Source organism: Lepisma saccharinum, chromosome 1, assembly GCF_977018435.1.
Source record: "Lepisma saccharinum chromosome 1, izLepSacc3.1, whole genome shotgun sequence".
Lineage (NCBI taxonomy): Eukaryota > Metazoa > Arthropoda > Insecta > Zygentoma > Lepismatidae > Lepisma > Lepisma saccharinum.
In genome coordinates, this window is record NC_139229.1 from 72,549,691 (window position 1) to 72,693,869 (window position 144,179).

Here is a 144,179-nt window from a genome sequence, read left to right on the forward strand (position 1 = left end):
TTTATTGCAATTATATGTTGTTATTTAGTTTTGAGCATAATCTGAAAGGAATGAAGAAAATTCTGTTGTGCTAGTCTATTCAATGTTGATGTTATTTTGTTTGTTATTCGTTACTATAGTGACTGTAGAAATTGGTTAATATACTAATGTGATAAGTATCATTTAAAAAGTTATTTTTTTATTTAAAATATTGCAACAAACTGCTCCACACTGGGGACAGTTGCAACCTTTGCATCTTGCTTCCTTTGTATGCCTAGAATCGTGCGGACTGAGATTGCCTTTCTCTTCAGCTGTGCTGACTTTGACCTTGCGCGTACCATTAACACAGGGTGTTTCACTAAAAATGTAACCAATTTTACTTGAAAAGTTACTACTTCAAGCTTATGGGGAAAACTAGGTTCCGTTTGAAAGGAAATTCAAACAAGTCATCACATTTCTAGGCGTGCCAGTAGATGGTCAGACAGTCTTTTCCTATGCACATCGAAACATGTTATCAGCTTACGCTGATAGCAGAAACACGCTGATGACGATACTCAAGCTGAGTAAACCTTGCCTTTAACAAAACACCACAGGAAGGAGGTGAGGTCAGTTGATCCTGGTGACCAAGGAATCGATCCTTCTTTCCCCCTCCAATCAGCTTTTAAAATCGCCTCCTTTTGGTCTGGAACAAGACTGAATGAGTTTGAGTCTTTTTGTTTTAAGTCCACTTTATGCACAGATAAGACCAATCGGAGGTGGTAGCCCGGAAACACTTAAATATATTTCAATCAAAACGCTTGAGAATTCTTTTCAGTTTCCGGTGCGCAATGTCCAAATACTTCCGTACGAAACAACACCTCGTGTATCGAAACTGTCTGTACCTGGTCGGTGGTCAAAAATTTGAGAGAATAACTTGCGTTCAATCGGCTGTACATGTCCTTACAATATGGAAAGTAACGTGTAAAATTTAAAATATGCATACTTACGATCTAAGAACTAGCAATCGTGTTTCACCAAGTACTCACCTGAAAGAAAAAAAAAGAAAATTTTTAATTGTTTGTAATCTTAATATAAGCATAAAGTTATACAAGTGTTGCCAGTATTTTTTCATTCAACAAGCGACAGAAACAACATTCAAATTTATTTACAGCAAATTATTTACATGAATTTGGAAGATACATAAAATATGAGCCACTGTGGTGTATAATCTGGGAAAAGATAGGGCTAGAGAGATATAGAGGATATTTAAGGACAGGAAGAGGGATAACAAGGGAAGATAGAAAACATGGGGTGAATAGATTGAAAAAGAGGAGAAAATGGAGGGAAAATAAAGAGAATAATGCACAGAGAGACAGAGAAGGGGGAAAGAGAGACAAAAGGGAAGATAAAAGAAACTGACAGAGAGAGAGTGCGTTGCTTGTGACTCTGGTATAAAAGCTGCCTAACAGACAACTGGGTGAGAATAAGAAGGGATGAGAAATGGGAGAGATGGAGAAAACTAAAGCAGTGAGCTCCGAAAGACGAAGATTGTGAGAACGGATTGAGAGATAAATTGAAGAGAAAAGAGAGAAACAAAAGAGAAGAGATAGAAAAGTGAAAGAAGAATACAGATAAAGAGAGCGAAAGGAGAAAATAGAGATACGGCAGAACAGATGCTTTTTTTTAGACGAACAGGAAAGAAGGACAATATCGAAGAAAGGAAGCGAACAACACACAAGCTGAAAAACATACTGAGTTTTAGAAAAGAGAGAAGACTCAACTTCATCTTCATTATGACCTTCAGTTGATCCCGATGTCCAATTCAATTTTTCACACTCGCCCTGGAGACCTTGTTAGCTTCCTGCTATATTGAAAAGGCCCCCTCCCCCTCAACCCGTCCCTCCCTGCCTGCCCTGCCCCCGCCATCACTTCGCCTTCTCCAGCCGATGATGGCCCCGAGTCCCGCTCGCTTACGACCCTAGCGAACAGGCCATACCGCTAGATTGGATTCCTTTTAATTACCACCCAGGGTTCATAAGCTATTGCTGGAAATTACTCATTTCCACGTTTGATAAATGAAAAAAATGGCTGTTACGACCTCAAAGTGGATCCCAATTCAATCAGAAAATAAAAGCCCAGAAAACACATTGAATGAAATACAATACCCAGTATATTTTTTTCTAAAAAACTGGAAATTTTTCATCTGTGACTCGGAGCTACATCTACCGTGCTTTGCCTCAATTATCAAGATCTTGTAAAATATTGTCCATTGTGTACACCCACACAACCATTGTCCACCAAAGGGTCAACTATTAAAAGCACGTGGAGTTGTAGAATGGAAGTACAATGTATGATGAAGTACAAACTTCGAGAAGATAATATAGAAAATTCCTCGCATTTTTACTGGAAAAATTACCTTTAATTTGCGGCGATGCACTGTAATATATGAGTCTTATGACACATAAATAAGCAATTTGAAGCCTAATTTTGTCATTTGAGTGCTAGAATTGAAGATTTTACAACTGCTAATTTTGAATTGTAACAGTTCAACCCGGCTCACTAGCGAACTAAAGTGGAGAGTCGTTTGTTTTCTAATCTCGCTTTCCCTTTGCTTGTGAACGAGTCCTCCCGCGTTGCGATACTTACTGTGTGTGTATCGTCACTCTTGATTCGTTGTCAAAACATTCAACATTAGATCAACGCTAGACATTACGTCTCTGCAAAGAAAAACAAAGCTAGCAGAATCTAAGAGTGGCAGGACAAAAGGATACTCAAGATGGAATTAGTTTTCATGTATTTCTTGCACTTTTCTTCCAGACGGCCAAGGGTAGCCCGCGGGGAAGGGGCACAGAGGGGCATTTGCCCCCCTCGATTTCAAATTTTATGCAACTAAAAATAAATTTCGTAAAATGTTCTTGCTAGCTTCGCTTGCAATGCCTGCCTGCTTGTCTTACACTCACGTCAAGTTCAGAGCCGCTGTAGCTAGAGGGCGGCGGGATTCGGCCCTGGGCGCGGAACGATCTAAATGAAAAAGTTGTGATAGATTGATTTGATTTGGTGTTTTTAAGTCCACTTTATGCACAGTAAGGCTAATCGGGACTGGACCTACAGTTTAAAGTGGGATCCGAACCACTTGTACCTCCACCGGGTATCGAACCCGGGACACCTTGATTACCAGGCGACGACGCTACCACTGCGCCATCGAGTTGTGATAGAGAGAGAATGACATGGCGACCAGTGAAATTATTTGCCCCCTATTCCATGTTTTATTTATTTGCCAAAACATGAATGTAAAAATTAGTTAATGTGAAATTGAAAGTGTTAAAAAGATATTTCAAATTCTCCGCTTGTTTTAGCAACGACTTCTACCCCCTGTTTGCGTGATTTATGAGGATACAGAGTGTCTACCAAAATAACAAATCCAAAATTTTTTCATTTTCTCTTGACCTTTCTTTCCATTTTTTCTTAACATTTATTTAATCGCCAATACCTAGGTATAGTTGCAAAAATAAGAAAATATGTATTTTTATTGACTGAAAAACCCCTACCACAAGGGAAAATTGAGGCTGTACTTTAACAAGAGATTTAGACTTGCTTTAAATGCTTCAGACTTCATCCTGAATGGGGAATTTACTCATTATTTAATATTTTTACAAAATGTCATGGCTACAAGAATGTAATTCTTAAGAAACAAAGTGAACAAATCTTAACCACAACTCTATTCAATTTTAGATTTCCAAATATTCAATTTTAACAAATCCTAGTACAGGTATATAACAATGTAAATTCACTATAATGTAAAAAATAGCAAACATTTGTTGACTTTTTCTTGACTGGTAGACACCCTGGGATAATAACGTATTTCACAATACTATTACTACTAAATAATAATAACAACAACAATGATATTTTTATCATTGGCACGTTTATCCTTGTACTAGCCCCCACCCCAGACAAAAAATCCTGGTTGCGCCTCTGTTAATGCGTCGACCAATGTGTTTCTGGTATATCAAATAGATTTCATGCATTTAATTTTGTGTGTGTTATTTCCCTCTGCGCGGTTTTCCCCTTAATGCCAATACAAACACTTGGCACTGAATAAATGTGTTGGATAACGCCCCATATTTTGGCAAGAGGGTTTTTCTCGTCTTGGTCAAACTGTACATGTTCCAAATTTGTTGAATGCCAAGAGCAGAGGAACGAAGGAGAGAAAGGCAGAACAGGACTGACATCTGGAGAGAATCGTATAATATGCCGTTCAAATTCGAATACAGGGCACGTAGATCACCATGGCCACAGTTATGAGAATTGTTAGCGTGCAAATTATCAAACATTTCTTAACTACTTCCACCTGCCGTTTCCTGTGGTGACCAATATAAGAAAGGAAATTTAACGGAAGAAACGTATCAAATAAGCTCGCAGCTAATTAAGAACAGAGAATCACTAATCCCGAAACAGGATTTTCGGGATTAGGGATTCGGGATTTTATCCTGAGGACGCAAATCGTCCCGTAGCATTGTCGCCAATTCATAAGATAACAACGTAAATGGGATTCTCTCCACACGAACAAAACCGTCGACTGGTAGCGTAATGAAATGCAAATTGTCGTGTTGTTTCTTCCCTGAAATAGCTCTTTGGCCTGCACTCCCAGTCGACAGGAGAAAAAAGAGAAGGGGAAATCCGTTCTCAGCTTCCCTCAGGAGCATTCGTCCAGGACTCCCGCGAACCGAGGAGAATTTACATGTGAGATAATTGGACTTGGCTCAACTCCCAGGATTTCTCGTTCGTTTTGTGATGACGAATTCCCAGTTTCCTGTTATAAAGCATTGACAAAACCAAGTGCCAATGTGTACTAAGAATAAATGCCCAAGTTCCACCCCTAGCAAAGGTGTTTTTTAAAAAACGTGGCGGGAACAGGAAGAGATTAAACCCAGCACGTGTCAACACTCATATGTTAGAATGGTAGAATGGCGGCTATTTCTGTCGCGTGGATTTAAACAAACATGGCGGACGGCGCATTTCCGTTTGCTCTGAGAGTTAGGAAAGGTTACTCATACGGATGGGTGGATTAGAATGGACACAGATTCGGATATTCAGTGTTACTGGAGGCAACGTACACTGGTGTGTTTATGGGGAGGGGGGCCAAGTTTGGATATATATGTATGTATATTCATGGACGTCCACAGGATTCTTTCAAGAAGGACAGACAAGTCATTTCTTTCCGAGGAGGGGAGGCACATCCCCCCATAATAAAGTTGCCCCCCTCAAAATAAACCCTTCAGTTTCAAAGTATCATGTTCCTTCAACGCTCTTACAATAATTGGTATAAATTACTGTGACAAACGAATATATATGACATAATATACTTTTAGGATGACCTTAATTTTCCATGAGGTGTGTGGCCCCCTTGCCTTCCCTTCCGTACGCCAATGTGTACATGGACGGTAAAAACCTAAGTGGTAAGTGCAATCTATTTCTCGCTTTTGAAAAGTCAGGGAACAATTTATTCTTTAGATTAAATGGTAGAATAAAATAAAACATGAGATCTGACCTGATTCTTTCATTTTGCAATAAAAGTTTCGAGCTATTTTCAAACCGTTGTTATTCTGCTAAAATGCTAATCAACTGAACTTATGTTTGCTATCGACCATCATAATAATAAGCTCATTATTTCTAATTTTGATGAACGATGTCATTTTTCACAGTAGATAGATGGGCAGGTTTGACCCATTCCCCTTTGCGATACCAGATATCATTTGACTAAATTATGTGTAAAAAAGAATACAAGCTTTCCTTGTATTTATACGACCCTTAAGTAGATTATCCTACGTAATATTAATAATATCCTACCTAACGTCCCCATTCCCCCTCTAAATGTAGTTAATCAGAATAACAGTTATCATGTTCACGCAATTATAATGCATGTCGCTAGATGACAGGCACATTATTCTACAATATTCCTATCAATAAACTAATGAACTGTAAAAAGTTCTTTACAAGATAAAACAATGAAACGCAGTATTATACTCTCCCTTAAACATGTGGACAACGAGTAAAACATGAATGAAAATTAAAGGCATATTACATATTATATGCAAACATGTAGGATAAGACTGAATTTTATGAATATAACAGAAATATCAAAATTGAGATTTTTGGTTCTCTCTTCAAATATGTTTCTGTCTCTTGTCTGAAATCTCTATATCTATCACTATGAAGTCATATATAAAATCTTACTAGATGCTTTGGTGTGTAATTCAACTCAACAGTGAACAAAATGAGATTTCTACACGCAGTAGTGTACCCAGAATATTGGTTTTGGAGAAAGAAGAGAGGTGCACTGTATGGGACCCCTTTCGCTCGATCATACTCGTTCGAGCCTCCCACGCTCGAGTGTATAGAGTCAAATATAATTTCAATGTAACAATAATCGTCTAATATAAGTAAAAATCCGTCCTGGCAGTTTCAGCCCGTAATCAACAATTTCATCATCATATATCGCTATGTATTGGTAAGGTAGACGAAATACATTTTAACGTGGACTATGTTCGCTTCAGATTCAATTTCACTGCGCATTTCATTTCACGATCCATATTTAAGGGTCCACTACCACAGAGAAATTACGGTCTTATGTGTATTGCTAGGCTTCGAGTGTACACCGCTCTCTTTGCCTGTTCACGCGTCATTCGCTCGAGCGAAGAAGCTCTCAATTCCGTACGCTATCTAGCGTCGTCCGTGCGAACTATTTGGCGCTCGAGCGAAATCCTCTCCCTTCAGCACTCTAGTATAGATGTTGGGTTCATATATCATATGGGAAGACTTGATGGGATTTTAAAGTGCATGTGTGTGGTTGAATTTGTGGGGAGGGCTGTGATTGCAAAAACACAAGGAGATAGAAAACAATAAGTATTTTTATTGCAAGGTGAAAGAAAAAACGTATTTTGTTATTTTCATGCATAGAAGATACCCAGGTCGGGATTTGAACCTGGGACTCCTGGCATCGATGTGCTAACCACTCCGTCACGGAGTTCGGCATGTGTGTGTAGGCCTATGTGTTTGTATGTGACATGCTATAATCTGTCCCGTAAATCTCTGGAGAATGCGAACGAAAGCATGTGTCTGCGTAAGTACTAGAGAGGACTCAACCAATGAACACGTGCGAGGGAACGGGATTGCGTGGAGGGGGTAAAGCGACTGCAGTTACTAGCCTTTTACAGCAGCGTGCACTGCTTCGCTCCACCCACTAGCTCTTCCCCTTTATGCGTGGCCTTGCTCCAGAGATTGCCTGGATAGAGTATAGAGGCCACTAGTTCTCCCAACTGCTTTGCTGAAAGAGGATTGAAAAGCAACAAAAAGAATAGGATTTTGATGGTTCAAGCCGGGACAAGTACACGTCATACTTCACGATGGCAACGAGATACCTGAAAGTTGCTGGAGAGAGTAAATCTTCCTTCTCGAAGCCCCCGGTGACGTTAACGGCACCGTAAACTAAATGAGAGCAGCATTCAATCGGCGAATCAGGTCGTTTCATGCCCAAAGATATGATCATGTTCCAACAGCGTCATACCGTTCAGTCGCTGAACGTCCCACCATAGGCAAAGCCTCTTGCACTGGCGGTGGGGCCCTTTCAAAGGCTTCCTAGTTTAATTAATGTGACAGATCGAGGAAGTCTGCATTGAACGACGTCCAAATTGAAAAGTTCAACGTTCTGTCTGTCGGGTACCGAGTTATTGCCTTCATTGTAATGAGTAGAGAAATTACGGTCTAAAACCGTCAATTTCCGCTGCTGTCCATCTACCGTAGACACATGAATAAGGTCAATTTTATAGTATTCACCCTAGCTTACCCGGGGCGTACAGTGAGATCCATGAGTATTATCGTGCAAATTGTCCATGACCATGCTCGTGCACTTTATGTGACCCAACAAGAGCTTCAAGAATTAAAAGAAAACTCAAAACAAGCTGTTGACAACTTCTGCACCCTCGTACATAAAAATACATCGATGTAAGAGGGAAATTAATGAAAATAGTCATGGACAATTTGCATATTAATACTCATGGATCCCACTGTACAAGATAGTTCTTTTCCTGAGGAGGAGCTTAGAGGCAAACCCATTTCTCTACTACCAAAATACAAGAATCCATTTTGTTTTTTGAATAACTGTTTCCTATGTTGTTCAAGTGCAATAATAATTTGCAATAATTTTAAAAATTATCATCATTAATAAAAATAATGAACATTTATTGAAGTATCACAGGCATATTTTATCATTCACTAAACTTGCTTCAGAATATCGCAATTGTATATTCAATGACAATAAATGCTTATTTTGTTTTTATACGTACAGTTATATACAGGGAGGTTATTTCAGTCGTTTACCGCGAGAGCGTCTGTCGCTTGGCGGCTCAGTCATGCAGCAGGTCCCGGCAAATAGCGTTACAGGAAGTTCGTAACAGAAATTACATGTTTTGTAATGTTTCCACTTTTCACAATTACAATTGAAATAAGCACGTACCTTGTATCAAGGATGCTGGAAAAGTTGTCCTCCCAAATACAAATATATCTGGCACTTTATTTCTAACATCTAATCTTAGATTAGACATCGCTACTTTATCCTCAGTTGACAGAAAGGGAAGACAGCATCCCGGCGCATAAAGCAAACGGAAAGCGTAAAATGATATTTAAAAGTAATAATAATGATGATCACAAACCTCCTGTGTTATAAGAGATGTTGAAAATGACCTCCTTCAACAGCAATACAACACGTTTCTTAGGTTCAAGAGATCCTGTCTCTCGTAATTGCCTGACCACTTTTCTGCAAGAGTTCGTTTTCACGTAATTATCGTACATAAAAACTTTGTTTAAGACTATATTTGTTTAGCGGAATAACTAATGAATGAATAACAATTAACACACAATAAAGCACTGGCAATGAGTAGCACAGTACAATAACACATTATAAACAACACGCGTACTGATAAACGCAAACAGAAGTGAACATGAGCGTACACTCACTACGTCTGGTAGCCGACAGTGTTGCTAACCATTTTTCGGCAATGTCCCTACAGACGTAGTCAAAATGTCCCTACAACTGACCAAATGTCCCTACGCCAAGTAAAGCAACTAAAAAAGACAACACCTCATGAGCATACACATTTACTTACCAAATCTTTCTGCTAGGTGCTTCCACAATCCACAATTAATGAAGGAGCGAATTTACAATACAGGACCCCTCCCCGATTTAGTATATTTCACATTCTCACTAACTGAGGCTTCGTAATCACGAATTTGAAAGTTAAAATTTGCGGGTCACGTATAGAAATTGCAAAATAAGTGAAATTGAGTGGTCCGCGATCGGCATGTTTGCTCATCATTTACCGGAAGATTTTGTGTTTCCAATACTTAAAAAACAAAATATACATTGCTGATATTACTACGACCCCAAATTTTAACTATATTATGGCCTATCCTAACCTTACCGTGAATGGTTCGTGGGGCTATCCGTCAATGGTTTGTGGGGCTACCCGTGCATGATTTTTCGACCCCAAATTTTAACTATGTTTGCGTTGCATAACCTAACTTAACCTAACCTTATCGCGAATGGTCAGTGGGGCTATCCGTGAATGGTTTTGCGCTAATTGTGATTACGAACCGATAAAAAATCTTATTTTCGTAGCACTTGAACGGCAAACGTTTATCATCGAACACGCCATTTTAGTATCATGCAATTTTACGATCAATGCACTGTTGCCAAACTTACCTGTAATCAAATCAGTCCACATTCCACATGTTCTTCTATATAGTGATTGTCACTGTCACACGTAAGCACCTTCTTTGGGCAAAATACCGATATACATAAGTTTTAAATTAGCCCACGGCCATCCTCCTGAACACTCCACCTAACAATTAACAACTTTTTTACTGTTCTCTTCCGCCATTCTTACACGATCCATGCTCTCCAAGTATGAAATCAACAGTGTGGCAACGCTGTAGACATCGTAACTAATTGCGAACGTCAATTGTTCATATCAACAAATTTGAATACCATACTTGTATACGGGGAATCACTGCGAGAATTGAAAAGCTTATTTTACAACTTCTACATGTCAATGAACAATTTTTTCACCTCACCCCAACATGTTAACTTGAGATAAATCATCACGACTAATTATTTCCTGAGTATAAGACGTAGCATAGAAATTACAGAAGGGTCCGGTATTGTAAATTCTTGCTTTAATGAATAACGGTGAGTCGTTATGTTGCTGCTGTGAAGAGATAGATGTTGGTTGGTGATACTGTATTTCCTGCGGTCTTGAACAATTCTGGTCCCATTTTATTTCTCTTTTTTTGCTTTTGTATCACTTAACATTGAAAATATTCTTTCTGTTCTTGAAAGTTCTTGGTAACCGATAACATGTTCCAAAATTCTGATGGACATTTGTTAGTTATTTTTTTTCTCCTCCTCGCTGAAGTATCCAGATAAACTATTCCATTCATTCCAAACCGAGCACGAAGAAAGTGCAACTGACTGGCGAGTAAGCTTTGCACCTTTGCACAATAAAATGTTATTTTCCAAGATAGAAAAAAGTCCCTACGTTTTCCCTCATTTGGAAAAATTTGTCCCTACGCGGGGCGAAATATAGTGAAAAGCCCTTATGCGTAGGGACATGTCCCTACGGTTGGCATCACTGCCGACAGGTGTCGCATTCGTGCAGTATGAAGTGCCCTCTCGCGGCTGACAACTCCCCCGATAAGCTGCCGGCGCTCTCGCGGCAACTGAGGATAAAGTAGCGATGTCTAATCTAAGATTAGATGTCAGAAATAAGGTGCCAGAAATATTTGTATTTGGGAGGACACCTTTTCCAGCATCCTTGCGACAAGGTACGTGCTTATTTAAATTGTAATTGTAACTGTAATTGTGAAAAGTGGAAACATTACAAAACAAGCGGTTTCTGTTACGGACTTCCTGTAACGCAATTTGCCGGGACCTGTTGCATGACGGGGCCTCCAAGCGGCCGACGCTCTCTCAGTAAACGACTGAAATAACCTCCCTGTAGTAATGATAATTACAAAAAATACCAACCAATTGTACACTATTACAGGCATGAGTAGTGTTTGAACACACATCCTATGGGGAAGTCCTGATAGAGCCACCATGTGGGTGTTGCCTCTTATGCACAGAAACATCCCCCACCCCAGGGAACAATGTAGATTACTTTCACATTTTCACAAAGATATTAACAATTGAAAATCGAAAAAGCAGTTTCTAGCAGATTCCCCCTTAGTTAAGCTAGGTTTAAGGTTAACTTGATAAATGCAAATTTATTGATTCAGTTTCGAAAAACATAATTACTGTGCACAGTGTACGTAATTTATAATATCCATACAGTATATCTTTATGCAGGTTAATGTATTCAAATTTATATTTGGAAGTTTCTTCGCATATATCTCAGTGCTGTACTACAGGAATTCGTATCTGTGTTTAATACTTCAAGGGGTTACCAGCGCCATCTTTACTTCTGATTCTAGCCATTTCACAGAGAGACCTTATTTAAAATTGTATGTCCCATCAGTGGCGTACGGAGGATCCGGTTTGGGGAGACTGGAATTGTAAAGAATGGATATTACGTAGCAGCGTTCTAGGGAGTGAGCGTTACACATCGAAATTGTTTATTTCTTCAAATACAAAAATTGTAATTAGGGTTCGTTAGGGGAGGGTTGCATTTACCAAGTCCTGGGCCTCCCCGATCGCGTAGGGGCTACGTCCTCGTCTTCTAATCAAGGTGTCCAGAGTTCAATACCTGGTGGAGGCACATTGCATGGTGGTTCGGATTCCATTTTAAACTGTAGGTCCAATACCGATTAGCCTTTCTGTGCAAAAAGTGGACTTTAAAACAACAATTCAACAACAACAGCAGCATTTACCATATTCTGGGCCTCCCCGATGGCGTATTTGCTACGTCTCTTCTAATCAAGGTGTGCCGGGTTCGATACCAGGTGGAGGCACGTGGTGTTTCGGATCCTACTTCAAACTGTTGGTCCATTCCCGATTGCACTTAAAGCAAAAATTGACCAAAAAGCAGCTTTCGTTTGAAAATGTTGATTTCTCTCAACATTTCGGAGGGGGCTGTAGCCCCATCAGCTCCCCGTGAGCACGCCAGTGTGCGCCATCATGATGAGTGACTCGTTATTCTTCTTCAAGAAGATCCACAACGGTGGATGCTCGATGTTCTAACAATAGGAACGGTTTTCGTGAATTTCTCACAATACTCCTTGTACTCGTATAGGGTTGTTATGGAACGGAAGTTAGTAAAAATTAAAAAATATATATATATATATATATATATTTACAACTGCCTTCTAGATCTGATTTTAATTGCAACTTTACTAAGAACTTTACGACTGACTCGTAATCGTCTGAAGTACTGATGTTTTGAACATCTCTTCCCTACACGGGATGCTTCACGTATACCGTAAACTTATACAGAGAACTTCAATTAAAAGCCACTTTGGTGGTTTTTTAATTATTATTTTTTTTTATACCAGCTGGAAAGGGTGATGCAGTTTTAAATTTAACTCCCATCTTGTTTCAAATCAAGTTGTGGTGGTTACTGTGCATAAAGTGGACTTAAAACACCAACTCAAAACAAAAAAAAACAAAACGTTGTGGTGGATATCGTATGCGTGTACAGCAACGGTTATTTCTGGGTTGTAACGATTCTAATGAAACTCAATTGGGTGTTATTACGACGCAGACGTATCGTTTATTATACACAAGCTGTGCGTTTGTCTTTTCGAAAGGGAATAGAATAAAGTTTATGCACTTAACTGGGAAGAAATTATACGACCATGTTCGGTGTTGTACATACTGTCTCCTATCTCTCTCCCTCTCTGTCTCATTTCTCTCCTCCCCCTCACTGTCTCACTTCTCTCTTATCTCCTTCCTCTCTGTCTCATTTCTACCCCATCTCTCTCTCCGTCTGTCTCATTTCTCTCCAAACTATCACATTGTCTGCTTTATTTCTCTTTACATATCTCTCCCTCTCTTGCTTAATTTCTCTCTTACCTCCTTCTTCACTGTCTCATTTCTCTCCCATCTCCCTCCCTCTCTGCTTCATTTCTTTCCTCTTCCTCTCTGCTTCATTTCTCTCTTATCTCTCTCTCCCTCTCTGCATCATTTCTGTCCTCTCCCTCTTTGTCTCATTTCTCTCCAATCTCTCTCCTTCTCTAATTTCTCTCCCATTTCCCTCCCTCTCTGTTCACTTTTCTCCTCTCCCTTCTCTCTGTCTCATTTCTCTCACATCTTTCCCCCTCTCTGTCTCATTTATCTTCTTCTCTCTACCTGTCTGCTTCATTTCTCTCCAATATCTCTCCCTTTCTGTATACTATATCTATAATCTCTATACCTCTCTGATCCATTTCTCTCTAATCTCTCTCCCCCTCTGCTTCATTTCTCTCCAATCTCCCTCCCTCCCTTGCTTCATTTGTCTTACCGCCTTCTTCACTGTCTCATTTCTGTCCCATCTCCCTCCCTCTCTACTTCATTTCTTTCCTCTTCCTCTCTGCTTCATTTCTCTCACATCACTCTCCCTCTCTGCTTCATTTCTCTACTATCTCTCTCCCTCTCTGCATAATTTCTCTCCTCTCCCCCTCTCTCATTTCTCTCCAATCTATCTCCTTCTCTGTCAAATTTATTTCCTAACTCTATCGCTCTCTGCTTCATTTCTCTCCTATCTCTATCCCTCTCTGCTTCATTTCTCACCTCTCCCTGTCTGTCTCACTTCTCTCCTATCTCCTTTCTCTCTGTCTCACTTCTCTCCAATCTTTCTCCTTCTCTGTCTCATTTCTCACCTAACTCTCCCTCTCTGTCTCACTTCTCACCAATCTCTCTCCCTCTCTGCTTCGCTTTTCTCCAATCTCTCTCCGTCTCTGCTGCATCTCTCTTATCTCCTTTCTCTCTGTCTCATTTCTCTATCTATCTCAGTCTCTCCCTCATTACTCTCCTCTCCCTCTCTGTCTCAGTTCTCTTCTATGTCCTTCCTCTCTTCATATCTATCTCATTTCTCACTTATACCTCTCCCTCTCTGCTTCATTTCTCTCCTCTCCCTCTCTGCCTAAATTATCAACTATCCTCCCTCTCTGTCTCATATCTCAACTATTTCTCTCCCTCTCTGCTTCATATATCTCCTCTCCCTCTCTACTACATTTATCTTCTCTCCTTCTCTGTCTCACTTCTCTCTTATCTCCTTCCTCTCTCTCTCATTTGTCTCCATTCTCTCTCCCTCTCTGCCTCATTTTACTCCCATCACTCTCCTTCAATGTCTCATTTCTCTTCCATCTCTCTTCTTCTGTGTCTCATTTCACTCCTACCTCCCTCCCTCATGGCTCCTTTGTAACCTACTTCTTTCCGTCTGTATCATTTCTCTCCTGTCACTTTCCCTGTCTGTTTCGTTTCTCTCAACATATCTCTCCCTTTCTGTGGTCTCTCCCTCTCTCTCATTTCTCAGAAACCAGGTGGTTTTGCTGTCATTAACTTTGGTCTTACAGCAGATAGTAGTGTTATATCGATGAACGAATGATAATCATGTAATGGAACGAACGCTAATCATGAAAACGCCGAAGCTTCTAAATGCCATACACTAGCCGCTACACCACCGAGGCCATCATCGACAAAGCACAAACTGAGAAGGTCCATTAGTGTATTTCTTGCAACATCCACAGCAGACCTGTCCGCAAACCCGATTGTTATTTGTTGGAAAGCACTGCAGTCCGCTAATAGCATTAATAATATATAAGGGTGTGGTATTACGGGATGGAAACAGTCGTGTTAATTTAATTGGCCCGTTCGTTTGGGAACATAATGAGCTGCTCTCGAAATGATCTGGGTTCAACCCTCAGCCCTCGTCGTTTGTGTACATTCAGTGTGTGAAAGGTAAGCAGAACACTGTAGGCGGTCAGGTGCAAAATTCGCTCAGTAGATGTGGTTGTTTGAATAACGCTTTTGGAAATATAATTGCATTTAGTGGTTTTTAATAACAAGTTGAGTGGATTTCTGCTTTTGGTGGCAGAGAGCAAAGTTTTCACGCTAATTTCCTCTCGAAACGAGATGATTGTGTGGACAGCACCAAGAGGAGGGACAAGTATTTGTTACACGTCTAATTGAGTGCTCAGATATGTAAATTGTGAAGTTTAAAACATAATACTCTTCAGGTGTTATAACGTGAATCGAGGCATACTTGTGTGCTGTTTCTGTGAAATATTGTGTTTGATTCACTGATTGATTTGCTTCATTTTACTTCGCCTTTTGTGCCACTATTGTCTAATCTGCGAAGATGGGGGGGATGAGTGATGATATGATGAATGTACACTCACAAACATCCATGTCCAGGCCAGGATTCGAACCCGGGACCCCTGGCGTCGTAGCGCGATTTGCTAACCACTCCGCTACGGGGGCCGGCGAAATATTGTGTTTGATAGTCTCTCAATTTGTCAAATATTTAAGATGTTACATGAGATGGACGAATAGACTAACCTATATATGACAACTTGGCAACATAATTGAGAGATTTGTCAACAAGCAAAACAATAACATAGTAATGAGATAACTGTAATATGGAAATATCTAGAACAATAGCGATGTATGTATTGAAGTTTCTAAATTGTTGTTAAGTGCATTCATATTTTATTAAGGTAAAACCGGATGTTTTGTTTATCACGACTGGAGTATTTTGTTCACGACGTGAGGAGGGAAGGCAAAATTCCTAAACAGGCTCAAAGATACGTAACAATCTCACAAAGTAGTTATTGACTAACCTGCAGATATTCGATTGCTAAGGAAACGTTTCATTATAATTTGGTACAAACATGAGATTTAGAACGTAGAAATTTCAGTGAAAGAATCAGTCTCGACCAGAAATCGAATTTGGATCTCTGGCATACCGTGCCATTCCTTTATCAGTTTAGCTACCAAGCCAGCACTGATTTCTTGCATGCACTCGTGAAGGCCAGTGAGCACACCAGTGCGTTCCATACCTCTTACAGCGCTACAGTAACGCTGCTTGCTCTGCAATCCACACAGGCATACGAGAGCGCTCTTCTGCAAATGCGGCGGATTGATTAAGCTTCAGGCAGCTCAATTGAAAACAAATCTTCGGAAATGAATGCAACCTTTCGTACCGAGGTAATACATGTTGAAGGTGTCGCTCGGACTGGAACAGTTTCTCAATATAATGCATTGTGTTGCCTCGGTCTGATTGTCGCTTATTCGCAGTAAATTCTACTAGGAGGGGATTGTGTCGCTTCACGCTTTTCACTTCGGAATGAAACCTATGTTTCGCTTTCGTGTGAAAGGTTCTATAAAGATACATCGTTACTTATGTTTATATTTTTAGAATATATTATACATTTTCAGTTACAATTTACTGAAAATAGGTCGCCAATGATAAATTATTTCTCTCTCTTTTTTGCTTTTAGTTTTGTTGGGGGGTATAGTCCCCTCCCCCCACACACACACACAATTCTGCCTGTACAGACATTGTTCCTCGCTGTATGTACATAGTTGATTCCACGCGTTCCGAAGCCAGAGGTCCCGGGTTCGAATACTGTCTCAGCATGGGTGTCCTTTATATGTATCCCTTTATATTTCAATTTTATCATATAATCACTCATCCACATATTTGCAATTAGCCAAAAGTGACAGAAAAGCGACGATAAATAACAAAAATCGAATAACAAATACATAGTTGATTCAGTTTTGTGATTAGGTTTTCAGCTCGTAAGAGCATTCAAAAGCTGTGTTTGAGTAAATGGCAAAGTGCATTACACAGTGTTCGCTTCCCAATTCAAACAGTGGATGCAGTACCGATTAAGCCATCTCAGCAAAAAATTAACCTTGAGCAATCTCTGACAAACTAGTTGTCCATTCCAGGGGCACTGAAAACGCGGCTGTAATAGGTAATCTTCAAAATGAAAGCCCCACAAAGTGAATCACATATGTCGGAACGAAAAATTCGAAAATCACTTTCAGTGCTTACGTACAATCAAAGGCCATGCATGATGCGGCTGCCAATGCGAGCCTAATCTTGTTTGATCGCTTAAAGGCCGATGGTTGTGACGTACATACACTGAACGTGCAGTTGCAGACTGTTAAGAGAAAAACGTGAAATATAAAGCGGGGATGTGATTGATTGGTAAACTTGTTTTTACTATAGGATAAACTGTAAATATTGACTGAGCATTACTCGTAGGCAAGGTGAATTGATTTAAATCAGGTTCATTTAAATCGCGATTTAAATTAATAATTTATAGAATAATGTACATAAGGATGTTGTAGATATCAGAATCACTCTTGGTGAAAGTACATTAATCTGGTAATCATTTAATGGTGTTTATTAGGTTCTAAGAAAGGAAACAAAATATATGCACTGGTGGGGTGAAGCTCATACGAAAGGAAATGCAATATGTAAACTAAACACACTTAGGGTAAAGGTTGGTAATACTCGTATTGTGACTATAGTAATATTGTGATAGTTGCTGTGTAAAATTGTAACAGTATTGCTAAGCGAGCTAGACGAACACCACCAACACCACCACAACACCAAAGAAAAGAGGTAAGTTGATACAAAAGTATTGCACAGGGTGGCTCAATAAGTCACTTAACACCCCCAGTACAAGGCCACTGCGGCATGGAATTTGAAATTGGCGATGACTAATCGTTATCTGGCCAAGGGGGAACCACATTGATGCCACCCACACGGTCGGCGGCCATCTTGATGTCCGCCATCTTGAATTCAACTTCAGAATTTTAAATGGGAAGGGGGTCGTGCGACATATCAAAATGGGCTAGAATTTCACGAGAAATGCAATGGTGAAGGTTTTTTCGACGTATCTTTAACCAGTAAAAAGTTATGACTGTACCAATTTGCTCCTTTTCGAGGTGTTAGAAAAATGCCTTAAAATTTGTTTAGCGCTTCGGTAATGCATCGAGATCAAAGTGACGTCTATGGAGAGACGTTCGCATGCCATTCCACATTATTTTAATCGGATACATCCATGAAGAGCTGTGCATTATGAATGGTTGTCGCGAACAATTTACAGTGTGACGCTTCCATTGAATTAAAAGTCCTTCACAGTGACAAGGCTAATGTTTAAGTTCATAAGGAAGCTCTTCATGGATGTATCCGATTAAAATAATGTGCAATGGCATGCGAACGTCTCTCCATAGACGTCACTTTGATCTCGATGCATTACCGAAGCTCTAAACAAATTTTAAGGCATTTTTCTAACACCTCGAAAAGGAGCAAATTGGTACAAGAATTCAGTCATAACGTTTTACTGGTTAAAGATACGTCGAAAAAACCTTCACCATTGCATTCCTCGTGAAATTCTAGCCCATTTTGATATGTCGCACGACCCCCTTCCCATTTAAAATTCTGAAGTTGAATTCAAGATGGCGGACATCAAGATGGCCGCCGACCGTGTGGGTGGCATTAATGTGGTTCCCCCTTGGCCAGATAACGATTGGTCATCGCCAATTTCAAATTCCATGCCGCAGTGGCCTTGTACTAGGGGTGTTAAGTGACTTATTCAGCCACCCTGTATTTAAGAGAAGAAATAACTGGTTAGATGCTATAAGTAATATCAAAATGAAATTCCGTGTGCTAATACTGCATATTTAGACGTATTTTTTTCTGTGTGAGAATTCCGTTGTCAAGGAGTCATGTCCCTGCTAGAAGCTTCTGAATATGGCGTTCTTTCTTACAGGGCAGTGGAGGACGGAAAGGTTCGCAAACGACGTGATTACGACCCCCGTAAACTTAATGATGCCGTAAAAATGATAGTTCATCATCATTGGACAATATGTAAGGCTTTAAAAGAGTTTTGAATTCCGTGCTACAATCAAATTGCTCTAATTTTTTATAGAGCGGTTTACTAGAAAAACCTTTCTATAAAAAAAATATCTACCTAGGTATATGTATGGTACCAAAAATCTCTCAATCAGTTTTAAGCGTGTTTTTTTTTAAAAAAATAGAAAATTGATATAAATATTAAAAAATCTGATTTAAATACAAAATCATCAAAAGTAATCTTTTAAAATAAAAATGATGATTTTTATCCACCCTGCTCGTACGTAAGTGGGAAGTTCATTAATGATACCACGTGACTTCAGAGAAAGGCTTGCATTGGTTTATGCGTTTTAAACCAGGCTTGTTAAAGGTCCAGGGACCCATAAATCGAATGGCTTCTATTGACTTCCGCTGCACAACCGTATCCTTTTTTTTTCGCACAATTTAAATTCGGTTCATGTTGCGTATTGTTTCATTGAAAAAAGATTTCTGTGCCGTATTTATATTCATCCTGGACCGAATTGAAATACTTCAAACATACAAAAGGTTCTTTACGGCCTAGATCCCATTTACAATTCCTGATTTTCTTTCCCGGAAGGGAATTGAATTTATTTACAATTCCTGGAACTTTTACAACCCTGTCCTAAAATCCTATGCAAGCAGACTCCGTGGCCGTCTTCCAAGTTCTCATATTCGAGTCCCGATCTGACAGCGGTAGTTCAAGATAAACTTTTCACCCGATCGAGGTGAATTTTTGGCGTCAGGGAGGGGCTTGATCCATAATTTCGGGAATGTGAAAAGATATATATTAATTCAATTCAAGGATTTTCCCGGATTGGTGCGTTCATTTGCCTGGTTTACGTGAACAATCGAACCACTAGACACCCAATGGCGCCAACTTATATAGGACTGTGGGGCTCGAGCCCACCCAATAATTTGTTCGTTATTTAATTTTATTTTAGAAACAAAGTCCCCGCGCTTAAGAAAACAAAATTTTTCTTCTTTATACACTTAAAAGAATTCTCACAACTTAATTACTGAAATGTATATAAATATTTCATGACTGTTACATCTGCAATATACTTTTTCAGAGTACTATTTTTTTTTTTTTACACTATTGGTCACATCGTTATTGAATTGGGAACTTTTATCAGGGCACCTGAATTGGGACGCCCTGAGTTTGGACATCACCTTCTGACGGGCGGGGGGACACGTCACTGGCTTTGCGGCTGATGGGCACCCCTGCCCCATCTACTGCATTGTCTCCAACCCGATGGAGGCACATTGCACAGTGGTTCGGAACGGATTCACTTTAAACTGTAGATAGAGTCCCGATTACCCTATCTGTGAATAATGTGGACTTAAAACAACAAGTCAATTGAATGCATTGTCTCCATGGTGACCCTTACAATCATCCCCAACCTATCTCCAAACTCGACCAAGAATTTGCACTTCTTAGCACTGTGTATGGATCATATTGCAACACCAACTTATTTGGATATTTGGTGCCACCCCGATGGCATAGTGGTAGCGTCGTCGCCTTGTAATTAGTGAGTCCTGGGTTCGATAGGGTAGAGGCACATAGTGGTTAGGATCCCACTTTAAACTGTAGGTCCAGTCCCGAGTAACCGAACTGTGCATAAATGGACTTAAAGAACCAACTGAATCAATCAATCAATTAGTTCGATATCTCCTAGCCATGATTATCTTCTGAATATAATCGCTTGCATATCAAATTTGTATCCCCTTTTCCCGTTTCTTTTTCATAATTTCAACGGAATTGCTCGATTCCGGGGAAAGAACGGACCACGTGCTCACCTTTCCGCTTCGCACGAGCATATGTCCCCCGAAATGAATCCTTCAACCCCCTTCGCCCCTTTCACGTCGGCGCCGTTTACGTTAAAATCGGAACCTGACGCTTGGCTGCTGACCTCATTCGAGATTTAGCTGACGTCACGCTGACGTCACCGGGCGTTCCGTTCCCTACGAGCCCTTCCGCGTCTCCCGGAGACCTACGTACGTACGCAAGACTACGTCATCGAGTTCCTTGAAGGGGGCTGCATTGTTAAGCAGCAAGAGGTTCGTTTCGTTTGTACAACCCGTGAGGTCACCAGTTTGCAAGATAAGTGGAGGGACGGGAGCTAATAATTCAAGTAATATTATTAGTAAACTATCGCTATGTACAGTCACCGTCAATAAAAATGGGACACATACATCCTGAAACACTCGCTGCCCTGCAAGGCGTTATGCGTGTTGCCTAACTCTACGACGGTGGTAGAAGTTGCCATTGAAATTCACTTATCTCCGTATAGTTAGGCAACACACATAACGCATTGCAGCGAGTGTTTCAGGACGTACGTGTTCCATTTTTATTGCAGGTGAGTGTACGTATCTAGAAATATATATTTTGGAGTGTTCCTTGCACGACGAAAGTGTTCAAAACACAAAAACAATAACAATAATACTCGAAAGCTAAGAATAAATTAGGTTCGACGCTCTCCATTATCTTCTCACTTGCATTATTTTACTTCGCTTTTCTGCCACTGTTGGCTAATTGCAACGACGAGGCCGATGAAATTGATAAAGGAACACTCACAAAGAACACCCATTCCCAGGCCGGGATTCGAACACGGGCCCTCTAGCGTCGTATCGCAATGAACATTTATTCTGTCGTGATTATGGGCCTCCCCGATGACGTAGTGGTAACGTCGTTGTCTTGTAATCAAGGGGCTCCGGGTTCGATACCCGGTGGAGCCACATATAGTGGTTCGGATTCCACTTTAAACTGTAGAATCAGTCCCGATTAGCCTAACTGTACATAAAGTGGACTTAGAAAAACGCAATTCAAATTCCGTCATGATTACGATCATCGTAATTCACCGAGGTATTTCATTAATAGTTTCTATATTCTTCGTAAAATAAAATTCTCACATAGCATCATTTTCAGTAAAAGGTTGGTCATAACTTGGGTTGCCAATGCATTTAGCATCATTATGCACGCAAAAACAGGAGCGAGCATTTGAGAGAATGATAAGACGCTTCTTCTGGACGCGAGGCTCAAGTGCACACCCATAAAATCAGAACACCAGCCGCCACTGTTTCGATGCTACAATGCACCGTTACTCACGAATCAGATGTCGAGAAGTTCCCACCGTACGAACGCAACCGTCGAAGCCTTCTCTCCGCCTCTATTGCAATGCTACCCCACCGATGTTCGTTCTGCAGTCACAATGCATACGAAAGGAGTCTGTTGCAAATACGGCGGGTTTATTACCAGTTTCCTTGGCCAGCTGGATCCTCGGTTCGAATCCTTCAAGAGGCAGGAGCGTTCCAAGTCACCATCAATCGTCGCCTCGACTGAACAAGAGGGGAGAATAGAGACGTAAAATGAAAGGTCCTGCTGCTCCAGTAAATGGATCTTACTTATCACACACCGTATTGAGCACCTTCGTCTACTGACGTCACGATAAAGTTCTCGTTGTTAGGTTAGGCATGTTAGGATTAAGTCTCTTAGCATAAATAATACATTTTTGGTCAAGCCCCGCAAATTGCAGTGCATTTACGCTAAGAGACATAACCTGACATATCTAATAGAGTGCTGAAAGGAAAGCATTTCAATCGAGCGTCATATAGTTCGTAAGGACGACACTAGATAGCGTACGGAATACAGAGTTTCTTCGCTCGAGCGAATAACGCTCGAACAGGCAAGACTGGCAGTATACTCTCGAAGCCTAGTAGTACATATAAGGGGTTTTAAAATAAGAATGAAATGATTTTCAAATGAACTGGCAACTATGCTTCAAATGTTATAACTGTCACTAGTTGTCATTTATGGTTAGTATACTGTGACAATTCATCATGGCTAAATACAACCTTCAAGAACGTTTGGTTATTTTTAAAAAATATATATGAAAATAAACGTTCTATTGAACTTAAAACGGATCATAATTTTGGGCAAAAAATTATCTTCTCATATGAAGCTCATTTCTGGTTAAGTGGATATGCTAACAAACAAAATTGTCGTTTTTGGTGTGAAAACAATCCACAAGAGATTCACGAGAAGCCCTTGCATCCGCAAAAGATCACTGTATGGCATGGTGGCATCACCGGACCATTTTTTTTCCAAAACGAGATAGGAGATGCAGTTCCAGTGACTGTTGAGCGGTACCGATTGATATTAACAGATTTTGTGTGGCCAAATTTAGATGAAATTTATTTGGAGAACATGTGGTTCCAACAAGACGGTGCCACATGTCACACTGCTAATGCCATAGTTGGCCTCCAAGAAGTTGTGATTTAAATCCTTTAGATGACTTTTTGTGGGGTTATTTGAAATCTATAGTCTATGCAAACAGATTAAGATTGAACATGAAAGCTGCATTTGTGACACTAAGTTCGAATTATTGCACAAAGTCATCGAAAATTGGGTTCATCGAATTCACTCGTGTGCACGAAGTCGAGGTGGATACTTAAATGATGTGTTATTCAAAGCATAATGTAATAAACTAAGCTTCAAAATAATATAAAAAGTTTAGTTGTATCTGAAATAGTTTCTATTTTATTTCATTGTAAAATAATATCGTTCTTATTGGAAAACCCAATATAACCGTAATTTGTCTTAGGTAGATATGGATCGTGAAAGCCGTAGTGAAATGAAATAGTCATCATCTCCATGTTGAAATGTAGCTTCCTTAGTCTATATTACCAATACAGTGATGTATGAAAATGAAAGAGATGATTGTGGGCTGAAACTGCCAGGATGGATATTTTACATTTGTTGTCACATTAGAATGATACTTCATTGTAAACCCTCGAGCGTGGCAGACTCGAACGAGTACGAGCGAGCGAAAGTAGTCCCATGCAGTACGAAAACCAATCCACGCTGACGTCAGTAAACAAAGTGCTCAAATAATTGCGCCATAAGCGAGACCCTTCCCAGTAAATTCTTGAATTCCCGTAACAGTAAACTTGAATTTTATTCAGTTTTATCTTTTCTATTATCTTCCCCTCCCCCCAGACCGTCGACTTTGACCTTATTCCTGCACAGGGCGAATCGAAATGCGTGTGGCACGCAACTTAGACAGGACGGAGAACTTTTTATAAACTCGCCGATATCGAGCGGTCATGCGATAGTCATATTTCTCGCGACGACCACGATACAAGAAGGTTTGCGCCCCGAAGCCAGCGCCCCGCCACTCAAGAGATTAAAGAGCATGGAAATGAGACGGGGATGTGATTTACCGTCCCAGTTGCGTCCCTCGAACTGCATTCGCCGTCCAGACCGAATCTTTCCGCCATATTTTTATGGAATTGGATAGATAAATCCTTGTAAAAGCTAGGACCGAATTAGTGGCGTCACTTCTGTACATATTCCGTGTTCATTTCCTTAATTTATTACGCGTTCCTTGTACTAAACGGCAGGAATTTGGCAAACCGCACTATTCTGGGTTACGTCTTCGTCCCAGTTGTCATTGAGAGGTGCGGGTAAAACCGTACATTATTATAATCGTATGATGCAAACAGGCACGTATCTAAAAATATGTATTTCGGGGGGGGGGTCCGATCCAAACCAAGAGTCTCGTAATAATAATAATAATAATAATAATAATAATGATGATGTTTCATTTAAACTAATTGTATTATATTAATTAAAATATTTAAATTAATAAACATTATATTGTTATTATATGAAAAGGTAACAACGGTAAAGATAGTGATCCAACATCACATATTCATTATTTAGCTTATGTACAGTTAAGGTCGGCAAAAGTAGTAAAAAAGGAAGTTAAAAAACCTGCTGTGGCAAGCAAATTAATGTCAAATAGATAAAGAATTGTATTTTTATTAAACACCAGAAAAGGATGTTAGATGCAGTTGACGAAAAGTAAAGTTGCTGATAATATTTTATGCCTAAGTAGCAATAAATCTTGCATGAATTTTCTTTGCTACTGTCATTCAAAGTCGCATGATCCCAATATAATCCGTGCCTTCCAATAAGTTTGGCGGAAATAAATAACTCTAGATTATACAACAAGTATATTTTCATTATTAAATTTGTGTTATTTTAATATGTCATTATTTTCATTATTTAATTTTTGTACATAGTAAGTCTATCCGGGGGGAAGGGTCCGGACCCCCTGGACAACTCCCCCCTAAATACGTCCTTGGATGCAATGGCTTTCCAATGGCGTAGTGTCTTACCTCGGTGACCGAATAATCATCACTCATCTTCATCGCCGCTACGCTAAATAACAAAAATACATATGGCGCAATGTCTGTTTGTAATCTACTCACGGAAAAGAAAATACACACACACTTTATATAAATCGATACAACCATGCGTGATATTATCTCCTGGTAAGCCCATTGGCGTATCCACTGGGAGAAGGATGGCAATTGCTATCTTTCCAGGAAAACGTGGTGAAAATTCATTTTACATTATCTACGTATATTAAAGTGTTCTCATAAAAAAGAAAATTCCAGTTTTTGTTAATACGTTTCTGGAAATGTGTCTAGCACAGAAAATATACTTCATTCTTTAAATTGTCCAATTGATTCTTTTGACTTGGTTCAAAAATCAATTCTCTATTCTGTGAGAAGTTGTACGTGTTTAAAAATAGTATAACTTCTGATGGCGGCCATATCTCAACAGTTTGATCAAAGGAAATAAAAAGAAATTGTGTAACAGTACAATTTTATGTTTCGGATACTGTATGAACCTACTATGGATATGTTTGTTGAGTGTGTTAATGAAACTATAATAATTCCAGTAACTTTTCTTCCAGTTAAAATAAAACATTCTGGATGTACTATAAAATTGTAACTTAAAATGTTCTTATAGTATTTGTAGCTGAATTTTGGAATTTTTTTAAAATTATAGTTTGCGAAATATCAGCTGCCACGTTTATTTACAGTTTAACATGATTAGTATTTTGTATATTATTCTACAAAAAATGTTTGCTATTTTTGCCTTAAAAAATACTGAATTTTAAATCAAGATAAATTTAAGTGTGTTTACAGTATAGATATTACATTTGCTTTCGTAAGAGCTTCACATCAATAGTACATATATTTTGTTTGCTTTCTATTCCTCTCTTAGAGCCTAATAAATACCATTAAGTGATTACGAGATTAATGTATCAGGTGATCCGTTTGAGATGTCAGAAAAGTAAACCGTTGTGAACAATAGGTTAATGTACGTATCTCTGAGCAGTTTGTTGTAATATATGCAGAAAGGATGTAAGTTTTGAGTGAGTGCAGGTTTACAGACTTTAACCACGTGGCGCTAGCGTTCATGGTAGATACAGATAGTGGTCACGCCACAACAGCGCACAATGTATCGTATGGGATGTGAAATTTTCGAGTGTTATATGCACACTAGTACAGCCACATGGCTGAAGTCTGTAAACCTGCACTCACTCAAAACTTACATCCTTTCTGCATATATTACAACAAACTGCTCAGAGATACGTACATTAACCTATTGTTCACAACGGTTTACTTTCCTGACATCTCAAACGGATCACCCGGTATTATTTGTTTAAAGTGATTGAAATCAATGATTTTTTTTAAAAAAACACCTGATTTAAATCTTGCCAAAGGAAGGATGATAATAGCGACGGACATGAAATATGATACACTGGTTTGAAAGCAACGTGCAGGAGTCATAGTGCCTCATCCACATGCACGGCGCCCCACGTGTCGTAGAAGTGTGCACGTGACAGCATGCATCTGTTGCTTCTTCGATAATTGCTCTCCCTGCTTCTATTTTTATCCGCACTGGCGTGCCAGTTGGTAGAGAATCTCCGCCAGCAATTCTGTTCAGGTGCACAGAAGGGACAAGGCGTGAATCGGGATTGATTCATAAGCTCTCTCGCACTTTATCCACAGAATGCAAAGCGACCACGATAGGCTGGCGTGGCATTGTCTGGCGAAGGTGTTCGCGCAAGCGGATGGCCCTTGTACGGGCCAAAGTGCTCGAGCAGGAAGCTCTGCGGTGTCACGTGCAAGACCCAGAAGAGCGAGTGGTTATTACGCAATTAGCTTTAGCGAATTTGATTGTTTCGTACACTCCGAGATGGAGCTACCAGTGACATGTATTCCTTTTTGCATTTTTCATATTTTATCTCACTTGTCTGTCACTTGTGACAATTACGATGGTGGGAATGAATAACTGGCAGATGAAATCCATATAGACTCACTCGTAAACAGAAATCTATGGCGAGGCTAAGGCTCGAACACGGAACTTTCGGTGGCGAGATCGTGAATCGATCACTCAATATGTTCCGCGACTGATGCCTATTATACAGATTTTTTTCCCCTTAGAACTCGCGATTTACCATCAGCCAATCAAGAACAGAGTTGCCAACCAACCTCCCGATAAGATAAAGAGTTATTTAAACTATGAGATTATACTACATACTGTCACATTTAGGATATATTATTATCATTAATAATTTATTATCATTTTCAAATTACTCAAGTTTAATTTGCGTATGGATTGTGGTTGATATGGTTTATTTTTATTTACTTCGCTTTTCTGCCACTTTTGGCTAATCGCGAAGATTAGGATGAGTGGTGATCTGATGAAATTGATGAAGTAACATTCACAAAGAACACCAATGCCCAGGCCGGGATTCGAAGTCTGTGAATAGGTGTCTTCTTGTGTCTCTTCATCAATTTCATCATATCATCACTCATCCTCATCTTCGTGATTAGCCAAAAGTGACAAGAAAGCAAAGAAAAATAAACTAAATCAACGTACGCATATACGCACACAATAGTGAAAAGCCAACAACACGCATCAACAATTAGCTTAAGAAACCTCTTATGAAACGTGTCAAAGCAAAACTCGTTTAAAAACATTAATTATTACATTCTCCTGACAATTAGTGCAGGCAGTTACTAAAACCATATCTACCACATCACCACTTACCCTTACACACCTCGACCACCGCCTCGCCCCCACCCTCCGCCGCCCGCCCCGATGCCATGCACGATAACAGGCACTGAAAACACAAAAGGTTACTACGCGAATTTCACTCCTTCATTTCACGCTGTAGAAAATTAGGTCAGCACCAGGAAGCTTTTTTTATCCTGCCCGAAGCAGATTAACAATTCAGAAGCCTTTCCGCGTGGGTTGAAGGCTTTAATTCTTTCTGCGCGTAAGTTGAATAAGCTAGCCGTCCTATTCGCCAGCACAGATTTACCCAGAATCCAAAGCTCTTATTAATAAGTTTAGATGGAGCCAACTTTATCATTGTGTTTCGATTTAGAAAACTGGCACGCTTTACATGGACAGAAAAAGAAATCTACCATTTTAAATAAGAACCATGGATATGATATATGATTAAATGTAGTAATTTATGGCGATCATGCACTATTTCAGTAGCTTCAAATCATAATGTGAAGAATCTTCAGTATATGTTTGTTTTAACATAAGTTTTTACTTTTGTATTTCGAAAGAATATTTGAACACGTATTATTAGAAAGTTACCATCCTCCATTAGTAATGAAAACAGATATGACATCACCATTTCGGAAATGATCAAATACAAAGAACGTAAGTAGAAAATAATCCACAAACTCAAGGATAAAAGTACACGGCAAATATACCAAGAACAAATCCAACAGAAATTACAGGAAATAAACGGCACTTCAAATACTCTAGAGGATATGTGGCAAACTTTTAAACGAATTATTCTTGAAGCAGCAACTAAAGCATGTGGAATGACGAAAGTAGGAAAACAGCAAAAGAGAACACCGTGGTGGACAGAAGAAATCAAGGAACAAGTCAAAACGAAAAAAGAGCTCCGGAAGAAATACTTGAATAAGAGATCAGTTAACGCATACGAAGAAACAAAGAACAACTGTTAAAGAAATGGTAAAGCTGGAGAAACAAAGATATTTTTGGAAAATTTTGGCAAGGAATTACAGACAAATTTTAATGAAAACCAGAAACTGTTTTACAGAACACTAAAGGCAGTAAGGAAAGACAGAGAATGCCTATTGAAATTTATAAAGAGTAAGAATGGCATCCTGTTAACCAACGAATATAATGAGAAAATGGAAAGAATATTTTGAGGAACTGTTGACCATAGAGGAAGATCAAAACGGAGAAAGGGAAAGAGAACAGCGGGAGCAAGAGGAGAACCTGAGAAACGATGGAAATGGAGAAGAGGAAGAGGATCAAAATGTGATTACCATGGGCGAACTGGATGAGGCTATCAAAAAGATGAAACCAGGAAAGTAAGCAGGTTATGATGAGATAACATCACAGATGTTGAGATACATGGGAATGGAAGGTAAACAAATGCTGCTCCAAGTATTCAAAGTGGCATGGAAGGAGAGAGGTACGGGGATCGATGCCCCGCACCTCCACCAATTAGCATACCCTTCAGTATGTGGGATCGAACTGGGTTAGTGTAGCTCATTTACACTTAATTATATAGCAACTCGCTATTCATGGCAAGCTTGATGGTAAGGTGCGAGAGGTACTAATTACACACGTATGAATGGCATAACACAACACTTGAGTTTTAATCCCCTAAAGATTAAATCAGCATGGCTAACGAAAGGTATACCTATCTCTGTATAGTAGCTGAAATTCTGCGAAGAATTGTTATGGTCGTGACTGTACGACAGAGTCTGACTCGCGACTCGCTCCAATACGTTCTTCCTATGGATCGTACTTTTACTTCTGCCTGTCTCCCTGACTGCTCATAACTGACTGACCCATAACCTCTCTGCTCCCAGATATTTATCTCGCTCGAATTTACTAAAACTGCCGAATCAGTTACCTGTAGTCTCTTTCTTGATTGCAATTATTTACACCTGTTTACAACGATGGCGATCAAGGAAACTCGGCAATGCCTGACAAGGCATTCCTAAGATGTTTCTAGCTATTTCCTGTCTGGAAAGGTGATGGCTAAATGTCTTGAATTTGGAGTTCCTTGTACTTAATATTTTCAATGATTTTATAAACTGTTACGGTAGAATACCTGAGTATTGGCAAGTCAGTATCATAATATCAATATATATAAAAGTAGACAATAGAAAATGTGAAAAACACAGAGGGATTTCCTTACTCAGTGACCCAGGAAAAAATTATGCTCGAATACTGGAATCACTTTTATGAACTATAATTGAACCCCATTTAAACGAGGTTAAACATGGATTCCGTCCTGGGAGAAGCACACAGGATTTCATTTTCAGCATACGTCAAATTAGCGAGAAAGCTATAGAATTTGGAAAAGCAGTACACATGGCCTTCATAGATCTAGAAAAAGCCTTTGACACCATGCCTAGGGCAAAGATTTGGGCAATTATAAAGCAAAGAGGAGTAGAGGAAGATCTGTTACAAGGCATAGAGAGTCTGTATAAAAAATGCCTCACAACTATGTTAGAACTGGAAATGCTAACTCAGAAGAGTTTGAAACAACAAGAGGTTTGAAACAAGGATGTATACTCAGTCCCCTCCTTTTCATCAAAATGATGAATGAAGTCATAAAAGAATGTAACAAAAAAGTCAAAAAGTTACAGCTAGGATATAAAAACATGAGGCCAGTACACCTGTCACGATATCCTAATTTTAGGAAGCTCTGAAAAAAAAATCTACAATGAAAATTTGGAATAAAGAACTCCTAAAATATGGGATGAGAATAAATAATAATAAAACGAAGACCATGATAATAGCAAGAGAAGAGAGGTAGAGCATAAAATATACCTTGAAAATCAAGAATTAGAACACGTTAATAGCTTCAAATATGTCGGAGCAACACTACAGCAAGATGGTAAAATAGACAACATATTAACAGCAGAATACAAGCAGCAGGACGCTTATTTAATGCCTTGAAGAGAAGCTTCCTCAATAAAAAGGAAATAACAAAGTCAACAAAACTAGCAGTGTATAAAACCATATACATACCCAGGATTCTGCACAACTGCGAGTCCTGGACATTCACATCAAAACACCAAAGTAAACTGCAGACAATGGAAAGGAGATGCTTGCGTGAAATAGAAGGAAAGACAAGAACAGATCGAGTGAGAAATCAAACCGTAAGAAATTGTTTGAGAGTTTCTCCCTTACTAGAGAAAGTAGAACAGTTAAGATGGTTTGGTCAAGTGAAGAGAATGACTGGAATGCACGTAGAAAAAGTGGTCTACGAAGTGAAAATGCAGGGGACAAGACCAAGAGGGAGACCTAGAAAAGTGTGGGAAGACCGTGTAAAGAGAGCTGTGGAAGTAAGGGGCAGCGACTGGACAGAAGTGAAGGATCTAGTGCAAGAAAGGGACAGATGGCAATCCTTCTGGAAAATCTCTACATTGCAAGGTAGAAGAGGATGGATTAAGTAAGTAATAACTGCAAGTCGTGTGATCTTTAATAAATAAAAAAATAATAAAGTGCTCCCCTGTGCTGTGCACAACGCCACGAAGACGTATAGGGGGTGTGGAGTTAGGGCCCCACACTTCTTGATCACGGCCGAAGGTGGGGGTGATGTGATCAGCACCACGTCCCTGCCCGCCTATACCCCCAGAGTTTCACCAGGTACCCACTTTATACGATGCTGGGTGGGCACCAGAGCCGCTTGAACAGGTGGAATAAAATCCCAGCTCTCCCCTGCCGGTGATCGAACCGGGGTTTCTCGCATTGTAGTCAGACGCCCTAATCTTTTAATAATTAATACAAAAAATAATAAAATAATAATCAATAAGAGCGAAAATGCTCTTCCAAAAGAGGAAAACAATTATTTAAATTTTCATTCGAATGGAGTATGGAGAGTTAAAACAAATTAACGAATGGAACAAGCAAATACGATAAATAAAATCTCAAAAGAAGTGGTTGTGACATGTGTAAGAAAACAAGAACGTCTGATTTCTGGAGAACTAACTAGCTTTAGTGATTGATTGATTGATTTGGTGTTTTAAGTCCAGTTTATGCACAGTAAGGCTAATCGGGACTGGACCTACAGTTTAAAGTGGGATCCGAACCACTTGTGCCTCCACCGGGTATCGAACCCGGGACCCCTTGATTACAAGGCGAGGACGCTACCACTGCGCCATCGGGGAGGCTAACTAGCGTTAGTGAACGAATCCAAGTGCAAGAGGGAAGTTAGGTACACTCTGTCCCGTATATCTCTGGAGGAAGCGAACGAAGACAAGTCTGCGCAAGTAGTGACGTGTGACGGCTCCATCAATGAACACGTGAGAGGGAACGGGATTGCGTGGAAGAGGAAGCGACTGCAGTTACCAGCCTGAGGGTAGCGTGTACTGCTGGCCACTCGATTTCCCCCCTTCTCAGCCGTTGTGCACGGGCTTGCTCCAGAGATGACCGCGACAGAGAATAGAAACAAACACGAAACAACGCCAGGTTTCAGGCCAATATTCCGTTTCCTTCATGATGTTTTGTTTATCAAAGTTCGCCTTGTTGTGTGCCAACAAGTGCATGCACGCTCGTAATAGCTTATTCAACTTTTCAAGACAAGCAGTGGCGGAGTGGATACCTTTACAGAACCCCCACTGAAACTAAGAATAAGACTCCTGTCCTCAATAATCCATATACCCTCGTCTATATTTCTTTCAGTGCCCTGATCATCCCCCTTTATGGCAAGCTAGCAAGATTGGTCCTTCACCTGCGCCTGCATCTCTCTGCGGCAATTAATGAAACTAAATTATGAGTATTACCTCATTCTTTACAAGCATTAGAAACATTTCTTCTGTTTCTTGATTGGCGTGAAGTCTGAGACTAGTGCTCAATGCAGGTTCTGCACTGTGGATATTTTGATTAGACGAACGTTAAGGGAAAATATTAGATGTTTGGGTGTGAAGTGTACCCCTCATCTCCACGCACCTCATTTCCACACGCTACGAAAAAAAAAGTGTAACTCGCAGAGTCAAAAGAATTGCTGAATCAGATTCGTCTCGAAACTGGTTTTCATGAGCGGGTCGTTTTTATTGAATCGATTCTGAATAAAAATCTACCTTAATAAATTCCCTTTCCTTTTTCAGTAAAATGAAATCGGCAACCCCGGTCTTTTTGCTCTTTGGAATACATTTCGTCATCAATCGAAGCCAAAGGAGATGAATGAGGTCCGTGTGCGAGAGTTGAGGGAGAGACGGACGCTGGGAAAGAAAAAAGACAGAAGGTATATATACAGAGAGCGAGAGAGAGAAACACAAGTGGGAGTATAGTAAAGAGAATCAGAGGGGTACAGAAACAGCGGTGGTGAGAGGACATAGGGAATGGAGTAGCAATCGTCGGAGAAAGAAGTAGAGGGAAGGAAACTGCAACAGAAAGACAGATGAAGAGAAGGAGGAGAAGGAGACAAAGAGAGAAAAGGGGAGTAGAGAGAAAGAGAGACACATGTCGAGGGAAAGATAGAGGTCGCAGACGGTAGAAAGAGAGCAAAGAAAAGAGAAGAGGGTAGAAGGAGAACAAAGGAAAGACATATGAAAGAGAGTGAAAAAAGAAAAGAAAGGAACATATGGAAGAGATTGGAAACGAAGAAAAGAGCAGAGGGAAGAGAAAGAACAAAGACAAAGAAAAATGAAGAGAGAGAGATCAAAGAAAAGAAATAAGAAGATAGTGTAAAGAAAGAAAAAGTAGAGAGAAGAGAGTGACAACAAAGAAAAGAGCACAGAGAAGAAAGAGAGAGAACCAAGAAATGAACAGAGCGAAGAGATTGAGAACAAATATATGAGCAGAGGGAAGAGACTGAGAGCAAAGAAATGAGCAGAGGGAAGAGGGTGAGAACAAAGAAATTGGCAGAGGTGAAGACAGTGAGAACAAAAAAATTGGCAGAGCTGAAGAGAGTGAGAGCAAAGGAGAGCAAAGGAATGATAAGAGGGAAGAGAGTGAGAACAAATAAATGAGCAGAGTGAAGAGAGAGAGGGAATAAAGAAATGAGCAGAGGGAAGAGAGAGAGATGGAATAAAGAAAGGAGCAAAGGGAAGAGAGAGGGAGGGAACAAAGAAATGAGCAGAGGGAAGAGAGAGAGGGAATAAAGAAAGGGGCAGAGGGAAGAGAGAGAGAGGGAATATAGAAAGGAGCAAAGGGAAGAGAGAGAGAGAACAAAGAATGAATCAGCGGTTAGAGATAGAGAACAACAGAAAGAGCAGAGGGAAGTAACAGAGAGAACATAGAGGGTGGGTTGAGTAACATACAGAGAGTGTGGCATTGAGAGAGTAAAAAATGAGGACAGGAAACGGAAGAAAGTGAACGGAAGAAAGAAGTAGATTTGATGAAATCTTTGGGACCACAAAGTCATTATCAAGCACGCAACGGCGAAGACGGATGCATTCAGAAAAGGTCAGCCGAACTCTACCGTCGTTTCCATAACAACAAACTCACATTGATTGTTCAATGAAAACAGAGGAAGGTTATTCTCCCATGCTGGAAACGATCTTGAAGCCGTCCAGCATTACTGAAAGGAATTTCCAGGAAGAAAAAAAACTTTCTCTCTAACGGAGGAGATATCTCGAGCCACCTGGATGTAGAATAAACGCTGGCAATAAAGCGAACTTAACAGAGTAAGCACTGGAACAATCCGCCATTGTTTCGCGAGCAAATATTCCCCCCTCTTGAGCTGAGTAAACAAAGTTTTCATGCGTCAATATTTGTTCGGGTTGGTTTGAGTTATTTAACGTCGCCTGCTTCTGCCGTTCCATTTAACCGCGACGATGAACAAATAGGGAAAGAATTGATAGTGGAGAATTTATCGATAAAAAAAGCAGTTTCTCGATTGGGAGAAGCGTCAGATCGATATTTCGAACTTGGTCGTTAGCTTATGCTAAGAAATCGGCACTGAGCAAGCCCAGGCACTTGGCAACCCGTTGGGAGTTGTAGCTTTTGTCCTTAAATCCACTTTATGCACATGTAGGCCAATCGGGACTGGGTCTACAGTTTAGAGTGGGATCCGAACCGCTACATACATGTACATCCTTCGGGTGTCGAACACGGGACTCCTTGATTACATAGCGACGCTACCACAACGTCTGTTAATACTTTTTATCCGTTTAAGTTAATATCTCTAGAAGGGGGAACCACATCAGCTTGAATTATATACCGAGATGGAATATAGGTTTTTTTGGGTCGTTCCTATGAAGGCTGCTTCTTGTATTTTTCTGTTTCCACTTTGGTTCTCTGTGTAGAAATATGCTGTTCCATTTAATTCTATGTGATTCGCTTCACGAATGTGCCCCTGGCACGGTAAGACGCCAGGATTCCCGGGTTCGAATCCCGGCCTGGGAATATCATCGCTCATGTTCGCGATTAGCCAAAAGTGTCAGAAATTGGAAGCAAATACAGTAAACCAAATCAATCAGTCATTCTATTTCTCCTTTGTCTGTGTGTACTGCTTTTGTCCATCTATCCTCTTTTCTAGAGGGAGTCCGGATTCTACTATGTTCAGATCGTTCGCATTCACACTCTGTTTTAAATATGTAGTGTTTGTTGGCTTATTGTTCATCTTCTAAGTGCGTTGCTTCCCTCCCCCATCCTCCCAAAGGCGGCACCTATCGTCGGTTGTGTCTTAATTGCGAACAGTCCCAACTGCGAGCAACGCCGAAATGGTCCTAATTGCGAACAGTCCCAACTGCGAGCAACGCAGAAATGGTTCTAATGGCGAACAGTCCCAACCGCAAGCAACGCCGAAATAGTCGTAATTGCGAACACATGGAACTGAAAGCCCTGTTTTCAAACACAAACAAGGATAGTGACCCAGGGAGACAGCTGGTTTGACTAGCAACAATAGCCAACCTGATTGAGTTATCATGGCCTTCTGCTTTGTAAATCCTTCCAAGGTCATTTCAGTCTGTCGACATAATCAGACTTTTATGTGTTCATGTCTCGAAAACCCCTTATTGCCAAAAAGAGATGTGGAACTGCTTCAACAGGAGACACCGGACAAATCATCATACAGGTCATTTTTTTGTCAGTAAATTATCTATACACTTCGATGACGACTTTAATCATGTCGAGTTTTCTATGTTCTAACTGTGACACAGAAGGAACTGAGCGATCTTAAGTGTGGATACTGAGTCCCTGTTTAAAACTACGCTAAAATACACAGTTGTAGGTCCCAAGGTAGAAAAATGTGTTCGCAATTGGGACACAGTCCTTCAAGGTTATTCTTCTTCAGGAATCAAGCGTTCGCAATTAGGACTGTTCGCAATTAGGACGACAACCTATCGTCGAGCATTGTTATTGTTAACTCATGTGCAAAAGGGGTGACAGCTAAGCACCAGCGAAGTATAATGTAGCAAGCTTATTGCGATAGAAACACTCAGCTTAATGTGAAGCCAAGTTTAGCATATGTGAACGTAATTACAATAATGGAGTCGCATTATTAAGTTTACACTACGCTGGCGTTTCGAATATTCTGCATAGAAGCACACATGCTCCCATTATTCTGCTTCCATATCCCAAGTAAATTAGTTCTGGAGGTCAATTAGTGATAACGGCGTCTGACAAAACGAACATAATGGACGAAAATTGGGAGTCGAGCGTAGAGGAAATTCGAGAACCTTTCCCCAGTTTACTTTCGCTTGTGGTGAAGCATTTTTATGTTATTGTCTACGGAAATAGAGTTACACAGGTCAGTTAACACTTCGTTTCTGATAATGGATAAACTAATGGCAGTTGAGGAAGCACTAGAATTACAATATTCTCCCTTAATTTTGTTACTGGAAGAACGCATGTGAGATATTGTTCCAGAAAATAATATATCCCACAGAGCAAGTCTGCCAGGGATATTCACGATATCCACAACGTCCTAATCAGATCCATGGATATGCTATGGATATCATGAACATCCCTGACAGATTTGTTGCGTGGGATATATTATATCCATTATGTATCAATGGGATATCGAGTCTTAGAAATTCAACCATTGGATATCCTTGGGATATCAGGTATTGATATCCAGTTTTGGATATTTTTGAACATCCATGTTATATCCCGATAATCTCCCGTTTGGATATCCGAAAGATCCATAGAATGTCCCGATAAGATCCAATTATAGTCTAAAAATGTATTTTTTCTTATCAATCAAAGGCATGTGTATAAACTGTTTAAATCAAAGCATACCGTCAAACTTGGATTCGAAATAGACAAGAATCTCCTAAAAATGTCCAAAACATATAATTTTCTGGATATCCCCCGGATAACACGTATGGGAACAAATATATATCCAGGGGACATCCTGTGGATATCCATTGAAAATTCCTGAATATCTACTGGATATCCAGAACTTCCAACATGAACGGATATCCACTGGATGTCTTTTGGGCATTTGCGTGCTGTATGGGATTCAGTATGCATTTAGGCGTAGAAAGTTTTGTAGTTTTCAGCGAACTTCAAAGTTATTTTTACTGCATATCCTAAAAACTCTGAGGCAATGGGATATAGAAAGTTTCGTTTCATTTGCTTTTCTGTCACGTTTGGCTAATCGCGGAGATGAGGATGAGTAATGATGCGATGAAACTGATGAAGGGACACTCGCAAAGAATAGCTACGTGGCGGCGTTGGAGTGGTTGGATAAAACACTGGACTGAAGCCCCATCTTGGGTAATGCCCTTGACTACAGAGGCAGGAAAAAGTGACGTAAAATAAGAAAAGAATAACGAACTGAAAAAGCACGTGACGCCACCGTGCTGCGAAGATGGCCGATCGGCTCCGGAACACAACAGCAGTACTCCGAACTGGATTAGTTCTAGGTTATCACGCGATGGGCGCTGCTAGCCAACTTGTAACACGCGAGACTTGACCGTTGCAGCAAATAACATTTGACTGCAACCGAGGTGACCCCTACGGGTGCATTCCTGGCGCACCCAGGAATTTGGTAAGGGGAGAAGATGTGGGTGTGAGTAACCCGCACCAATTCGTTTTCGCTTCGGCATATCAGCAGTGCGTAGTCGTGGAATTTCGTTTGCAGGGAGGATCCAAGGGCGTACGACATATTTTCAGGTGGGGTCTGCTTTAGTTGTCACGAGTCCCTCTCCTACATAGCTCTACGTGTTTCTCTATCTCCGTCTCTCTTCGTTCCCCTCTCTCTCTCCTCCACCTCCCTCTTTCATTCCCCTTCTCTCTGATCGCATCCCATTTCCCCATATGGTTTATTAGTACCCGTAAATCAAATTTAACAGCTGTCCGCCATATTAGGCGAAATGGGATATCTCGTTTCGCCGAATCCCATTTCGCCTAACCCGGTGCGAAGGGAAATATTGCAACTGAGGTAAATTTTGACGGTGATCAACGTAAACACCGAACAATTCGGAACATGTGCCGATGCTAATTACGAAGTCACATGAGCCAAATACACGTAATCACCAATATAACAGCCAATAGCCTCAGTCATATGTTAAGTGCTAATTAACGTAAGGTTAGGCTATTATGTTGTATTAACCTAACCTTAAGCGCTAATTAAGGATGAATTAGCATAATATACAATAACAGAGCACGTATCTCGCTATTAGAAGACCGTTAAATTTCCCTCATTTAAAAAAAATCCCTTTTAACCTGTTTAAGCGAAATGATATATCCGTTTTGCCTAAAATGGCAGCCATGTCATAAATCACATTATCTTGTACTGATAAGGAATTAGGCGAAAAGAGACTACACTTTCTCTCCCCATCTCTATCACTCTTTAGTTCCTTCCCCCCTCTCTCTACGCCTGTCTCTCGTCCCTCTCTCTCTGCCGGCCCCCGTGGCGGAGTGGTTAGCACATCACGCTGCGACGCCAGAAGTCTCGGGTTCGAATCCCGGCCTGGGCATGGATGTTTGTGAGTGCCCATTCATCAATTTCATAATATCGTCACTCATCCCCATCTTCGCAAATTAGCCAAAAGCGGCACAAGAAGCGAAGTAAAATAAATCAAATCAAAAATCCTCTCTCTCTCTCTCTCTCTCTCCTTCTTTTCCTTTCCCCTTCTTTCGTGGCTTTGTATCCCTTCATCAAATTCATCATATCGTCACACATCCTCAACTTCTGGATTAGCCAGAAGTGACAGAAAAGCGAAGTTGAAGAATTTGGGAGGCGGGGTTGTCTTGCTCCGTTATGGGTTCATCACAGTTTGTTGCTGATTTTCGAAATCACTCATTCACTTTTGTAGGGTAGAGCGAACCAGGGATTATATGGGACAGTGAGACCTGTGCTTGCTAAAAATGAAATGGAATCTTGCACGATATAGAAGAGTTGTTTATTCGTGTTTGGGAGTGGTAGTGTGAAATATAATACTCTCACGGGCTACCATGGGAGAGATCATGGATTACGCGACATTCTGTCTCTCCAGGTTAAAATTAAAGTACTCTCCCAGGATATCTCTGATATATATTTTCTAAATACCATGAACAATTTCTTTACTTGTTTTCACAAATTAGTGTTCGAAGGATCACATCCTTTGAAATTTCACAAACTAAATACTATCTAATTTGAGATTTTAGCTGTTTCTGGTAGTATAATGATACAATGAGCGTTGGCTAGTGGCGGTGATTAGGGGCAGTTGCTCACCCTCTTCACTTTTTGCCCCCATACGTTGACCTCCTAATGATAAGAGTTTTCTGTCAAGGTAAAGTAAATCGCCCGTGACTTTCGCCGCCACTGGTGTTATCAACTTTTATCCTAGACAGAATACAAATCATCGAGGCAGGTTCATGTTTGATAAGAATGATCGAGTCCATTATGTGTGACGTCACTTAGTTAATTGTTGCATTGATGATGACACCCTACACAACAAAAGACAATCTGGAAATTTTTTCACGGGAAACATTAGTCTCGTTTACTAATAAGGAAAATACGTCTCAAGGGTAAGGGCACTTATGTACATAACATTTTAACATACCCACTACGAAGGGCATTATTGTTTCAATGAGTAAAGCGCCATCTGTGAGTTAAAAATTACGTTTAATTCCAACGAAGTAAAAAGTGTTTCAGATATTTAAGAAATAATGTAATATTTCCTTCTATTTTATAAGCAGTTTCTTGGGCCCGGGTTTCAATGACGTATAAACTTTAGAAGTATTCTTGCATTTATGTGCTAACAATTACTAAAATATGTCTTAGAAGCGGAAAATGCATTCTAAAAAGGATAAGTTAATTGATGAGGAGACAGTAAGGGGTACCCATCACCCCCCCCCCCACCAAGACCAATGGCATGTCCTCCCAGATCATGTCATAATATTTAATATTATAAGCAGGAAATGGATATATATGTAAATACATATTTATATATGAAGCTGAAACCAGTTATATTTTGTATTATCTTAGCACATCATGGCATGTAGACTCGAAAAATTGAGTTTTTAATTTCCATATTTTTACATACATTAGGGTTTGGCTCATATTTTACATATTTTAGTTATTTTTACATATTATTTCCATATTTCAGAGCATTTCTCAACATATACTCCACATTGAGGCAAGAACTACAAGTCACCGTGTGACTGATAGAGTTGAGTGAATTTCTTGCGAATAACTGACAAATTTGAAATATATTCCCATTACTTCTTGCGATATTGAACGCAGTTTTAGTCAATATAAATCAATCTTAAGAGACAACAGTAGAAATTCACGTTCGAACACTTACAACAACATTTTGTTATTGATTGTTGTGGAAAGGGAAAATGAAAAAAAACATGGGTTGTTTTACAATTAATGTCAATGTAAGCGTACTGTTCTTTATGTAGTTCGTGTAGTGTCTTATATTATTAAAAAGATACATCTTCACAATTTTAATTTTGGTGAAAATAACTATATATGTATTTACACATTTAACATAGCCTATTTGTGCTACATATAAATCCGTTCCCTGTTCATAAGAATTTGATTTACGACAGTGTGTCTTCTTCTATCGTAACACTGAAAGTCACTGATCCCCCCTTAAATTATTTCTTTTTTGCATCTAACGGATTAAATATGGTGCACCTAGTAGCAAAAGTGACTTGGAACCAGCGAGTTTCTATGGAAATATAATCTGATTCCTGCCTCATCGCACTTATTGCAGCACGGTGCCAGGTCGTAATTTTTTAAACATATACAGGGTGTCTGCAAATGATTGGAGTGTTTTCAAATATTGTAACTATAGTATTAGATGTAATTTGTTTGAATGTGAAGTTAGAGGATACGTATCACAAAGTTTTGTTTCTGTTTCAAATGTTGTACGTTTCCGCCTCCTGCCACTAGAGTGCAGCAGTAGTTAAGGCAGCAACAAACAGCGAGAGAGCATACGCTGTCCTCAAATTTCATGCAAGTCGCTCAGGGACAACGGTTCAACGACGATTTGGAACGAAGTTCAGTAAAGATCCACTCAGTGAAAACTCAATATTCCGACTGTATAAACAGTTCACAGCTACAGGATGCCTCTGTAAGGCAAAATAATTGAGCATATTGCCGTGCTGCATGTAGTTGGGAAGAACTTGATTATAGCGATGATGTTTGCAGAATCTCAAACGGGGAACATATCGCACACTTGAAATGTGTCGCAAAACCTGTTGAGTTTCTCTACAAAACTGTAAAGTTACTTCATGATATGCTCAATAATACGCGTACGGTAACATCATGAAACCAGTCAAGTCATTGGTGGACACCCTGTATTTTTGAAAAATTTATAGTACAAGTTGAGTTTTATATTTACTTAAGAGCCCCTGTGGGCACCGCTGATGAACATTCACATGGAACGTCCAGGTCGGGATTCGAACCCGGCGTCGTAGCGCTCTGTGCTAACCTTTACACGACGGAGGTTGAAGAAATGTGGTGGAAACGAACATATCTTTGTACTGCCGACATGTGCTTCCTCCATTAACAATATCTGGTAAAATGTAGATAACATCCTAATTTTGATAAATAAAATACTGGGCATGGATGTTCTTTCTGAGTGTCCTTTTATCAATTTCATATCATCAGTTGTCGTTATTAGCCAAAAGAGACAGAAAATCGACATAAAATAACTTACATCAATCAATCAAAATGATTCATGTAACCAATAGGACCAGCATTTAGTTGTATTAACTCAACCCTACGTAGAATTTCATTGTTTCTACACTTATATAATGTATTTCCATTTGTCTATCTGTGAATCTGAATGATATAGCAGTTTGTTTTCTTCATGTGAAACATGAACTTACGCAAAATCTACGCTTTCATCCCCAATGCAAATTATTCCATCAAAATTATACCAAATTCTAGTAGTTAAGACCGTAATTAATGATAATTAATTTCGTAGAATAATTATCAGTGTGCTGCCATCTGTGCGTTGTGTTGTGAAGCTCTTGCATAACAAGAGTCTCGGTTTCGCCTCGAAATACGAGATTGAACAAAGAAAATATTTTTAGAAAATCGACATAAAACGAGACAATGCTGTGAATGAGACACACTGTAAAATACAAGACTCTCATCTCGTTTGATATTTTAATAAATTAGATATTAAAGTCATGACGATTTCACCTAAAACTAAATATTTTATTATGTGCTATCCGAGACATATCAATGCGATATGTCCAATTGTAATACGTTTTGGAAGTTTATCTCGCATACCTTGAGCGGCCAATTTAAATATCGTTGATTCCGGGTTGGAGTCCTGCTCTAGGAATTTCCTTTTTTAACCTTTCTTCATCGTCTAATCATAATCCATCTTCATCGTCACGATTAGTCAATAACTAACGGAACATCGGCGTATAATAACAACAAATACAAAACAATGTAACCTCTCCGATAACGTAGTGGTAACGTCGTCGCATTATAATAAGGGGTTCCGTGTTTCAATACCCGGTGGAGGCACGTAGTGGTTTGAATCCCACTTTAAACTGCAGGTCCAGTCCCACTTAGCGTATCTGTGCATAAAAGTGGACTAAAAACTCGAACAAAAAATGTGTGTAATTTGCGAGTAGCACAATATTTTGTATAACAGCGAAGATTTTTTTACCGACTATTTTTTCTGCACACTCATTTCTCGAAATTGTTCATTGTGTATTTACAGTTGGAATTCAGTCTACCATAAGTTATATGCCATTACAACAGACCCCTCTAGGGAGAAATATCTGATTCGTCGAATAGGGTCACGTGATACTAGTACGAAGATACATTGATTAAGTGATTGGTTTTAGTTGCGATATCTGCAAGTTTTGGCTTATCGCGAAGATGAGAATGAATGATGAAATTGATGAAGAGACACATACAAAGATCCATGCCCAGGCCGGGATTCGAACCCGGGACTCCTGGCGTCGTAGCACGCTGAGCTAACCACCATAGACGTGTGCGGACCCTCTGTTTAGTGGCGGCAAAAACATTAATCAAAGTCCAATCTGAGAAAGAAAAACCTCATTTCATCTCACTGTTATATTGTATTGAAGGGCATGGAACAAGTGTGTGTACAGTGTGTCCAGACCTGCTGAAAATCACTGTATTTAAGCTTCAATATTCCTTGCCCGCCCCTCCTATATTACAGCCTTTGTGTTTGAAAGACTATTTTTCACATAAACATGGTTTCGTACAGCAGATTCAAAACAACTACACAATTTATTCATGTTCAGCAGTGACGGCGATTAGGGGAGGGGGGCTGTTGCCCCCCACCCTCACTTTTTGCCCACCCTCCTCACATTTGGCACCCAGTCACCGCTACTCATTTCCGACGTATAGGCAATTTATTCTGCAAAAGCAATAGGTAACATAACTAGCGAAGAAAGCGTGTGAGAATGTTAATAACATGAAATTTTCTAAAGAACAAAGTTGGATAGTTCAATTTCATAGGAAATGTACCTTACTCCCTCTCCGTAGCTGCTTGGAACTTTCGTCGGCTTGAAAATACTTAATTTTTTAAAGAGTATAATAGTGTTCAATACGGTGATAAGATTCGTCTAGACTAAATTTCTATGTGAGGGGTTTTGTGGGGGGGGGGGCAACTGCCCCCTCTTGCTCCCCGTGCGCACGCCTATACTAACCACTCCGCTACTTGGATGATACAGTTAAGATTGTTGTATGTTAAGGACAATGATAATGAGAATTAAATGGATTATTCGTTTTAAAACTTTTAAAAAGTTCTAAACTAGATCCACTTTCCCCACAGTCTTTAGGTTAATTCCGCTTACACGTACGTCACAGGCCCACACCAACCAGTAAACCAATTGCCTTCTTTTCACATAACATTCATTCTGCATGAATGGGTTAACTTTGACATGTACAGCTCAAGTAGTGTATGACGCATAAACAAAAGACCTTCGTAAATTGACGTGTCACAGCCTGAACTGACGTTACGCGAACGTTATCCACTTCACTTTCATTACGGGCCATGATGCCTTTCACACACTCGTTGCGGTAGGAATATTGAATTCCCAATATAAGCGTCACTATAGAAACAGGAAATGAACATGCGATTAATTTGCTCTGTACGGCTTTCGAAATGCGGGTAGTGTCAGAGAAAATTGAAGATTAAATGGATAAACAGAGTAGCAAGCGAAGATGTCTCGAGTTTAGCACGAAGCAAGAACCTCACGTGGAAATCGATCACCCAAAGATGGTTGTGGGACATATCTTAAGAGAGAAAGAAAAACAGCAAAAGAAAATGAGAAGGATAGAGTAGGACAAGAAGAGAGTGAAGGAGACATACAAAATAGACAGAGGAAGAGAGAGGGAGAAATACAGCAAAATAAAGAAGTAGAACTAGGTGAGAGTGAAGGAGACCAATAAAGACTATAATTGAAGAAACAATAAAATATAAAATTTCACAAGTTTGGACTCAGGATGGAGTGTATCAAACAAATGAAGACTTTAACAAAAGGAATGACCGAAAGGAGAATTGCAGCAGAGAGTGTGACGGTCCTGTGAATCCGCACAATATAATTATATGTTTATTGAAATTATTAATTTCATATTATACAAATCACTTTATATTAACGGATCAAAAAAATGTATAATAATTACTTTGTACAACATTAATTACGTTTTATGTTATTTATTGCTGTATACACTGTATAAACGAGATATTTGGAATTCTAACGTTGCTATAGCAACGAGAATCAATAGTCATTATGTGGTAATGTGTGTGACAAATACAATGGAAATATAGGTAATAGTGAACTGCATATTGCTCAGTTCACTAATAGAATAGACCCATAGAAGTTGTATCTTCACCTTCGCGTTTTAGTTTCAAATATTTATGAACGAAATGTAATCGTGCAAATGATTGACTTGTGAACGTCACAGTATAACACTGATTAACAAAAAAATAATTTCGGCGGATATCTTGGTATCCAACGCGTTCTAAGACAATTGAAACATGCTGATTCAAAGTATGCAAACCATTTGTCTGTAACACCCACCATTTTTTAGATATACGACATCAACCATTTATATATGTTGAACATTGTATGAAGGCAAACAACTCGCAGACATATGTTTCACTAGAGGACTTATTGCTACATGGAGTACTAATGAAAATGGCTTATTGCTACATGAAGTACTAATGAAAATGGCTTTAGCTAAGATAATAGTGCAAATGTGTCACATGACACACATACTATATAGTAACATCTAGTTGAAGGTATAATACAAATATAAAATACATACATATAGAATATACTTCCGTAAGTTAAGGTGTGTTTGGTTTGAATTTCTTGGCTGTAGAGTTGCGTTGGTGCTGAGCACTTGGCATGTCGCGCTGAAGCATTCAACAGTAGTCAGCTAACATTGCTGCACTCCTGTGACCCTGATAGCGTGATTCCATCATCGAGATGTCCTGATGAAAACGTTCACCATGTTAATTTCCAAGGAAATTGGCTACGACTGAATTGAATGCCACCCATTCATCTCTTTTAGTGCCAGCCAGTAAGTTTTTGGAAGTAGCTGTCAGCAATGATCTTCCTTATTTGTGGACGGACCTATGAACACTACTTTCACATAACTCAACTCTGGAAACTTGTTGCACAGGTACCGAAAAGCATCTGAGTCGTTGCTTAGTGCATTCACGAAATTCTTCAGGAGCCCCAGCTTCAAATGAAGTGGTGGCATGATAACTTTTTCACGCTCAACCAACGGCACACGAAGGACGTTTTTACTTCATGGCTGCATTCTATCTCTGATCGGCCAATTCTTCTTTATGTAGTGGTGCTTCCTATCTCTGCTATCCAACTCGTAGATGAAGCAACAGTACTTCTTCGCCTTTCTTATCCAACCGCGGAAGTTGCATGCACATGCCAAACATATGAAGTGTGGTGCCCACGACTTAACACTATCCACCTTCGAATCAAAGTATAGTTCATATGCTTTCTTCAGAAACGGTGCAAAAGACTTCCGATGGGATTTGTCTGTTAGATAGCCGCACACGTAGCAAAACAGATCTGGTGAATTTATGCAACCTCTGGACTCCACTGACACTCAAAATAAAAAAGAAACAAATGAAAGTATAGTAATGCGATATCGAAAATATTTCGACTTATTATATTAAATATAACTGTTTTAACAAACGACGAAAAAATTTTCGACGAACGGTATTTCATGAAAAATAAAATTTTGTCGATATCTTCAAAACCTGACGTGATAGAGCAAAACTGTTTTCAGATTTCAAATCAGCATTAAAAAATGCATTAGAAAATGTAAACATCATGTCAGATATCTACAGCTTGTTTATAAGTGTAATTGGTGGTCCAGTATTGTGGAACGTTATCAGCACGATCTTGAGTGATGTGTTTTGCGTGTTAACTTACACCATTGTTCTCGTGAATCTAGTTTGTACATAAATTTATATTATGTACGCATCAAGTGAGATCCAAAACAAGCCTTAACGCTAGATCTATCAATTGTGGTGATGAACCTGATGAATCACAAAATAAGAATGGTGCCATGAATATGGTGAAGTGCTGCAAAGATCCCGATAAGGAAAGGTTGGTAGCTTGTGAAAATTGTGGCCATTGGTATCATTTACAATGTTTGGGTTTGTCCGATAAGCATTGGGAATTATACCAGTTAAATGAAAATTATTTCTGTACAGATTGTGATCCATCTTATGATCCGTTCAGTATTGAAGCTTTCGTGCAATGGAAAAGAAGTCAAGAAAATGTTCAAGAAATTGACATTCGTCCTTCTGTGTTGGCAGAGACGTCAACGGGGCAAACTAATGTTCCTTTTCAAATGTTTGATCTGCTGCAGAGTTAAGGAAAATCAGCGAGTCACAACAGATTGAATTTACAAAAATTAGGGAAACTCAAGATTCTATGAGGCAAACTCAAGAGTCTTAACAGATTGAGTTTACAAAAATGAGGCAAACTCAAGATTCTATGAGGCAAACTCAAGAATCTCAACAGCTTGAGTTTACAAAAATGAGGCAAACTCAAGATTCTATGAGGCAAACTCAAGAGTCTCAACAGCTTGAGTTTACAAAAATGAGGCAAACTCAAGAGTCTCAACAGCTTGAGTTTACAAAAATCAGGGAATCTCAACAGGAAATTCAAAATTCACAGCAACTACTCAAGCTTGACTTCCACGAATTGAGTACATCGTTACGAAGGAATTAGCTGAAGTTGCCGAGTCCTGCAAATTAGCAACACGTTAATTACATCAGGAAATGGAAAGAGAAGTGCAAGGACTAACAGAGAAAATCGAGGAAGTCAACACTACTTGTACAGAGAATTCTGATAAACTTGCTGGATTGAATGATCATATTACAGAATGCCAGAACAATGTTTCAGGGTTGTCTCGGCAAGTTCAAAGACTTGAAGTCGTTGTGAGCAAGGACGAAATAACTAAGCGCGTGGAAGCATGTGAGGAAAATATTACTAAGTTAACATCTAATATATCGACTAATACTGAACCAAGTAATCCTGTACAAGTTTACAGTTCTCATGTGAATAGTAACTGTCAACCTGGTATTCCTGCACGGAACCTAACCTCTCCTAAATCATCTGATTCTTCAGCGTGTGATGTTTCTGATGATGAACACAATCGCATTGATTCACAAAGACACAAACGTTCTAGAAATAATCGAGTGAGAACTAGTAATACTCACAAGTTATGTCAATCAACCCGTTCTTTATATTCTGATGGTTCTGGTCAGGAAAGAAAGAGGCAAGTAAACCAAAAGTCAGCAAATCCGCAAAATCATCGATGTGATTATCCGGACAATTGTATGCGTTCGCTTACTCAAGAACCTCGACGGTTGGTAAGATTGAATGAACTTACTGTTCTTCCTAAATATTCTGGAGATCCTGAAAAATCAAGCCCACGTAAGTTTATTAAAAATTTAACGTCATACTTAGACTTACTGCAAGTTCCTGACATGCAAAGGCTTGAATGTATTACTAATTATTTTCAAGGACCTGCAGAAGGTTGGTATAATACTCATGTTGATTCGTTGACATCGTACAAACAGTTTGTTGACGAATTTCTGAATCACTACACGTCTTATTCGTTAACTCAGGCTTAGAAGTCTAAATATGATCCTAAATCGACGAGTAGTATGGAAGTTTTTTGCTATTCGTACGCATTCAGCATATTATAATTTAGTTGATCGTCCGAATGATGCAGAAGTTATTGATATTTTAATCAATCAGTTGCCCACATCTATTGCACAAACAATATTAGCTGCTAGATTAGTTAAAATGGATGATGTAATTGCTTTACTAAAGAGGATGGATTTAGTGAATTCAAGATCAAACAAGAGTTTTAATGTTCATGATAATGTACGTGAAAAAAAATTCCGACATGATGGGAATAATTCTAAAAGTTTTACCGACAATAATAGTGCAAGGGCAAAACCGAGAGTTCAAAGTGTTGCTAAAAGTTCATCGTTTGTGAACGATGATGAACCTAATGGAAATCAAGGTTCAAGACGTAACGTAAGACCTAATGATAGTGTTCATTTTGTTTCTTCTAGCGATGAAAATAAAAGAATTAAGATTCCACGTACAGATGTTCCATTTGTTGCTGAAACCCAACAATCAAACTCCAGCCAGAAGACAATGATATTTAGTAGAAACAATAATTTTGGGAAACCTAACCTAACTAACATACCATATAATCGTTACAGACGTAATGGTGCAGAAACTCAAAATTTCCGGCAAAATAGAAGTCCACAAAGCTCACGATACTTCAACAATAATGGTAGATTTATGAGCAACAGTTTCAATGCCAGAAACGAGCAACAACAACAGCAATTTACACTGCGTCCTAACTATCAGTTCTCTAACAATAATTTTCACTCATTCCAACCAAGCAGTGTATGTGCCAATTGCGGATATTCGTCTTCTCAGTTGTCAATGGGAAACGTTGCAATGCAACTGCAGTGGCGAATACTCCATTAAATGAAAATGCTCCATCTTTCGATCCAAGAGAAACTTCTTGTAAACAGTTCATTTCTTCTGTCCCTGAAGCAACATTAATCGAACGTCGCGGGTGAACGTGGACCAGTTTGCTCGCACTAACATAATGGAGGGTCCGTCTAAATCATATCGTAGTGATAATATAGGCACAACTTGTCAGTATGCTGTATTAAGTAATTCCGTTTTATCTGAAGTTGATCATTGTTATCCACTTTCAATATTTTTTTCAATTAGATTGGTACGAAGATGAACCTACTTGGATTTTAAATGATACTGGTATACCTACTCCTATTACTGATCAACCTTTGATCACAGGAACAGTTTGCGGTATTACCATACAGTGTGTTATCGACAGTGGAAGCCAGTGTAATTTAGTCAGTTATGGTGCAGTACAAAATCAATTATTCCGAGTGCCAAACTGGATGCAGTGGATCAACTTAAATTATTGCCGTTTGCAGGACATCAGAAGTTTCGTGTTGCTGGTCGGAAGATTATAAGTATTTCAATTAACTCGGAGGTTTCTTCTTTGGAGATGTTTGTATTGAAGCAACTGCATGCTGAATTAATTCTCGGAATACCATTTTTAAGGCAATACAAAGCTGTACTCGATTTTAGAAGAAACGAAATTAGTTTGATGGCGTCTACTGGTTCCGAATTGGTTCAATCACTTAATTCTTGCAAAATCACAACTGATAGGGATCGCTGCCAGATGCACGAAGTTACTATAGTCAAAGAAGCAGAACATTTACTTGTCGTTTCTCTATATCAGATCACAACGAAGGTGCGGTCGTGTGAATCACTCAACACGGAGCAGCAGTCTCAGCTTGAGAATCTAATAATAGAATATCATAGTTTGTTTCTGATCGACCCCGATCTGCATTCGTAGAACCTTATCAAATTGAACTAGACACAAAGGAACCAATCAAGGCACCTATATATCCGGTACCGTTCGCCAAAAGAGCAGCGTTAGAAAAGGAACTAGAGAAATGGAAGTCCTGGGGAATAATTAAAGAGATGTCTTCGCCTTATTTAAACCCAGTACATATCGTTCCAAAATCTAACAGTGAGTGGCGTCCAGTAGTAGATTTTCGTCGCCTAAACCAACATGTAATTTCACCACTTACCTATGTTGAACCTATAAACGAGCTACTTCAACAGTTTAAGGGTGCAAGATATTTTTCTTCGATTGATCTCTCCTGTGGATATTTTCAAATACCACTTACGCCCGACTCATATAAGTACACAGCTTTTTCGTATCGAGGACGACAGCACGTGTTTTGTTACTTGCCATTTGGTATAAAATCAGCTGTTTCTGTTTTTGTTGAGAGAATGAATAAGGTGTTTGGGGTGTTTGGACCAAAGTCATTCATTTCTGATGATATACGTGGATGACATTTTAATATTTAGCCCAACAATAGAGAAACATTTTGAACATCTTGATTATGTTCTACAGACATGCAGAAGACGAACATGTCCATAAAATTTGACAAATGCAAATATTTCCAAACGGAAATTAAGTTTTTGGGTCATGTGGTGTCTGGTTCCGAGATTAAGGTCGATCATGATAAAGACTCAGCTATTCTACAGTTTCCTGTTCCTCAAAACAAAAAGTCACTTCGCAAATTTTTATGACTGGCAAATTGGAGGAATCGTTTTATACAGGGATTTTCGGATATCGCTAGTCCATTATATCATCTTTTACGCAAGAATGTGCCATTTTATTGGACACCTCAGTGTCAAGAAGCTTTCTTGTTATTAAAGAATGCTCTAATTTCAGCACGAGCATTGAGTCAACCCGACTTTGAGTTGAAGTTTTGTGTTTCTGTTGATGCATGCCAGAAAGGATTGGGTTGTGTACTTTGGCAAGTTGATAATGATGAAATTCGTGTCATACAATACGGCAGTCATGCTCTTAGAGGATCAGAGATTACATATAGTACACACGAATTGGAATGTTTAGCTATATTATTTGCTCTGGAGAAATTTGCTATATATCTTAAAGGAACTGATGTCAACTTATATTCAGATCATAACTCGTTGTCTTGGCTTGAAACTGCGCAATCACTTAATTCTCGTCTTACGAGATGGGCTCTGAAACTACAGTGTTTTGATTTCACGTTATATCATGTCCCAGGAGTTTCGAATAATATTGCTGATACGTTGAGCAGATTTCCGCCTTGTACTACTTATTCTGCACTTGATGATAAATTATATATCAATCAAGTAATTGTGGAAGATTCACAAGATGATACTTCTTCTATTTGGTTAAAAGCTCAACGAGCAGATGAAAAATGCAATAATATAATTTCTCACCTGGAAGATAGTACAACTGATAAAAACTTTTCAAAGTATCTTCTTCACAACAAAATTATTTTTTATAAACCCAATTCAGATGAAATTTGTAAACTTGTAGTGCCACGTGAGCTTATACCTTTGGTATTGCACAAAATGCATGATTTAAATGGACATTTTGGTTATCAGAAGGTTTTAGCAGCTTGTAGAAGGACATATTTTTGGCCGTACATGAGAAAATCAATTAGAAATTACCTGAAAGATTGCTTAGAATGTGCACGAACAAAGATTGTAGGTCGGTCGTTGCGGAGAGATGAATATCACGTCGTTTCTAACCAACCTCACGATTTCCTCTCTATTGATTTCATCAGAAAATTACCAAGATCACGTACATATGAATATCTTCTCACAATTGTAGACGTTATGTCAAAGTTTGTTATGATTTATCCGTTAAGAAAAGCGACTGCCAGGGAAATTATCTATCGTTTTGAAGAACAATATTTCAAACATTACCCTGTATGTAATGTATTATTATCAGATTGTGGAAGCCAATTTACATCAAATGAGTGGAAAGCCTACATGGATTCAAGGAAAATTAAGCATATTACTACCACTACATACAATCCGAAATCTAATCCTATTGAGAGGTACAATAAGGAGATTGTTAGGATACTGCGATTATTCTGCAATGATAATCACACCAGTTGGTATCCAAAAATAAATTCTATTATTCAGTTATTAAATCATTCATGCTCTTCAGTTACCGGATTATCTCCTAGTGAACTTTTCTTACATGAAGGTATGAAGGACTCAATATTTGAAGAAATCGGCTGGCCAGAACAAATTAAATCTTTGCCATGGAAACGCAAATTGTTTTTATCAGAAATCAGGACTAGACAGTCTAGAAGAAGTAGAAAGTTTAAGAATGCATTGAACTCGATCAAACTTCAACCAGGAGATTTGGTTATGATAAAAAATAGGCAAGTTAGTTCTAAAATTAACAGCCAGATTCATAAATTGTTCAACTTGTATATTGGGCCATTCCTTGTCAAGGAAATTAAGGACAATAATGCAATTATTTACACAATGAACCAGCAATATTATGACAAGGTGAACTTTTCAAATCTTCGAGTGTTTAACTGTTCACAAGGAAAAAGGAATGAACTCTTGTCTCAGAATTAAATTTATGAGAGTAGATACTGGAAAAAGGAAACCATTCTGTTTATTATTTTGTACAATTGAATGTTGTATTATGTTCTGATTTGTTATTTCCTGTTAGCACAAATCTGTTTATGTGAACGTTGTTGTCGAATGTCAGATAATATTGTCCATTTGTAACTTTGTTTTAGTTATGTTGATACACATCTGACTGATTTATAAATGAAAACTCCTCCTCGCTGTTTCGTAGTTTTCATTTTCCCGGAGGAGGGGAATGTTGTGACGGTCCTGTGAATCCGCACAATATAATTATATATTTATTGAAATTATTAATTTGATATTATACAAATCACTTTATATTAACGGATCAAAAAATGTATAATAATTACTTTGTACAACATTAATTATGTTTTATGTTATTTATTGCTGTATACACTGTATAAACGAGATATTTGGAATTCTAACGTTGCTATAGCAACGAGAATCAATAGTCATTATGTGGTAATGTATGTGACAAAAAAATGGAAATATACAACCTTGGTGACAATGGAGTTCGACCAGAAAGGAATACGTGATTAAATGCACAGAGGCATAGGCGGTGGAATGGGTGACCCGCAGAAGTGACGCATGTGTGTAAGAGGAGGCGTGTGAGCAGGCAAGAATCGTGAACCCAGCATGTTGCAGCCAAGGTCACGTAAAGAACGAAAACGGGGAACTATACGCGTGACGTTGAACTTCGACCAGGCACCAGACCCATTCGGAAAATTCCAGATAGTGGCGCATTCGACGGAAGCATGACGTCACGGACACGATAAGGGAGTCCGCCGTATATAAGCGCGTGCTGTGCACCGAGGAACCGCAGTGCATCATCACCATGGCCAGGGGCAAACCTATTGACAACACCGTGAGGAGAAGAGTGGTGGAGTTGCAACGGGATGGACTCAGTGAACGGGAAATAGGGCGCCAACTGAACTTACTTAAGTCAACCGTCCACTGCATCATCAAACACCACCAAAATACGGGTACTACAGAGCCAGGTAAGGCCCCCGGTCGAAAACGCCTGTTGAGTGTGCGTGACCTACGGATATTTAAGCGCTATATCCAGACCAACAATCATGTTTCTGTGGCCGAATTACGACTGTGGACTCGAGAACGCTTTCACATTGAAGTGTCAACCAGAACCATTCGCCCTTACCTACAGCGATGCGGTTACCGAGTGTACAAGGCGAAACGTAAACCCTTCCTTTCCATGTTGAACAAAGGCAATCGACTACGGTGGGCACGAATGTACCGGGGATGGACATTTCGGCAGTGGAACAGGGTTTTGTGGACGGACGAATCCATTTTCAATGTTGTGTACGGGAAAATACAGAAAACAGTCATTTGTCGGAAGGAGGAACAGAATGAAGCAAAATGTTATGCACGTCGGGTACAGAAACCTGCGTCAGTGATGGTATGGGGATGCATGACGGCATCTGGGGTTGGCCCACTACACGTCTGTGAGGGCATTGTGAATGCACATGCCTGTACACGCATACTGGATCGGCATCTTCCCACAGTGCGAAGGCACCTGTTCCACAGGCGGCGTCTCATCTTTCAACACGACAATGCCAGGCCTCATACAGCGCGGCTGACAAGAGAATGGTTGACTCGCCATCACGTGCGAACTCTGCCATGGCCACAATCGATTCCCGACCTCTCGCCCATTGAGAATGTGTGGCGTGTTCTTAAGCGACGTGTGCAACAGAGGGGACCCACGACAGTGGCTGCTATTATCGCCTGCCTGCAGGAGGAATGGCAGCGCATCGATGTGGAATACCTTGAACGACTCGTCCGCAGCATGCCACAGTTATTCGCCGACGGGGCGGCGTCACACCATGGTAAACAGGATCCCCTCTAACAGTGGTGGAACTTCAATGTCACGTGTAGATGGACGAAAATGTTTTATTTTGTGTGGACACCATACATTGCTGCTTTGCAGCGGAAATTTATGTTTTCCTTTGTTCCATGTAGCCTGCTGAATAAAATATGTTCAGCATATGCATGTGTTCTCTTTCTTTCACAACGCACTCCTATATTTGTGACTGGTCGAACTTCATTGTCACTAAGGTTGTAGATAATAGTGAACTGAATATTGCTCAGTTATTTCACTAATAGAATAGACCCATAGAAGTTGTATCTTCACCTTCGCGTTTTAGTTTCAAATATTTATGAACGAATTGTAATCGTGCAAATGATTGACTTGTGAACGTCACAAGAGAGAAGATAGAATAAATAGGCATTTCTTATAAACGAAGACAAGAGGAAGGAAACAAGTAAACAGACACAAAAGGAAAGAAAGTAAGCAATATTGTGATAAAAAGAGAGAGGAAAGTAATAGACAGAGAGAACAAAGAGGACAGATGGACGAATGAGAAAGAAAAAGGAAGGATATTTAGGAGAGGAAGAAAAAGTGTGACAGTAAGAAATACAGAAAAAGAGAAAGGCACCAGAGAAGGATACACAAGACGGATAGGGACAGAGTGAAAGAGGCATACAAAAGGGAGAGGGAGAGGAAGGGAGAAAGAAAGGGAGAGATACAGCAAAAGAGAGAAAACAGGACAAGGAAAGAGTGAAAGAGACAGATTCAGAAGTGATAGAAAGAGATACGAGAGAAAAAGACAAGAGATTAGGAGAGTGACAGAAAAAGAGAGACAGAGAAAATAGGACATGGAGGGAGTGAAAGAGAGAAACAGAAGAGGTACAAAGAGACGAGAGAGAGAGAGACCGGAATAGAGACAACAAAAGAGAGAAAGTAGGACAAGGAGAGAGTATAGAAAAAGACAAACAGAAGAGATAGAAATAGAGAGAGAAAGAAAGACAGAGTGAAAGATGTTACGTACACGGAGAACTCAGCATGTGTAAATAGTTGGGAAGGTGAAACAGAGATGACAGCACAAGGCATGTAGAAAGATAAAATTTCTCGATATTGCAAATACAGATGGGGGACAAAATAACACGAACACCTGTGAATGTAGAGAAAATCTGTTGGATCACCCTGTGACTGAAGTACACTTTGTATGCGACGTGGGATGGACGCATAGAGGTCATGCACAATGTTTAAGGGAATATGGAGCCATTCTTCCTCCAGAACAGTCTCCAATTCCGAAAGTGTGGCTGGAGGCGGACTTCGAGCACGAAGTTTGGACTCCAAATATCCCCACAAATGTTCTATAATGTTCAGGTCAGGAGACTGGGGGTCATTCAAGATGTCCTACTTCATCGTCATGTTCTTCAAACCATGTTTGGACAGACCCAGCAGTGTGGATAGGAGCGTTGTCGTCTTGAATAAGCGGTCGGTCCCCAGGAAATAAAGTCTGGACAAAAGGATGGAGATGAATGCTGCGATAGTGACTGGCATTGATCTTCCCATGCAGAAAAACAAGTGGTCCCACACCATGCCTAGATATCGCGCCCCATACCATAATGGACCCACCTCCATGCTTCATAGTCGGCAAGAGGCAGTCAGGATGAAATGCATCTCGAGGCGTTCTCCACACATAAACGCGCCCCGTGGTCTGAAATAACGTGAATGTTGATTCATCGGACCAGATGACTTGTTGCCACTGCTGTGGGGACGAACTTCTGTGAGCTCTGCACCATTGGCGTCGCTTGACAGCATTACGTGATGTCACCAATGGCTTACGAATTGCCACTTGGCCATGAATGTTTGCAGCATGGAGTTCCCTTTTGACAGTTTTGGTTGAAATGGGGTCCTGGAGATGCCTGTTCATTTCAGATGTTATCTTGGATAACGATTGCTTGTGCTTTCGGGCCACTATGCGCTTCAACACCCTCCTATCCCGAGCAGCAAGCTTTGTCTTTCGTCAACTGTTGTGCTTTGAAGACGCCATCTTACCTTGTGTTGTGTACGCTGTCATAACGGCTGATACTGTGCTCCTTGCACACCCAACAAGTTTTGAGGTTTCAGTCACGTGGCTCCAGCTGAACGTGCTCCAACAATCATGCCTCTTTGGAACTCTGTCAGGTCTGACATTGCAGTGTCTCTTGAGAGCGTATGATAGACGAATGCACCACCAATGACTGCTGTTGGCAAACTAATACCTTCCCCTTCACAGCCACTAGGTGGCAGACTTCAGTGCCAGGTGGTGCTGCTGTACTGCCGGTGTGAAATGTGGTATACTTTTTCACAGGTGTTCGTATTATTTTGTCCCCCATCTGAAAGTCATAGTATAAATATGTGTAAAACTAAATCAGAAAGAAAGACAGTAATAACATATATAGTACAAGAAGAAAGGGAAGCTATACATACGACAAATGAATAAAGATATTTGTGAAAATAGTAAGATTCTCATAGGCAAGTGTATACGAAGTGCCAAGTCGCCTTAAAATTGATTGAGATTTGGGTCTGCTAATAGATTCAAAGGACGGTCTTTGGACGAATGATTGAGGCGGAAGAGCATCAATCGCGATACAAAATGTTGTGAATGTTAAATCGACGATTATGAAATAGATATTTCACTGCAAAAAATATTGAAGCAATTATGAGAAGATTAGAAGTCATCTAAAAGTTGATTATTCTTATATTAATACATATTAATACGTTGTCAACTATATTTTATATGTAAGAAGAAAATATAGTTTCTTTAAGAGTCTCCATTGGTAGGTACACAGTCTGGTTTCAATTCCAAAAAAGAACCTTCAACCTTGTAGATTTAGTCGTGGTATAAAGATTTGCACCTGAAGAAGGTAGCAAAGAAACACAGAAAAGATGGAAAGAGGAAGTGGAGAAAGAGAACAGGGAGAGAGCAAAAGAGAGAGAAAATAGGATAAGGAGAGACCGTAAGAAACAGAAAAGATAGATAGAGGAACTAGAGAAATAGAACAGGGAGAGAGCAAAAGAGAGAGAAAAATAGGATAAGGAGAGACTGAAAGAAACATAAAAAATAGAAAGAAGATGGAGAGAAAGAAATGCCGGGAGAAAATAAAAGAGAGAGAGAAAGTAGGACAAGGAGACAGTGAAAAACTGAAACAAAAAAGATTGAAAGAGGAATGGAGGGGAAAACGAAGGGAAAAAGGAAATCTGGAGAACGTAACACAGGCAACGTGCAGTTCGATGTAGGTTGCCTTTTGTATATAGCAGAAGTTTCACAGCACAGCAACTGTTGCTCCTTTATGAGTAAGCGAAAATCGTTGACGTACATTTTCCTTGGCTATTCAAAGCAGAAACTCTCACAATAACTTCAACAACATCCCTTACTTCCACCCTTCCTACCGACCATCCCTCTAATTAGCAACATACTGTGTTCCACCCGCTTCATTTGCCACACTGTGGAACCATCAATACATACGGTGACGTGAACTCGAGCGAACTTTATTGACTCGAGCTTGGCGAAGCGACGTTAAAAAAGTCACAACAATGATGGCGTAAAACGAATTTCCTTTTTTTATCGTCGGGTAAATAAGGGTGCGTGCATAGTGGTGATAAATCCACGGTCCGTATTGATTTTTACATTTCTACTGAAATGTTCATGATCACTGAAGCTAGGCAGTAATTGCAGTTGTTAGAAATATCCAAACGCTGTGAGTGTTTCCATTTCGAGAAGCGAGCGTCATTTTCACCGGGATGTCTTATTCATAAAGAGCTGGAAACTGCTTTTACAGCAGTGATTCTCATTTCTATTGTGCTTCATGCGGTAAACGAAATAACATATATGAAAAAAATATATATACCGTTTGCATATAGTATGAGAAAAAGAGACATATACGAAGGAAAAAAGGAAATACACAGAAGCAAAAGAGAGAGAGAGAGAGAGATGACAAAGAGAAATACACACAAGCAGATAAAGAAACAGATATAGAGAAAAAATAGGCACCCGCACTCACACACACACACACACATACATACGAAGGAAAAAAGGAAATGTACAGGAAATAGACACAAGCAGATAAAGAAAGAGACAGAGAAAAAATAGGCACACCCACACACACACACACACACACACACACACACACACACACACAGAGCGAGAGAGAGAGAGAGAGACAGAGAAAGAAATAGAAACTCGTACACAGTAAGATATATATGGAATGAGAGGAGAACAATATGTAGAGAGAATTAAATAAATGAAAGAGAGAGGGAGGTAGTAAAGAGAAAACGGCACAGAGAAAATACGGAAAGGGAAGAAGATTCACAAACGCCCTATGAATGAATAAAGGAGAAAGTAAGAGACAAGAAAATACACACAGAGAGAGAGAGAGAGAGAGGGAAGCATAAGCAAACACAGGAAAAGATGGAGAGCATGCACAGGGAACAAGGTATGTAAATACAGAGAAACATCGAAAGAGACTTGTATGGATGCAGAGAGGGAAAGAAGGAAGGTATATGTGAGAATGAGAGAAACATAGAATACACACACACACACAGACAGAAAGAGGGGAAAGACGTAAACAAGGAGATAACAAGAGTTTGAGTTAAAGCATACAGTGTCAGTAAAAACTTTACTAAACAGACCAATAGATGCGGGACATTCATTGACCACGATACAAGACTGAGACTAACAATTTCAACAAAAAATCACAAAGAAAATATCAATTTCGCATCCGATGATTTCTGTTTAGGCTTCGCCTTGTTGCTCTGACGCATCTTCAGGTAAATAACATAGACGAGAATGGAACCGTAAAAACGGATGAAGGAACTGGTTTGTTGAGGTATTCCTCGACCTTAAAAACGAAGTAGGAAAAATCGATTTGACGTAAGGTGAACAACCTTCGTTGTTAAGGCGCTTTATACTGTTGAAGAGACGCACGCATTAAGTTGTGTGGACTTTTCGTTCTAGAGCATTGAAATGGATCGTTATTCTTTTGCTTTTACAAAGAGTGGGTGCCCCCTCCCTCCCTTCCTACCGATCAGGCGAAGGAGTATAGGGTTGGGGGAGGGGGTATGAAGCCTTGTGCCTCGGGCTTGTGTGTGTGCGGCTAACAAAACCGTTATTTTCTAGTTTTATTCAACGAATGTATCGACCTGATTGCGTCACAGTTTACCTTCTCGTAGAAAGTTTCGAAATTGGAATTACAGCTTGGCCAAGAAACGAATGCCCCTGTGGCGCTGTGGTCGAATTTCCAACCGTTAGCGAGTAGAGGGAGCGTGAGTAATGCAATCAGCTGCTTACATTGTCTGCGTTGACAAACTGTGCAGCACTGTGAAAGAACACGAGAAAGGGGAGCGAGAGGAAAGCACAAATTACTGGGTTTTCGCGAGTTTGCGGGGACATTCTTATTATGGTTAATCTGCAGTCCTGGATTGTATCAAAAGGAAAACTCAGGTAATTTGCTAGAACTCTCCACGAACGGGGATAGGGCAGGGATGTTACCAAGACGTGTGAGGAGATTTGTCCCGTTCTCGACTAGAGTTAGCTTGAGCAACTCGCCTGCACTTACGGCACACAGCAAGGGCTATGTTCGGAGCGAGCTTCGTGCCTGCACACTGAATCTCCAAGTCCAGTAAGCAGCGGGGCAAGAAAAGTATATGGGAGAAGGCGCCCTTCTTTCACGAAACCTCTTGTTTCTTCTGCCACGATTGCAATGCCAAACTGAATCAGGTACCAAGGTTTCACACTGCACATACGTGACCGACGAAGCTTCCAGACTCGCTCACTGCCTTCTTTTCGTCCTCACAACGCTACAGTGGCGCTGTTCGCTCTGCAGTACACACGCGCTCTTTCACAATGAATGCAGGCTGACCAGGTCTGGTCTAGAGGAGATGCGTACACCACCCGGTGAACAGTTGTCACCCTTCGGAAGACATATAGGGTGAGGGCGCGTAAGAGTAAGTACAAGGGCAAACCGTGAAGGTGAAAGAGGTTTATTCAAGAACAACGCCACTGACCAAGTTGATTGGTTGTTTTGGTTTGACATCGCTTTTCTGCTGCTTTTGTCTAAGATTCGAACCCTCCACCTATGGCGTCGTAACGCGCTGTACTAGCTAATCACTCCATGACTGAGGTCGGCATTGGCCTAGTCTCGAAATGTACAAGTGTAATTTAAAGCGTATAAACAGTACTATGGTTAAAAAAAATGTTAATTTTTTGTCAATGACGCCTCGTTTCGGTGCTACGAACCCCAAATCCTATTTCTATGCAGACACGATACATAGGATCACGATCGTTAGTAAAGGGTTAACGTCACGATTACAGTAAACGAAATATACGAGTTATGTATAAATAATAATTCAGATATCAGCTTCGTACGTCCGAGTATATCGAACAGTAAAGTAAACTCGGTTTGGGTAATACTTTTTACACTCTCATCATTTTACACAAGTCTGCCTCGTCACGGCAAGTCTCGAAGGGTTTAAAAGAGGATTAGGGATGATACTGGGACTCAAAATTATATTTTAATCCACTCCTCGCAAATAGTTTGGAATATTAGGCATGAAGTGATAGGTACAGCCATGGACGTCCGCAGAATTTTTTTCAAGGGAGAGGCTAGCAAGGTATCTTTCCCCAGGGGAGGGCAAACAAGGCACTTCCCCCCCCCCCCTAATGGTGTTGTCTCCTCAAAAAACATTGCTTCGATTTGAAGTTATCATGTTCATGCAATAATTAACATTTATTGTTGCGGCTGAAATGAAATTATATGTGTGAAATATATGATTTTTTGTTGACTTTCATTTTCCAGGGCGGTTATCCCCCCTTACCCCCCTTTCGGACGTCCATGGTAACAACACATGGTTAATGTCTATCTGCTGGACGTTCTTGAGTTTTCGCCGACATATGCAATCGTGCCTAATAAACAATCTTCCAAACTTTTTGTGAGGAGTGTATTTTATCTAGCATAAAGATGACAATTATAATTTTCAGTTGTGTGCACCATAAATATACATTTTATTATAGTAACTGAATCCGTGAAGCTACATTATTCACGGTTAATGCTCGGTTGGACCTTTGACCGCCGTCAGAGCAGATGTTTTCAAATTTTCCTTCTTTTCGAAAAAAACCTATCACATTCCAAAATCTGAAGTACGTAACAACTACTTCACATAGTGCAAAAAAGGCTACGTAATAATGCATTGAAACAGCGCGTAATCAATACTGCAGCAGTGTTACAAAGTGTACTTACAGAGAAAGGACCAACAATACATTCTTGAATAGACAACTCACCTGAAAGAAGAGAGAAGAAATCTTCATTTAGTTTTCACGAATTTAATCAACACGAATCTACAAGAATTAAAGATTTCTAAAGCTATTCAACTCTGTAAAGTTGTAACAATCAATAATTATATATTTACTTATTATTTATAATTATATGTGTAATATTCACAATGTGTAGTACATCAACATTGGTTAAGCAGAAACTCCCCGATAAGGTTGTTCCTTTGTAATCAAAGGGTGCCGGGTTTGAAACACCATAGAATCACAATACACAGTGGTTCGGAGCTGTAGACTTAGTCACGATTAGACCATGAGAGCATAAAGTGAACTTGAAACAAACTCCGACAAAAATAGTACTAATTTTCATTATTATTTACATTATAAAATGATATAAAAAATGGTCATCACTGAAAATATGTGCGTCTTAAACAATATTTTAGGCACAATTACATTCACAACACATATCCTTTTAGTGGTGGGTTATGAAAGAAAATTTAGGAGATTGTTGTTTACCTTCATTTAGTACCAATTAACTTGAAACTTTACCCTTTACTATTTTGATTTCAATATATTACTACAGACAAATTGACCTATACTAAAACAAAAGAAGGCTAAATCAAGCTTATTTCCTAACTGAACCAGTAGCTCCATCCACTGCCAGCGCGAAAAATTAAGCATCGTATAACGTTAACGCTAATTTAAAAAGCTAAACTAAGTTTAGAGAATAACCCATTGTGTGAATTAAGCTTTTCGCTATTGGGGAGGGGGTGTCCATTCAGTGGCGTATTTGTGGTTTCATCTTTGGAGGTAGGTTTTTTTTAGGGTATGCAAAATTTTTATGTACGTTACTAGTCTGTAAACTAAAAAAATGCCTTGCCGTACTTAGCATCTTAGAACATTGGTTCTAACCCTTGTCATTAAATCTTATGATAACATTTATACGTTATTTAGAAACATTATATTTACATTCTAAGAAAACCCAAACTCATACACAAAAAGACCTATCCAACTAAACTTGACATAATTTCTGTTGCCAAGTTCAAACTCAGCGTCCATCTAACCTAACTATAAGTTTCTTGTGAACACTTCAATGCATGTAAAATATAAGCACTATGCACTCAAGTGGAAAACAGTCTGTCCTTGTCTCGGCTTAATGAGTTTAGTCACTTGAAGAATGGTGTCGCTCTTCAATCCACAAGGCTACATAGTTTTCGGCAGGAAAACCTTTGATGACTGGACCGTTAATGGACAAGAATTAGTTTTTTCAATTGCGTTTGTTACGTAGTTCAGACATGGTATACTATATGGTTTCAATTCCATTAACTTTGATAGGGATAAAAAAATATTTTCTTTTGCTGGGGGATAACTTTCTCTGGGAGAAATCCCCCTGCATCCCGCCGTTAATTCGCACGCTGTAAAAACCTAACTGCAAATGAGCAGGACAGATGGCATCATTGTGGCGCTGAAACTTTGGATGTATCATACTTGGCAACAGCGCTTTTCTACCTTCCAGATGTTCCTATTTAATTACATTGAAGCTTTAATTCTCAGGGTGTCCACAATTTCGTAAAAGCAAAATTCCCTGATTTTTCCAGGCCAAGTCATAAGGGCAATCATGCCTTTACACATAGGTGTAAGAAGGTCACACTACATTTGATAAACACCACACTTAACAGAGTGAGCTACTGACTCATGTAAAGAAAGAACTCTTTTAGATAAAAATCGTAACAATTGAGACCGGATTATAAACGGAATTCCTTTCTTAATTTTTCAACACGGATCATGCGAATAAATAACAACAGTGTTGATAATTATGAATGATTGATTTGATGTTTTAAGTCCACTTTATGCACAGTAAGGCTAAATGGGACTGGACGTACAGTTTAAAGTGGGATCCGAACCACTATGTGCCTGCACCGGGTATCGAACCCGGGACCCCTTGATTCCAAGGCGACGACGTAAGCTGCGCCATCGTGGAGGCCCTGTTAATAATTATCTTCCACCAATAAGATTATATGAAATTGACTTCCCTTTATTTCACTTTTTCAGCCCACATTCCATTCTTAAAACATTTTCTTTTATAGTCTCTTTATTCGCTGGTTTCTCAGCCTACATACCCTTTTTTCCAGTTTTAAAAAAGTATCTTCCTCGGTCCCTTTGTTGACAAGATATCAAATATTTTGTACGACTGTTTTTCCTGAACAAAACATTCAACAATTGTCTATTTGGTGCAGTTTAGAGGAAATAAACAACAGCGCCTTCTACCTTACCTACTCTCCTACTCTCGAAGTACGTTGCAACTACAGCGCCTTGAATAACGTAGTGTGGAAAACGACCCAAGAAACTGGTTCCCCAGACGGATGAGAAACATAGATGGCAGTGCGATCAATCTCGGTGCTAATTTTCTTATGAAAGTAATGCGGCTTTGTTAGTTTTTGGAATATATTATGTAGATTTGTTTGTCTTGAAAGGCGGTACGTGAATTGATGGAAACAGTTACATTTGTGGAGTGATTTACAGTCACGAAATGACATTAATTTGGAAAGAAAAGTAAAATAAAATTAATAAATAAATAGTATGCGTAACACAAGAAGAAACATCGCAAAGTGATTCCGGACGTCAGGTGTTGGATTGTGTACTAGAGTTTTATTTCTCTATGTTATTAGAATATAAATAGTATCCTGAGAGATATTTCATACCGAGGCGACAAACCACAAGTGTCGCTTGGAAGCGAGCAGTCTGTCATCAATGCAGCCTTTCGAACCGTAGGGACACAAGCTCTGACTGCACCGTTTCCTCAAGGAGATTTTACACCAAAGCGACACGCGACAAACGATACGAGGATTTCACACCAAAGCGACACGGGTCCTTCGGTCCAAGGCAACTTTCACACCGAAGCGACATATGTTGCTTGGAAGCGAGCCAATCAAGAGCAACATTTCACATCGTAGCGGCATGACGGGAAGCACAGGCCAACGTTCGGTTGGCGAAATCCTCAAGCGATAAGTGTCGCGTACCCCTTGTCGCTTTGGTGCTCAATCTCCCTAAAGCAAGACACTCATTGCATCGCTTATGCGCAAACAACAAACCACGGCAACATGTTGCAAGCTATTGAGGAAATGGCCCAGTTTGAGTGACACACAAGCGACAAAGCGACACGTGTGACTTATCGTGTCGCCTAGATCTGTTGTTGTAATGTGCGGTTTATAGTGTCGCCTATCTGTTGTTCGCACAATTAGCAGCGAACGCTTGCCAATAGACTGAAGCCACCATGTCGCTTGTCACTTAGTTGGGAACTCCCCCTGTAGCGCGTCGCTTCGGTCTGAGCACCCTTCCTTTAAGGAGCTTTCCGACCGAAGTAACAAGTAGCACGCGAATACGCCATATGAACGTGTCGTTTGCTGTTTGGACCCTCATGTGCAATGAATGCTATTTTACAGTCTTGGAGTGTGTGTCACACTAGTGTGACAGTGTGAACATCCCGTGTCGCTTGTCCCATTGGTTTGAAAGTTTCCTTACACTCATGTCGATGGCACTAAGAAAGTTTTGTGGGGTTCCCCTTGTCGTTTCATGGAATCATCATTATCATCATCGCCGCGATTAGTTTAAAGCGGAAGAAAAGATATAGTAAATATCCAAAATACAAATGCTTCAGTGTGTATATCTTTAAAAGAAATGATGATGATGATAATAATAATGAACCTAATTCATACACAAAAATTTAGTTGCCAAGAGCATTCCACGCGTATTTTTTCTCCCGTATTATTAACGAAAGTATGACGATAACAGGACGTGGTCGTCTGTCTAGAATGTTCGTTAATATCTTCGCGACCACTGTACCAAATATCATAGCAATTATCACTTTCATAGAAATGCTTCATGTAAAAGAAACAGACGTTGCAGCGAAAACTCAATTTACTTCCATTATAAGCAGTCGAACACCAAGCATCGGGGTCAACACCAGCGCCTCTAGCGGATCATTTTCGAGTGGAACCAGCCAGAGCGCGCAGAACTGTGCCGTTTTCCACACTACGTTATTCAAGGCGCTGTAGTTGCAACGATTGTTGAAAAATGCCATCTGGGCTTACGCAGCAACAAACGCATTGTAAGAAGCATGCCTGTTGGGTTGAAAGTGTACTTATCTACTAGATTTAGACTTTCATTGTGAAGTTTTTTTAGAATTGTTTTATCTTAACTGTGTGACAGTGACGACAGTATTAAGTGTGAGTGAAATGGAGAAGCCAGGTACCAGTGACAGCAAGCTATGGAATGCGGTAAGCTGTTGCAAGGAAGATTTCATCGAAGCGGAAGGTAAGATTATTCGCTATACTTTACCTCAAAATAAGGAAATAAAAAAGGACTATAGTTTATTTTTACACTCCACTAAAATATTATATTAAATGAAAGCACAATATATACCATTCATATGTAAAAGGGATACATTAAACGTCTTTCATTTTTTTACTTTATTTCATTCGAAATTTAATCTATCGCGTTTTGTATGTAAATTGTGTATATTGTGCTTTCATGTAAAATACGATTTTTAGTGGAGTGCAAAAATAAACTACAGTCTTTTTTCATTTCCTTTTATTTTGTCCGCCTTAGAGTAAAATTTTTGTCCTTTAAAACAGGGGTTTCCAACTGGCGGCCCGCGGGCCGCATGCGGCCCGCGATGTCTTTTTTTGCGGCCCGCGAAGCCAGTTTGCAAAATACATTAATTTTATGGATTTTTATTAAAATACGTTCCATTTATGAATTTCCTTAAACAACTGGCGTTTCTAACAGATATCACAGGTCAACTGAACGAACTGAACTTGAACCTGCAGGGATGAAACCAGCTGGTGTCAGATTTAATGGGAAACATAAATGTTTTTCGTAATAAACTGAAGATTTTCAACGTTACTTTGGAGAGGAATTACTTGGTCCATTTTCCAAGCTGTCGGCGGCTAGCAGGAGATGAAGAAACACTGGGCTTTTCTGAATTCAGTGAAAATATTAAAGGAATAATGGATGAGTGTGACTCCAGATTTTAAGATTTTGGAGAACTTAAAATCAGCATCCAGCTATTTGCTCTTGGCGTTAACATCGAAGAACAAGAAGCTTCTCTCTAACTTGAATTGTGTGATTTGCAAGGCGATGTACGAGGGACGTTCCGAAAGTAAGTTTCGTCATTTTTTTATCACAGGGAAGCATTATTACAAACAGAAGAATACAATGTCATAACAAAATACAATATTTTGGCTATTTTTCCACATAGTCGCCACCGACGTTGACACATTTATTGTTACGTGAAATCAATTTCAAGATACCCTCCTGGTAAAAAATCTGTGCCTAGCGAATTTAAGGAAGTTCTTCATAGCCTGTTGCACCTCTTCGTTGCTTCCGAAGTGACGCAGGAAAAAGGTGGACGTCTGATGGGGCAAGATCGGGGCTGTAGGCCGGGCTATTCAATCTCTCCCATCCCAGACACGAATGTGTTCTAACCAATAAGTTGCTGACCAAGGCAGTTTATTAAGGTAAAAACACTTAACACGTAACGTTTCGACCCTGTATCAGGGTCTTCCTCAGACGAAGAACTAAACTAAAATGATGAAATAAACTACACACAGAAAGATTACATACACATAGCAGGGTCACAAGCCACACAACAACAAATCAAGTTGACAGTCCTTATCTAGGAAGATTTCTACAAAGGAATTAAACATATCACCTCCTGACAGTTGTTGACTAATGGGTCTACTACACTAACAGGTGATTGGCAGGTCAAGATCAGCAAGAGTCTAAGAACCACATGCTCACCACTCCCCCACCCCTCCTGCCTTTCTGGTTATGGGTGAATACCTCCTCCTCTGGTCTTCTTCTTTTCTCTTCTTTCTTCCTTCTTCATACTTCTTTTTTCTTCATTCCTTTTCTTCATCCTTTCAACTTTCTCTAACACACTCTTCCATTCCTTGTTTATCTTGAGCCCTCCATTCCAATTCATGATGTCTTCTCCTTTCTTTTCTATTTCTTTGGCCTCCTTCCATTTTCTCACTAGTTCTCTCTTCTCTTTTCCTATTCGCCTAGCCGAATCCCATTCAACTTCATGTCCTGTTTCTCTAGTGTGTTTGAATATGGCATTCCTGTCTCTCTTCAATCTCACATCATCCATGTGTTGCTTTAACCTGTCTTTAAGTCTCTTCTTCGTTTCCCCTATGTATACACTTTCACATCCTCTGCACTTCACCTCGTAGATAACCCCTTCCTCTTCCTCCTCTCTCTTTTCTTCATTCTTCTTGCTGGCTATACTTAAAATAGTGCGTCCTCCCATCCTGTAAGTTCTTATACCCACTTTCCTCAGCACTTTGCATATCTTCTCTGTGGCATCGCCCATACTTCTTATACCAAACCATCTCTCTTTTTCTTTTTCTCCCTTCTCTTCCAGTCCTCTCTCTTTTATCTCTTTCCTTCTTCTGTTGATGTTGTGTCTGTCTTTCTTTTCATAGCCATTCTCTTCTAGTTGTTCCCACAGGCTATTAATCTTGGTTTCTTCTTCCCCTTTCTCTGTGCATATCTTCTTTATTCGGTCTTCCATATTCCTTATAAAATTACGTTTAGTTCCATCACCCACATCACTTCTTTTGTGGCAGAACACTCCTGCCGAACACTTCTTTTGATACCATGTAGCCACTATCCCCATTCCTCTCTTCTTTTTCATCTCAATATCCAAGAAATTTAATGTTCCTTCCTGTTCCGTTTCGAGCTCAAGGAATATCCCTGCTTTCTCATCTTCTACATCTTTAACAAGCTTACTCAGCTGCCTTTTTGTTCCTTTCCATATCCCAAAACAATCATCCACATATCTACAAAATAGACTTAACTTATCTCCTCCTTTCACTATCACTTCCTTCTCCCATTCATTCATAACTAATTCCGCCAGCACAGGGCTCAAGCAAGAGCCTATATTTAGACCTTCACTAATCTTGATGATTTTACTCCCCACTCTGCTGTAGCTATTGTCCCAAATGGTTTCCAGCGCTTGTACCACTCTCTCACTATCCCATTCTCCTATAATGCTTTTCCCAACTTTTTTCCTCACTATATCCACTACGTGTCCCCTTTTGATGCTCGGGAACATGCTTCTCACGTCTAGGCTAAACATTGTGATTTTATCCCCAGACTCCTTCAGACCTTTTATAAGGTCCACCACCTGCTCACTGTTTTTCACGGCTCTGCTTTCTTGTTCTCTCACTAACACTTCAATTACCTTTTTTAACTTCTTCTCCAAAGGTTCCAAAATATTGTCCCTGCAATTCATCACTGGTCTCAACTTTATCTCTTCTTTATGTATTTTGGGAAAGCCTTTTAAACAGGGCAGTCTTCCTGCCTCCTTCGTGAGCTTTTTAAACCCCATCCTTCCACAATCTTTTATGATCTTTTCTCTAATATTGCGTTCCTCTTCCATTCCACAAATCTCCTCATACGTGTCCCCTTTCAGTTCTTCAAACTTCTTCTCGTACCATTCTTTTTCCATCACGACTGTGGCCCCTCCCTTATCTGCCTGTTCCACCACCACATCGTTCCTTGTCTTGATTCTTTTCATACCCTCCCTTTCCTTCTGGCTCAAATTATCTAATCTTTCTGTGTGTAGTTTATTTCATCATTTTAGTTTAGTTCTTCGTCTGAGGAAGACCCTGATACAGGGTCGAAACGTTACGTGTTAAGTGTTTTTACCTTAATAAACTGCCTTGGTCAGCAACTTATTGGTTTCAATATGGAAACAAGGCTTAATTATATTAGAATGTGTTCTGCAGTGACCCTTGCTGTGTGGGGTCTTGCGTTGTCGTCCAAGAACAAAACCTGAAGAGGAAGTCATTGCTCTCGCGCTCGTACCGCGTCAAGTGTTCACCCCTGAGCACAAGACTGGAAGGTTGACAAAAGTCCATTCATAGCGTACGACAGCACGCACTTCCATTTTTGAGCACGTTTCTGCCATACTGGTTTGCACTCGAATGAGCTCGGGCACGTCACGTCGGTCTGCTGCTTATCTCTATTGTTCGGCACTCTGTGCAAGCGCAATCGCTCCTCTGCTCTCGCTCCTCCCGTCGTGAATTCAGGAAAGATTGTCTTGTGTTATGACAATGTGTTTTTCACTTCGTAATACAGCTTCCCTGTGAAAAAAAAATGACGAAACTTACTTTCGGAATGTCTCTCGTATGTGTTCCTTCAAACTAGGCAAGAAAAGGGGCCAGAGTTTTTCAAATACCTTTCAAAGGAACGCTTTCCAAACCTTCGTAGTTTTGGGCTAAGAATGACATCGATATTCGGCAGCACATACACGTGTGGAAGTGTTTCTTCTTCAATGAAGTTCATCAAGAACCGCTACAGAAGCCGACTGGCAGATTCTTCACTGCTTCACCTTCTGAGACTTTCAAATACAGAAATTGAAGTGGACATTCCAACTTTAATAAAAGAAGCAGATCGGCCTCAATTTTCACATTGAACACTTACTATGAAGGATTCTTATTTGTATAGTGTGTTTTTCATTTCTTTCAATTCATCCATAAGTATTGGGTTTTTGTGTAATAAATTCTAATTATACAATTTTGATTTGTGATTCCATTATTTTTATTGCTTCATTTTAGAAATTTAGGTCATGCGGTAGCTACTACATTTTCAGTTCAGTACTTACAATTTTTGAAATTTTTAATCCCCCCCGCCAAAAAAAAATGCGGCCCGCCAATCAACTGCTGGATATAATTTTGGCCCTCCGACCGTTTGAAGTTGGAAACCACTGCTTTAAAATGTGGTCTCTAACAATTGTAGAATAAATAATACATGATCATAGTAAAATTTTGTAATGCACGTTTTAATTCTAATGTCAACAAAACAACTACAAAATTGCAACAAGATAGTGGTAAATGCCAATAGCCACTTACTGGAGTGGATTTCCTATTTGAAGATAGTTCAAAACATGACACTTTTCCTATATTATTTAATATGCAATTTCTGATGTAACTACATTAATACTCAGTACATCAAGGAGAAGAATACTTTGTCCACAACAAATTTAAAATGTCTTACTTGTTCTTTTTGTTTGTTCGAAAACATACTTTCAGTGCACTGCTACAAAAAACGTTCATTTTTCCAGGAACACAGTAAATTCCCGAGACATGTCCATGACTTTTCAAGAAAAAGGAAATTCCCTGACTTTTCAAGAAAAAGCAAATTCCCTAACTTTTCCAGAGAAAGTAAATTCCCTAACTTTTCCAGAAAATGTAAATTCCCTGACTTTTCCAGAAAATGTAAATTCCATGACTTTTACAGAAAATGTAAATTCCATGACTTTTACAGAAAAAGTAAATTCCCTGACTTTTACAGAAAAAGTAAATTCCCTGACTTACAGAAAAAAGTAAATTCCCTGACTTTTCCAGAAAAAAATAAATTCCATGAATTTTCAAGGAGTTCGAGACTGATAGACCCGGATATCTGGACGGGGAAAGCTGGAGATAAAAAAAAGCCCGCATGAGATGCTGAATGCAGTTCAGGCCAAGTGGGAAATGGCAACGCACAAGCAAGTTCCAAGTATTTCTAATGTTCCACCGTAGCAGAAGGCGGAGGAATACACAGAAGAGACAACCGCAGGGAACGACAAAAGACCAGAGACGAATATGCTCATTTCCCATAACGAGACCTCGCTGTGCACAAGAGTGTTCTTTGATCCTGCAGATGAATTACAACCGTATGTTGGTCCTTTTGCTTCACTCACGATGAAAACAACCACACAACAACAAAAAAATAATATCACATATCTTCTTTCCGTTCTTTAATGGCACGTTTGCATTGTCTGAGTGGTTACTCTGGGCTATTGACAGCCCGTACTGTTTGTTATGATGCGTGTATAATTTTGCAGATGCTCTGGTGCCAGTTTTGCTAGGATGCTATCGTTGTAACGGTCCTTTTTTGGATTCGTTTGCTTAATTCCAGTGCGAGCGTCCTACTGGAGGGGTCACAGGTGGCGGATAGTGAAACCTCCTTCAGATATGAAGGGAAGCTGCGAATAAGAGGAAACCAAAATAAGCAGTCCCAGACCGAAGCGACAAGACTATCAGGGTGTGGAAGGTGTCCAGTGGTACGGACATACTCCACAAATACAGATACCCATCGACAGCCTTATGTCATGGCGAATAAACACCGCCATAAAAGTGTTTGCCTCCACTGCCTTATAGGGTCTGGAGGGATCCAGAAAGGCTTAGGGAGTTCCAACTCTGACAGAAAACAAGGGTGTACCTGAGAACCAACAGGTGGTATCCCTAGTACTCAGGAGGTAAACAGAAGAGGACAAATGGGTGGTGGAGTATATAAAAGCGTTCGAAGATTAATATGGAACAGGGATGTACCTATGAAATGCAAGAAGGTAATATACAGCACATACTATGTGCCAATAATTACGTATGGAGCAGAGACTTGGACAATGACAGAGAATGACAAAAGAAAGATGCAGGCAGTGGACATGAAATTTTTAAGGAGTATATTTGGGAAGACTAGAAGGGATAGAATAAGGAATGAGGAGATCCGACAGACAGTGAGATGGTTTGGACACATGAAGAGGATGGATGCAGAAAGACTACCAGTAAGAGCTTAAAATGCACAAGGAGTGGGAATAAGGCCAATGGGGAGACCAAAATGTAGATGGAAAGAGCAGATAGCGGAGAGTGCTAGAAAAGGACAAGATTGGAACATTGTGGAAAGAGAGGAATGGTGGAAGACCAGAAAACAATGGGGAGGCTTGACTTCTATGCCGACCCAACCAGAGGCAAGAAACGGCGAAGGATGATGATTATGATTATGTTTAATTCCATGATGTACGTCAATAGAATGTAGAAATTATCCTATTTTTAATGTATTTCATATGCTTGTCTCATATGAAATTCTCTTCGAAAGCTCTTCCCAGTAGCATAAATTGGAACGATTCAACAAGACCAGTGGCTAGGAGGGGACCCAAAAATTGCTTGTACACTCGCCGGCAATAAAAATGGGACACCTATATCCTGAAATACTCGCTTCCCGGCAAGGCTTTATGTGTGTTGCCTAACTCTACGGCGATTTTAATAGCAAACTTGAATGTCAACTTCTACCACCGCGGTAGAGTTAGGCAACACACATAACGCCTTGCCGGGTAGCGACTATTTCAGGATCTAAGTGTTCCATTTTTATTGCTGGTGACTGTACAACTATTTTTGCTATTAAGATAGCTGTGTAATGGGTCGCACTTCACGAAGACACCAAAATGTCAACTTACCTTCCACGTAGCACAACCCTGAACAGCATTTTGCAGACTAGCAAGACTCTGGCGTCTTGAAGTAAAGTCAGCATACTCCTCTGTGGTGCTCGTGTTCTGTCGTCCCTGTATATTTACGATTATCCGATCGTCCCTCTCATCTTATCACCATTCATCCTCATCTTCGCGATTAGCCAAAAGTGGTAGAAAAGCAAAGTCAAATAAATCAATCCAACAGTCAAATGCATTAGAATAAAACCACTACTTTTCATACATGACAAAAAAAAAATATTTACGAGCGTGGCGGGACAACTGTACACCAAACACGCGACTGGCGTTAACATTAATTACGTCATTTTGAAAGAGCAGGAGAAAATTGCAGTTGATCTTAGAAGAACGACAAAAAAGGAACATAATGCGCGGTATAATTCACGGTGTATTTCACACCTTAAAGATAGTTAAAGGGTTGGGGAAGGATGCATAAAAATCATGATTGTTTTTATTTAGAAATTCATTTTTGTTGATTTTTTTATATTTAAATCGGATTCTCTTTATTTAAATATTTTTTTTAAAAAATTTAAAAAAACATTTAAAATTGCTTGTATGATTTTTGGTACCTACATATACATAAATGTCTTTTGTAGAAATGCTTATTCTAGTAAACGGCCATGTAAAATATTTGAACAGTTAGATGCAAATAAAAAAAATATATGTAAATATTTTTTTTTCTGTTTCTGACACTAGACCTACTATGGAAATGTTTGTTGAGTTTGTAAATAAAACTATAATAATTTCAGTAACCTTCCAGTGAAAATAAAGCATTCTGGATGTACTCTATAATTGTAACTTAAAATATTCTTAAATATCGTATAGTCTTTGTACCTGAACTTCGCAGATTTTTTTAATGGTAGTTTGAAAAATATCAGCTGCCATGTTTATTTACAGTTTAATGATAATGACACTATTTATGTTTTAACATTATTAGTATTTGAACATTTTTCTACACAAAATGTTTGTTATTTTTGCCTGTAATAATTATTGAATTTTAAATCAAGAGAAATGTGTGTTTACATTTTCTTTCGTATGGGCTTCACATCATCAGCACATATATTTTATTTCCTTTCTTTTTCTTTTTTAGAGCCTAATAATCTCCATTAAATTATTACGACATTAATGTACTTTCACCAAAAGTGATTCTGATATCGTCAAAATTTTTATGTACATTATTCTATAAATTATTTATTTAGAGTAATTTAAATTGAGATTGAATTCAACATGAATTAAATCAATCCACCCTGGTTAGGGAACAGGTGCAGTCCAAGTTCAATGACAAAGGAATTGTTCAAAATGCGATATATGATTGCTGAGTCCATTTCGATGATCGCAGATGAGATGCAAGCACCTTCTGTAACAAGTGCAACAGTTTCCCCGAGAAACAAGCCGGTTGTTCGCAGTTGTTAGCAAATATCTACAAGGAACTCATTATCTGTTCCCAAGTTGGGTCCGTCAAAAGGAACCTCGCTTTCTCTTAGCAAGATCTATCTATCTCTCCCATCTCCCCATCTCGAGGACAAGGGGGAGGGGAGATTAGGATCAGCATCTTCTCCAGGGATTTGCTCTCGGTTGCCTAGGACCAGGGGGATGAGGGAACAACCTTTGTGCTTTGGACAAGCTTCTCCTCGCGGGAAGGACGTCAATGTTAATGCGCTAAACGTTTGGGGGAGGGTGGAGGAGAATTCCCCTCTTGGGAGAACCTTGCAGGACCCAGTTCAGGAGCAGGCAGGGAGAGGTTGGGAGGACCGAGATGGGATGCTGCAAGCATGAAGATGATGAGTGTGGTCTTTGAACAAATATAGCCACGGGCATGAAGGCAAAAAGTATGTGTGGTTGTTGGTGTTGAGTTTGTCTTGAAGTCCACTTTATGCACAGAAAGGCTAATCGGGACTGGACCTACAATTTAAAGTCGGATCCGAACCGCTACCTACACAGCACAAGGGATATCCACACTGTCCAGATCAGATCCCTAGATATTGTGGATATCAACTGGACATCCATTAGATATCCATGACTAAATATAAGAAACTACACCAATTCTTGATATCCAATACATAGCCCCAGCATGTATACAACTGGCTCTCAACAAACTCATCCAATTCTGAATATCGAATACATTGCCAGATCTTGTCCAAAACTTGATATCCAATAATGGATATAAATAGGATGTGTTTTGGATATTAGAAAATGAGCATATATATACTATATTCTTTCACACTTTAACGTGCAATTCAAGGAATCATTGCATTCCAGCATTAGCGTTTATAAACATATATACCTGTTATTTACCACTACTATAGTGACTGAAACTTTTTTATGTTTCAATCAGAAACGCTACAATACTATGGATACTAAAACCCAATGGATGTCTTTTGGACATTTCTGTGCTGTGTGGGTATGTGCCTCGCCAGGTGTAGAAACAGACACTCATTGATGACGTTACCACTAGGACTTCTTGGAGGCCGAAGTATATACCGTCAAACGGAGTAACTTCGTCATGAGACCGATAGATGTCGGTAGGAGTCACAGGCTGGTGGAACAAAGGGAGTGTGATGCTACAGCAACTAACAGGAAGACTGAGCAATAATCCATCCTACAAGTGTAGACTTGCAGAGGTGTCGCAGAACCTGCATGCAAATACTACTACGACACAGAGGAGGAGGAGAGGCTGTATTGAGCCAGGGAAATTTGGAAATACCGGTGATATGCAAGTGTGAATACAGCACGTACAGGATACCTGATTGGCTTCGGTGCGTTTTCTGTATGAAATGGATTTGTGGTGTGTGTAACAAGAGATCCAAATACAAATATTACACGTGTGAGGCATTTGAAGATGATGACTGATGTACTGTCTATGTTTTGTACCGAAACACCTTGCTCTTTGTTTCCTTATGATATACGAGGGTGGTTCAGCATGCTCCGCCCCTGACATAGAAGGAACCCTCGTAGGATCGTAGGAAAACCAAATCACTGTCACTTTTCAACATAGTCCCCTGCAACATTAACACACTTTTCCAATCGGCCTTCCAGTGCTTCAATCCCAGCAGAAAAAAAAATATTTTTGTTGGTAGTGCAACCAAGCATTCACAACATCCATAACCTCGGAATCACTGGCAAAATGTTTTCCACGAAGGTGTTTCTTCATGTTCGGGAACAGGTGGAAGTCACTGGGGGCCACATCTGGAGAATAAGGGGCATGAGGGACAATTTCGAACCCTGCTGCGTGAATTGCAGCCACCGCAACTTGGGATGTGTGGGCGGGAGCATTGTCACAATGGAACAACACACCATGGGCCAACATTCCGCGGCGTTTCTCCTTGATGGCAGTACGTAATTCTTCAATTAGGGTTGCAAAATAAACACCTGTGATTGTCTTTCCCTGTTGGAGATAATCTATCAAAGGAATTCCTTCTGCATTCCAGAACACTTTGCCCTTTGATGGTTGAACCTTTAATTTCTTTGGGGGTGGAGAATGGGGGTGTTTCCATTGCATGCTTTGGCGTTTACTTTCAGAATCGAAGTGGTGAACCCACGTTTCATTCATTGTAACAAATCTCTTCAGAAACTTTGGCTTGTTATCCTTTATTGTCCGTAACAGGTTCTGACTTGTCACACAACGTGTCCTCTTTTTGTCGACCGTCAGCTTTCTCGGGACCCAACGTGCAGAGATCTCTTTCAAATGATTATGAATAATTGAATCCACACTGCCAGTTGAGATACCACATGTGTCTGCTATATGGCGGACAGTCACTCGCCAGTCTGCCAAAATCATGTCATGCACTTTTGTAATAATTTCTGGTGTGGTCACCGTTGCAGATGGGCCACCACCATGCTCATCTTCACAGGTCTGCCGACCACATTTAAATTCACGGCACCATCTCTTCACTAGGTTATATGAGGGGCTAGAGTCTCCAAGAGTTCCCACCATATCTGCATGGATGTCTTTCGGCGTTAGATTTTTCTTGAGTAAATATTTTATCACTGCTCGGACCTCAGATTTTTCCATTTTTTCACATGTGGCTACACTTCTTACTGATCATCAACCAGTAACAAAATGAGAAATTATTGTACATTCTTGAAACTTTGTGGATATTAGTCTAAAGAATGAACAATGTTACATATAAAATTACAGGTCTCTACAATCACTGGAAATGGGTCAGGGGCGGAGCATGCTGAACCACCCTCGTATGTGCTTAACTTGTTTTGTTTTCAAAAACGTTGTAAGATTTCAATGTTTAAAAACCAATAAAAGTTAAAATAAAATGAGAATAAACAACACACAAACGTCACTACTTTGACAAGAGGGTATATTTTGCAATTCATACCATTTTGCGTTACGATCTTATCTCTTCCAGGGGGTAAATTTGACGCAGACATGACGAAGTTACCCCATTTACTGGGGTAACTTTGTCACGAAAATGCTGACGTATTTGCCACCCCCCTTAATATTTTGGAATTTCTTTGGTATTCTTTCAGTACATTTGTAAAGGACAAAGTGTTCCTCGCGTATAATTTTCGTGTTGTCACTCGCCACGGATTTTGCAGGGCACATTAGAATGTGCCATAATCTGTACGAAGTTATTAAAGTCGTCTCGGTGGCGGAACGGGTTAAGTGCTCGATTGACGTCCTTGCTAACGAAGGTTTCGGATTCGAGTAATGCCCTGGACATAAATTTTAAAAATGAACCTCAATTACCACCTACTCAGTCCTTCTGTTATATTACTTGTCTCCTCCTACTTCCTAATTCAGTCTCCGTTGGACCTTTAACCGACGCCAGGGCAGTTGTTTTCGTGTTTTCGAATGTTCCTTTGCATTCGAAAAACCGCTATGGTGTTTCAAAATCTAAAATATTACATGTGCTTAGAATTCCTTGTGGAGCATTCACGCGTGGTTTTCATTCGCTGTTGCCTATATTTTCTCAATAGTTTCGTGACTACGTAAATCAATTAAACTAGTGAGAATATCTGAAGGCCGAGCCGAGCCTAGACGATACAGTTCCTACGGTGTCTTTACAGTCGCTGTTGAACTCTCAGAACCACAGCAAACAAAAGAGTTTATTTTATACAGCGCTTTACAGCAACAGAGACCTACAGCATGGTTCAGTTCCTTGCGTGCGTCCCTGCTAAAGCTGATAAGCCCAGTCGAGCAAGGAAGTTCCGTGAGAGAGGTCGAAGCGAAGAAATGAATGTGGGCGTATGGATTATGTGTCACCTTTGACGTATTGCACCGACTCTCCGACTCATTATCTCCGAGGCAATATCTCGTACGTGATTTAGAAAGGCTGCTTTTTTCATAATACGTGTTGTATCCAAGGTCAACCGGTACTTTAAAGTGATAAAGTTTTTCTTTCGGTTAGTTTACATCACATTTATAATTCTTTGGGTTAATCGTGGCGTTGAGAATGAATAACGAGACAAATGCAATGATACATCTAAGCCTCAGCCACGGTTCGAACCTTAGACATCTTGTTTCGTACCGCGTTACGAAGCACTGCCTCACGGAAGTCGACCACATATTTTCAACCAATTGTAATATGATTAAGGGGCAAAGTGCTCCATATATAGGTGGATCCGTCCGGAATATTTAAGCAATACCATAATGCATACGTTGTTACACACTGCAGTGCAGTCAAGAAGCAATAGACAAATTGTCCATCGTTGTTTTCATTCTCTGAATTGTAATCTTGTTATATATACTTAATGAATGTTGTAACAGAGTAGGCGATTGTGGCCGAACCGTCGAACTAGGCGAAAATCCAAGATAGCCAAGTGGGGGGCTACCATAGGAAACGTGGGATTGCCTTTGAAACTAGGCCCCGCAGGGGCCCCCCCTGCCCCCGGCAGGGGCCCTCGATTTTGGGCATTTTTGCCGATTTTTCGAGCCTAGGCCGAGTGTCATGGATCAAAATGGCGTCCATTTTGGGAAAGTTCGAACCTCGGTCCACAACGCCAGGGTAGATTTTCGGTCGAGGTTGCCGTGGCAACGGGGGGGCGGGCCCCCAAAAAAGTGGCCTTTCGAGTGTCGATTTCGGAAACGCACCGACCGATTTTCGCAAAAATGGCGGCGTTCGAAAGGGAACCTCGAAAAAGTGAGAAATATCGAGTTTGAACCGAATTTGCCAAGGGGCCCCTCCGCAGGGTCCCGAAAAGTGAGAAAAAGTGACTTTTCCAAGTGAACTAGAGTACCGAAAACATGGGTCCATTCTGGAATTTTTGACGGCCGAACCGTGGAAAATTTTACAATTTCGCCTTGCACTTTCGGAAAGAGGAGGTTCCAGGCTAACACGTGGTATTTTTTGTTTTTCTTAACCGACCTATATTAAGGAAACGGCGCCATCTTGAAATTGGCATTTTCGAAATTTCCAAGTCACGTGACCTGCGAGCCATTCGTGCCCCCTTCGAGGCCAAGTGTCTTTCCCCGGCGAAGCCGGGCATTGTCGGTGGTCAAGGCCCACGCAAGGCCTACGAAACGCGCGTTTCGAAATTTCAAGATGGCGGCCCCAAGTGGGCGCCGGAGGCGCCTAATCCGGTACGTGCGCGCCTCCGAAATGGAAAGGGAAGATAGGTGGCGCCACGAACCGGCAACCTGAGCGGATCGGGACCGGTACCACGCGGTAGCCCAGCTAGGGTTCCCTATGCGCGGGAAAGAGCGTGGGGCCCAGGGGCCCACAGGGTGACCTCCAGGAGGGACCCAAAATTCGTCGCGGACCCCATTTTTGGAAACTTCCATCTCGGGTATCGTTCTGAGGGATGGTTCACGGATTGTGGTTCCGAACAGTGTCGACGGTCCCCTTTCGACCGGCTATCTCGATTTTTCGAAACGGCGGCCATCTTGGATTTTGAAGGGGTGCGAACTTTTCGAGGTTTTTTCGACTTTTCTGCCACCCTGTACTTTGGGGGACAAAAAGGGGTGGAATGCCGCGTTACCCCATGGGGCCCGAAGCCTCACCCTGGAGCAAGTCCGGGGCCCCCAAACACATGGGGCTCCAGGGGGCGCAACACGTCCGTACCCGTGGAGGACCAATCGGGTGTCGAGGATGGCGGGAAACCACGTGATGCTCTCCGGGGGTCGCGTCCCTATGGGGCAGTGTGAAAAAGTTGAAGAAAAAGAGCCATCCGCAGCCTCCAGGGCGCCATTTTGGAAAACTCAAAAAATCAACATGGCGGCCGCATTTTTCGAGGTAGCGATTTCGAGTTTGTTTCGTTTTTCAGGTGACGTCCGTCCGAGGCCAGCGCACGTGGTCCGACGTCGGCCCCACTCGCAGGGTGGCCTCCAGGTCGCCATCTTGGTTTCCGGTACCCCTTTGCAGAGGTTTGTTTGTTGTGTACCGGAGCGGCCCGGAGGCCGCGGAGGCAAATTCCGGCCAGCGTGCCCTTCAGGGGAAGGTACCGACTCGAGGCCAGCATAGGTGGCGCACGCATCGCGTGCATCGCGTGACGTCACGGGAGGACCGAAGTTGCCCATACGGAACATGGCGATTTTTCGTTTGGGGGCAGTGCCCCCCAAAGTTGCGATTTTTGCACTACTGACATATTCCGTCGATAGGATTCCGGGAGGGGTGTCGGCGCGTGCCATTTTCAAAATATCAGTGTTGCCAGTTTTCGAGTTATTAAGCCTTGCACAAAGTAAACAATGAAACATCGATTCGTAGGTTCACGGTTCCGGGAATCCGGTGCAATATCGGGAAAAGTCGTTGTGGGCGATAAGTTCCCTAGGTTTTCCGATCGTCGCATTGGACATTCATTTTTCGAGATTTCGAACTGTTTCGCGTGCGTGAACGTTTGAAAATGGCCGATTTTAGGTATGCAAAAAATTGCATTTTTTTACATTTGAAGGTCTGCAAGGCCGCAATTTTTGTTCGTGAGAAAGTTTCGCTGTGATTTCCTATGAGACTAAAGGAGTACCTTTCTAGTGACGCAAAGAGCAACTCTTCGTGCCTCCTAAGGTGGACGCCATTTTGGATGAAATTTTGGGTACAATTCTGAAGGTAGAAAAGAAGTCGCGATTTTCGACTTTTGCGAATTTCTACAGGGCAAACCGTGAGAGGAAAGTATATCAACAAGTGGGTGCGCCGTATTGGTGAGGATGTCCTCTACAAGCTCATTTTTTTTGGTTGCTCTACCGTACACCAGGTGGCGCTGATGACGGTTTGAAAGAGTACGTGCAGACCGAATTTTTGGTGCCCAGTTTACGTACATTGTTGCTTCCTTTTCCCGCAGAGCAATGCATATGCGACATGAAGGTATGATGTTGTATTTGGTGTACGGGCGAGGGTTGGACCTATGTACCTATGCCGTATTTGCTTTGTGTGGGTGCATTGAGTAGCGGCCATTTTAGAATTAAAATTAACGTGATTTTTGGAATTTTTTTTAAGGTGTTTGAAATTTTGCAGTTTGCAATTTTTTTGGCGGGAAAGTACTGCATGCAATTGTTCAACGACTAACTTGACGTCATTTTGTGAATGTCTCCTGCTTACAGAAATTTATCTCGTATGTCCAGTGTCCACGGTGTGGCGCTGAGGTAGTTTCAAAAGCAGCCAGTGCAGTTACGGCCGATGACGTCACGATGTCCTTTGCGGGTCTTGCATTGGGAGGGGGTGGGGCACGAAACCACCATTTTGGTCGGACATTGTACTCTGTAGTTTGGTGCTTGAGCGTGCAAAAATTCGGAACTTTAGCTTTAGTAGTTTGGGTGCAGTTTAACGTCAAACGTAGCTCTGCAAAAACGGTGAAAATTGCGTTGTTTCTCGCATATACGACTGACGTCACAGCGTCCACGGGTGGCGTAAGATAGTAGCGTAATCTGTGCTATGTACGAAAAAACTGAGATAGCCATTTTTTTCGGAGTGTTGGAAAGTTTGGGGGAAATGTCGAAATTTTTGGTCGGGGGCACCCCCCTGCCCCCGAGGACGCATCGAAATTTCAACCAATTTGAATTTTTTTATGTTGCCGTTTCGAGAGCAAGGTCGAATTTTTTCATGGATTCCGAAATGAGGTCGCAAGTTGTCCAAGCAAAAAAATCGGGACACGCGTTGGAGCTCTGTTGGGGGCGCCGCGACCCCCCGAAATTTGAACGTGGATATCCGAAAAAGTGAAACATCGATTTGTTGGTTCACGGTTCTGGCAATCCGGTGGAGTGTGGGGAAAAGTTGCTGTTGCCGATTACTTACCGAGGTATTCCCATCGTCCCATTGGATATTGATATTTCGAAATTTCGAACCGTTTCCCGTGTGCAACTGTTTGAAAATGGCGGATTTTCCTCAGGTGAAAAGTGTCACTTTCTTACCTTTGAACGACTCCAGCGCCCTCTTTTGCGTGACTTGGGAAAATCACGATAGGTGGACGTCAAATGCCGTGGATGGGCCTACAGAATTATGAATAGTTTCGATTTCCACTGCTTTTATTTTGGCCGCCATTTTGGAATTTTGCCGTTTTTTCACTAAATTTCAAGTTTCGGAATTTTTGGCGGGAAAACGGACAAAGATAGGTATAGGGAAAGTAGGGTGGGAAATATTGGCCTGAAAGTCCCCTGCATGTTGATATTTTTTTTTTGTTGCTCCAGTGTCCACCGTGAGGCGCTCAGATCGTTTTGATGTATAGCTTGCAGGTTGAGGTGATGACGTCACCATGCGGTTCGCGGGCTTCCATGGGAATTCGGTGATGCGTCGAAACCACCATTTTGGTTGGACATTGTGCTCTGTAGTTTGGTGCTTGCGCTTGCAAAAATTTCGGAACCTCAGCATTAGTAGTTTCCTTGCAGTTGAACATGAAACTTAGGTCTGCAAAAACGGTGAAAATTTGCGTTGTTTCTCGGATATACGAGTGACGTCACTGCGCCGTGGGGTGGCGTACAACAGTAGCGTGAAGGGTGCTATTTACGAAAAAACTGAGATAGCCATTTTTTTGGCAATGTTGGAAAGTTTAGGGGAAATGTCGAAAATTTTGGTCGGGGGGCACCCCCCTGCCCACGAGGGCGCATAGAAATTTAAGGCATTTTGGATTTTTTTAGGTTGCCGTTTCGAGAGCAAACTCGGATTTCTTCTTGGATTCCGATAGGAGGTCGCAAGTTGTCCAAGCAAAAAAATGGGGACACCCGTTGGAGCTCTATTGGTGGCGCGGCGACCCCCCGAAATTTGAACGTGGATATCCGAAAAACTGAAACATCGTTTTGTTGGTTCACGGTTCCGGCAATCCGGTGGAGTGTGGGGAAAAGTTGCTGTTGCCGATTACTTACCGAGGTATTCCCATCGTCCCATTGGATATTGATATTTCGAAATTTCGAACCGTTTCCCGTGTGCAACTGTTTGAAAATGGCGGATTTTCCTCAGGTGAAAAGTGTCACTTTCTTACCTTTGAACGACTCCACCGCCCTCCTTTGCGTGACTTGGGAAAATCACGATAGGTGGACGTCAAATGCCGTGGATGGGCCTACAGAATTATGAATAGTTTCGATTTCCACTGCTTTCATTTTGGCCGCCATTTTGGAATTTTGCCGTTTTTTCACTAAATTTGAAGTTTCGGAATTTTTGGCATGAAAACGGATAAAGATAGGTATAGGGAAAGTAGGGTGGGAAATATTGGCCAAAAAGTCCCCAGCATGTTGATATTTTTTTTGTTGCTCCAGTGTCCACCGTGAGGCGCTGAGATCGTTTTGATGTTTAGCTTGCAGGTTGAGGTGATGACGTCACCATGCGGTTCGCGGGACTCCATGGGAAATTGGTGATGCGTCGAAAGCACCATTTTGGTTGGACATTTTGCTCTCTAGTTTGGTGCTTGCGCTTGCAAAAATTTCGGAACTTCAGCTTTAGTTGTTTCTGTGCAGTTCAACATCAAACGTAGCTGTGCAAAAACGGTGAAAATTTGCGTTGTTTCTCGCATATACGAGTGACGTCACTGCACCGTAGGGTGGCGTACAACAGTAGCGTGAAGGGTGCTATTTACGAAAGAACTGAGATAGCCATTTTTTACGCAGTGTTAGAAAGTTTGGGGGAAATGTCGAAATTTTTGGTCGGGGGGCGCCCCCCTGCCCCCGAGGGCGCATCGAAATTTCAGGCATTTTGGATTTTTTTAGGTTGCCGTTTCGTGAGCAAAGTCGGATTTCTTCATGGATTCCGAAAGGAGGTTGGAAGTTGTCCAAGGGAAAAAATCGGGACACGCGTTGGAGCTCTGTTGGTGTCGCGGCGACCCCCCGAAATTTGAACGTGGATATCCGAAAAACTGAAACATCGTTTTGTTGGTTCACGGTTCCGGCAATCCGGTGGAGTGTGGTGAAAAGTTGCTGTTGCCGATTACTTACCGAGGTATTCCCATCGTCCCATTGGATATTGATGTTTCGAAATTTCGAACCGCTTCGCCTGTGTAACTGTTTCAAAATGGCGGATTTTTCTCACGTGAAAAGTCACACTTTCGGACCTTTGCGCGACTCCAGCTCCCTCTTTTACGTGTCTTGGGAAAACCACTGTAGGTGGACATGACGTACCGTGGACGGGCCTACAGAATTATCGATATTTTGGATTTCCACCGGTTTCATTTTGGCCGCCATTTTCGAATGTTTCCATTTCTTTACGAAATTTCAAGTTTCGGATTTTTTGGCGGTAAAGCAGATAAAGATAGGTATAGGGAAAGGGGGGTGCGGAAGGTTGCCCGACATGTCTCCTGCATGGAGAAATTTTTTGGGTTGCTCCAGTGTCCACCGTGAGGCGCTCGGATAGTTTCCATATGTAGATTGCAGGTTGAGGAGATGACGTCACCATGCGGTTCGCGGGCCTCCATGTGAATTCGGTGATGCGTCGAAAGCACCATTTTGGTTGAACGTTGTACTCTGTAGTTTGGTGCTGGCGCGTGTAAAATTTCGGAATTTCAGCATTAGTAGTTTGCGTGCAGTTCAACATCAAAATTAGCTATGGAAAAAAACTACGAAAATTGCGTTCTTTCTCGCATATACGAGTGACGTCACAGCGTCCACGGGTGGCGTACAACAGTAGCGTGAAGGGTGCTATTTACGAAAAAACTGAGATAGCCATTTTTTTCGCAGTGTTTGAAAGTTTCGGGGAAATGAGTAAATTTTTGGTCGGGGGGCGCCCCCCTGCCCCCCAGGACGGCTCGAAATTTCAGCCATTTTGGATTTTTTAACGTGTCCGTTTCGAGAGGAAAGTCGGATTTTTCCATGGGTTCTCAAAGCAGGTTGAAGGTTGTCCACGCACAAAAATCGGGATACGCGTTGGAGCTTTGTATGCGGCACAGCGATCGTCGGTGATGGGAACGTGCATATCCGAAACACTGAAACATGAAATCGTAGGTTCGAGTAAACTGAAAACCGGTGCATTTTGGGGAAAAGTTGTTGCGCGCCATTAGCTACCGAGGTATTCCGATCGTTCCATTTGAAGGTTATATTTCGAAATTTCGAACCGTTTCCCGTGTGCAAATGTTTGAAAATGGACGATTTTCGTCACATCAAAAGTCGCACTTTCGGACATTTCTGCGACACGAGCGCCATCTTTTTCGTGTTTTGGGAAAACCACAGTCGGTGGACGTCACGTACCGTAGACGAGCGTAGAGAACTCCATATAGTTTCGATTTCTACAGCTTTCAGTTCGACCGCCATTTTGGAATTTTGTCATTTATACACGAAATTCCGAGTTTCGGAATTTTTGCCGGAAAAACAATTGAAGGTGGGTATAGGGAAATGGGTGTTAGGAAAGTTGGCACACATGTCTCCTTCGTGCTGAAATTTTTTTGGTTGCTCCAGTGTCTACCGTGAGGCGCTCAGATCGTTTCCAAGTACAGCGTGCAGGTACGGCCGATGACGTCACGATGTCCTTTGCGGGTCTTGCATTGGGAGGGGGTGGGGCACGAAAGCACCATTTTAGTTGGACGTTGTTCTCTGCAGTTTGGTGCTTGCGCGTGCAAAAATTTCGGTACTTCAGCTTTAGTAGTTTGCGTGCAGTTCAACATCAAACGTAGCTATGCAAAAACTGTGAAAATTGCGTTGTTTCTCGCATATACGACTGACGTCACAGCGTCCACGGGTGGCGTACAACAGTAGCGTGAAGGGTGCTATTTACGAAAAAACTGAGATAGCCATTTTTTTCGCAGTGTTTGAAAGTTTCGGGGAAATGAGTAAATTTTTGGTCGGGGGGCGCCCCCCTGGCCCCCAGGGCGCATCGAAATTTCAGCCATTTTTAATTTTTTAACGTATCCGTTTCGAGAGCAAAGTCGGATTTATTCATGGATTCTCAAAAGCAGGTTGGATGTTGTCCACGCACGAAAATCGGGATACGCGTTCGAGCTCCGTACGCGGCAGAGCGATCGACTGTGATGGGAACGTCCTTTCCCGAAAAACTGAAACATCGATTCGTACGTTCGAGTAAACGCAAAACCGGTGCATTTTGGGTACAAGTTGTTGCGGGCGATTAGCTACCGAGGTATTCCGATCGTTCCATTTGAAGGTTATATTTCGAAATTTCGAACCGCTTCGCCTGTGTAACTGTTTCAAAATGGCGGATTTTTCTCACGTGAAAAGTCACACTTTCGGACCTTTGCGCAACTCCAGCGCCCTGTTTTACGTGTCTTGGGAAAACCACTGTAGGTGGACGTCACATACCGTGGACGGGCCTACAGAATTATCGATATTTTGGATTTCCACCGGTTTCATTTTCGCCGCCATTTTGGAATTTTGCCATTTTTAGACGAAATTCCGAGTTTCGGAATTTTTGGCGGGAAAACGGATAAAGATAGGTATAGGGAAAGGGGGGTGTGGAAGGTTGCCCGACATGTCCGCTACATGTTGATATTTTTTTGGTTGCTCCAGTGTCCACCGTGAGGCGCTCAGATCGTTTTGATATATAGTTTGCAGGTTGTGGTGATGACGTCACAGTGCGGTTCGCGGGCCTCCATTGGTATTTGGTGATATGTGGAGATCGCCATTTTGGTTTGAGGTCGTAGGGTGCACCCTCCTGCGCACGCCTGCAAAATTTCCTTTCTTCACCTTTGATAGCGTAGTTGCAGTTCATGATTTAGTGAAGCTCTGCAAAAAGTTTGAAAATCGCACATTTTTTGTTGCATATACAAGTGACGTCACAGCGTCCTCCGGTGGCGTAAGACAGTAGCTTAATCTGTGCTATGTACGAAAAAACTGAGATAGCCATTTTTTTCGTAGTGTTGGAAAGTTGTGGGGAAATGTCGAAATTTTTGGTCGGGGGGCGCCCCCCTGGCCCCCGGGCCGCATCGAATTTTCAGCCATTTTTAATTTTTTAACGTATCCGTATCGACAGGAATGTCGGATTTTCCCATGTGTTCTCAAAGCAGGTTGGACGTTGTCCACACACAAAAATCGGGATACGCGTTGGAGCTCCGTACGCGGCACAGCGATCGTCTGTGATGGGAACGTGCTTATCCGAAAAACTGAAACATCGATTCGTACGTTCGAGTAAACTCAAAACCGGTGCATTTTGGGTACAAGTTGTTGCGGGCGATTAGCTACCGAGGTATTCCGATCGTTCCATTTGAAGGTTATATTTCGAAATTTCGAACCGTTTAGCCTGTGTAATTGTTTCAAAATGGCGTATTTTTCTCACGTGAAAAGTCACACTTTCGGACCTTTGCGCGAGTCCAGCGCCCTTTTCTACGTGTCTCGGGAAAACCACTGTAGGTGGACGTCATGTACCGTGGACGGGCCTACAGAATTATCGATATTTTGGATTTCCACCGGTTTCATTTTGGCCGCCATTTTCGAATGTTTCCATTTCTTTACGAAATTTCAAGTTTCGGATTTTTTGGCGGTAAAGCAGATAAAGATAGGTATAGGGAAAGGGGGGTGCGGAAGGTTGCCCGACATGTCTCCTGCATGGAGAAATTTTTTGGGTTGCTCCAGTGTCCACCGTGAGGCGCTCGGATAGTTTCCATATGTAGCTTGCAGGTTGAGGAGATGACGTCACCATGCGGTTCGCGGGCCTCCATGGGAATTCGGTGATGCGTCGAAAGCACCATTTCGGTTGGACGTTGTACTCTGTAGTTTGGTGCTTGCGCGTGTAAAATTTCGGAACCTCAGCATTAGTAGTTTCCGTGCAGTTGAACATCAAACTTAGGTCTGCAAAAACGGTGAAAATTTGCGTTGTTTCTCGCATGTACGTGTGACGTCACTGCGCCGTAGGGTGGCGTACAAAAGTAGCGTGAAGGGTGCTTTTTACGAAAAAACTGAGATAGCCATTTTTTGCGCAATGTTGGAAAGTTTGGGGGAAATGTCGAAAATTTTGGACGGGGGGCACCTCCCAGCCCCCGGCGGCGCATCGAAATTTCAGCCATTTTGAATTTTTTTAGGTTGCCGTTTCGAGAGCAAAGTCGGATTTCTTCCTGGATTCCGAAATCAGGTCGCAAGTTGTCCAGGGAAAAAAATCGGGGCACGCGTTGGAGCTCTGTTGGGGGCGCTGCGACCCCCCGAAATTTAAACGTGGATATGCGCAACACTGAAACATCGTTTTGTTGGTTCACGGTTGCGGCAATCCGGTGAAGTGTGGGGAAAAGTTGCTGTTGCCGATTACTTACCGAGGTATTCCCATCGTCCCATTGGATATTGATGTTTCGAAATTTCGAACCGTTTCCCGTGTGCAACTGTTTGAAAATGGCGGATTTTCCTCACGTGAAAATTGTCACTTTCGGACCTTTCCGCGACTCCAGCGCCCCCTTTTGCGTATCTTGAGAAAACCACGGTATTTGGACGTCACATACCGTGGACGGGCGTACGTAATTATGAATAGTTTCGATTTCCTCTGCTTTCATTTTGGCCGCCATTTTGGAATTTTGCCGTTTTTTCACTAAATTTCAAGTTTCGGATTTTTTGGCGGGAAAACGGATAAAGATAGGTATAGGGAAAGTAGGGTGGGAAATATTAGTCAAAAATTCCCTTCCATGTTGTTGCTCCAGTGTCCACCGTGAGGCGCTCAGATCGTTTTGATGTATAGCTTGCAGGTTGAGGTGATGACGTCACCATCCGGTTCGCGGGCCTCCATGGGAATTCGGTTTATAAAATTAGAAAAAAGCACGGATAAACCCCACGAACCATTCACGACAAGGTTAGGGTAGGTTGAGTTAGGTTAGGCAACATAGTTAAATTCGTTTTTAAAAATTAGAAAAAAGCACGTATAGACCCACGAAGCATTCACGACAAGGTTAGGTTAGGTTGAGTTAGGTTAGGCAACATAGTTAAATTCGTTTTTAAAAATTAGAAAGAAGCACGTTTAGCCCCACGAACCATTCACGGCAAGGTTAGGTTAGGTTGAGTTAGGTTAGGCAACATAGTTAAATTGCTTTATAAAATTAGAAAAAAGCACGGATAGCCCCACGAACCATTCACGACAAGGTTAGGTTAGGTTGAGTTAGGTTAGGCAACATAGTTAAATTCGTTTATAAAATTAGAAAAAAAGGACGAATAGCCCCACGAACCATTCACGACAAGGTTAGGTTAGGTTCAGTTAGGTTAGGCAACATAGTTAAATTCGTTTTTAAAAATTAGAAAGGAATGCTCGGATAGCGCACGAACCATTCACGGCAAGGTTAGGTTAGGTTGAGTTAGGTTAGGAAACATAGTTAAATTCGTTTATAAAATTAGAAAAAAAGAACGGATAGCCCTACGAATCATTCACGACAAGGTTAGGTTAGGTTGAGTTAGGTTAGGCAACATAGTTAAATTCGTTTTTAAAAATTAGAAAGAAGCACGTTTAGCCCCACGAACCATTCACGGCAAGGTTAGGTTAGGTTGAGTTAGGTTAGGCAACATAGTTAAATTGCTTTATAAAATTAGAAAAAAGCACGGATAGCCCCACGAACCATTCACGACAAGGTTAGGTTAGGTTGAGTTAGGTTAGGCAACATAGTTAAATTCGTTTTTAAAAATTAGAAAGAAGCACGTTTAACCCCTTGAAACATTCATGGCAAGGTTAGGTTAGGTTGAGTTAGGTTAGGCAACATAGTTAAATTCGTTTTTAAAAATTAGAAAGAAGCACGTTTAACCCCTTGAACCATTCATGGCAAGGTTAGGTTTGGTTGAGTTAGGTTAGGCAACATAGTTAAATTCGTTTATAAAATAAAAAAAAAAGCACGGATAGCCCCACGAACCATTCACGACTAGGTTAGGTTAGGTTGAGTTAGCTTAGGCAACTTAATTAAATTAGTTTTTAAAAATAGAAAAAAGATCGGATAGCCCCACGAACCATTCAAGACTAGGTTAGGTTAGGTTGAGTTAGGTTAGGCAACATAGTTAAATTCGTTTATAAAATTAGAAGAAAAGAACGGATAGCCCCACGAACCATTCACGACTAGGTTAGGTTAGGTTGACTTAGGTTAGGCAACATAGTTAAATTCGTTTTTAAAAATTAGAAAAAAGCATGTTTAGCCCCACGAACCATTCACGGCAAGGTTAGGTTAGGTTGAGTTAGGTTAGGCAACATAGTTAAATTCGTTTATAAAATTACAAAAAAGCACGGATAGCCCCACGAACCATTCACGACAAGGTTAGGTTAGGTTGAGTTAGGTTAGGCAACATAGTTAAATTGCTTTATAAAATTAGAAAAAGCAAGGATAGCCCCACGAACCATTCACGAAAAGGTTAGGTTAGGTTGAGTTAGGTTAGGCAACATAGTTAAATTCGTTTATAAAATTAAAAAAAAACACCGATAGGCTTACGAACCATTCACGGCAAGGTTAGGTTAGGTTGAGTGAGGTTAAGCAACATAGTTAAATTCGTTTTTAAAAATTATAAAGAAGCACGTTTAGCCCCACGAACCATTCACGGCAAGGTTAGGTTTGGTTGAGTTAGGTTAGGCAACATAGTTAAAATCGTTTATAAAATAAAAAAAGCACGGATAGCCCCACGAGCCATTCACGACTAGGTTAGGTTAGGTTGAGTTAGCTTAGGCAACATAATTAAATTCGTTTTTAAAAGTAGAAAAAAGAACGGATAGCCCCACGAACCATTCAAGACTAGGTTAGGTTAGGTTGAGTTAGGTTAGGCAACATAGTTAAATTCGTTTTTAGAAATTTGAAAAAAGCACGGTTAGCCCCACGAACCATTCACGACAAGGTTAGGTTAGGCTGAGTTAGGTTAAGCAACATAGTGAAATTCGTTTTTAAAAATTAGAAAAAAGCATGTTTAGCCCCACGAACCATTCACGGCAAGGTTAGGTTAGGTTGAGTTAGGTTAGGCAACATAGTTACATTCGTTTATAAAATTACAAAAAAGCACGGATAGCCCCACGAACCATTCACGACTAGGTTACGTTAGGTTAGGCAACATAGTTAAATTCTTTTTTAAAAATTTGAAAAAAGCACGGATAGCCCCACGAACCATTCATGGCAAGGTTAGGTTAGGTTGAGTTAGGTTAGGCAACATAGTGAAATTCGTTTTTAAAAATTAGAAAAAAGCATGTTTAGCCCCACGAACCATTCACGGCAAGGTTAGGTTAGGTTGAGTTAGGTTAGGCAACATAGTTACATTCGTTTATAAAATTACAAAAAAGCACGGATAGCCCCACGAACCATTCACGACTAGGTTACGTTAGGTTAGGCAACATAGTTAAATTCTTTTTTAAAAATTTGAAAAAAGCACGGATAGCCCCACGAACCATTCATGGCAAGGTTAGGTTAGGTTGAGTTAGGTTAGGCAACATAGTTAAATTCGTTTATGAAATTAGAAAAAAGCACGGATAGCCCCACGAACCATTCACGGCAAGGTTAGGTTTGGTTGAGTTAGGTTAGGCAACATAGTTAAATTGCTTTATAAAATTAGAAAAAAGCACGGATAGCCCCACGAGCCATTCACGACTAGGTTAGGTTAGGTTGAGTTAGCTTAGGCAACATAATTAAATTCGTTTTTAAAAGTAGAAAAAAGAACGGATAGCCCCACGAACCATTCAAGACTAGGTTAGGTTAGGTTGAGTTAGGTTAGGCAACATAGTTAAATTCGTTTATAAAATTAGAAAAAGCAAGGATAGCCCCACGAACCATTCACGAAAAGGTTAGGTTAGGTTGAGTTAGGTTAGGCAACATAGTTAAATTCGTTTATAAAATTACAAAAAAAAGCACGGATAGCCCCACGAACCATTCACGACAAGGTTAGGTTAGGTTGAGTTAGGTTAGGCAACATAGTTAAATTCGTTTTTAAAAATTAGAAAGAAGCACGTTTAGCCCCACGAACCATTCACGGCAAGGTTAGGTTAGGTTGAGTTAGGTTAGGCAACATAGTTAAATTGCTTTATAAAATTAGAAAAAGCACGGATAGCCCCACGAACCATTCACGACAAGGTTAGGTTAGGTTGAGTTAGGTTAGGCAACATAGTTAAATTCGTTTATAAAATTAGAAAAAAAGGACGAATAGCCCCACGAACCATTCACGACAAGGTTAGGTTAGGTTCAGTTAGGTTAGGCAACATAGTTAAATTCGTTTTTAAAAATTAGAAAGGAATGCTCGGATAGCGCACGAACCATTCACGGCAAGGTTAGGTTAGGTTGAGTGAGGTTAGGCAACATAGTTAAATTCGTTTATAAAATTAGAAAAAAAGAACGGATAGCCCTACGAACCATTCACGACAAGGTTAGGTTAGGTTGAGTTAGGTTAGGCAACATAGTTAAATTCGTTTTTAAAAATTAGAAAGAAGCACGTTTAGCCCCACGAACCATTCACGGCAAGGTTAGGTTAGGTTGAGTTAGGTTAGGCAACATAGTTAAATTGCTTTATAAAATTAGAAAAAAGCACGGATAGCCCCACGAACCATTCACGACAAGGTTAGGTTAGGTTGAGTTAGGTTAGGCAACATAGTTAAATTCGTTTTTAAAAATCAGAAAGAAGCACGTTTAACCCCTTGAACCATTCATGGCAAGGTTAGGTTTGGTTGAGTTAGGTTAGGCAACATAGTTAAATTCGTTTATAAAACAAAAAAAAAGCACGGATAGCCCCACGAACCATTCACGACTAGGTTAGGTTAGGTTGAGTTAGCTTAGGCAACATAATTAAATTAGTTTTTAAAAATAGAAAAAAGATCGGATAGCCCCACGAACCATTCAAGACTAGGTTAGGTTAGGTTGAGTTAGGTTAGGCAACATAGTTAAATTCGTTTATAAAATTAGAAGAAAAGAACGGATAGCCCCACGAACCATTCACGACTAGGTTAGGTTAGGTTGACTTAGGTTAGGCAACATAGTTAAATTCGTTTTTAAAAATTAGAAAAAAGCATGTTTAGCCCCACGAACCATTCACGGCAAGGTTAGGTTAGGTTGAGTTAGGTTAGGCAACATAGTTACATTCGTTTATAAAATTACAAAAAAGCACGGATAGCCCCACGAACCATTCACGACTAGGTTACGTTAGGTTAGGCAACATAGTTAAATTCTTTTTTAAAAATTTGAAAAAAAGCACGGATAGCCCCACGAACCATTCATGGCAAGGTTAGGTTAGGTTGAGTTAGGTTAGGCAACATAGTTAAATTCGTTTATGAAATTAGAAAAAAGCACGGATAGCCCCACGAACCATTCACGACAAGGTTAGGTTAGGTTGAGTTAGGTTAGGCAACATAGTTAAATTGCTTTATAAAATTAGAAAAAGCAAGGATAGCCCCACGAACCATTCACGAAAAGGTTAGGTTAGGTTGAGTTAGGTTAGGCAACATAGTTAAATTCGTTTATAAAATTAGAAAAAAACACCGATAGGCTTACGAACCATTCACGGCAAGGTTAGGTTAGGTTGAGTGAGGTTAAGCAACATAGTTAAATTCGTTTTTAAAAATTATAAAGAAGCACGTTTAGCCCCACGAACCATTCACGGCAAGGTTAGGTTTGGTTGAGTTAGGTTAGGCAACATAGTTAAAATCGTTTATAAAATAAAAGAAGCACGGATAGCCCCACGAGCCATTCACGACTAGGTTAGGTTAGGTTGAGTTAGCTTAGGCAACATAATTAAATTCGTTTTTAAAAGTAGAAAAAAGAACGGATAGCCCCACGAACCATTCAAGACTAGGTTAGGTTAGGTTGAGTTAGGTTAGGCAACATAGTTAAATTCGTTTATAAAATTAGAAAAAGCAAGGATAGCCCCACGAACCATTCACGAAAAGGTTAGGTTAGGTTGAGTTAGGTTAGGCAACATAGTTAAATTCGTTTATAAAATTACAAAAAAAAGCACGGATAGCCCCACGAACCATTCACGACTAGGTTACGTTAGGTTGAGTTAGGTTAGGCAACATAGTTAAATTCGTTTTTAGAAATTTGAAAAAAGCACGGTTAGCCCCACGAACCATTCACGACAAGGTTAGGTTAGGTTGAGTTAGGTTAGGCAACATAGTTAAATTCGTTTATAAAATTACAAAAAAAGCATGGATAGCCCCACGAACCATTCACGACTAGGTTAGGTTAGGTTGAGTTAGGTTAGGCAACATAGTTAAATTCGTTTTTAAAAATTAGAAAGAAGCACGTTTAGCCCCACGAACCATTCACGGCAAGGTTAGGTTAGGTTGAGTTAGGTTAGGCAACATAGTTAAATTCGTTTTTAGAAATTTGAAAAAAGCACGGTTAGCCCCACGAACCATTCACGACAAGGTTAGGTTGAGTTAGGTTAGGCAACATAGTTAAATTGCTTTATAAAATTAGAAAAAAGCACGGATAGCCCCACGAACCATTCACTACAAGGTTAGGTTAGGTTGAGTTAGGTTAGGCAACATAGTTAAATTCGTTTATAAAATTAGAAAAAAAAGAACGGATAGCCCCACGAACCATTCACGGCAAGGTTAGGGTAGGTTGAGTTAGGTTAGGCAACATAGTTAAATTCGTTTTTAAAAATTAGAAAGAAGCACGTTTAGCCCCACGAACCATTCACGGCAAGGTTAGGTTAGGTTGAGTTAGGTTAGGCAACATAGTTAAATTCGTTTATAAAATTACAAAAAAAACATGGATAGCCCCACGAACCATTCACGACTAGGTTAGGTTAGGTTGAGTTAGGTTAGGCAACATAGTTAAATTCGTTTTTAGAAATTTGAAAAAAGCACGGTTAGCCCCACGAACCATTCACGACAAGGTTAGGTTGAGTTAGGTTAGGCAACATAGTTAAATTGCTTTATAAAATTAGAAAAAAGCACGGATAGCCCCACGAACCATTCACTACAAGGTTAGGTTAGGTTGAGTTAGGTTAGGCAACATAGTTAAATTCGTTTATAAAATTAGAAAAAAAAGAACGGATAGCCCCACGAACCATTCACGGCAAGGTTAGGGTAGGTTGAGTTAGGTTAGGCAACATAGTTAAATTCGTTTTTAAAAATTAGAAAGAAGCACGTTTAGCCCCACGAACCATTCACGGCAAGGTTAGGTTAGGTTGAGTTAGGTTAGGCAACATAGTTAAATTCGTTTATAAAATTACAAAAAAAAAAGGATAGCCCCACGAACCAATCACGACTAGGTTAGGTTAGGTTGAGTTAGGTTAGGCAACATAGTTAAATTCGTTTTTAGAAATTTGAAAAAAGCACGGTTAGCCCCACGAACCATTCACGACAAGGTTAGGTTGAGTTAGGTTAGGCAACATAGTTAAATTGCTTTATAAAATTAGAAAAAAGCACGGATAGCCCCACGAACCATTCACTACAAGGTTAGGTTAGGTTTAGTTAGGTTAGGCAACACAGTTAAATTCGTTTATAAAATTAGAAAAAAAAGAACGGATAGCCCCACGAACCATTCACGGCAAGGTTAGGTTAGGTTGAGTTAGGTTAGGCAACATAGTTAAATTCGTTTATAAAATTAGAAAAAAAGAACGGATAGCCCCACGAACCATTCACGACAAGGTTCGGTTAGGTTGAGTTAGGTTAGGCAACATAGTTAAATTGGTTTTAAAAATTAGAAAAAAGCACAGATAGACCCACGAACCATTTACGACAAGGTTAGGTTAGGTTAGGCAACATAGTTAAATTCGTTTTTTTTAATTACAAAAAAGCAGGGATAGTCCCACGAACCATTCACGAGAAGGTTAAGTTAGGTTGAGTTAGGTTAGGCAACATAGTGAAATTCGTTTTTTAAAATTAAAAAAAAAGCACGGATAGCCCCACGAACCATTCACGGCAAGGTTATGTTACGTTGTGTTAGGTGAGTAAAGGTCAGAAGCGACTTGCATTCAAGAAAAATGAAATTCTGAAATGACCGACGAAAAATCGCTGTTTACAAATATCCATCGGCGCACATGCTACTAAACTAACATGGTCGGAAGTTCACTTCAACCTGTCAACTACAAACTCTTGGATGTGAAACTTTAACATTCGTATATACTTTTTTGCACGCACCGGAATTTTGTTGGTGATAATTTGCAAGACACAAAGTTTGAAATGAATTGTAAATATTCCATATCTAAATCCATGTTGTAACAAAAAAAATGCAGCGTTCTTTTTTGACCCTACGTTCATTTCATCTCTTAACGTATATTTGTAGACGACTTTGCACACTGTTTTGCGTCGTGGGCTGAAACTGCCAACACATAATGGGAAAGAAGAGAAATATCCAAACGTTATTTGTATTGAACGACTGCGAATGATCTTCAATGCACAACGCGATATCAATTTGTTTCGAAACCAATCAGGATCTAAATAATTACCTTAATTACAAATAAAGGTGTGTCTACAAGAATTATAAAGTTTAAATTTACAAACATTCATGCGTACAGATGCTGCGGAAACTCTCATCACGTAGAACGCATTACCATGAAATAACAAATGTAAACTACTACACATTTCCCAAGAATGGTACATGACTTTGAACATTCATTGTCCAATGGGCTGACACTGCCATTACTAAATCTGAAGGAATAAAAATCTCGCGACCACTGCAAATGATCTGCAATGCACAACTCAAACCGAAAAGAATCAAATCAAATGTACCTTACGCAATGTAAATGATTATAAATAAAAAGTTGTTTTATAAAAGTTAAAACACTACATTTCTGCACAACTGCAACAGGCATGACTTTGCACACTGATTGCTTTATGGGCTGAAATTGCCATCACTAAATCTGAAGGAATAAAATCTCTCTCGCGACCACTTTAATCGATCTACAAATGCACAACGCGAAACAAAAAGACATTAAATGTTCCTTACGACATGTAAATAATTACAAATAAATGATAAATAAAGACAATTACAATTATAAATTGTTGCAGACCTGCAACAAAATATATTATCTGGTTATATATACTTAATGAATGTTGTAACAGAGTAGGCGATTGTGGCCGAACCGTCGAACTAGGCGAAAATCCAAGATAGCCAAGTGGGGGGCTACCATAGGAAACGTGGGATTGCCTTTGAAACTAGGCCCCGCAGGGGCCCCCCCTGCCCCCGGCAGGGGCCCTCGATTTTGGGCATTTTTGCCGATTTTTCGAGCCTAGGCCGAGTGTCATGGATCAAAATGGCGTCCATTTTGGGAAAGTTCGAACCTCGGTCCACAACGCCAGGGTAGATTTTCGGTCGAGGTTGCCGTGGCAACGGGGGGGCGGGCCCCCAAAAAAGTGGCCTTTCGAGTGTCGATTTCGGAAACGCACCGACCGATTTTCGCAAAAATGGCGGCGTTCGAAAGGGAACCTCGAAAAAGTGAGAAATATCGAGTTTGAACCGAATTTGCCAAGGGGCCCCTCCGCAGGGTCCCGAAAAGTGAGAAAAAGTGACTTTTCCAAGTGAACTAGAGTACCGAAAACATGGGTCCATTCTGGAATTTTTGACGGCCGAACCGTGGAAAATTTTACAATTTCGCCTTGCACTTTCGGAAAGAGGAGGTTCCAGGCTAACACGTGGTATTTTTTGTTTTTCTTAACCGACCTATATTAAGGAAACGGCGCCATCTTGAAATTGGCATTTTCGAAATTTCCAAGTCACGTGACCTGCGAGCCATTCGTGCCCCCTTCGAGGCCAAGTGTCTTTCCCCGGCGAAGCCGGGCATTGTCGGTGGTCAAGGCCCACGCAAGGCCTACGAAACGCGCGTTTCGAAATTTCAAGATGGCGGCCCCAAGTGGGCGCCGGAGGCGCCTAATCCGGTACGTGCGCGCCTCCGAAATGGAAAGGGAAGATAGGTGGCGCCACGAACCGGCAACCTGAGCGGATCGGGACCGGTACCACGCGGTAGCCCAGCTAGGGTTCCCTATGCGCGGGAAAGAGCGTGGGGCCCAGGGGCCCACAGGGTGACCTCCAGGAGGGACCCAAAATTCGTCGCGGACCCCATTTTTGGAAACTTCCATCTCGGGTATCGTTCTGAGGGATGGTTCACGGATTGTGGTTCCGAACAGTGTCGACGGTCCCCTTTCGACCGGCTATCTCGATTTTTCGAAACGGCGGCCATCTTGGATTTTGAAGGGGTGCGAACTTTTCGAGGTTTTTTCGACTTTTCTGCCACCCTGTACTTTGGGGGACAAAAAGGGGTGGAATGCCGCGTTACCCCATGGGGCCCGAAGCCTCACCCTGGAGCAAGTCCGGGGCCCCCAAACACATGGGGCTCCAGGGGGCGCAACACGTCCGTACCCGTGGAGGACCAATCGGGTGTCGAGGATGGCGGGAAACCACGTGATGCTCTCCGGGGGTCGCGTCCCTATGGGGCAGTGTGAAAAAGTTGAAGAAAAAGAGCCATCCGCAGCCTCCAGGGCGCCATTTTGGAAAACTCAAAAAATCAACATGGCGGCCGCATTTTTCGAGGTAGCGATTTCGAGTTTGTTTCGTTTTTCAGGTGACGTCCGTCCGAGGCCAGCGCACGTGGTCCGACGTCGGCCCCACTCGCAGGGTGGCCTCCAGGTCGCCATCTTGGTTTCCGGTACCCCTTTGCAGAGGTTTGTTTGTTGTGTACCGGAGCGGCCCGGAGGCCGCGGAGGCAAATTCCGGCCAGCGTGCCCTTCAGGGGAAGGTACCGACTCGAGGCCAGCATAGGTGGCGCACGCATCGCGTGCATCGCGTGACGTCACGGGAGGACCGAAGTTGCCCATACGGAACATGGCGATTTTTCGTTTGGGGGCAGTGCCCCCCAAAGTTGCGATTTTTGCACTACTGACATATTCCGTCGATAGGATTCCGGGAGGGGTGTCGGCGCGTGCCATTTTCAAAATATCAGTGTTGCCAGTTTTCGAGTTATTAAGCCTTGCACAAAGTAAACAATGAAACATCGATTCGTAGGTTCACGGTTCCGGGAATCCGGTGCAATATCGGGAAAAGTCGTTGTGGGCGATAAGTTCCCTAGGTTTTCCGATCGTCGCATTGGACATTCATTTTTCGAGATTTCGAACTGTTTCGCGTGCGTGAACGTTTGAAAATGGCCGATTTTAGGTATGCAAAAAATTGCATTTTTTTACATTTGAAGGTCTGCAAGGCCGCAATTTTTGTTCGTGAGAAAGTTTCGCTGTGATTTCCTATGAGACTAAAGGAGTACCTTTCTAGTGACGCAAAGAGCAACTCTTCGTGCCTCCTAAGGTGGACGCCATTTTGGATGAAATTTTGGGTACAATTCTGAAGGTAGAAAAGAAGTCGCGATTTTCGACTTTTGCGAATTTCTACAGGGCAAACCGTGAGAGGAAAGTATATCAACAAGTGGGTGCGCCGTATTGGTGAGGATGTCCTCTACAAGCTCATTTTTTTTGGTTGCTCTACCGTACACCAGGTGGCGCTGATGACGGTTTGAAAGAGTACGTGCAGACCGAATTTTTGGTGCCCAGTTTACGTACATTGTTGCTTCCTTTTCCCGCAGAGCAATGCATATGCGACATGAAGGTATGATGTTGTATTTGGTGTACGGGCGAGGGTTGGACCTATGTACCTATGCCGTATTTGCTTTGTGTGGGTGCATTGAGTAGCGGCCATTTTAGAATTAAAATTAACGTGATTTTTGGAATTTTTTTTAAGGTGTTTGAAATTTTGCAGTTTGCAATTTTTTTGGCGGGAAAGTACTGCATGCAATTGTTCAACGACTAACTTGACGTCATTTTGTGAATGTCTCCTGCTTACAGAAATTTATCTCGTATGTCCAGTGTCCACGGTGTGGCGCTGAGGTAGTTTCAAAAGCAGCCAGTGCAGTTACGGCCGATGACGTCACGATGTCCTTTGCGGGTCTTGCATTGGGAGGGGGTGGGGCACGAAACCACCATTTTGGTCGGACATTGTACTCTGTAGTTTGGTGCTTGAGCGTGCAAAAATTCGGAACTTTAGCTTTAGTAGTTTGGGTGCAGTTTAACGTCAAACGTAGCTCTGCAAAAACGGTGAAAATTGCGTTGTTTCTCGCATATACGACTGACGTCACAGCGTCCACGGGTGGCGTAAGATAGTAGCGTAATCTGTGCTATGTACGAAAAAACTGAGATAGCCATTTTTTTCGGAGTGTTGGAAAGTTTGGGGGAAATGTCGAAATTTTTGGTCGGGGGCACCCCCCTGCCCCCGAGGACGCATCGAAATTTCAACCAATTTGAATTTTTTTATGTTGCCGTTTCGAGAGCAAGGTCGAATTTTTTCATGGATTCCGAAATGAGGTCGCAAGTTGTCCAAGCAAAAAAATCGGGACACGCGTTGGAGCTCTGTTGGGGGCGCCGCGACCCCCCGAAATTTGAACGTGGATATCCGAAAAAGTGAAACATCGATTTGTTGGTTCACGGTTCTGGCAATCCGGTGGAGTGTGGGGAAAAGTTGCTGTTGCCGATTACTTACCGAGGTATTCCCATCGTCCCATTGGATATTGATATTTCGAAATTTCGAACCGTTTCCCGTGTGCAACTGTTTGAAAATGGCGGATTTTCCTCAGGTGAAAAGTGTCACTTTCTTACCTTTGAACGACTCCAGCGCCCTCTTTTGCGTGACTTGGGAAAATCACGATAGGTGGACGTCAAATGCCGTGGATGGGCCTACAGAATTATGAATAGTTTCGATTTCCACTGCTTTTATTTTGGCCGCCATTTTGGAATTTTGCCGTTTTTTCACTAAATTTCAAGTTTCGGAATTTTTGGCGGGAAAACGGACAAAGATAGGTATAGGGAAAGTAGGGTGGGAAATATTGGCCTGAAAGTCCCCTGCATGTTGATATTTTTTTTTTGTTGCTCCAGTGTCCACCGTGAGGCGCTCAGATCGTTTTGATGTATAGCTTGCAGGTTGAGGTGATGACGTCACCATGCGGTTCGCGGGCTTCCATGGGAATTCGGTGATGCGTCGAAACCACCATTTTGGTTGGACATTGTGCTCTGTAGTTTGGTGCTTGCGCTTGCAAAAATTTCGGAACCTCAGCATTAGTAGTTTCCTTGCAGTTGAACATGAAACTTAGGTCTGCAAAAACGGTGAAAATTTGCGTTGTTTCTCGGATATACGAGTGACGTCACTGCGCCGTGGGGTGGCGTACAACAGTAGCGTGAAGGGTGCTATTTACGAAAAAACTGAGATAGCCATTTTTTTGGCAATGTTGGAAAGTTTAGGGGAAATGTCGAAAATTTTGGTCGGGGGGCACCCCCCTGCCCACGAGGGCGCATAGAAATTTAAGGCATTTTGGATTTTTTTAGGTTGCCGTTTCGAGAGCAAACTCGGATTTCTTCTTGGATTCCGATAGGAGGTCGCAAGTTGTCCAAGCAAAAAAATGGGGACACCCGTTGGAGCTCTATTGGTGGCGCGGCGACCCCCCGAAATTTGAACGTGGATATCCGAAAAACTGAAACATCGTTTTGTTGGTTCACGGTTCCGGCAATCCGGTGGAGTGTGGGGAAAAGTTGCTGTTGCCGATTACTTACCGAGGTATTCCCATCGTCCCATTGGATATTGATATTTCGAAATTTCGAACCGTTTCCCGTGTGCAACTGTTTGAAAATGGCGGATTTTCCTCAGGTGAAAAGTGTCACTTTCTTACCTTTGAACGACTCCACCGCCCTCCTTTGCGTGACTTGGGAAAATCACGATAGGTGGACGTCAAATGCCGTGGATGGGCCTACAGAATTATGAATAGTTTCGATTTCCACTGCTTTCATTTTGGCCGCCATTTTGGAATTTTGCCGTTTTTTCACTAAATTTGAAGTTTCGGAATTTTTGGCATGAAAACGGATAAAGATAGGTATAGGGAAAGTAGGGTGGGAAATATTGGCCAAAAAGTCCCCAGCATGTTGATATTTTTTTTGTTGCTCCAGTGTCCACCGTGAGGCGCTGAGATCGTTTTGATGTTTAGCTTGCAGGTTGAGGTGATGACGTCACCATGCGGTTCGCGGGACTCCATGGGAAATTGGTGATGCGTCGAAAGCACCATTTTGGTTGGACATTTTGCTCTCTAGTTTGGTGCTTGCGCTTGCAAAAATTTCGGAACTTCAGCTTTAGTTGTTTCTGTGCAGTTCAACATCAAACGTAGCTGTGCAAAAACGGTGAAAATTTGCGTTGTTTCTCGCATATACGAGTGACGTCACTGCACCGTAGGGTGGCGTACAACAGTAGCGTGAAGGGTGCTATTTACGAAAGAACTGAGATAGCCATTTTTTACGCAGTGTTAGAAAGTTTGGGGGAAATGTCGAAATTTTTGGTCGGGGGGCGCCCCCCTGCCCCCGAGGGCGCATCGAAATTTCAGGCATTTTGGATTTTTTTAGGTTGCCGTTTCGTGAGCAAAGTCGGATTTCTTCATGGATTCCGAAAGGAGGTTGGAAGTTGTCCAAGGGAAAAAATCGGGACACGCGTTGGAGCTCTGTTGGTGTCGCGGCGACCCCCCGAAATTTGAACGTGGATATCCGAAAAACTGAAACATCGTTTTGTTGGTTCACGGTTCCGGCAATCCGGTGGAGTGTGGTGAAAAGTTGCTGTTGCCGATTACTTACCGAGGTATTCCCATCGTCCCATTGGATATTGATGTTTCGAAATTTCGAACCGCTTCGCCTGTGTAACTGTTTCAAAATGGCGGATTTTTCTCACGTGAAAAGTCACACTTTCGGACCTTTGCGCGACTCCAGCTCCCTCTTTTACGTGTCTTGGGAAAACCACTGTAGGTGGACATGACGTACCGTGGACGGGCCTACAGAATTATCGATATTTTGGATTTCCACCGGTTTCATTTTGGCCGCCATTTTCGAATGTTTCCATTTCTTTACGAAATTTCAAGTTTCGGATTTTTTGGCGGTAAAGCAGATAAAGATAGGTATAGGGAAAGGGGGGTGCGGAAGGTTGCCCGACATGTCTCCTGCATGGAGAAATTTTTTGGGTTGCTCCAGTGTCCACCGTGAGGCGCTCGGATAGTTTCCATATGTAGATTGCAGGTTGAGGAGATGACGTCACCATGCGGTTCGCGGGCCTCCATGTGAATTCGGTGATGCGTCGAAAGCACCATTTTGGTTGAACGTTGTACTCTGTAGTTTGGTGCTGGCGCGTGTAAAATTTCGGAATTTCAGCATTAGTAGTTTGCGTGCAGTTCAACATCAAAATTAGCTATGGAAAAAAACTACGAAAATTGCGTTCTTTCTCGCATATACGAGTGACGTCACAGCGTCCACGGGTGGCGTACAACAGTAGCGTGAAGGGTGCTATTTACGAAAAAACTGAGATAGCCATTTTTTTCGCAGTGTTTGAAAGTTTCGGGGAAATGAGTAAATTTTTGGTCGGGGGGCGCCCCCCTGCCCCCCAGGACGGCTCGAAATTTCAGCCATTTTGGATTTTTTAACGTGTCCGTTTCGAGAGGAAAGTCGGATTTTTCCATGGGTTCTCAAAGCAGGTTGAAGGTTGTCCACGCACAAAAATCGGGATACGCGTTGGAGCTTTGTATGCGGCACAGCGATCGTCGGTGATGGGAACGTGCATATCCGAAACACTGAAACATGAAATCGTAGGTTCGAGTAAACTGAAAACCGGTGCATTTTGGGGAAAAGTTGTTGCGCGCCATTAGCTACCGAGGTATTCCGATCGTTCCATTTGAAGGTTATATTTCGAAATTTCGAACCGTTTCCCGTGTGCAAATGTTTGAAAATGGACGATTTTCGTCACATCAAAAGTCGCACTTTCGGACATTTCTGCGACACGAGCGCCATCTTTTTCGTGTTTTGGGAAAACCACAGTCGGTGGACGTCACGTACCGTAGACGAGCGTAGAGAACTCCATATAGTTTCGATTTCTACAGCTTTCAGTTCGACCGCCATTTTGGAATTTTGTCATTTATACACGAAATTCCGAGTTTCGGAATTTTTGCCGGAAAAACAATTGAAGGTGGGTATAGGGAAATGGGTGTTAGGAAAGTTGGCACACATGTCTCCTTCGTGCTGAAATTTTTTTGGTTGCTCCAGTGTCTACCGTGAGGCGCTCAGATCGTTTCCAAGTACAGCGTGCAGGTACGGCCGATGACGTCACGATGTCCTTTGCGGGTCTTGCATTGGGAGGGGGTGGGGCACGAAAGCACCATTTTAGTTGGACGTTGTTCTCTGCAGTTTGGTGCTTGCGCGTGCAAAAATTTCGGTACTTCAGCTTTAGTAGTTTGCGTGCAGTTCAACATCAAACGTAGCTATGCAAAAACTGTGAAAATTGCGTTGTTTCTCGCATATACGACTGACGTCACAGCGTCCACGGGTGGCGTACAACAGTAGCGTGAAGGGTGCTATTTACGAAAAAACTGAGATAGCCATTTTTTTCGCAGTGTTTGAAAGTTTCGGGGAAATGAGTAAATTTTTGGTCGGGGGGCGCCCCCCTGGCCCCCAGGGCGCATCGAAATTTCAGCCATTTTTAATTTTTTAACGTATCCGTTTCGAGAGCAAAGTCGGATTTATTCATGGATTCTCAAAAGCAGGTTGGATGTTGTCCACGCACGAAAATCGGGATACGCGTTCGAGCTCCGTACGCGGCAGAGCGATCGACTGTGATGGGAACGTCCTTTCCCGAAAAACTGAAACATCGATTCGTACGTTCGAGTAAACGCAAAACCGGTGCATTTTGGGTACAAGTTGTTGCGGGCGATTAGCTACCGAGGTATTCCGATCGTTCCATTTGAAGGTTATATTTCGAAATTTCGAACCGCTTCGCCTGTGTAACTGTTTCAAAATGGCGGATTTTTCTCACGTGAAAAGTCACACTTTCGGACCTTTGCGCAACTCCAGCGCCCTGTTTTACGTGTCTTGGGAAAACCACTGTAGGTGGACGTCACATACCGTGGACGGGCCTAAAGAATTATCGATATTTTGGATTTCCACCGGTTTCATTTTCGCCGCCATTTTGGAATTTTGCCATTTTTAGACGAAATTCCGAGTTTCGGAATTTTTGGCGGGAAAACGGATAAAGATAGGTATAGGGAAAGGGGGGTGTGGAAGGTTGCCCGACATGTCCGCTACATGTTGATATTTTTTTGGTTGCTCCAGTGTCCACCGTGAGGCGCTCAGATCGTTTTGATATATAGTTTGCAGGTTGTGGTGATGACGTCACAGTGCGGTTCGCGGGCCTCCATTGGTATTTGGTGATATGTGGAGATCGCCATTTTGGTTTGAGGTCGTAGGGTGCACCCTCCTGCGCACGCCTGCAAAATTTCCTTTCTTCACCTTTGATAGCGTAGTTGCAGTTCATGATTTAGTGAAGCTCTGCAAAAAGTTTGAAAATCGCACATTTTTTGTTGCATATACAAGTGACGTCACAGCGTCCTCCGGTGGCGTAAGACAGTAGCTTAATCTGTGCTATGTACGAAAAAACTGAGATAGCCATTTTTTTCGTAGTGTTGGAAAGTTGTGGGGAAATGTCGAAATTTTTGGTCGGGGGGCGCCCCCCTGGCCCCCGGGCCGCATCGAATTTTCAGCCATTTTTAATTTTTTAACGTATCCGTATCGACAGGAATGTCGGATTTTCCCATGTGTTCTCAAAGCAGGTTGGACGTTGTCCACACACAAAAATCGGGATACGCGTTGGAGCTCCGTACGCGGCACAGCGATCGTCTGTGATGGGAACGTGCTTATCCGAAAAACTGAAACATCGATTCGTACGTTCGAGTAAACTCAAAACCGGTGCATTTTGGGTACAAGTTGTTGCGGGCGATTAGCTACCGAGGTATTCCGATCGTTCCATTTGAAGGTTATATTTCGAAATTTCGAACCGTTTAGCCTGTGTAATTGTTTCAAAATGGCGTATTTTTCTCACGTGAAAAGTCACACTTTCGGACCTTTGCGCGAGTCCAGCGCCCTTTTCTACGTGTCTCGGGAAAACCACTGTAGGTGGACGTCATGTACCGTGGACGGGCCTACAGAATTATCGATATTTTGGATTTCCACCGGTTTCATTTTGGCCGCCATTTTCGAATGTTTCCATTTCTTTACGAAATTTCAAGTTTCGGATTTTTTGGCGGTAAAGCAGATAAAGATAGGTATAGGGAAAGGGGGGTGCGGAAGGTTGCCCGACATGTCTCCTGCATGGAGAAATTTTTTGGGTTGCTCCAGTGTCCACCGTGAGGCGCTCGGATAGTTTCCATATGTAGCTTGCAGGTTGAGGAGATGACGTCACCATGCGGTTCGCGGGCCTCCATGGGAATTCGGTGATGCGTCGAAAGCACCATTTCGGTTGGACGTTGTACTCTGTAGTTTGGTGCTTGCGCGTGTAAAATTTCGGAACCTCAGCATTAGTAGTTTCCGTGCAGTTGAACATCAAACTTAGGTCTGCAAAAACGGTGAAAATTTGCGTTGTTTCTCGCATGTACGTGTGACGTCACTGCGCCGTAGGGTGGCGTACAAAAGTAGCGTGAAGGGTGCTTTTTACGAAAAAACTGAGATAGCCATTTTTTGCGCAATGTTGGAAAGTTTGGGGGAAATGTCGAAAATTTTGGACGGGGGGCACCTCCCAGCCCCCGGCGGCGCATCGAAATTTCAGCCATTTTGAATTTTTTTAGGTTGCCGTTTCGAGAGCAAAGTCGGATTTCTTCCTGGATTCCGAAATCAGGTCGCAAGTTGTCCAGGGAAAAAAATCGGGGCACGCGTTGGAGCTCTGTTGGGGGCGCTGCGACCCCCCGAAATTTAAACGTGGATATGCGCAACACTGAAACATCGTTTTGTTGGTTCACGGTTGCGGCAATCCGGTGAAGTGTGGGGAAAAGTTGCTGTTGCCGATTACTTACCGAGGTATTCCCATCGTCCCATTGGATATTGATGTTTCGAAATTTCGAACCGTTTCCCGTGTGCAACTGTTTGAAAATGGCGGATTTTCCTCACGTGAAAATTGTCACTTTCGGACCTTTCCGCGACTCCAGCGCCCCCTTTTGCGTATCTTGAGAAAACCACGGTATTTGGACGTCACATACCGTGGACGGGCGTACGTAATTATGAATAGTTTCGATTTCCTCTGCTTTCATTTTGGCCGCCATTTTGGAATTTTGCCGTTTTTTCACTAAATTTCAAGTTTCGGATTTTTTGGCGGGAAAACGGATAAAGATAGGTATAGGGAAAGTAGGGTGGGAAATATTAGTCAAAAATTCCCTTCCATGTTGTTGCTCCAGTGTCCACCGTGAGGCGCTCAGATCGTTTTGATGTATAGCTTGCAGGTTGAGGTGATGACGTCACCATCCGGTTCGCGGGCCTCCATGGGAATTCGGTTTATAAAATTAGAAAAAAGCACGGATAAACCCCACGAACCATTCACGACAAGGTTAGGGTAGGTTGAGTTAGGTTAGGCAACATAGTTAAATTCGTTTTTAAAAATTAGAAAAAAGCACGTATAGACCCACGAAGCATTCACGACAAGGTTAGGTTAGGTTGAGTTAGGTTAGGCAACATAGTTAAATTCGTTTTTAAAAATTAGAAAGAAGCACGTTTAGCCCCACGAACCATTCACGGCAAGGTTAGGTTAGGTTGAGTTAGGTTAGGCAACATAGTTAAATTGCTTTATAAAATTAGAAAAAAGCACGGATAGCCCCACGAACCATTCACGACAAGGTTAGGTTAGGTTGAGTTAGGTTAGGCAACATAGTTAAATTCGTTTATAAAATTAGAAAAAAAGGACGAATAGCCCCACGAACCATTCACGACAAGGTTAGGTTAGGTTCAGTTAGGTTAGGCAACATAGTTAAATTCGTTTTTAAAAATTAGAAAGGAATGCTCGGATAGCGCACGAACCATTCACGGCAAGGTTAGGTTAGGTTGAGTTAGGTTAGGAAACATAGTTAAATTCGTTTATAAAATTAGAAAAAAAGAACGGATAGCCCTACGAATCATTCACGACAAGGTTAGGTTAGGTTGAGTTAGGTTAGGCAACATAGTTAAATTCGTTTTTAAAAATTAGAAAGAAGCACGTTTAGCCCCACGAACCATTCACGGCAAGGTTAGGTTAGGTTGAGTTAGGTTAGGCAACATAGTTAAATTGCTTTATAAAATTAGAAAAAAGCACGGATAGCCCCACGAACCATTCACGACAAGGTTAGGTTAGGTTGAGTTAGGTTAGGCAACATAGTTAAATTCGTTTTTAAAAATTAGAAAGAAGCACGTTTAACCCCTTGAAACATTCATGGCAAGGTTAGGTTAGGTTGAGTTAGGTTAGGCAACATAGTTAAATTCGTTTTTAAAAATTAGAAAGAAGCACGTTTAACCCCTTGAACCATTCATGGCAAGGTTAGGTTTGGTTGAGTTAGGTTAGGCAACATAGTTAAATTCGTTTATAAAATAAAAAAAAAAGCACGGATAGCCCCACGAACCATTCACGACTAGGTTAGGTTAGGTTGAGTTAGCTTAGGCAACTTAATTAAATTAGTTTTTAAAAATAGAAAAAAGATCGGATAGCCCCACGAACCATTCAAGACTAGGTTAGGTTAGGTTGAGTTAGGTTAGGCAACATAGTTAAATTCGTTTATAAAATTAGAAGAAAAGAACGGATAGCCCCACGAACCATTCACGACTAGGTTAGGTTAGGTTGACTTAGGTTAGGCAACATAGTTAAATTCGTTTTTAAAAATTAGAAAAAAGCATGTTTAGCCCCACGAACCATTCACGGCAAGGTTAGGTTAGGTTGAGTTAGGTTAGGCAACATAGTTAAATTCGTTTATAAAATTACAAAAAAGCACGGATAGCCCCACGAACCATTCACGACAAGGTTAGGTTAGGTTGAGTTAGGTTAGGCAACATAGTTAAATTGCTTTATAAAATTAGAAAAAGCAAGGATAGCCCCACGAACCATTCACGAAAAGGTTAGGTTAGGTTGAGTTAGGTTAGGCAACATAGTTAAATTCGTTTATAAAATTAAAAAAAAACACCGATAGGCTTACGAACCATTCACGGCAAGGTTAGGTTAGGTTGAGTGAGGTTAAGCAACATAGTTAAATTCGTTTTTAAAAATTATAAAGAAGCACGTTTAGCCCCACGAACCATTCACGGCAAGGTTAGGTTTGGTTGAGTTAGGTTAGGCAACATAGTTAAAATCGTTTATAAAATAAAAAAAGCACGGATAGCCCCACGAGCCATTCACGACTAGGTTAGGTTAGGTTGAGTTAGCTTAGGCAACATAATTAAATTCGTTTTTAAAAGTAGAAAAAAGAACGGATAGCCCCACGAACCATTCAAGACTAGGTTAGGTTAGGTTGAGTTAGGTTAGGCAACATAGTTAAATTCGTTTTTAGAAATTTGAAAAAAGCACGGTTAGCCCCACGAACCATTCACGACAAGGTTAGGTTAGGCTGAGTTAGGTTAAGCAACATAGTGAAATTCGTTTTTAAAAATTAGAAAAAAGCATGTTTAGCCCCACGAACCATTCACGGCAAGGTTAGGTTAGGTTGAGTTAGGTTAGGCAACATAGTTACATTCGTTTATAAAATTACAAAAAAGCACGGATAGCCCCACGAACCATTCACGACTAGGTTACGTTAGGTTAGGCAACATAGTTAAATTCTTTTTTAAAAATTTGAAAAAAGCACGGATAGCCCCACGAACCATTCATGGCAAGGTTAGGTTAGGTTGAGTTAGGTTAGGCAACATAGTGAAATTCGTTTTTAAAAATTAGAAAAAAGCATGTTTAGCCCCACGAACCATTCACGGCAAGGTTAGGTTAGGTTGAGTTAGGTTAGGCAACATAGTTACATTCGTTTATAAAATTACAAAAAAGCACGGATAGCCCCACGAACCATTCACGACTAGGTTACGTTAGGTTAGGCAACATAGTTAAATTCTTTTTTAAAAATTTGAAAAAAGCACGGATAGCCCCACGAACCATTCATGGCAAGGTTAGGTTAGGTTGAGTTAGGTTAGGCAACATAGTTAAATTCGTTTATGAAATTAGAAAAAAGCACGGATAGCCCCACGAACCATTCACGGCAAGGTTAGGTTTGGTTGAGTTAGGTTAGGCAACATAGTTAAATTGCTTTATAAAATTAGAAAAAAGCACGGATAGCCCCACGAGCCATTCACGACTAGGTTAGGTTAGGTTGAGTTAGCTTAGGCAACATAATTAAATTCGTTTTTAAAAGTAGAAAAAAGAACGGATAGCCCCACGAACCATTCAAGACTAGGTTAGGTTAGGTTGAGTTAGGTTAGGCAACATAGTTAAATTCGTTTATAAAATTAGAAAAAGCAAGGATAGCCCCACGAACCATTCACGAAAAGGTTAGGTTAGGTTGAGTTAGGTTAGGCAACATAGTTAAATTCGTTTATAAAATTACAAAAAAAAGCACGGATAGCCCCACGAACCATTCACGACAAGGTTAGGTTAGGTTGAGTTAGGTTAGGCAACATAGTTAAATTCGTTTTTAAAAATTAGAAAGAAGCACGTTTAGCCCCACGAACCATTCACGGCAAGGTTAGGTTAGGTTGAGTTAGGTTAGGCAACATAGTTAAATTGCTTTATAAAATTAGAAAAAGCACGGATAGCCCCACGAACCATTCACGACAAGGTTAGGTTAGGTTGAGTTAGGTTAGGCAACATAGTTAAATTCGTTTATAAAATTAGAAAAAAAGGACGAATAGCCCCACGAACCATTCACGACAAGGTTAGGTTAGGTTCAGTTAGGTTAGGCAACATAGTTAAATTCGTTTTTAAAAATTAGAAAGGAATGCTCGGATAGCGCACGAACCATTCACGGCAAGGTTAGGTTAGGTTGAGTGAGGTTAGGCAACATAGTTAAATTCGTTTATAAAATTAGAAAAAAAGAACGGATAGCCCTACGAACCATTCACGACAAGGTTAGGTTAGGTTGAGTTAGGTTAGGCAACATAGTTAAATTCGTTTTTAAAAATTAGAAAGAAGCACGTTTAGCCCCACGAACCATTCACGGCAAGGTTAGGTTAGGTTGAGTTAGGTTAGGCAACATAGTTAAATTGCTTTATAAAATTAGAAAAAAGCACGGATAGCCCCACGAACCATTCACGACAAGGTTAGGTTAGGTTGAGTTAGGTTAGGCAACATAGTTAAATTCGTTTTTAAAAATCAGAAAGAAGCACGTTTAACCCCTTGAACCATTCATGGCAAGGTTAGGTTTGGTTGAGTTAGGTTAGGCAACATAGTTAAATTCGTTTATAAAACAAAAAAAAAGCACGGATAGCCCCACGAACCATTCACGACTAGGTTAGGTTAGGTTGAGTTAGCTTAGGCAACATAATTAAATTAGTTTTTAAAAATAGAAAAAAGATCGGATAGCCCCACGAACCATTCAAGACTAGGTTAGGTTAGGTTGAGTTAGGTTAGGCAACATAGTTAAATTCGTTTATAAAATTAGAAGAAAAGAACGGATAGCCCCACGAACCATTCACGACTAGGTTAGGTTAGGTTGACTTAGGTTAGGCAACATAGTTAAATTCGTTTTTAAAAATTAGAAAAAAGCATGTTTAGCCCCACGAACCATTCACGGCAAGGTTAGGTTAGGTTGAGTTAGGTTAGGCAACATAGTTACATTCGTTTATAAAATTACAAAAAAGCACGGATAGCCCCACGAACCATTCACGACTAGGTTACGTTAGGTTAGGCAACATAGTTAAATTCTTTTTTAAAAATTTGAAAAAAAGCACGGATAGCCCCACGAACCATTCATGGCAAGGTTAGGTTAGGTTGAGTTAGGTTAGGCAACATAGTTAAATTCGTTTATGAAATTAGAAAAAAGCACGGATAGCCCCACGAACCATTCACGACAAGGTTAGGTTAGGTTGAGTTAGGTTAGGCAACATAGTTAAATTGCTTTATAAAATTAGAAAAAGCAAGGATAGCCCCACGAACCATTCACGAAAAGGTTAGGTTAGGTTGAGTTAGGTTAGGCAACATAGTTAAATTCGTTTATAAAATTAGAAAAAAACACCGATAGGCTTACGAACCATTCACGGCAAGGTTAGGTTAGGTTGAGTGAGGTTAAGCAACATAGTTAAATTCGTTTTTAAAAATTATAAAGAAGCACGTTTAGCCCCACGAACCATTCACGGCAAGGTTAGGTTTGGTTGAGTTAGGTTAGGCAACATAGTTAAAATCGTTTATAAAATAAAAGAAGCACGGATAGCCCCACGAGCCATTCACGACTAGGTTAGGTTAGGTTGAGTTAGCTTAGGCAACATAATTAAATTCGTTTTTAAAAGTAGAAAAAAGAACGGATAGCCCCACGAACCATTCAAGACTAGGTTAGGTTAGGTTGAGTTAGGTTAGGCAACATAGTTAAATTCGTTTATAAAATTAGAAAAAGCAAGGATAGCCCCACGAACCATTCACGAAAAGGTTAGGTTAGGTTGAGTTAGGTTAGGCAACATAGTTAAATTCGTTTATAAAATTACAAAAAAAAGCACGGATAGCCCCACGAACCATTCACGACTAGGTTACGTTAGGTTGAGTTAGGTTAGGCAACATAGTTAAATTCGTTTTTAGAAATTTGAAAAAAGCACGGTTAGCCCCACGAACCATTCACGACAAGGTTAGGTTAGGTTGAGTTAGGTTAGGCAACATAGTTAAATTCGTTTATAAAATTACAAAAAAAGCATGGATAGCCCCACGAACCATTCACGACTAGGTTAGGTTAGGTTGAGTTAGGTTAGGCAACATAGTTAAATTCGTTTTTAAAAATTAGAAAGAAGCACGTTTAGCCCCACGAACCATTCACGGCAAGGTTAGGTTAGGTTGAGTTAGGTTAGGCAACATAGTTAAATTCGTTTTTAGAAATTTGAAAAAAGCACGGTTAGCCCCACGAACCATTCACGACAAGGTTAGGTTGAGTTAGGTTAGGCAACATAGTTAAATTGCTTTATAAAATTAGAAAAAAGCACGGATAGCCCCACGAACCATTCACTACAAGGTTAGGTTAGGTTGAGTTAGGTTAGGCAACATAGTTAAATTCGTTTATAAAATTAGAAAAAAAAGAACGGATAGCCCCACGAACCATTCACGGCAAGGTTAGGGTAGGTTGAGTTAGGTTAGGCAACATAGTTAAATTCGTTTTTAAAAATTAGAAAGAAGCACGTTTAGCCCCACGAACCATTCACGGCAAGGTTAGGTTAGGTTGAGTTAGGTTAGGCAACATAGTTAAATTCGTTTATAAAATTACAAAAAAAACATGGATAGCCCCACGAACCATTCACGACTAGGTTAGGTTAGGTTGAGTTAGGTTAGGCAACATAGTTAAATTCGTTTTTAGAAATTTGAAAAAAGCACGGTTAGCCCCACGAACCATTCACGACAAGGTTAGGTTGAGTTAGGTTAGGCAACATAGTTAAATTGCTTTATAAAATTAGAAAAAAGCACGGATAGCCCCACGAACCATTCACTACAAGGTTAGGTTAGGTTGAGTTAGGTTAGGCAACATAGTTAAATTCGTTTATAAAATTAGAAAAAAAAGAACGGATAGCCCCACGAACCATTCACGGCAAGGTTAGGGTAGGTTGAGTTAGGTTAGGCAACATAGTTAAATTCGTTTTTAAAAATTAGAAAGAAGCACGTTTAGCCCCACGAACCATTCACGGCAAGGTTAGGTTAGGTTGAGTTAGGTTAGGCAACATAGTTAAATTCGTTTATAAAATTACAAAAAAAAAAAGGATAGCCCCACGAACCAATCACGACTAGGTTAGGTTAGGTTGAGTTAGGTTAGGCAACATAGTTAAATTCGTTTTTAGAAATTTGAAAAAAGCACGGTTAGCCCCACGAACCATTCACGACAAGGTTAGGTTGAGTTAGGTTAGGCAACATAGTTAAATTGCTTTATAAAATTAGAAAAAAGCACGGATAGCCCCACGAACCATTCACTACAAGGTTAGGTTAGGTTTAGTTAGGTTAGGCAACACAGTTAAATTCGTTTATAAAATTAGAAAAAAAAGAACGGATAGCCCCACGAACCATTCACGGCAAGGTTAGGTTAGGTTGAGTTAGGTTAGGCAACATAGTTAAATTCGTTTATAAAATTAGAAAAAAAGAACGGATAGCCCCACGAACCATTCACGACAAGGTTCGGTTAGGTTGAGTTAGGTTAGGCAACATAGTTAAATTGGTTTTAAAAATTAGAAAAAAGCACAGATAGACCCACGAACCATTTACGACAAGGTTAGGTTAGGTTAGGCAACATAGTTAAATTCGTTTTTTTTAATTACAAAAAAGCAGGGATAGTCCCACGAACCATTCACGAGAAGGTTAAGTTAGGTTGAGTTAGGTTAGGCAACATAGTGAAATTCGTTTTTTAAAATTAAAAAAAAAGCACGGATAGCCCCACGAACCATTCACGGCAAGGTTATGTTACGTTGTGTTAGGTGAGTAAAGGTCAGAAGCGACTTGCATTCAAGAAAAATGAAATTCTGAAATGACCGACGAAAAATCGCTGTTTACAAATATCCATCGGCGCACATGCTACTAAACTAACATGGTCGGAAGTTCACTTCAACCTGTCAACTACAAACTCTTGGATGTGAAACTTTAACATTCGTATATACTTTTTTGCACGCACCGGAATTTTGTTGGTGATAATTTGCAAGACACAAAGTTTGAAATGAATTGTAAATATTCCATATCTAAATCCATGTTGTAACAAAAAAAATGCAGCGTTCTTTTTTGACCCTACGTTCATTTCATCTCTTAACGTATATTTGTAGACGACTTTGCACACTGTTTTGCGTCGTGGGCTGAAACTGCCAACACATAATGGGAAAGAAGAGAAATATCCAAACGTTATTTGTATTGAACGACTGCGAATGATCTTCAATGCACAACGCGATATCAATTTGTTTCGAAACCAATCAGGATCTAAATAATTACCTTAATTACAAATAAAGGTGTGTCTACAAGAATTATAAAGTTTAAATTTACAAACATTCATGCGTACAGATGCTGCGGAAACTCTCATCACGTAGAACGCATTACCATGAAATAACAAATGTAAACTACTACACATTTCCCAAGAATGGTACATGACTTTGAACATTCATTGTCCAATGGGCTGACACTGCCATTACTAAATCTGAAGGAATAAAAATCTCGCGACCACTGCAAATGATCTGCAATGCACAACTCAAACCGAAAAGAATCAAATCAAATGTACCTTACGCAATGTAAATGATTATAAATAAAAAGTTGTTTTATAAAAGTTAAAACACTACATTTCTGCACAACTGCAACAGGCATGACTTTGCACACTGATTGCTTTATGGGCTGAAATTGCCATCACTAAATCTGAAGGAATAAAATCTCTCTCGCGACCACTTTAATCGATCTACAAATGCACAACGCGAAACAAAAAGACATTAAATGTTCCTTACGACATGTAAATAATTACAAATAAATGATAAATAAAGACAATTACAATTATAAATTGTTGCAGACCTGCAACAAAATATATTATCTGGTTATATATACTTAATGAATGTTGTAACAGAGTAGGCGATTGTGGCCGAACCGTCGACCTAGGCGAAAATCCAAGATAGCCAAGTGGGGGGCTACCATAGGAAACGTGGGATTGCCTTTGAAACTAGGCCCCGCAGGGGCCCCCCCTGCCCCCGGCAGGGGCCCTCGATTTTGGGCATTTTTTGCCGATTTTTCGAGCCTAGGCCGAGTGTCATGGATCAAAATGGCGTCCATTTTGGGAAAGTTCGAACCTTGGTCCACAACGCCAGGGTAGATTTTCGGTCGAGGTTGCCGTGGCAACGGGGGGGCGGGCCCCCCAAAAAGTGGCCTTTCGAGTGTGGATTTCGGAAACGCACTGACCGATTTTCGCAAAAATGGCGGCATTCGAAAGGGAACCTCGAAAAACTGAGAAATATCGAGTATGAACAGAATCGGCCCAGGGCCCCCCCCGCAGGATCCCGAAATGTCCGAAAAAGTGAACTTTTCAAGCGAACATGGGTACCGAAAACATGGGTCCATTCTGGAATTTTTGACGGCCGACCCGTACAAAATTTTACAATTTAGTCTTGCACTTTCGGAAAGAGGAGGTTCCGGGCTACCACGTGGTATTTTTTGTTTTTCTTAACCAACCGAAACTAAGGAAACGGCGCCATCTTGATATTGGCATTTTCGAATTTTCAAAGTCACGTCACCTGAAAGCCATTCGTGCCCCCCTCGAGGCCAAGTGTCTTTTCCCGGCGAAGCCGGGCATTGTCGGCGGTGAGGCCCCATGCAAGGCCTACGAAACGCGCGTTTCGAAATTTCAAGATGACGGCTCCAAGTGGGCGCCGGAGGCGCCTAATCCGGTACGTGCGCGCCTCCGAAATGCAAAGGGAAGATAGGTGGCGCCACGAACCGGCAACCTGAGCGGATCGGGACCGGTACCACGCGGTAGCCCACCAAGGGTTCCCTATGCGCGGGAAAAAGCGTGGGGTCCCGGGGCCCACAGGGTGACCTGCAGGAGGGACAAAAAATTCGTCGCGGACCCAGTTTTTGGAAACTTCCATCTCGGGCATCGTTCGGAGGGAAGATTGACGGATTGTGGTTCCGAACAGTATCGACGGTGCCCTTTCGACCGGCTATCTCCATTTTTCGAAACGGCGGCCATCTTGGATTTTGAAGGGGTGCGAACTTTTCGAGGTTTTTTCGACATTTCAGCCACCCTGTACTTTGGGGGACAAAAAGCGGTGGAATGCCGCGTTACCCCATGGGGCCCAAAGCCTCACGCTGGAGCAAGTCCGGGGCCCCCAAACACGTGGGGCTCCAGGGGGCCCAACACGTCCGTACCCGTGGACGACCAATCGGGTGTCGAGGATGGCGGGAAACCTCAGGATGCTCTCCGGGGGTCGCGTCCCTATGGGGAAGGGTGGAAAAGTTGACGAAAAAGCACCATCTGCAGCCTCCAGGGCGCCATTTTGGAAAACTCAAAAAATCAACATGGCGGCCACATTTGTCGAGGTAGCGATTTCGAGTTTGTTTCGTTTTTCACGTGACGTCCGTCCGAGGCCAGCGCACGTGTTCCGACGTCGGGGCCACTCGCTGGGTGGCCTCCAGGTCGCCATCTTGGTTTCCGGTACCCCTTTGCAGAGGTGTGTTTGTTGTGTACCGGAGCGGCCCGGAGGCCGCGGAGGCAAATTCCGCTCAGTGCGCCCTTCAGGGGAAGGTACCGACTCGAGGCCGCGATAGGTGGCGCTCGCATCGCGTGCACCGCGTGACGTCACGGGCGGACCGAACTTGCCCATACGGAACATGGCGATTTTTCGTTTGTGGGCAGTACCCCCCAAAATGCGATTTTTGGACAACTGACGTATTCCGTCGATAGGATTCCGGGAGGGGTGCCGGCGCATGCGAGTTTCGCCATTTCAGTGTTGCCAGGTTAGCCGCCATAACGGATTACCTAAAGTAAACAATGGTTTATTTTGATGCGGGGATCCCTCCTCAGGGTCAACCGTGAGAGGTGGGCCTAAATTGAAGTTGGCATCGTGCGATCGAGATACGTACGAGCGGTCATCTGATACGCAAATTTCGATTTCGCCTTCCATTTCGAGTCTGCAACGTTTTGAAAATGGCTGATTTTCGAACCGTGAAAAGTAGCAATTTCGGACAGCGGCGTCCCCGCAGGGGGTGGTGGGAAAATCGCAGTAGGTGGACGACACGTGGCATAGACGTACCTACTCAATGATATACACTTGGAACTTGCGCCTGTTTAAGTTCCTCCGCCATTTTGGAATTTTTCAATTTTTTCACGAAATTTCATGTTTCGGAATTTTTGGCGGGAAAACGGATAAAGATAGGTATATGGAAAGGGTGGCGTGGAAGGTTGCCGGACATGTCTCCTTCGTGCTGAAATTTTTTTGGTTGTTCCAGTGTCAACCGTGAGGCGCTCAGATCGTTTCCAAGTATGTCGTGCACGTACGGCCCATGACGTCACGATGTCCTTTGTGGGTCTTGCATTGGGAGGGGGTGGGACAAGAAACCAACATTTTGGTCGGACATTGTACTCTGTAGTTTGGTGCTTGCGCGTGCAAAATTTCCGAATTTCAGCATTAGTAGTTTGCGTGTAGTTCAACATCAAACATAGCTCTGCAAAAACGGTGAAAATTTGCGTTGTTTCTGGCATATACGAGTGACGTCACTGCGCCGTAGGGTGGAGTACAACAATAGCGTGAAGGGTGGTATTTACGAAAAAATTGAGATAGCCATTTTTTACGCAGTGTTAGAAAGTAGGGGGCAAATGTCGAAATTCTTGATCGGGGGGTCACCCCATGCCCCCCACGACGGTTTCAAGTTTCGGCCATTTTGATTTTTTTCCGTAACCGTTACGAGAGGAAAGTCGGATTTCTCCGTGGAATCTGAAAGCAGGTTGGAAGTTGTTCACGCACAAAAATCGGGAATTGAGTTGGAGCTCTGTTGGCGACCACAGGTCACTTTAAAAAAAATGCAACTTGCGAGGAAAGTGGGAAACATGACCTCCAGGGATCCCTTTTCAGGATAAACTGTGACATGTGGAACGGAATGGGCGTCGCCATCATGTAGTGAAAGGATGTACGAGCGGTCATCAGGAGTGCAAACTTTGTATTTCCTTACGGTTTTGCATCTACAGTGTTTTCAAAATGGCCGATTTTCGATACCTGAAACGTTGCAATTTTGCACATTTGAACAACACCAGCGCCGCATATGCGTGCTTTGGGAAAATGGCGGTGAGTGGACGTCACTTAATATAGACAGACGTATTGACTGATGCATATTATCAATTTCCAATCCTTTTAGTTTGGGCACCATTTTGAAATTTTGCAATTTTTACTCAAAATTTCCAATTTCGGAATTTTTAGCGGGAAAACAAATGAAGATAGGTATAGGGAAAGGGGGGTGGGGAAACTTTCCACACATGTCTCCTTCGTGCTGAAATTTATTTGTTACCTCCAGTGTCCACGGTGTGGCGCTGAGGTAGTTTCAAATGCAGCCAGTGCAGGTTAGGCCGATGACGTCACGATGTCCTTTGAGGGTCTTGCATTGGGAGGGGGTGGGGCAAGAAACCACCATTTTGGTCGGACATTGTAGTCTGTAGTTTGGTGCTTGCGCGTGCAAAATTTCCGAATTTCAGCATTAGTAGTTTGCGTGCAGTTCAACATCAAACGTAGCTCTGGAAAAACGGTCAAAATTTGCGTTGTTTCTGGCATATACGAGTGACGTCACTGCGCCGTAGGGTGGAGTACAACAATAGCGTGAAGGGTGGTATTTACGAAAAAATTGAGATAGCCATTTTTTACGCAGTGTTAGAAAGTAGGGTGCAAATGTCGAAATTTTTGATCGGGGGATCACCCCATGCCCCCCACGACGGTTTGAAGTTTCGGCCATTTTGATTTTTTCTGTAACCGTTACGAGATGAAAGTCGGATTTCTCCGTGGAATCTGAAAGCAGGTTGGAAGTTGTTCACGCACAAAAATCGGTAAGTACGTTGGAGCTCTGTTGGCGACCGCACCCTCATTTCAAGAAATTGCAACTTACGAGGAAAGTGGGAAACATGACTTCCAGGGATCCCTTTTCAGGGTAAAGTGCGAGATGTAGAGGGGAAAGGACGTCGCCATCACGTAGTGAAAGGATGTACGAGCGGTCATCAGAAGTCCAAACTTCGAATTTCCTTACGGTTTTGCATCTACAGTGTTTTCAAAATGGCCGATTTTCGATACCTGAAATGTTGCACTTTCGCACATTTGATCGACAACAGCGCCCCCTTTGCGTGGGGTGGGAAAATGGCGGTGTGCGGACGTCACTTACCATGGACACACCTATTGACTGATACATGTTTTCAATTTCCACCTTTTTTAGTTTGGCCGCCATTTTGCAATTTTACCGTTTTTACTCGAAATTCCGACTTTCGGAATTTTTGGCGGGAAAACGGATAATCATAGGTATAGGGAAAGGGGGTGGGGAAAGTTGCCCAATATGTCTACTGCATGTTGAATTTTTTTTGGTTGGTCCAGTGTCCACCGTGAGGCGCTCAGATCGTTTTGATATATAGCTTGCAGGTTGAGGTGATGACGTCACGATGCGGTTCGCGGGCCCCCATGGGAAATCGGTGATGCGTCGAGGCAGCCATTTTGATTTGGGGTCGTAAGGTGCACCCTCCTGCGCACGTCCGCAAAATTTCCCATCTTCATCTTTGATAGCGTAATTGTAGTTCATGATTTAGTGAGGCTCTGCGAAAAGTTCAAAAATCGCACCTTTTTAGTTGCATATGCGAGTGACGTCACAGCGTCTTCGGGTGGCGTAAGACAGTAGCGTAATCTGTGCTTTGTACGAAAAAACTGAGATAGCCATTTTTTAGACAGTGTTAGAAAGTTGGGGAAAAATGTCGAAATTTTTGGTCGGCGGGCGCCCCTATGCCCCCAGGGCGCATCGAAATTTCAACAATTTTCGATTTTTTACGTAGCCATTATGAGAGGAAAGTCTGCTTTCTCCATGGAATCGAAAAGCACGTCTAACGTTGTTCACGCAAAAAAATCGGGAACTCTGTTGGAGCTGTGTTGACGACCACGAAAGGTTTTGTTAAAAATTGAGTTTGCGCCCGTAACGGAGAACATGGCTTCCAGGGATCCCTCCTCAGGGTCTACCGTGACATTTGTGTCCAAATCGATGTTGCCATCGTGCTATCGAGATACCTACGAGCGGTCATCTGAAACGCAAATTTCGATTTTGCATCCCAACTTTCATGTGGAACGGTTACAAAATGTTCGAATTTCGCCCCGTGAAAAGTAGGACTTTGGGACATTTGAGCGACAGCAGCGTCCCCGCGGGGGATTGTGGGAAAATCGCAGTAGGTGGACGACACGTGGCATAGACGTAACTACCCGATGATATACATTTCGAATTTCCGCCTGTTTAAGTTCGTCCGCCATTTTGGAATTTTTCCATTTTTTCACCAAATTTCAAGTTTCGGAATTTTTGGCGGGAAAACCGAAAAAGATAGGTATAAGGAAAGGGGGGTGGGGAGGTTGCCCGACATGTCCCCTGCATGGTGAAATTTTTTGGTTGCTCCACTGTCCACCGTGAGTCGCTCACATCGTTTTCATATATAGCTTGCAGGTTGAGGTGATGACGTCACCATGCGGTTCGCGGGCCCCCTTGGGAAAAATGTGATGAGTGGAGGCAGCCATTTTGATTTGGGGTCGTAGGGTGCACCGTCCTGCGCACGCCTGCAAAATTTCCCATTTTCAGCTTTGATAGTGTAGGTGCAGTTCATCATTTAGTGAAGGTCTGCAAAAAGTTCAAAAATCGCATCTTTTCAGTTGCATATGCGAGTGACGTCACAGCGTCCTCGGGTGGCGTAAGACAATAGCGTCATCTGTGTTACGTACGAAAAACTGAGATAGCCATTTTTTAGGCAGTGTTAGAAAGTTTGAGGAAAATGTCGAAATTTTTGATCGGGGGGTCACCCTATGCCCCCACGACGGTTTGAAGTTTCCGCCATTTTGATTTTTTTCCCGTAGCCGTTACGAGAGGAAAGTCGGATTTCTCCGTGGAATCTGAAAGCAGTTTGGAAGTTGTGCACGCTCAAAAATCGGGAAGCGAGTTGGAGCTCTGTTGGCGACCACAGGTCACTCTCAAGAAAATGCAGGTTGCGAGGAAAGTGGGAAACATGACTTCCAGGGATCCCTTTTCAGGATAAACTGTGACATGTAGAACGGAATGGACGTCGCCATCATGTAGTGAAAGGATGTACGAACGGTCATCAGAAGTCCAAATTTGGAATTTCCTTACGGTTTTGCATCTACAGTGTCTTCAGAATGGGAGATTTTCGATGACTGAAATGTTGCACTTTCGCGCATTTGAACGACAACAGCGCCTCTTTTGCGGGGTGTGGGAAAATGGTGGTGAGCGGACGTCACTTAATATAGACAGACGTATTGACTGATGCAGATTATCAATTTCCAACGCTTTTAGTTTGGGCACCATTTTGAAATTTTGCAATTTTTACTCAAAATTTCCAATTTCGGAATTTTTAGCGGGAAAACAAATTAAGATAGGTATAGGGAAAGGGAGGTGGGGAAACTTTGCACACATCTCTCCTTCGTGCTGAAATTAATTTGGTACCTCCAGTGTCCACGGTGTGGCGCTGAGGTAGTTTCAAATGCAGCCAGTGCAGGTTAGGCCGATGACGTCACGATGTCCTTTGAGGGTCTTGCATTGGGAGGGGGTGGGGCACGAAACCACCATTTTGGTTGGACATTGTACTCTGTAGTTTGGTGCTTGCGCGTGCAAAATTTCGGAACTTCAGCTTCAATAGTATGCCTGCAGTACATCAAACGCAGCTGTGCAAAAACGGTGAAAATTTGCTTTTTTCCTGGCATATACGAACGTCCCCCAGTGGCGTAAGACAGTAGCGTAATCTGTGATATGTACGAAAAAAGTGAGATAGCCATTTTTTACGAAATGTTAGAAACTATGGGCGAAATGTCAAAATTTTTGTTCGGGGGGTCACCCCATGCCCCCCAAGACGGTTTGAACTTTCGGCCATTTTGAATTTTTTTCGTACCCGTTATGAGAGGAAAGTCGGATTTCTCCGTGGATTGTGAAAGGAGGTTGGAAGTTGTCCATGCAAAAAAAATCGGGAAGGGAGTTGGAGCTCTGTTGGCGACCGCACCACCATTTCAATAAAATGCAAGTTGCGAGGAAAGTGCGAAACATGACTTCCACGGATCCCTTTTCAGGGTAAACTGTGCCATGTCGAACGGAATGGACGTCGCCACCATGTAGTGAAAGGATGTACGAGGCGTCATCACAAGTCCAAACTTTGAATTTCGTTACGGTTTTGCATCTACAGTGTTTTCAAAATGGCCGATTTTTGATGCCTGCAATGTTGCAATTTTCGACTTTTAACGCCAACAGCGCCCACTTTGCTCGGTTTTTGGAAAATGGCGGTGATTGGACGTCACTTACTATCGACAGACCTCTTGACTGATGCATGTTTTCAATTTCCACGTTTTTTAGTTTGGCCGCCATTTTGAAATTTTGCCATTTTTAATCGAAATTCCGAGTTTGGGAATTTTTGGCGGAAGAACAGTTGAAGATAGGTATAGGGAAAGTGGGGTGGGAAATGTCGAGCAAAATGTCCCCTGCATGCTTAATTTTTTTTAGTTGCTCCAGTGTCCACCGTGAGGCGCTCAGGTCGGTTTCATGCGTAACGTGCAGGACGAGTTGATGACGTCACCATGCGGTTCGCGGGCCTCCATTGGGAATTGGTGATGTCTAGAGTCCGCCATTTTGTTCAGGGATCTTAGGGTGCACCCTCCTGCGCACGCCTTCAAAATTTCACATCTTCAGATTTCATAGTGAAGTTGCAGTTCGTGATTTAGTTAGGCACTGCAAAAAGTTTGAAAATTGCATCGTTTCTGTTGCTTATGGGAGTGACGTCACAGCGTCCTAGGGTGGCGTAAGACAGTAGCGTAAACTGTGCTATGTAGGAAAAAACTGAGATAGCCATTTTTTAGGCAGTGTTAGAAACTTGAGGGGAAATGTCGAAATTTTTGATCGGGGGGCTGACCCCTGGCCCCCACGACGGTTTGAAGTTTCGGCCTTTTTTAATTTTTTTCCGTATACGTTATGGGAGGAAAGTCGGATTTCTCCATGGATTCTGAAAGCAGGTTGGAAGTTGTCCACTCACTAAAAATCGGGGAGCACGTTGGAGCTCTGTTGGCGACCGCACCATCATTTCAATAAAATGCAAGTTACGAGCAAAGTGGGAAACGTGACTTCCACGGATCCCTTTTCAGGATAAAGTGTGACATGTAGAACGGAACGGACGTCGCCACCATGTAGTGAAAGGATGTACGAGGCGTCATCGCAAGTCCAAACTTTGAATTTCGTTACGGTTTTGCATCTACAGTGTTTTCAAAATGGCCGATTTTTGATGCCTGCAATGTTGCAATTTTCGACCTTTTAACGCCAACAGAGCCCACTTTGCTCGGTTTTTGGAAAATGGCGGTGATTGGACGTCACTTACTATGGACAGACCTCTTGACTGATGCATGTTTTCAATTTCCACGTTTTTTAGTTTGGCCGCCATTTTGAAATTTTGCCATTTTTAATCGAAATTCCGAGTTTGGGAATTTTTGGCGGAAGAACAGTTGAAGATAGGTATAGGGAAAGTGGGGTGGGAAATGTCGGCCAAAATGTCCCCTGCATGCTTAATTTTTTTTAGTTGCTCCAGTGTCCACCGTGAGGCGCTCAGGTCGGTTTAATGCGTAACGTGCAGGACGAGTTGATGACGTCATCATGCGGTTCGCGGGCCTCCATTGGGAATTGGTGATGTCTAGAGTCCGCCATTTTGTTCAGGGATCTTAGGGTGCACCCTCCTGCGCACGCCTTCAAAATTTCACATCTTCAGATTTCATAGTGTAGTTGCAGTTCGTGATTTAGTTAGGCACTGCAAAAAGTTTGAAAATTGCATCGTTTCTGTTGCTTATGGGAGTGACGTCACAGCGTCCTAGGGTGGCGTAAGACAGTAGCGTAAACTGTGCTATGTAGGAAGAAACTGAGATAGCCATTTTTTAGGCAGTGTTAGAAACTTGAGGGGAAATGTCGAAATTTTTGATCGGGGGGCTGCTCCCTGGCCCCCACGACGGTTTGAAGTTTCGGCCATTTTTAATTTTTTTCCGTATACGTTATGGGAGAAAAGTCGGATTTCTCCATGGATTCTGAAAGCAGGTTGCAAGTTGTCCACTCACGAAAATCGGGGAGCACGTTGGAGCTCTGTTGGCGACCGCACCATCATTTCAATAAAATGCAAGTTACGAGCAAAGTGGGAAACGTGACCTCCACGGATCCCTTTTCAGGATAAAGTGTGACATGTAGAACGGAACAGACGTCGTCATAACGTAGGGAAAGGATGTACGAGGCGTCATCAGAACTGCTAATTTTCAATTTCCTTACGGTTTTGCATCTACAGTGTTTTCAAAATAGACGATTTTGGATAGCTGAAATGTTGCAATTTTACACCTCTGAACTACACCACCGCCGCCTATGAGAGCTCTGGAAAAATGGCGCTTCTTGCACGTCACTTAGCATGGACAGACCTAGGGAGTGATAAATATTTTCAATTTCCAACGCTTTCAGTGTCGCCGACATTTTGAAATTTTCTCATTTTTACGGGAAATTCCTACTTTCGGAATATTTGGCGGGAAAACCGTTCAACATAGGTATAGGGAAAGTGGGGTGGGAAATGTTGCCCAACATGTCCCCTGCACGGAGATATTTTTTTGGTTTGTCCATCGTTCCCCTTTAGCGCTCAGATCGTTATGCCGTAAGTAGTGCAGTTCCCGGAAATGACGTCACGATGTCGTTTGCGGGCCTTGCATTGGGTGGCGGTGGGGCACGAATCCACTATTTTGGCTGGACAATGTAGTCTGTAGTTTGGTGCTTGCGCGTGCAAAACTTCGAAACTTCAGATTTTAATAGTTTGCGTGCAGTTCAACATCAAACTTAGCTCTGCAAAAACGGTGCAAATTGCGTTGTTTCTCGCATATACGAGTGACGTCACTGCGGCATTGGGTGGCGTACAACAGTAGCGTGAAGGATGCTATTTACGAAAAAACTGAGATAGCCATTTTTTACGCAGTGTTAGAAAGTGGGGGAGAAATGTCGAAATTTTTGATCGGGGGGTCACCCCGTGCCCCCCACGACGGTATAAAGTTTGGGCCATTTTGAATTTTTTCCGTTGCCTTTATGAGAGGAAAGTCGGATTTCTTGATGGATTCTGAAAGCAGGTTGCAAATTGTCCACGCAGGAAAATCGGGAAGGTTGTTGGAGCTTTGTTTGCGACCGCACCATCGTTTCAAGAAAATGTAAGTTTCGAGGAAAGTGGGAAACACAACCTCAACGAATCCCTTTTCAGGGTAAAGCGTGAGATGTAGAGAGGAATGGACGTCGCCACCATGTAGGAAAAGCATGTACGAGGCGTCATCAGAAATCGAAACATCGAATTTCCTTACGGTTTTTCATCTACAGTGTTTTCAAAATGGCCGATTTTCAATGCCTCAAATTTTGCAATTTTGAACATTTTAACGCGAACAGCACTTCCCGTGTGTGGTGTGCGAAAGTGGCGGTGATTGGACGTCACTTACAATGGACATACCTATTGAACGATGCATATTTTCAATATCCACCGCATTTAGTTTGGCCGCGATTTTGAAATTTTGCCATTTTGGAGGGAAAATAGTTTAAGTTACGTATAGGAAAAGGGGGTGGGGAATATTGGCCAACATTGTTAGACATACATATTTAATTGTTTTTTAAAATTAGAAAAACGCACGGATACCCCCACGAACCATTCACAGCAAGGTTAGGTTAGGTTGAGTTAGGTTAGGCAACATAGTAAATTCGTTTTTAAAAATTAAAAAAATGCACGGATAGCTCCACGAACCATTCACGGCAAGGTTAGGTTAGGTTGAGTTAGGTTAGGCAACATAATTAAATTCGTTATAAAAATTAGAAAAATGCACGGATACCCCACGAACCATTCACGACAAGGTTAGGTTAGGTTGAGTTAGGTAAGGCAACATAGTTAAATTCGTTTATAAAATTAGAAAAAAGCACGGATAGCCCCACGAGCCATTCACGACAAGGTTAGGTTAGGTTGAGTTAGGTTAGGCAACATAATTAAATGCGTTTTGAAAAATTAGTAAAATGCACTCATAGCTCCACGAACCATTGACGACAAGGTTAGGTTAGGTTCAGTTAGGTTAAGCAACATAGTGAAATTCTGTTTTTAAAATTAGAAAAATGCACGGATAGCCCCACGAACCATTCATCGCAAGGTTAGGTTGAGTTAGGTTAGGCAACATAGTTAAATTCGTTTATAAAATTAGAAAAAAGCACGGATAGCCCCACGAACCATTCACGACAAGGTTAGGTTAGGTTGAGTTAGGTTAGGCAACATATTAAAATTCGTTTATATAATTAGAATAAAGCACGGATAGACGCAAGAACCATTCACGGCAAGGTTAGGTTAGGTTTAGTTAGGTTAGGCTACATAGTTAAATTCGTTTTTAAAACTAGAAGAAATGCTCGGATAGCCCCACGAACCATTCACGACAAGGTTAGGTTAGGTTAGGTTAGGCAACATAGTTAAATTCGTTTATAAAAATTAGAAAAAAGCACGGATAGCCCCACGAACCATTCAGGACAAGGTTAGGTTAGGTTGAGTTAGGTTAGGCAACATTGTTAAATTCGTTTATAAAATTAGAAAAAAGCACGAATACACCCACGAACCATTCACGGCAAGGTTAGGTTAGGTTGAGTTAGGTTAGGTAACATAGCTAAATTCGTTTATATAATTAGAAAAAAGCACGGATAGCCCCACGAACCATTCACAACAAGGTTAGGTTAGGCAACATAGCTAAATTCGTTTTTAAAATTTGGAAAAGCATGCACGGATAGCCCCACGAACCATTCACGTGAAGGTTAGGTTAGGTTGAGTTAGGTTACGCAACATAGTTAAATTCGTTTATAAAATTAGAAAAAAGCACGAATAGCCCCACTAACCATTCACGGGAAGGTTAGGTTAGGTTGAGTTAGGTTTGGCAACATAGTTAAATTCGTTTTTAAAAATTAGAAAAAAGCACGGATAGCCGCACGAACCATTCACGACAAGGTTAGGTTAGGTTGAGTTAGGTTAGGCAACATAGTTAAATTCGTTTATAAAATTAGAAAAAAGCACGGATAGGCCCACGAACCATTCACGACAAGGTTAGGTTAGGTTGAGTTAGGTTAGGCAACATAGTGAAATTCGTTTTTAAAAATTAGAAAAATGCACGGATAGCCCCACGAACCATTCAGGACAAGGTTAGGTTAGGTTGAGTTAGGTTAGGCAACATAGTTAAATTCGTTTATAAAATTGGAAAAAAGCATGAATACACCCACGAACCATTCACGGCAAGGTTAGGTTAGGTTGAGTTAGGTTAGGCAACATAGTTAAATTCGTTTACAAAATTAGAGAAAGCACGGATTGCCCCACAAACCATTCGCGACAAGGTTAGGTTAGGTTGAGTTAGGTTGGGCAACATAGTTAATTTGGTTTTTTAAAATTAAAAAAATACACGGATAGCTCCAAGAATCTTTCACGGCAAGGCTAGGTTAGGTTGAGTAAGGTTAGGCAACATAGTGAAATTCGTTTTTAAAAATTAGTAAAATGCACTCTTAGCTCACGAACCATTCACGACAAAGTTAATTTAGGTTGAGTTAGGTTAGGCAACATATTGAAATTCGTTTTTAGAAATTGAAAAAATGCACGGATAGCCCCACGAACCATTCACGGCAAGGTTAGGTTATGTTGAGTTAGGTTAGGCAACATAGTTAATTTCGTTTATAAAATTAGAAAAAAGCACGGATACCCCACGAACCATTCACGACAAGGTTAGGATAGGTTGAGTTAGGTAAGGCAACATAGTTAAATTCGTTTATAAAATTAGAAAAAAGCACGGATAGCCCCACTAGCCATTCACGACAAGGTTAGGTTAGGTTGAGTTAGGTTAGGCAACATAATTAAATGCGTTTTGAAAAATTAGTAAAATGCACTCATAGCTCCACGAACCATTGACGACAAGGTTAGGTTAGGTTCAGTTAGGTTAAGCAACATAGTGAAATTCGGTTTTTAAAATTAGAAAAATGCACGGATAGCCCCACGAACCATTCATCGCAAGGTTAGGTTGAGTTAGGTTAGGCAACATAGTTAAATTCGTTTATAAAATTAGAAAAAAGCACGGATAGCCCCACGAACCATTCACGACAAGTTTAGGTTAGGTTGAGTTAGGTTAGGCAACATATTAAAATTCGTTTATATAATTAGAATAAAGCACGGATAGACGCAAGAACCATTCACGGCCAGGTTAGGTTAGGTTGAGTTAGGTTAGGCTACATAGTTAAATTCGTTTATAAAATTAGAAAAAAGCACGGATAGCCACGCGAACCATTCACGGCAAGGTTAGGTTAGGTTGAGTCAGGTTAGGCTACATATTAAAATTCGTTTATATAATTAGAATAAAGCACGGATAGACCCACGAACCATTCCCGGCAAGGTTAGGTTAGGTTGAGTTAGGTTAGGCAACATAGTTAAATACGTTAAAAAATAGTAAAATTCACGGATAGCCCCACGTACCATTCACGACAAGGTAAGGTTAGGTTGAGTTAGGTTAGGCTACATAGTTAAATTCGTTTTTAAAACTAGAAGAAATGCTCGGATAGCCCCACGAACCATTCACGACAAGGTTAGGTTAGGTTGAGTTAGGTTATGTAACATAGCTAAATTCGTTTATAAAATTAGAAAAAAGCACGGATAGCCCCACGAACCATTCACGACAAGGTTAGGTTAGGTTGAGTTAGGTTAGGCAACATAGTTAAATTCGTTTTTAAAAATTGGAAAGACATGCACGGATAGCCCCACGAACCATTCACGTGAAGGTTAGGTTAGGTTGAGTTAGGTTACGCAACATAGTTAAATTCGTTTATAAAATTAGAAAAAAGCACGAATAGCCCCACTAACCATTCACGGGAAGGTTAGGTTAGGTTGAGTTAGGTTAGGCAACATAGTTAAATTCGTTTTTAAAAATTAGAAAAAAGCACGGATAGCCGCACGAACCATTCACGACAAGGTTAGGTTAGGTTGAGTTAGGTTAGGCAACATAGTTAAATTCGTTTTTAAAAATTAGAAAAATGCACGGATAGCCCCACGAACCATTCACGGCAAGGTTAGGTTAGGTTGAGTTAGGTTAGGCAACATAGTTAAATTCGTTTATAAAATTAGAAAAAAGCACGGATAGGCCCACGAACCATTCACGACAAGGTTAGGTTAGGTTGAGTTAGGTTAGGCAACATAGTGAAATTCGTTTTTAAAAATTAGAAAAATGCACGGATAGCCCCACGAACCATTCAGGACAAGGTTAGGTTAGGTTGAGTTAGGTTAGGCAACATAGTTAAATTCGTTTATAAAATTGGAAAAAAGCATGAATACACCCACGAACCATTCACGGCAAGGTAAGGTTAGGTTGAGTTAGGTTAGGCAACATAGTTAAATTCGTTTACAAAATTAGAGAAAGCACGGATTGCCCCACGAACCATTCGCGACAAGGTTAGGTTAGGTTGAGCTAGGTTGGGCAACATAGTTAATTTGGTTTTTTAAAATTGAAAAGGAATGCACGGATAGCCCCACGAACCATTCACGACAAGGTTAGGTTAGGTTCAGTTAGGTTAGGCAACATAGTTAAATTCGTGTTTTTAAAATTAGAAAGGAATGCACGGATAGCCCCACGAACCATTCACGACAAGGTTAGGTTAGGTTGAGTTAGGTTAGGCAACATAGTTAAATTCGTTTATAAAAATTAGTAAAATCCACGGATAGCCCCACGAACCATTCACGGCAAGGTAAGGGTAGGTTGAGATAGGTTAGGCAACATAGTTAAATTCGTTTTTAAAAATTAAAAAGGAATGCACGGATATCCCCACGAACCAATTACGACAAGGTTAGGTTAGGTTGAGTTAGGTTGGGCAACATAGTTAAATTCGTTTATAAAATTATAAAAAAGCCCGGATAGACCCCAGGAACCATTCACGACAAGGTTTGGTTAGGTTGAGTTAGGTTAGGCAACATAGTGAAATTTGTTTATAAAATTAGAAAAAAGCACGGATAGCCCCAGAAACCATTCACGGCAAGGTTAGGTTAGGTTCAGTTAGGTTAGGCAACATATTTAAATTCGTTTTTAAAAATTAGAAAGGAATGCACGGATTGCGTTACGAACCATTCACGGCAAGGTTAGGTTAGGTTGAGTGAGGTTAAGCAACATAGTTAAATTCGTTTATAAAATTAGAATAAAGCACGGATAGCCCCACGAACCATTCACGGCAAGGTTAGGTTAGGTTGAGTTAGGTTAGGCAACATAGTTAAATTGCTTTATAAAATTAGAAAAAAGCACGGATAGCCCCACGAACCATTCACGACAAGGTTAGGTTAGGTTCAGTTAGGTTAGGAAACATAGTTAAATTCGTTTATAAAATTAGAAAAAAAGAACGGATAGCTCCACGAACCATACACGACTAGGTTAGGTTAGGTTGAGTTAGGTTAGGAAACATAGTTAAATTCGTTTTTAAAATTACAAAAAGCACGGATAGCCCCGCGAACCATTGACGACAAGGTTAGGTTATGTTCAGTTAGGTTAGGCAACATTGTTAAATTCGTTTTTAAAAATTAAAAAGGAATGCACGGATAGCCCCACGATCCATTGACGGCAAGGTTAGGTTAGGCTGAGTTAGGTTACGCAACATAGTTAAATTAGTTTATAAAATTAGAAAAATGCATATATAGTCCCACGAACCATTCACGGCAAGGTTAGGTTAAGTTGAGTTAGGTTAGGCAACATAGTTAAATTCGTTTTTTAAAAATAGAAAAAAGCACGGATAGCCCCACGAACCATTCAGGACAAGGTTAGGTTAGGTTGAGTTAGTTTAGGCAACATATTGAAATTCGTTTTTTAAAATTAGAAAGGAAAGCACGTATAGCCCCACGAACCATTGACGGCAAGGTTAGGTTAGGGTGAGTTAGGTTAGGCAACATAGTTAAATTAGTTTATAAAATTAGAAAAATGCATATATAGTCCCACGAACCATTCACGGCAATGTTAGGTTAGGTTGAGTTAAGTTAGGCAACATAGTTAAATTCGTTTTTCAAAAATAGAAAAAAGCACGGATAGCCCCACGAACCAATCAGGACAAGGTTAGGTTAGGTTGAGTTAGGTTAGGCAACATAGTTAAATTCGTTTTTTAAAATTAGAAAGGAAAGCACGTATAGCCCCACGAACCATTGACGGCAAGGTTAGGTTAGGCAACATAGTTAAATTAGTTTATAAAATTACAAAAAAAGAACGGATAGCCCCACGAACCATTCACGGCAAGGTTAGGATAGGTTGAGTTAGGTTAGGCAACAGTGAAATTCGTTTTTAAAAATTAGAAAAAAGCACGGATAGCCCCACGAGCCATTCACGACAAGGTTAGGTTAGGTTGAGTTAGGTTAGGCAACATAATTAAATGCGTTTTGAAAAATTAGTAAAATGCACTCATAGCTCCACGAACCATTGACGACAAGGTTAGGTTAGGTTCAGTTAGGTTAAGCAACATAGTGAAATTCTGTTTTTAAAATTAGAAAAATGCACGGATAGCCCCACGAACCATTCATCGCAAGGTTAGGTTGAGTTAGGTTAGGCAACATAGTTAAATTCGTTTATAAAATTAGAAAAAAGCACGGATAGCCCCACGAACCATTCACGACAAGGTTAGGTTAGGTTGAGTTAGGTTACGCAACATATTAAAATTCGTTTATATAATTAGAATAAAGCACGGATAGACGCAAGAACCATTCACGGCAAGGTTAGGTTAGGTTTAGTTAGGTTAGGCTACATAGTTAAATTCGTTTTTAAAACTAGAAGAAATGCTCGGATAGCCCCACGAACCATTCACGACAAGGTTAGGTTAGGTTAGGTTAGGCAACACAGTTAAATTCGTTTATAAAAATTAGAAAAAAGCACGGATAGCCCCACGAACCATTCAGGACAAGGTTAGGTTAGGTTGTGTTAGGTTAGGCAACATTGTTAAATTCGTTTATAAAATTAGAAAAAAGCACGAATACACCCACGAACCATTCACGGCAAGGTTAGGTTAGGTTGAGTTAGGTTAGGTAACATAGCTAAATTCGTTTATATAATTAGAAAAAAGCACGGATAGCCCCACGAACCATTCACAACAAGGTTAGGTTAGGCAACATAGCTAAATTCGTTTTTAAAATTTGGAAAAGCATGCACGGATAGCCCCACGAACCATTCACGTGAAGGTTAGGTTAGGTTGAGTTAGGTTACGCAACATAGTTAAATTCGTTTATAAAATTAGAAAAAAGCACGAATAGCCCCACTAACCATTCACGGTAAGGTTAGGTTAGGTTGAGTTAGGTTTGGCAACATAGTTAAATTCGTTTTTAAAAATTAGAAAAAAGCACGGATAGCCGCACGAACCATTCACGACAAGGTTAGGTTAGGTTGAGTTAGGTTAGGCAACATAGTTAAATTCGTTTATAAAATTAGAAAAAAGCACGGATAGGCCCACGAACCATTCACGACAAGGTTAGGTTAGGTTGAGTTAGGTTAGGCAACATAGTGAAATTCGTTTTTAAAAATTAGAAAAATGCACGGATAGCCCCACGAACCATTCAGGACAAGGTTAGGTTAGGTTCAGTTAGGTTAGGCAACATAGTTAAATTCGTTTTTAAAAATTAAAAAGGAATGCACGGATATCCCCACGAACCAATTACGACAAGGTTAGGTTAGGTTGAGTTAGGTTAGGAAACATAGTTAAATTCGTTTTTAAAATTACAAAATGCACGGTTAGCCCCGCGAACCATTGACGACAAGGTTAGGTTATGTTCAGTTAGGTTAGGCAACTTTGTTAAATTCGTTTTTAAAAATTAAAAAGGAATGCACGGATAGCCCCACGATCCATTGACGGCAAGGTTAGGTTAGGCTGAGTTAGGTTACGCAACATAGTTAAATTAGTTTATAAAATTAGAAAAATGCATATATAGTCCCACGAACCATTCACGGCAAGGTTAGGTTAAGTTGAGTTAGGTTAGGCAACATAGTTAAATTCGTTTTTTAAAAATAGAAAAAAGCACGGATAGCCCCACGAACCATTCAGGACAAGGTTAGGTTAGGTTGAGTTAGGTTAGGCAACATATTGAAATTCGTTTTTTAAAATTAGAAAGGAAAGCACGTATAGCCCCACGAACCATTGACGGCAAGGTTAGGTTAGGGTGAGTTAGGTTAGGCAACATAGTTAAATTAGTTTATAAAATTAGAAAAATGCATATATAGTCCCACGAACCATTCACGGCAATGTTAGGTTAGGTTGAGTTAAGTTAGGCAACATAGTTAAATTCGTTTTTCAAAAATAGAAAAAAGCACGGATAGCCCCACGAACCAATCAGGACAAGGTTAGGTTAGGTTGAGTTAGGTTAGGCAACATAGTTAAATTCGTTTTTTAAAATTAGAAAGGAAAGCACGTATAGCCCCACGAACCATTGACGGCAAGGTTAGGTTAGGGTGAGTTAGGTTAGGCAACATAGTTAAATTAGTTTATAAAATTACAAAAAAAGCACGGATAGCCCCACGAACCATTCACGGCAAGGTTAGGATAGGTTGAGTTAGGTTAGGCAACAGTGAAATTCGTTTTTAAAAATTAGAAAAAAGCACGGATAGCCACGCGAACCATTCACGACAAGGTTAGGTTAGGTTGAGTTAGGGTAGGCAACATAGTTAAATTCGTTTATAAAAATTAGTAAAATCCACGGATAGCCCCACGAACCATTCACGGCAAGGTAAGGGTAGGTTGAGTTAGGTTAGGCAACATAGTTAAATTCGTTTTTAAAAATTATAAAGGAATGCACGGATAGCCCCACGAACCAATTACGACAAGGTTAGGTTAGGTTGAGTTAGGTCGGGCAACATAGTTAAATTCGTTTATAAAATTATAAAAAAGCCCGGATAGACCCCAGGAACCATTCACGACAAGGTTAGGTTAGGTTGAATTAGGTTAGGCAACATAGTTAAATATGTTTATAAAATTAGAAAAAAGCACGGATAGCCCCAGAAACCATTCACGGCAAGGTTAGGTTAGGTTCAGTTAGGTTAGGCAACATATTTAAATTCGTTTTTAAAAATTAGAAAGGAATGCACGGATAACGTTACGAACCATTGACGGCAAGGTTAGGTTAGGTTGAGTTAGGTTAGGCAACATAGTTAAATTCGTTTATAAAAATTAGTAAAATCCACGGTTAGCCCCACGAACCATTCACGACAAGGTTAGGTTAGGTTGAGTTAGGTTAGGCAACATAGTTAAATTGCTTTATAAAATTAGAAAAAAGCACGGATAGCCCCACGAACCATTCACGACAAGGTTAGGTTAGGTTCAGTTAGGTTAGGAAACATAGTTAAATTCGTTTATAAAATTAGAAAAAAAGAACGGATAGCTCCACGAACCATACACGACTAGGTTAGGTTAGGTTGAGTTAGGTTAGGAAACATAGTTAAATTCGTTTTTAAAATTACAAAAAGCACGGATAGCCCCGCGAACCATTGACGACAAGGTTAGGTTATGTTCAGTTAGGTTAGGCAACATTGTTAAATTCGTTTTTAAAAATTAAAAAGGAATGCACGGATAGCCCCACGAACCATTGACGGCAAGGTTAGGTTAGGCTGAGTTAGGTTACGCAACATAGTTAAATTAGTTTATAAAATTAGAAAAATGCATATATAGTCCCACGAACCATTCACGGCAAGGTTAGGTTAGGTTGAGTTAGGTTAGGCAACATAGTTAAATTCGTTTTTTAAAAATAGAAAAAAGCACGGATAGCCCCACGAACCATTCAGGACAAGGTTAGGTTAGGTTGAGTTAGGTTAGGCATAATATTGAAATTCGTTTTTTAAAATTAGAAAGGAAAGCACGTATAGCCCCACGAAACATTGACGGCAAGGTTAGGTTAGGGTGAGTTAGGTTAGGCAACATAGTTAAATTAGTTTATAAAATTACAAAAAAAGCACGGATAGCCCCACGATCCATTCACGGCAAGGTTAGGTTACGTTGAGTTAGGTTAGGCAACAGTGAAATTCGTTTTTAAAAATTAGAAAAAAGCACGGATAGCCACGCGAACCATTCACGACAAGGTTAGGTTAGGTTGAGTTAGGGTAGGCAACATAGTTAAATTCGTTTTTAAAATTACAAAAAGCACGGAAAGCCCCGCGAACCATTGACGACAAGGTTACGTTAGGTTCAGTTAGGTTAGGCAACATTGTTAAATTCGTTTTTAAAAATTAAAAAGGAATGCACGGATAGCCCCACGAACCAATTACGACAAGGTTAGGTTAGGTTGAGTTAGGTTGGGCAACATAGTTAAATTCGTTTATAAAATTATAAAAAAAGCCCGGATAGGCCCCACGAACCATTCAGGACAAGGTTAGGTTAGGTTGAGTTAGGTTAGGCAACATAGCTAAATTCGTTTATAAAATTAGAAAAAAGCACGAATACTCCCACGAACCATTCACGGCAAGGTTAGGTTAGGTTGAGTAAGGGTAGGCAACATAGTTAAATTCGTTTACAAAATTAGAAAAAGCACGGGTAGCCCCACGAACCATTCGCGACAAGGTTAGGTTAGGTTGATTTAGGTTGGGCAACATAGTTAAATTGTTTTTTTAAAATTGGAAAGGAATGCACGGATAGCCCCACGAACCATTCACGACAAGGTTAGGTTAGGTTGAGTTAGGTTAGGCAACATAGTTAAATTCGTTAAAAAAATAGTAAAATTCACGGATAGCCCGACGTACCATTCACGACAAGGTTAGGTTAGGTTGAGTTAGGTTAGGCAACATAGTTAAATTCGTTTATAAAATTAGAAAGGAATGCACGGATAGGTCCAGGAACCATTCACGGCAAGGTTAAGTTAGGTTGAGTTAGGTTAAGCAGCATAGATAAATTCGTTTTAAAAATTAGTAAAATTCACGGATTGCCCCACGAACCATTCACGGCAAAGTTAGGGTAGGTTGAGTTAGGTTAGGCAACATAGTAAAATTTCTTTATAAAATCAGGTAAAAGCACGGATAGCCCCACGAACCTTTCACGGCAAGGTTAGGTTGAGTTAGGTTAGGCAACATAGTTAAATTCGTTTTAAAAATTACAAAAATACACGGATAGCCCCACGAACCATTCCCGCCAAGGTTAAGTTAGGTTGAGTTAGGTTAAGCAACATAGTTAAATTCGTTTATAAAATTAGAAAGGAATGCACGGATAGGTCCACGAACCATTCACGGCAAAGTTAAGTTAGGTTGAGTTAGGTTAAGCAGCATAGATAAATTCGTTTTTAAAATTAGAAAAATTCACGGATAGCCCATCGAACCATTGACGACAAGGTTAGGTTAGGTTCAGTTAGGTTAGGCAACATAGTTAAATTCGTTTTTAAAAATTAAAAAGGAATGCACGGATAGCCCCACGAACCAATTACGACAAGGTTTGGTTAGGTTGAGTTAGGTTGGGCAACATAGTTAAATTCGTTTATAAAATTATAAAAAAGCCCGGATAGACCCCACGAACCATTCACGACAAGGTTAGGTTAGGTTGAGTTAGGTTAGGCAACATAGTTAAATTCGTTTATAAAATTCGAAAAAAGCACGGATAGCCACGCGATCCATTCACGACAAGGTTAGGTTGAATTAGGTTAGGCAAAATAGTTAAATTGGTTTTTTTAAAATTGGAAAGGAATGCACGGATAGCCCCACGAACCATTCACGACAAGATTAGGTTAGGTTCAGTTAGGTTAGGCAACATATTTAAATTCGTTTATAAAATTAGAAAAAGCACGGATAGCCCCACGAACCATTCACGACAAGGTTAGGTTAGGTTGATTTAGGTTATGCAACATAGTTAAATTCGTTTATAAAATTAGAAAAAAGCACGGATAGCCACGCGAACCATTCACGGCAAACTTAGGTTCGGTTGAGTTAGGTTGGGCAACATAGTTAAATTGTTTTTTTAAAATTGGAGAGGAATGCACGGATAGCCACGCGAACCATTCACGACAAGGTTACGTTAGGTTGAGTTAGGTTAGGCAACATAGTTAAATTCGTTTTTAAAAATTAAAAAGGAATGCACGGATAGCCCCACGAACCATTCACGACAAGGTTACGTTAGGTTGAGTTAGGTTAGGCAACATAGTTAAATTACTTCATGAAATTAAAAAAAGCAAGGATAGCCCGACGAACCATTCACGGCAAGGTTAGGTTAGGTTGAGTTAGGTTAGGCAACATAGTTAAATTCGTTTATAAAATTAGGAAAAAAGCACGGATAGCCCCACGAACCACTCACGGCAAGGATAGGTTAGGTTAGGCAACATAGTTAAATTTGTTTTTAAAAATTAGAAAAATGCACGGATAAACCCACGAACTATTCACGGCAAGGTTATGTTAGGTTCAGTTAGGTTGGGCAACATAGTTAAATTCGTTTTTAAAAATTAGAAAAAAGCACGGATAGCCCCACGAACCATTCACGACAAGGTTAGGTTAGGTTCAGTTAGGTTACGCAAGATAGTTAAATTCGTTTATAAAGTTAGAGAAAAGCACGGATAGCCCCACGAACGATTCACGGCAAGGTTAGGTTAGGTTGAGTTAGGTTAGGCAACATAGTTAAATTCGTTTTTAAAAATTAGAAAAATGCATTGATAGCCCCACAAACCATTCACGGCAAGGTTATGTTACGTTGTGTTAGGTGAGTAAAGGTGAGAAGCGACTTGCATTCAAGAAAAATTAAATTCTGAAATGACCGACGAAAAATCGCTGTTTACAAATATCCATCGGCGCACATGCTACTAAACTAACATGGTCGGAAGTTCACTTCAACCTGTCAACTACAAACTCTTGGATGTGAAACTTTAACATTCGTATATACTTTTGTGCACGCACCGGAATTTTGTTGGTGATAATTTGCAAGACACAAAGTTTGAAATGAATTGTAAATATTCCATATCTAAATCCATGTTGTAACAAAAAAAAATGCAGCGTTCTTTTTTTACCCTACGTTCATTTCATCTCTTAACGTATATTTGTAGACTACTTTGCACACTGTTTTGCGTCGTGGGCTGAAACTGCCAACACGTGATGGGAAAGAAGAAAAATATCTAAACGTCATTTGTATTGAACGACTGCGAATATTCTTCAATGCACAACGCCATATCAATTTCTTTGGAAAACAATCAGACTCTAAATAATTACCTTAATTACAAATAAAGGTGTGTGTATAAGAATTATAAAGTTTAAATTTACAAACATTCATGCGTACACATGTTGCGAAACTGTCGTCACATAGAACGCATTACAATAAAATAACAAATATAAACTACTACACATTTCTCAAGAATGGGACATGCCTTTCAACACTCATTGTCCAATGGGCTGAAACTGCCATTACTAAATCTGAAAGGAATAAAAATCTCGCGACCACTGCAAATGATGTGCAATGCACAACTCAAACCGAAAAGAATCAAATCAAATGTACATTACGCAATGCAAATGATTATAAATAAAAAGTTGTTTTATAAAAGTTAAAACACTACATTTCTGCACAACTGCAACAGGCATGACTTTGCACACTGATTGCTTTATGGGCTGAAATTACCATCACTAAATCTGAAGGAATAAATCTTTCTCACGACCACTTTAATCCATCTACAAATGCACAACGCGAAAGAAAAAGACATTAAATATTGCTTATGCAAGATAAAGAAATACAAATAAATGTTAATAAAGACAATTATAATTAAAAGTTGTTGCAGACCTGCAACAACCAAGATCAACTGGTCTTGTTTTAAGGAATGGAATACTGATGATGGCAGATGATGTTGCCCATTTACTGAAATTATTTCACGATCATCACATTATGGCGAACTGACTGAATGAATGAAAACTGTGGACAATTCGCCTAATTTTGCTTTTGCCTTTGGGTGTACAGCAAAATTACTTCAGTCAACAGCGTTAGTAATATTATATATGAAGAAATATATGTGTGTATTGTGTATGTAAACAAATTTAATACTTTCCCTTTCTTTCCTATATTTGTTAACTAAACATGTGCACCGAGGCCCCCCCCCCCCCCCGGACACCTGTTGAATCACGGAGTTGTAATAAAATAAAAACAAATCACAGTCTCCGTCCTAATAAAATAATCTGACCTACGAACATAAAACCTATACTTAAGGAACATATTAACAGCATAGCAAATTTTCCAATTTCAAAATATTTCCCTTTTAACTTGATTTCGCGAAATTCGTTTTCCACCGAAAATGGTGGACAGGTGTCATATTGTAATGTGTCGGTAAACAATTATGCGAAACAGGGTGTAATCACCATTTTAAGGAATTTCAGTATGCTTTGGCATTACTGAAAAAAATGTTATTGTAGAACATTCAGTTAAAATTTGACCCAACCTCGATGCACAACGTTTGGTCACACCCAGAACACTTACAGGATAAGATGCTCTTTGGGTAGCATCTCCACCAGGAGCGGGCGCCCAAAATAAACATTCCATCGCGAGAAGCTTCCAACGCGATAATAAATTTCGTAGCGATGCGTCGCGACAGAATGTGTTCCCAGCTGTTGTTTTTCTAACGAGGAATTCCCGCACTCGGAATCCCGTTGAAATTGCATCCAGCATCCTCCTCTTCCTCTCGGGAGAATCTCCGTTCCCTCGCCGAGAGGCTTGGTTCGTTAAGGTAAAGTTCCCGACTGGCTAATGTCGCGACAGTCCCTCTGCGTCTGATGATACTGGGATTTTGAAACGTGCAACCTTGTGTTCAGATGTACCAGTTACGTTCTCTGTATAATATGGCACAAGTTATTACACAGCCTGGTCCTAACAAGAATGTCTACCTAATTTTTCATTTCGGGAGTGTGCCCTCATAAGATTACAGTGCCAAGAATATGCTCGTGGAAGAGATATTTATTACAGGAAACTGTAAATCTGGCGCGTTACCACTGTAATTCGTTGAATCACAAATAAACTGTCAGTTTCAGTGGGATAAGCCTCTTGATAGTAGGACTTGTAGCTTCCCTGGCGATATGATTCGAAGAAGTGTTCTCAGGTTACCAGCCAAGTTAAATCGGCGTTACCTAACGCCGACTTAACCTGGCTGCTAACCCGAGCTTGTTCGAAGCCTATTGCTGCGCTGTACCTCAAACCAAACGTTTAAGTGCATCATCGAGAAAGATGCATAAAAAAATCATGAAGTTGATGCATTAAAGTCCAGCTCGATACAGAAAGAAATACTCATTTGTATCATGTGATGCAATTTGACGTTGCCTTGACAACCGATATACAAAAATGAATCAAACTGTAAACTTGATTCATGGTAAAGGCCACAAAACACACTTTAATTCATCAATCGATGCATTTCTTGTGCATCAAATAGACGCCAGGGGGACCGGGTTCGAATCCCGATCTGGGCATGGGTGTTCTTTGTGAGCGTCCCTTCATCATAGCATAAAGTATCCTCATCGTCGCGAATATGCAACTAACTCTCTAGCCTTGTTAAACCCGAAGGTTCATGACTGCAGCAACACAGGCCTTCCATCTTTCCCTATCTTGAACAAGATCTATACACTCTTTTCCATCCCTACCAATTTCCTTTAGGTCCAACTCAACGTTATCCCTCCATCTTCGTCTTCGTCTTCCTACAGGTCTCTTACCATCAGGTTTCCCAACAAGAATCCTGTAAACTCCTCTTTCCTCTCCCATTCGTGCCACATGGCCTGCCCATCTAAGTCTTCTTGATTTAATTATTCTAATAATATCTGGACATGAATAGAAATTATGTAGTTCTAAATTATGTAACCTCCTCCACTCACCTGTCTCCTCATCCTTTTTAGGTCCAAAGATTTTCCTAAGGATTTTATTTTCAAATACCCTCAATTTATGTTCCTCTTTCAATGTAAGGGACCAGGTTTCACATATTACAGACAAAATTACCGTTTTGTATATTTTAACTTTTAGTTTCTTAGATATTAAACGAGAAGACAAAAGTTTATGAAGAGAGAAGTAACATGCATTTCCTGAATTAAGCCTACTTTTTATTTCCTCCTTAATATAATTTTCACATGTTAATATTACTCCTAAGTATTTGAATTTGGAAACTGGTTCAAACGAGTTGTTATCAATAATTAGATTTTGATTATTACCTAACACTTGGTTTCGGCCTGTAAGCATATATTTAGTTTTCTCTTTGTTAACTTCCAAACCTATCTCTTTAGCAGTTTTGAAAAATATTTTAGCATTATTCTTAATTGTATTCACACCATCCCCCAGTAAGTCTACATCATCTGCATATGCTAACAACTGAGTCACACCATTTAATTTTAGTCCTTCTTTAGTTTCTTTTACCTTCCTAACAGCATATTCTAAGGCAAAATTAAAGAGCAATGGGTGTAATGCATCTACTTTTTTTTAACCCATCATGAATTGTAAATTTGTCAGACATATTAATATGAATATGCAAAACTGGCAGATAAGCGACGCGAAGTAATAAAAATCAATTTTTAAATGGAGAAACATTAAGTTTGAGATAGATTTTTATGCTTACTTCCCAACTTAAACCAAACCTTCTGAACAGGATATGTTTGTATTGAACTTCCCCTTAAACGCTGTTTTACGGATTGATTGTCAAACAATAAAACATACACAATGAAAAACACATATACAAACAGAGACTCGAACCTATTCTCTATTCCTAGGATCTGTGGAGAAAGACCGCACATAATTGCAGTCGCTTTTTATCCTCCACGCAATCCCGTTCCCTCTCTTGTGTTCAGCCCTCTCGAGTCACTACTTGCGCAGAGACTTGCTTTCGTTCGCTAGCTACAAAGATTCCTGGAACACAGTATAGAACCTTCATCGACTCAATCGTGAGTCCTCATAGAACTCAACGAATCATTTTTTCCAATGTCCCCCTTATGTTAAGAGTACTAAAATCGTTTAAGAAACGTTCTCGTCTCTCACTTGTTTGGCGTATATTATCCTTTTGCTTAAACTCGTGTTTCAGTGAAGAATATATAAAGAGTCTCTGTTGAACAGCAATTGTTGGTCTGATCGACACAGAGAATATCAGACACACAACAATTTCCCCGCACCTTTCGTGAACACGGGGGAAGTTTGGCGCGCTTCTGAGTTAAGCCAAACTTCTGATTGGTTAATGAATTTTCCCTGGCATGCAAAAGAGAAAACAGGTTCCTGGCGTGATTAATGCGATATAACTTGCATCGCTTCGTTTGCGATAGCGTGCACCCAAGATAAAGAGGGAGATCTTAGCAGTATCATCACAAAAGGAGCCTCGGAAATTGACTGCGAAAGAAAATTACTTACGCCGGAGACACTACTGGCGCAATAAATCGTCAGAAACCCAAAATTTGCATTTGTCGAATCACAATGGAAGACTTGTATTCATAGGCAAAATTTCTCTAATCGATAACTTCTCAGGGCAAATCAAGCGATCATGTCTGTTAAAAAAAAAAATAATGGAGTTGAAATGGATCTAAAATTTGAAAGGTATAACAATATTTAGTTGAAAAGAAAGGAGCGAGATAAATCACTTAAAAAGTGCGCCAGTCAAGTATAGGGTGTCCCAAAACACTCTACCACGAAAACGATGCGTGAACCAGTACAGAGAGTGTGTTGAGACTATTATGACCAGGATCTTACATGATGACATGTACGTACAAAACCTCCACCGTAGTGACATTGTGTAACGAAAATATAACATTTGAGAAAACGTGGTGCAAGTTGTCATCTGGCATGAGGAAGAGATCATGCTTAATCGGAACCCAAACAGAAACGTATAAAAATAGCACGTATTGAGGTCTGGAGAATATGATGGCCAATCAATACTAGTTCAATGGTGCTGGCAAGTAATCTTCTATCATCGTAACCCTACTGAAAACGAAGAAAGGTGTGACAACGGATGCGAACCAAACTGCAACAATAAATAAGAATAGTCTTAAAGCTTCATAACATTCTGTACACAGGTCGACGCGTAATCATTGCTTAAATTTGGAGGGTACATTCTGGGACACTCTGTATCATCACTTAAGAATCAGTATGTTAACTCGTTTCGGAAACTTATTTTGTTTAAAACCTTTTTTGCCTCATGGTATAAGACAAACAAAACGTTTTAACTTAACAAAACATGATTATTTAATAACGCAGTATATGAAGTTTCACGGAAGTTTATTTTAGTTGAACCGACCTCCATGGCGGAGTGGTTAGCACAGCGCACTAAGGTCACAACGCGGTTC